We start from the raw sequence: 143,230 nt of genomic DNA, 5'->3' as shown, positions 1-143,230 counted from the left end.
TAATCATCGTCAGGACTGGCAGTGCATTTACAGTGCCTTGCAAAACTATTCATCCCCCTTGGCATTTATCCTATTTTGTTGCATTACAACCTGTAATTTAAATGGATTTTTATTTGGATTTCATGTAATGGACAACACAAAATAGTCCAAATTGGTGAAGTGAAATGAAAAAAATAACATGTTTCAAAAAATGTCAAAATATTCAAAACAGAAAAGTGGTGCGTGCATATGTATTCACCCCCTTTGCTATGAAGCCCCTAAATAAGATCAGGTGCAACCAATTACCTTCAGAAGTCACACAATTTGTTAAATAAAGTTCACCTGTGTGCAATCTAAGTGTCACATGATCTGTCACATGATCTCAGTATATATACACCGGTTCTGAAAGGCAACACCACTAAGCAAGGGGCACCACCAAGCAAGTGGCACCATGAAGACCAAGGAGCTCTCCAAAGTTGTGGAGAAGTACAGATCAGGGTTGGGTTATAAAAAAATATCCAAAACTTTGAACATCCCTCGGAGCACCATTAAATCCATTATTAAAAAATGGAAAGAATATGACACCACAACAAACCTGCCAAGAGAGGGCCGCCCTCCAAAACTCATGGACCAGGCAAGGAGGGCATGAATCAGAGAGGCAACAAAGAGACCAAAGATAGTCCTGATGGAGATGCAAAGCTCCATTGCAGAGATTGGAGTGTCTGTCCATAGGACCACTTTAAGCCGTACACTCCACAGAGCTGGGATTTATGGAAGTGTAGCCAGAAAAATGCCATTGCTTAAATAAAAAAATAAGAAAACGCGTTTGGTGTTCACCAAAAGCCATGTGGGAGACTCCCAAAACATATGGAAGAAGGTACTCTGGTCAGATGAGACTAAAATGTAGCTTTTTGGCCATCAAGGAAAACACGATGTCTGGTGCAAACCCAACACCTCTCATCACCCCGAGAACATCATCCCCACAGTGAAATATAGTGGTGGTAGCATCATGCTGTGGGGATTTTTTTTAATCGGCAGGGAATGGGAAACTAGTCAGAATTGAAAGAGTGATGCATGGCCATAAATACAAGGAAATTCATGAGGCAAACCTGTTTCAGTCTTCCAGAGATATGAGACTGGTGACGGAGGTTCTGCTAAAGCAACACTCGAGTGGTTTAAGGGGAAATATTTAAATGTCTTGGAATGGCCTAGTCAAAGCCCAGACCTCAATCCAATTGAGAATCTGTGGTATGACTTACAGATTGCAGTACACCAGCGGAACCCATCCAACTTGATGGAGCTGGAGCAGTTTTGCCTTGAAGAATTGGCAAAAATCCCAGTGGCTAGATGTGCCAAGCTTATAGAGACTTTTTGCTGTAATTGCTGCAAAAGGTGGCTCCACAAAGTATTGACTTTGGGGGGAGGGGGGTGAATAGTAATGCATGCTCAAGTTTGTCTCACAATAAAAAATATTTTGCATCTTCAAAGTGATAGGCATGTTGTGTAAATCAAATGATACAAACTCCACAAAAAATTAATTTTAATTCCAGGTTGTAAGGCAACAAAATAGGAAAAATGCCAAGGGGGATGAATACTTTCGCAAGCAACTGCATCCACATTGAATTTTCACAGTGTCTGGTTTGAATTCGGTGCCATGGTTATCACCAGGGGGTGGCGCTCCAGAGATTCTTTGAAAGGCAATTGGGCCTTGAGTGGTTCTGGGGCTAGCTCCACCCTAGCCACGCCCAACTCTCTGTAGACACGAGGCTCACCGTGTACTGATTGGCTCTTGGAATCTCCGCTGACCTCATCTCTGATGTCATTACTGTGAGTCCCGATACCAAATGTTTTCACTGTGATGTCCTTCCTTAACTTGCTGATGTCACCATCCTCTTCTTCCTCTGCAATCAGACATTCTCTAGAGTCAGCATTGTCTGTTGTGCTGCTGGACAAATCTGTCAGCTCCAGGCTTGTCTCTCTCCCATATCACCTGTCTCCTCTCCCGTCTCCTCCATTGTCTCCTCTGTCTTCCCTGTCTCCACCCCAAGCGAACCCACTACCAGTCCTGTTCATGTCTCCAGTTCTGTTTCCCCCAACCACCAAGTATCCCTAAGGGTTGTCTTGCGTAGTGGTTCAATCCTGCATCTCTGTCCTTGTTGCCAGGGATACTGAAGGACAAAGGAGGGACAGAGTCAGGGCATAGTCCATTCAGGTTCTCTGAGTAACTTTGATATTTTACAATCATGATGTTGTCTTCCTTGGATGACTGACTGTAAATCCATGTGGAAAGGGAGGAACTTCTCTGCCAAAATGGATAGAGATTAAAACTCCAACCCCCCCACATAATCCTCAGTGCTAAATCATGCTAACCATAACTACTAATGCTAACCGGGCCCGAATGCTATAACCACGTCTAATATGCCAACCAATGCTAACCAGACCATAATGCTATAACATTAACCACTTCTGCTATGCTAACCATTTATGCTTACCAGGAGGATATTTTTCCAATTTGGTGTTTGTCCCATTTTGTGAATTTTTGGTTGGTGTGTGGACCCCAGAACTCACAACCATAAAAGGCAATGTGTTCTATATGTAACGACATTCAGAGGTAGTGACACTATAACTGATTTAAGTATTTTTAGCCAGCCTAAATCTAATTGTATGTTCCTTTTGATGGCATAGAAGGCCCTTCTTGCCTTGTCTCTCAGATTGTTCACAGCTTTGTGGAAGTTACCTGTGGTGCTGATGTTTAGGCTGAGGTCTCTCTCTCTCTCTCTCTCTCTCTCTCTCTTATTCTCTCTCTTTCTCTCTCTCTGTCAAAGACCAATATGTGGATGAGGAGAATTGTAAACAAATGAACAAAAACTACAGTTCAAATAATATGTAACACAAATGACAAAAAAACAAATGACACGAAAAGCCGTTTCCACTTTTCAAATCATATTTTAGGCCTAAATAAACGTTTACATCTGGGTATCTTACCTTGTCTATGTTCCCGTAGTGACACCAGGCTACACTGGGAAGAGAGCATGAGCAGATGACTTCCTTTGATACAAAGATCCCGGCTATCAGTTATAAAATATCAACAACTGTTAAAACTGTTAGAAGTTTTTTTTAAAGTAGCTTACCTGTCTTTCAAGTTGTTTTATGTTAGTCTGGCTGACTGCGTCTCTCCCTCTCTCTCCTTTGCCCTTCTTCTTCCACTTTGCTGCTGTCTATGTCGCTCACACATCCATCCCTCATTTGTCTGTCCTCCTTTTTATGACATTTATCTATTTTCCTCCTCTATCTCCTCTACCCTATTGTTATTTTCCTTTTAAACATATTTCTTTCTTTCTTTCTGTTCAATTGAAACCCAACAAATCTGAACTGAAACCATGAACCCTTAAATTCAATCATAATCTAAACATCAATTTATTCCATAGCTGTACGTTTGATATCGCATTCATGATTTAAATCCCCACTCTGTAATTCAAACAGCAACAAAATGGCAGCCCTGCCTCTTGGTTTCCTAAAAAGCTGAGGGATGACACTAGGGAAATGTAACCACCCTCAAATTTAATTGAACTGTCATTTATAATCAATTCAATTGGTATTTTATCATTCATTTAAATGGCTTAAAAATCGCTGTGAAAATCTAGAGTGCGCCTTTAAGCAAATAATTGCGAGTGTGTATGGCTGCCTCTCAAATGGCATCTTAATCCCTGTTTTAGTGCACTACTTTTGACCAGGGCCCATAGGGTTCCGTTTGAAGGTAGTGCACTATACAGGGAATATGGTGTTATTGGGACACAGACAGACTCACCTGGCTGGAACTGAAAGATGATCACACCGTTCGCTGATGAATTCAAGGGCATATCCGACGACATATACATTTTCCCCATTTCAGTCATAAAGATAATATCAATGGGTTTATACATTGAATATCAGGTCCATTAGTGTTTTTTTTGTTGCTTTGTAATAGCTATAATGATGAACAATTTATGAACGATTTACAATATATTCATAAATATTTCATTGGAATATGGCAGTTATAAAGTGTTACTTCTATATCTTAATCTCACCATTCATCTGGTCCAGCAGACAATCCTTATCTGACCTCTTCTTGGACACGGAAATAATAGTAAGTATAACTAAAGTTTTAAAGTAAATTTAACTCTACAAATAGTCCAGTGTTATAAATATTTATACAGTTTGTCAACCTCGGTATTAAAAGCAGAAACCATGATCTCCTCACCTCTTTCTTCCTCTCTCTATCTCTCTCTCTTTCTCAATCTCTCTATCAAGAGTCTCTCTCTCTCTGTGTGTGTGTTGCCTATTCTTCAGGAAGGTTCCTGAAATAGTTTGCAGTTCTCTTTTTCCTTACCCAAACTTGACTAACCGGTCCTAGATCATCACAATGAATAGAATGCATACCAGATCATGGGTGCCAAACTCAATCCACAGAGGGCCGAATGTCTGCTGGTTTTTTGTTTTTTCCTTTCAATTTGTGTCCAATTACAACCTAGACAACCAGGTGAGGGGAGATCCTAATTAATCAGTGACATTAATTGATTAATCAATTACAAGGGAAGAGTGAACTCTCCATGGAATGAATTTCACAACAGTGTCCTACATCATCAGGAGCTAGGTAATGAAATGTCTTGAATAGAATAGAATTTATTCTGTTTTCTTGCATGTCAGAAACAATTGTATTATCAGGTCAATTCTCCTTAAATGTAAAATGTTCTAAATATAGCCAGTCATTGAATGTGTAACAAGGGCAACAGATGCACAAGGTAAACCATGCAGATAAACTGTAGATTATATGTCACAGGTGTATCCTAGGAAGAAAAACATACACAGGAAAACCTTATCAATGAAATAATCTTTAATGCTGTAAAACATATTAAAATCCCATAATTATTCAATACATAATCAATCACATAATAAAGCAATCAATCAATCAACTGATCAACAAATTAGATTTAAAATCAACCATTTATATATTCTCCCTGTGGGGACTGTTATGTTAAACCTACCTGAACAAAAAACGACAGAATAAACACAGAGATGCAACTATTTCCCCTTTAACCGACAATGTAAATTCAAACTCACTCTTTCATGTTAAGGTACAGTAAGTAGTTGTTTACAATTAGAAACAACAAGAAAAATAAATAGATTGAATCAATAACAAGAAAGCTGAAACTTTTAGATATTTCTTGGAATTATAGTTTGAACAATAAGTGTGAAAACAATCCAGATGCAATTTGACCGTATTAATATGTAACTGTTGTTGGCTACTGAGTATAAAGAACAGCATTCAAATAATATACGTTTTTATTTTAATATAAGTATAGTATTAATATGTAACTGTTGTTGGCTACTGAGTATAAAGAACAGCATTCAAATAATATACGTTTTTATTTTAATATAAGTATAGTATTAATATGTAACTGTTGTTGGCTACTGAGTATAAAGAACAGCATTCAAATAATATACGTTTTTATTTTAATATAAGTATAGTATTAATATGTAACTGTTGTTGGCTACTGAGTATAAAGAACAGCATTCAAATAATATACGTTTTTATTTTAATATAAGTATAGTATTAATATGTAACTGTTGTTGGCTACTGAGTATAAAGAACAGCATTCAAATAATATACGTTTTTATTTTAATATAAGTATAGTATTAATATGTAACTGTTGTTGGCTACTGAGTATAAAGAACAGCATTCAAATAATATACGTTTTTATTTTAATATAAGTATAGTATTAATATGTAACTGTTGTTGGCTACTGAGTATAAAGAACAGCATTCAAATAATATACGTTTTTATTTTAATATAAGTATAGTATTAATATGTAACTGTTGTTGGCTACTGAGTATAAAGAACAGCATTCAAATAACATACGTTTTTATTTTAATATAAGTATAGTATTAATATGTAACTGTTGTTGGCTACTGAGTATAAAGAACAGCATTCAAATAATATACGTTTTTATTTTAATATAAGTATAGTATTAATATGTAACTGTTGTTGGCTACTGAGTATAAAGAACAGCATTCAAATAACATACGTTTTTATTTTAATAAATAAAAGTTGGGAGAAACGAAGGGTACTTGAACGACTATATTTAATTTCTACATTGGCTAAAATGAGGTTAAGGTTAAGGGATTGGTTAAGGTTAGGGTTAGGGTTAGGGTTAAGGTCAGGGTTAGGGAGTTGGTTAAGGTTAGGGTTAGAGGGTTGGTTAGGGTTAAGGTTAAGGTTAAGGGATTGGTTAAGGTCAGGGTTAAGGTCAGGGTTAGGGAGTTGGTTAAGGTTAGGGTTAGAGGGTTGGTTAAGGTCAGGGTTAGGGGGTTAGTTAAGGTTAGGGTTAAGGTCAGGGTTAGGGAGTTGGTTAAGGTTAGGGTTAGAGGGTTGGTTAAGGTCAGGGTTAGAGGGTTGGTTAGGGTTAAGGTCAGGGTTAGGGAGTTGGTTAAGGTTAGGGTTAGGGGGTTGGTTAAGGTCAGGGTTAGAGGGTTGGTTAGGGTTAAGGTCAGGGTTAGGGGGTTGGTTAAGGTTAGGGTTAGAGGGTTGGTTAGGGTTAAGGTCAGGGTTAGGGGGTTAGTTAAGGTTAGGGTTAAGGGATTGGTTAAGGTTAGGGTTAAGGTCAGGGTTAGGGAGTTGGTTAAGGTTAGGGTTAAGGTCAGGGTTAGGGAGTTGGTTAAGGTTAGGGTTAGAGGGTTGGTTAGGGTTAAGGTCAGGGTTAGGGGGTTAGTTAAGGTTAGGGTTAAGGTCAGGGTTAGGGAGTTGGTTAAGGTTAGGGTTAGGGGGTTGGTTAAGGTCAGGGTTAGAGGGTTGGTTAGGGTTAAGGTCAGGGTTAGGGGGTTAGTTAAGGTTAGGGTTAGGGGGTTGGTTAACGTTAGGGATACGGTAAGGGTTAGTTTTCAGGGTTTTGATTAGTCGGGCTGTCAATGGGATGTTGGTCAGAAAAGTCCCCATAGTCTCTGCTGTAATGGTATTTACAGTTCCAGCTTAATACTCGGTTGAGTTTCTCCTCTTTAATTCTTCTTTTCTTCCTCGTGGAAGATCTTTCCAACGGTCTGCTCCTTCCATCTCAGTTTGACGTCATCAGAAATCCCCTTCTCCCTCAGCTCTTTCCTTATCTGGAACACAAACTAGTCTGACTAGTCTACCAACTATGCAGCCAGTACTGGCTAACACTTTACTGTATTCCTCATTCATAAAGCCTTTATAACAGCCACATAAGAAATTATAGCATCAGTCATAGGCGGTAATAAACATTATGAACAATATCATAATATGTTTTAAATGTACTGTACTTGTATTGGTCGTTATAGATGACAGGTACCACATCTGTAGTCAATGGTATATATTATGGCCAGATACTGCAGTCACACTTTATCACTTGTACTAAACTGGCTCTAATTTTTCAACGAGGCAGAGAAGGTGAAATTCACCTGCCGCAAGATGGCTTCCTGTATGTCAGGATCAGTCAGGTCCATGTCCTGGTCCTTTGGGGTCAGCTTCACTCTCACCACCTGCTGTGTCTTCACTGGAGCTAACAGAGACAGACGGAGACAAAGAGACAGCCACATGTACCTATACAAGACGCAGGCCTAGAATTTCAAAGCAAAGAGCAGAAGGCAGGGCTTTCTCTTATAAAGCAACATTTTTATGGAATGGCCTGCCGATCCATGTCAGAGACGCAGACTCGGTCTAAACCTTTAAGTCTATACTTGACTTGAGTAGGTTGAGTCACTGACATGACCGTCCTGTCTGGTTTTTCTCCCCCTCGGTCTTGTGCGGTGGGGAGATCTTTGTGGGCTATACTCGGCCTTGTCTCAGGGTAGTAGGTTGGTGGTCTGTTGATATCCCTCTGGTGGTGGTGGTGGGGGGGCTGTGCTTTGGTAAAGTAGGTGGGGTTATATCCTGCCTAGTTGATCCTATCTCAGTAACCAGTATCTATCCTGCAATAATCTATGTGCTGGGGGGGCTAGGGTCAGTCTGTCCTATCTGGCGAAATTCTCCTGTTTTATCTGGTGTCCTGGATGAATTTAAGTATGCTTCTACTGATTTCCTCTCCCTTTCTCTCCATTTCCCTCTCATCTCCCAGAGGATCTGAGCCCTAGGACCACACATGGACACAGACACAGATCCTTCTCAGCAGTGTTTGTGTACTGAGGATGAATGTGATAAAAAAGGAGCATAACTCACCACCGTAGCAAATGAAGGGACTGTTTATGTAACACTGCATATCATCCCATCTTCCCAAGTTATTCAACCTTGTCGAGGCACAGTCCTGATTTCCTTTGGAATTGTTGGGCTTTTCCTTTATCCAGTATGTGAATGAGGAGTTACTTCCGCCCGACCACTTCCAGGAGTCTCTGAACAGGCCGATCCACCCTTCATTGGCAGCAGCCACTGTCACTACCTCATGGTTCTGAGTCTGGTTCCTCACACTGGCCAGGTCTGTGTAGTACTTCCTGCAGTAACTCTGCGCCTCGTGCCACGTTTTAGCCACATTAATGAAATGGAAAGACTCCTTCGAATTTTTCACTGTAATGTAAGTATGACATTAAGTCAGATTGTGTGTTATTCTGATGGAACTACTACAGTATCGTATTTCCCCGATCAACAGATATTTGCTGAATATTTTGATATACATGTATTACACACTGCTCAAAAAAATAAAGGGAACACTAAAATAACACATCCTAGATCTGAATGAATGAAATATTCTTATTAAATACTTTTTTCTTTACATAGTTGAATGTGCTGACAACAAAATCACACAAAAATTATCAATGGAAATCAAATTTATCAACCCATGGAGGTCTGGATTTGGAGTCGCACTCAAAATGAAAGTGTAAAACCACACTACTGATCTAACTTTGATGTAATGTCCTTAAAACAAGTCAAAATGAGGCTCAGTAGTGTGTGTGGCCTCCACGTGCCTGTATGACCTCCCTACAACGCCTGGGCATGCTCCTGATGAGGTGACGGATGGTCTCCTGAGGGATCTCCTCCCAGACCTGGACTAAAGCATCCGCCAACTCCTGGACAGTCTGTGGATGGAGCGAGACATGATGTCCCAGATGTGCTCAATTGGATTCAGGTCTGGGGAACAGGCGGGCCAGTCCATAGCATCAATGCCTTCCTCTTGCAGGAACTGCTGACACACTCCAGCCACATGAGGTCTAGCATTGTCTTGCATTAGGAGGAACCCAGGGCCAACCGCACCAGCATATGGTCTCACAAGGGGTCTGGGGATCTCATCTCGGTACCTAATGGCAGTCAGGCTACCTCTGGCGAGCACATGGAGGGCTGTGCGGCCCCCCAAAGAAATGCCACCCCACACCATGACTGACCCACCGCCAAACTGGTCATGCTGGAGGATGTTGCAGGCAGCAGAACGTTCTCCACGGCGTCTCCAGACTGTCACGTCTGTCACATGTGGTCAGTGTGAACCTGCTTTCATCTGTGAAGAGCACAGGGCGCCAGTGGCGAATTTGCCAATCTTGGTGTTCTCTGGCAAATGCCAAGCGTCCTGCACGGTGTTGGGCTGTAAGCACAACCCCCACCTGTGGATGTCGGGCCCTCATACCACCCTCATGGAGTCTGTTTCTGACCGTTTGAGCAGATACATGCACATTTGTGGCCTGCTGGAGGTCATTTTGCAGGGCTCTGGCAGTGCTCCTCCTGCTCCTCCTTGCACAAAGGCAGAGGTAGCGGTCCTGCTGCTGGGTTGTTGCCCTCCTACGGCCTCCTCCACGTCTCCTGATGTACTGGCCTGTCTCCTGGTAGCGAGACAGGCTCTGGACACTACGCTGACAGACACAGCAAACCTTCTTGCCACAGCTCGCATTGACGTGCCATCCTGGATGAGCTGCACTACCTGAGCCACTTGTGTGGGTTGTAGACTCCGTCTCATGCTACCACTAGAGTGAAAGCACCGCCAGCATTCAAAAGTGACCAAAACATCAGCCAGGAAGCATAGGAACTGAGAAGTGGTCTGGTCACCACCTGCAGAACCACTCCTTTATTGGGGGTGTCTTGTTAATTTGCTATAGTTTCCACCTGTTGTCTATTCCATTCGCACAATAGCATGTGAAATGTATTGTCAATCAGTGTTGCTTCCTAAGTGGACAGTTTGATTTCACAGAAGTGTGATTGACTTGGAGTTACTTTGTGTTGTTTAAGTGTTCCCTTTATTTCTTTGAGCAGTGTACATTGATTCAGGTGTCGAAAGCATTCAACAGGGATTCTTGCCCATGTTGACTCCAATGCATCCCACAGTTGTGTCAAGTTGGCTGGATGTCCTTTGGGCGGTGGACCATTCTTGATACACATGGGAAACGGTTGAGCAATAATAACCCAGCAGCGTCACAGTTCTTGACACCTGGCACCTACTACCATACCCCGTTCAAAGGCACTTACATTTTTCGTCTTGCCCGTTCACCCTGTGAATGGCACACATACACAATCCATGCCTGAACTGTCTCAAGGCTTTAAACATCCTTCTTTATCCTGTCTCCTCCCCTTCAGCTACAATGATTGACATGGATTTTTACCATTGACATCAATAAGGGATCATATCTTTCACCTGGATTCACCTGGTCAGTCTGTCATGGAAAGAGCCAGTGTTCCTAATAGGGTTACTTACTGCCATTGCAGATGAAGAAATGTTGAACGTTACACGGGGCATCATTCCATTGACCACTGCGTCTCATAAATACACAGTCCTCCTTCCCTCCGGCATTATTGGGTTCGGTCTCTTCCCAGTTGGCATATCCCTGACTGTAATCTCTGTCTGCCAGAGACCACTGCCACTCTCCCTTCTGCAGCCCTATCCAGGCTGATCCATTATAACCACTGTCTACAGTGTTGATCAGTCTGTTCATATCCTCCATGTTGTCTATGGTGGCCAGGTCAGTGTACTTCTCTCTGCAGTATCTCTGTGCTTCAGTCCAGGTCTTATTCATGTTCACAAAGTGATACTCATGAGCAAGGCATGAGGAGAGAGTGTAGAGCCCTGTGGAGAAGTCCATTATCTCATTCATATTTTCACTGTAGTGTCTATGTGAGGAACGTTATCTACATGTTGGAAGTACTGGTTCAATAACGACCTTTACGAGAGGAGTGGGCTGTTTTTTCTATCGGACCCAAATCCCCGATGCAAATTGAATACATGTAATAAATACATTCTACGTCACATATTGAGACTTTGGTATCAAACTTGACTGTCTTGCAATGTTAGAAGAATAAACAGGCTTGCAATTGAGCTTTGTGCCACGGTGTGCTCTCCATGCAGTGTGACGCTGACAAACAAACAGCTCACTTTTTGACCAGCATACTGTACCTGTACATATAAATGTTTCTACCAAACAAATGATGATATTTTCTAAAACTACTGTAGCCTATAGATATCCATTCCAGCTCAATATGTGAAAATACTTGTAAATGGAAAATTCTGCCAGATAAATGTGGTCAACTTAAAATCTAAAATCTGGATTTAAAAACAAAACCTTAATAAAGACACTGACCAGAGAGAAACAGGACCAGCACCTTCTTGTCCATGACATAATACCAGACCTCTTGTACCTACAGACCAAAGGTGAACACATTTAGACATGATTGTTTCATCCTCATCACCCTTAAAATATGATACATTTTATGAATTATGTTGTTATCACTTTTGTAAAGAAAACCTGCTAGCTTTCCTCTGTACTGGTGAAATGTCCTTACCTGATGTAGTTCTGTGGAGTCTCTGTTCATCCGAATCTCTCTCTGAATGGAGCACTGTCTAGAATCCCTGTCAGAATAAAGTTGTTGACAGTACAACTATTCATCTCTGTGTTCATCACGTTTTAGTGTGTTAAAGAACACGTCACCATTCTCTGTACCACCAGTTCACAACAGAGATAGTGAAAGGAGTAGTGTTAGCCTTTTGCATGTTATCCTTTTGCATGTTAGCCTTTTGCATGTTAGCCTTTTGCATTTTTTGGACTGTTCATGTCCCTTCTGAAAAACAGCTTCTATCTCAAGGCCGGACTGTTTAACAGCCATCACTAACATTTATTGGCTGTTGCCAACATACTGAATCATCTCCAGCCACTTTAATAATGAAAAATGTATGTAATAAATGTATCACCAGCCACTTTAAACAATGCCACTTTATATAATGTTTACATACACTACATTACTCATCTCATATGTAAATGCTGTACTCTGTACCATCTACTGCATCTTGCCATCTTGATGTAATAAATGTATCACTAGCCACTTTAAACAATGCCACTTTTATATGTTTACATACCCTACATTACTCATCTCATATGTATATACTGTACTCTGTACCATCTACTGCATCTTGCCATCTTGATGTAATAAATGTATCACTAGCCACTTTAAACAATGCCACTTTTATATGTTTACATACCCTACATTACCCATCTCATATGTATATACTGTACTCTATACCTTCTACTGCATCTTGCCTATGCCGTTCGGCCATTGCTCATTCATATATTTTTATGTACATATTCTTATTCATTCCTGGCTCTTGACCGTCGCCTCTCCCAAGTCCGTACAGGAGTTCCAGCGATGGGACAAGACTGTAACTACCAATTGGGGAGGAAAGGGGTAAAAAAATGAAATAAAAGGCAGGATGTAAATTGTGGCTTACGATTAAAGGTTTCCAGTCTAATCCAACCCAAACTCTAAACTTAACCTAACCCTGACCTTAAACTTATTGCCTAAACTTAACCCATAAAATTAGTTGAAGTTGGGGTTTGCCGTAGGCACTGATCGTGAGTAATGGTTAAGGTCACAATTGAGGGAGAGGAAGCTGATCCAAGATCTTTATTGCACCTGGGGGAAACTTCACCAGTTCCATGGTATTGTCTGTCAATATTTAGAGAAACTATTCTTGCTTTAAAAAAAAAAATCTATCTGACATTTTCTTCTTATCTGTTGTGTCACCAGGCTCTACAGTTCTCGATTACGACGGCAAACTACACCGTTTATCTGTTACGCAGTTTAGTTGTGCAAAATAAGCTCACCCTTTTTCTGTGTAGGTCCGGGGTGACATTTCCCCTAGGTACAGATCTAAAGGTTCTAGCTGCAAAATCGAGAGCGTCCGATCTGGTTGCATCACTGCCTGGTACAGCAATTGCTTGGCCTCTGACCGCAAGGCACTACAGAGGGTAGTGCGTACGGCCCAGTACATCACTGGGGCTAAGCTGCCTGCCATCCAAGCCCTCTACACCAGGCGGTGTCAGAGGAAGGCCCTAAAAATGTTCAAAGACCCCATCCACCCCAGTCATTAAATCAAATGTATTTATATAGCCTCAGCCTTATATACATCAGCTGATATATCAAAGTGCTGTACAGAAACCCAGCCTAAAAACCACAAACAGCAAGCAATGCAGGTGCAAGCAATGCAGTCATAGACTGTTCTCTCTACAGTGGCACCAGAGTGCCAAGTCTAGGACAAAAAGGCTTCGCAACAGTTTTTACCCCCAAGCAATAAGACTCCTGAACAGGTAATCAAATGGCTACCCGGACTATTTGCATTGTGTGCCCCCCAACCCCTCTTTTTCACACTGCTGCTACTCTCCGTGTATCATATATGCATAGTCACTTTAAATATACATTCATGATTTTCATGGGCCTGTATCAAACACCGTCATATGCAAATGATACAGATAAGAGATGGGGTGTAGACAATGGCACTGTGAACTATTTGTGACAGACAGTTTTGCATGGATAGCATGAACATCATAAACAGAACTGGGTGCAAGAGGAGAAGAGAGAGATGAGGTGTTGGGAGAAGTGAGAAGAGAGAGATGAGGTGTTGGGAGAAGAGAGAGTGAGATGAGGTGTTGAGAGAATAGAGAGATGAGGTGTTGGGAGAAGAGAGAGAGATGAGGTGTTGAGAGAAGAGAGAGATGAGGTGTTGAGAGAATAGAGAGATGAGGTGTTGGGAGAAGAGAGAAGAGAGAGATGAGGTGTTGGGAGAAGAGAGAAGATAGAGATGAGGTATTGGGAGAAGAGAGGAAGAGACAACAAAGTAATACAATAAGAACACAAGTCTGAACTACAAGAATTGTCTGTCCTCTTTGTACACAGGTAAGATTTGCTGGTTCAGGAAAATAAGATACACACTGACATAGTGCATAGAACTATGCTGCCCTACCAAGCAAAAAGGCAGTAACCGCTCATTGCGTGGACCTGAGAAAAATTGCTTGTATTTACCCTGGTTTCACAGTAACTTTATGCAGTTACTGCTAACATGACCCCCATTTTCTCCAAAACACAATACAATAGAGGCAGGATACTTGTAGAGGCAGGATAATTGCCCCCCATTCCCTGTATAGTGCACTACTTTTGGACAGAGCCCTATGGGCCCCATGTAATTGTTCAATTTTGTAGATGATGATGATGATTCCACTGCTGGTGGTGATGGTGATGATTCCACTGCTGGTGGTGATGGTGATGATTCCACTGCTGGTGGTTATGGTGATGATTCCACTGGTGATGGTGATGATTCCACTGCTGGTGATGATGTTGATGATTACACTGCTGGTGATGATGATGATGATACCACTGCTGGTGGTTATGGTGATGATTCCACTGGTAGTGATGATGATGATGATGATGATTCTACTGCTGGTGGTGATGATTCTGCTGGTGGTGGTGAGGATTCTGTTGGTAGTGATCGTGATGAATCTGTTGAAAGTGATTCTGTTGATGTGATGATTCTGTTGGTGGTGATGGTGATGTTTCTACTGCTGGTGGTGATGGTGATGTTTCTACTGCTGGTGGTGATGGTGATGTTTCTACTGCTGGTGGTGATGGTGATGTTTCTACTGCTGGTGGTGATGGTGATGTTTTTACTGCTGGTGGTGATGATGTTTCTACTGCTGGTGGTGATGGTGATGTTTTTACTGCTGGTGGTGATGATGTTTTTACTGCTGGTGGTGATGATGATGTTTCTACTGCTGGTGGTGATGGTGATGATGATTCTACTGCTGGTGATGATGTTGATGATTCTACTGCTGGTGATGATGTTGATGATTCTACTGCTGGTGGTGATGATTCTACTGCTGGTGGTGATGATGATGTTGATTCTACTGCTGGTGGGGATGATGGTGATTCCATTGCTGGTGGTGATGATGATGATTCTACTGCTGGTGGTGATGATGATGATTCCACTGCTGGTGGTGATGATGATGATTCTACTGCTGGTGGTGATGATGATGATTCTACTGCTGGTGGTGATGATGATGATTATACTGCTGGTGGTGATGATGATGATTCTACTGCTGGTGGTGATGATGATGATTCCACTGCTGGTGGTGATGATGATGATTCTACTGCTGGTGGTGATGATGATGATTCCACTGCTGGTGGTGATGATGATGATTCTACTGCTGGTGGTGATGATGATGATTCTACTGCTGGTGGTGATGATGATGATTCCACTGCTGGTGGTGATGATGATGATTCCACTGCTGGTGGTGATGATGATGATTCTACTGCTGGTGGTGATGATGATGATTATACTGCTGGTGGTGATGATGATGATTATACTGCTGGTGGTGATGTTGATGATTCTACTGCTGGTGGTGATGATGATGATTCCACTGCTGGTGGTGATGATGATGATTCTACTGCTGGTGGTGATGATGATGATTATACTGCTGGTGGTGATGATGATGATTCTACTGCTGGTGGTGATGATGATGATTCCACTGCTGGTGGTGATAATTCTACTGTTGGTGGTGATGCTACTGCTGGTGGCGATGATGATTCTACTGCTGGTGGTAATGATGATTCTACTGCTGGTGGTGATGTTGATGAATCTACTGCTGGTGGTGATGATTCTACTGTTGGTGGTGATGCTACTGCTGGTGGTGGTGATGATTCTACTGCTGGTGGTAATGATGATTCTACTGCTGGTGGTGATGTTGATGAATCTACTGCTGGTGGTGATGATTCTACTGCTGGTGGTGATTCTACTGCTGGTGGTGATGATGATGATTCTACTGCTGGTGGTGATGATTCTACTGTTGGTGGTGATGGTTCTACTGCTGGTGGTGATGTTGATGATTCCACTGCTGTTGATGATTCTACTGCTGGTGGTGATGATTATACTGCTGGTGGTGATGATTCTACTGCTGGTGGTGATGATGATGATGATTCTACTGCTGGTGGTGATGATTCTACTGCTGGTGGTGATGATTCTGTTGGTGGTGATGGTTCTACTGCTGGTGGTGAAGTTGGTGATTCTACTGCTGGTGGTGATGTTGATGATTCTACTGCTGGTGGTGATGACGATGATACCACTGCTGGTGGTGATGAGGATGATTCTACTGCTTGTGGTGATGATGATTGTACTGCTTGTGGGGATGTTGATGATTCTACTGTTGATGGTGATGAATCTACTGCTGGTGGTGATGATTCTACTGCTGGTGGTGATGATTCTACTGCTGGTGGTGATGATGACGATGATTCTACTGCTGGTGGGGATGATTCTACTGCTGGTGGGGATGATTCTACTGCTGGTGGTGATGATGATGATTCTACTGTTGGTGGTGATGGTTCTACTGCTGGTGGGGATGTTGATGATTCTACTGCTGGTGGTGATGGTGAGGATTCTACTGCTGGTGGTGATGGCTCTACTGCTTGTGGTTATGTTGATGATTCTACTGCTGGTGGTGATGATGATAATGATTCCACTGCTGGTAATGATGATGATGATTCCACTGCTGGTGGTGATGATTCTACTGTTGATGTTTTTGATTCTACTGCTGGTGGTGAGGATGATGATGATTCCACTGCTGGTGGTGATGTTGATGATTCCACTGCTGGTGGTGATGGTGATGATTCTACTGCTGGTGGTTATGATGATTCTACTGCTGGTGGTGATGATTCTGCTGGTGGTGGTGAGGATTCTGTTGGTAGTGATCGTGATGAATCTGTTGAAAGTGATTCTGTTGATGTGATGATTCTGTTGGTGGTGATGGTGATGTTTCTACTGCTGGTGGTGATGGTGATGTTTCTACTGCTGGTGGTGATGGTGATGTTTCTACTGCTGGTGGTGATGGTGATGTTTCTACTGCTGGTGGTGATGGTGATGTTTTTACTGCTGGTGGTGATGATGTTTCTACTGCTGGTGGTGATGGTGATGTTTTTACTGCTGGTGGTGATGATGTTTTTACTGCTGGTGGTGATGATGATGTTTCTACTGCTGGTGGTGATGGTGATGATGATTCTACTGCTGGTGATGATGTTGATGATTCTACTGCTGGTGATGATGTTGATGATTCTACTGCTGGTGGTGATGATTCTACTGCTGGTGGTGATGATGATGATTATACTGCTGGTGGTGATGATGATGATTATACTGCTGGTGGTGATGTTGATGATTCTACTGCTGGTGGTGATGATGATGATTCCACTGCTGGTGGTGATGATGATGATTCTACTGCTGGTGGTGATGATGATGATTATACTGCTGGTGGTGATGATGATGATTCTACTGCTGGTGGTGATGATGATGATTCCACTGCTGGTGGTGATAATTCTACTGTTGGTGGTGATGCTACTGCTGGTGGCGATGATGATTCTACTGCTGGTGGTAATGATGATTCTACTGCTGGTGGTGATGTTGATGAATCTACTGCTGGTGGTGATGATTCTACTGTTGGTGGTGATGCTACTGCTGGTGGTGGTGATGATTCTACTGCTGGTGGTAATGATGATTCTACTGCTGGTGGTGATGTTGATGAATCTACTGCTGGTGGTGATGATTCTACTGCTGGTGGTGATTCTACTGCTGGTGGTGATGATGATGATTCTACTGCTGGTGGTGATGATTCTACTGTTGGTGGTGATGGTTCTACTGCTGGTGGTGATGTTGATGATTCCACTGCTGTTGATGATTCTACTGCTGGTGGTGATGATTATACTGCTGGTGGTGATGATTCTACTGCTGGTGGTGATGATGATGATGATTCTACTGCTGGTGGTGATGATTCTACTGCTGGTGGTGATGATTCTGTTGGTGGTGATGGTTCTACTGCTGGTGGTGAAGTTGGTGATTCTACTGCTGGTGGTGATGTTGATGATTCTACTGCTGGTGGTGATGACGATGATACCACTGCTGGTGGTGATGAGGATGATTCTACTGCTTGTGGTGATGATGATTGTACTGCTTGGGGGGATGTTGATGATTCTACTGTTGATGGTGATGAATCTACTGCTGGTGGTGATGATTCTACTGCTGGTGGTGATGATTCTACTGCTGGTGGTGATGATGACGATGATTCTACTGCTGGTGGGGATGATTCTACTGCTGGTGGGGATGATTCTACTGCTGGTGGTGATGATGATGATTCTACTGTTGGTGGTGATGGTTCTACTGCTGGTGGGGATGTTGATGATTCTACTGCTGGTGGTGATGGTGAGGATTCTACTGCTGGTGGTGATGGCTCTACTGCTTGTGGTTATGTTGATGATTCTACTGCTGGTGGTGATGATGATAATGATTCCACTGCTGGTAATGATGATGATGATTCCACTGCTGGTGGTGATGATTCTACTGTTGATGTTTTTGATTCTACTGCTGGTGGTGAGGATGATGATGATTCCACTGCTGGTGGTGATGTTGATGATTCCACTGCTGGTGGTGATGGTGATGATTCTACTGCTGGTGGTTATGATGATTCTACTGCTGGTGGTGATGATTCTACTGCTGGTGGTGATGATGATTCTACTGCTGGTGGTGTTGTTGATGATTCTACTGATGGTGGTGATGATTCTACTGCTGGTGGTAATGATGATTCTACTGCTGGTGGTGATGATGATGATTCTACTGCTGGTGGTGATGTTGATGATTCTACTGCTGGTGGTGATGATGATGATTCTACTGCTGGTGGTGATGTTGATGGTTCTACTGCTGGTGGTGATGATGATGATTCTACTGCTGGTGGTGATGTTGATGGTTCTACTGCTGGTGGTGATGATGATGATTCTACTGCTGGTGGTGATGTTGATGAATCTACTGCTGGTGGCGATGTTGATGATTCTACTGTTGGTGGCGATGTTGATGATTCTACTGCTGGTGGTTATGGTGATGATTCTACTGCTGGTGGTGATGTTGATGATTCTACTGCTGGTGGTGATGGTGATGATTCTACTGTTGGTGGCGATGTTGATGATTCTACTGCTGCTGGTGATGGTGATGATTCCACTGCTGGTGGTGATGTTGATGATTCTACTGCTGGTGGTGATGATTCTACTGCTGGTGGTGATGATTCTACTGCTGGTGGTGATGATTCTACTGCTGGTGGTGATGATTCTACTGTTGGTGGTGATGATTCTACTGTTGGTGGTGATGGTGATGATTCTACTGTTGATGGTGATGATTCTACTGTTGGTGGTGATGGTGATGATTTTACTGTTGATGGTGATGATTCTACTGTTGGTGTTGATGATGATGATTCCACAGCTGGTGGTGATGGTGATGATTCTACTGTTGGTGGTGATGGTGATGATTCTACTGTTCCACTGCTGTTGATGATTATACTGCTGGTGGTGATGATTCTACTGTTGGTGGTGATGATTCTACTGTTGATGGTGATGATTCTACTGTTGGTGGTGATGGTGATAATTTTACTGTTGATGGTGATGATTCTACTGTTGGTGGTGATGGTGATAATGATTCCACTGCTGGTGGTGATGGTGATGATTCTACTGTTGGTGGTGATGGTGATGATTCTACTGTTGGTGGTGATGGTGATGATGATTCCACTGCTGGTGGTGATGGTGATGATTCTACTGTTGGTGGTGATGGTGATGATTCTACTGTTGGTGGTGATGGTGATGATGATTCTACTGTTGGTGGTGATGGTGATGATTCTACTGTTGGTGGTGATGGTGATGATTCTACTGTTGGTGGTGATGGTGATGATGATTCCACTGCTGGTGGTGATGGTGATGATTCTACTGTTGGTGGTGATGGTGATGATTCTACTGTTCCACTGCTGTTGATGATTCTACTGCTGGTGGTGATGATTCTACTGTTGGTGGTGATGATTCTACTGTTGATGGTGATGATTCTACTGTTGATGGTGATGATTCTACTGTTGGTGGTGATGGTGATAATTTTACTGTTGATGGTGATGATTCTACTGTTGGTGGTGGTGGTGATGATGATTTTACTGCTGGTGGTGATGATTCTACTGTTGGTGGTGATGCTACTGCTGGTGGTGGTGATGATTCTACTGCTGGTGGTAATGATGATTCTACTGCTGGTGGTGATGTTAATGAATCTACTGCTGGTGGTGATGATTCTACTGCTGGTGGTGATTCTACTGCTGGTGGTGATGATGATGATTCTACTGCTGGTGGTGATGATTCTACTGTTGGTGGTGATGGTTCTACTGCTGGTGGTGATGTTGATGATTCCACTGCTGTTGATGATTCTACTGCTGGTGGTGATGATTATACTGCTGGTGGTGATGATTCTACTGCTGGTGGTGATGATGATGATGATTCTACTGCTGGTGGTGATGATTCTACTGCTGGTGGTGATGATTCTGTTGGTGGTGATGGTTCTACTGCTGGTGGTGAAGTTGGTGATTCTACTGCTGGTGGTGATGTTGATGATTCTACTGCTGGTGGTGATGACGATGATACCACTGCTGGTGGTGATGAGGATGATTCTACTGCTTGTGGTGATGATGATTGTACTGCTTGGGGGGATGTTGATGATTCTACTGTTGATGGTGATGAATCTACTGCTGGTGGTGATGATTCTACTGCTGGTGGTGATGATTCTACTGCTGGTGGTGATGATGACGATGATTCTACTGCTGGTGGGGATGATTCTACTGCTGGTGGGGATGATTCTACTGCTGGTGGTGATGATGATGATTCTACTGTTGGTGGTGATGGTTCTACTGCTGGTGGTGATGGTTCTACTGCTGGTGGTGATGTTGATGATTCCACTGCTGTTGATGATTCTACTGCTGGTGGTGATGATTATACTGCTGGTGGTGATGATTCTACTGCTGGTGGTGATGATGATGATGATTCTACTGCTGGTGGTGATGATTCTACTGCTGGTGGTGATGATTCTGTTGGTGGTGATGGTTCTACTGCTGGTGGTGAAGTTGGTGAATCTACTGCTGGTGGTGATGTTGATGATTCTACTGCTGGTGGTGATGACGATGATACCACTGCTGGTGGTGATGAGGATGATTCTACTGCTTGTGGTGATGATGATTGTACTGCTTGTGGGGATGTTGATGATTCTACTGTTGATGGTGATGAATCTACTGCTGGTGGTGATGATTCTACTGCTCGTGGTGATGATTCTACTGCTGGTGGGGATGATTCTACTGCTGGTGGTGATGATGATGATTCTACTGTTGGTGGTGATGGTTCTACTGCTGGTGGGGATGTTGATGATTCTACTGCTGGTGGTGATGGTGAGGATTCTACTGCTGGTGGTGATGGCTCTACTGCTTGTGGTTATGTTGATGATTCTACTGCTGGTGGTGATGATGATAATGATTCCACTGCTGGTAATGATGATGATGATTCCACTGCTGGTGGTGATGATTCTACTGTTGATGTTTTTGATTCTACTGCTGGTGGTGAGGATGATGATGATTCCACTGCTGGTGGTGATGTTGATGATTCCACTGCTGGTGGTGATGGTGATGATTCTACTGCTGGTGGTTATGATGATTCTACTGCTGGTGGTGATGATTCTACTGCTGGTGGTGATGATGATTCTACTGCTGGTGGTGTTGTTGATGATTCTACTGATGGTGGTGATGATTCTACTGCTGGTGGTAATGATGATTCTACTGCTGGTGGTGATGATGATGATTCTACTGCTGGTGGTGATGATGATGATTCTACTGCTGGTGGTGATGTTGATGGTTCTACTGCTGGTGGTGATGATGATGATTCTACTGCTGGTGGTGATGTTGATGGTTCTACTGCTGGTGGTGATGATGATGATTCTACTGCTGGTGGTGATGTTGATGAATCTACTGCTGGTGGCGATGTTGATGATTCTACTGTTGGTGGCGATGTTGATGATTCTACTGCTGGTGGTTATGGTGATGATTCTACTGCTGGTGGTGATGTTGATGATTCTACTGCTGGTGGTGATGGTGATGATTCTACTGTTGGTGGCGATGTTGATGATTCTACTGCTGCTGGTGATGGTGATGATTCCACTGCTGGTGGTGATGTTGATGATTCTACTGCTGGTGGTGATGATTCTACTGCTGGTGGTGATGATTCTACTGCTGGTGGTGATGATTCTACTGCTGGTGGTGATGATTCTACTGTTGGTGGTGATGATTCTACTGTTGGTGGTGATGGTGATGATTCTACTGTTGATGGTGATGATTCTACTGTTGGTGGTGATGGTGATGATTTTACTGTTGATGGTGATGATTCTACTGTTGGTGTTGATGATGATGATTCCACAGCTGGTGGTGATGGTGATGATTCTACTGTTGGTGGTGATGGTGATGATTCTACTGTTCCACTGCTGTTGATGATTATACTGCTGGTGGTGATGATTCTACTGTTGGTGGTGATGATTCTACTGTTGATGGTGATGATTCTACTGTTGGTGGTGATGGTGATAATTTTACTGTTGATGGTGATGATTCTACTGTTGGTGGTGATGGTGATAATGATTCCACTGCTGGTGGTGATGGTGATGATTCTACTGTTGGTGGTGATGGTGATGATTCTACTGTTGGTGGTGATGGTGATGATGATTCCACTGCTGGTGGTGATGGTGATGATTCTACTGTTGGTGGTGATGGTGATAATTCTACTGTTGGTGGTGATGGTGATGATGATTCTACTGTTGGTGGTGATGGTGATGATTCTACTGTTGGTGGTGATGGTGATGATTCTACTGTTGGTGGTGATGGTGATGATGATTCCACTGCTGGTGGTGATGGTGATGATTCTACTGTTGGTGGTGATGGTGATGATTCTACTGTTCCACTGCTGTTGATGATTCTACTGCTGGTGGTGATGATTCTACTGTTGGTGGTGATGATTCTACTGTTGATGGTGATGATTCTACTGTTGATGGTGATGATTCTACTGTTGGTGGTGATGGTGATAATTTTACTGTTGATGGTGATGATTCTACTGTTGGTGGTGATGGTGATGATGATTTTACTGCTGGTGGTGATGATTCTACTGTTGGTGGTGATGCTACTGCTGGTGGTGGTGATGATTCTACTGCTGGTGGTAATGATGATTCTACTGCTGGTGGTGATGTTGATCAATCTACTGCTGGTGGTGATGATTCTACTGCTGGTGGTGATTCTACTGCTGGTGGTGATGATGATGATTCTACTGCTGGTGGTGATGATTCTACTGTTGGTGGTGATGGTTCTACTGCTGGTGGTGATGTTGATGATTCCACTGCTGTTGATGATTCTACTGCTGGTGGTGATGATTATACTGCTGGTGGTGATGATTCTACTGCTGGTGGTGATGATGATGATGATTCTACTGCTGGTGGTGATGATTCTACTGCTGGTGGTGATGATTCTGTTGGTGGTGATGGTTCTACTGCTGGTGGTGAAGTTGGTGATTCTACTGCTGGTGGTGATGTTGATGATTCTACTGCTGGTGGTGATGACGATGATACCACTGCTGGTGGTGATGAGGATGATTCTACTGCTTGTGGTGATGATGATTGTACTGCTTGGGGGGATGTTGATGATTCTACTGTTGATGGTGATGAATCTACTGCTGGTGGTGATGATTCTACTGCTGGTGGTGATGATTCTACTGCTGGTGGTGATGATGACGATGATTCTACTGCTGGTGGGGATGATTCTACTGCTGGTGGGGATGATTCTACTGCTGGTGGTGATGATGATGATTCTACTGTTGGTGGTGATGGTTCTACTGCTGGTGGGGATGTTGATGATTCTACTGCTGGTGGTGATGGTGAGGATTCTACTGCTGGTGGTGATGGCTCTACTGCTTGTGGTTATGTTGATGATTCTACTGCTGGTGGTGATGATGATAATGATTCCACTGCTGGTAATGATGATGATGATTCCACTGCTGGTGGTGATGATTCTACTGTTGATGTTTTTGATTCTACTGCTGGTGGTGATGATGATAATGATTCCACTGCTGGTAATGATGATGATGATTCCACTGCTGGTGGTGATGATTCTACTGTTGATGTTTTTGATTCTACTGCTGGTGGTGAGGATGATGATGATTCCACTGCTGGTGGTGATGTTGATGATTCCACTGCTGGTGGTGATGGTGATGATTCTACTGCTGGTGGTTATGATGATTCTACTGCTGGTGGTGATGATTCTACTGCTGGTGGTGATGATGATTCTACTGCTGGTGGTGTTGTTGATGATTCTACTGATGGTGGTGATGATTCTACTGCTGGTGGTAATGATGATTCTACTGCTGGTGGTGATGATGATGATTCTACTGCTGGTGGTGATGTTGATGATTCTACTGCTGGTGGTGATGATGATGATTCTACTGCTGGTGGTGATGTTGATGGTTCTACTGCTGGTGGTGATGATGATGATTCTACTGCTGGTGGTGATGTTGATTGTTCTACTGCTGGTGGTGATGATGATGATTCTACTGCTGGTGGTGATGTTGATGAATCTACTGCTGGTGGCGATGTTGATGATTCTACTGTTGGTGGCGATGTTGATGATTCTACTGCTGGTGGTTATGGTGATGATTCTACTGCTGGTGGTGATGTTGATGATTCTACTGCTGGTGGTGATGGTGATGATTCTACTGTTGGTGGCGATGTTGATGATTCTACTGCTGCTGGTGATGGTGATGATTCCACTGCTGGTGGTGATGTTGATGATTCTACTGCTGGTGGTGATGATTCTACTGCTGGTGGTGATGATTCTACTGCTGGTGGTGATGATTCTACTGTTGGTGGTGATGATTCTACTGTTGGTGGTGATGGTGATGATTCTACTGTTGATGGTGATGATTCTACTGTTGGTGGTGATGGTGATGATTTTACTGTTGATGGTGATGATTCTACTGTTGGTGTTGATGATGATGATTCCACTGCTGGTGGTGATGGTGATGATTCTACTGTTGGTGGTGATGGTGATGATTCTACTGTTCCACTGCTGTTGATGATTATACTGCTGGTGGTGATGATTCTACTGTTGGTGGTGATGATTCTACTGTTGATGGTGATGATTCTACTGTTGGTGGTGATGGTGATAATTTTACTGTTGATGGTGATGATTCTACTGTTGGTGGTGATGGTGATAATGATTCCACTGCTGGTGGTGATGGTGATGATTCTACTGTTGGTGGTGATGGTGATGATTCTACTGTTGGTGGTGATGGTGATGATGATTCCACTGCTGGTGGTGATGGTGATGATTCTACTGTTGGTGGTGATGGTGATGATTCTACTGTTGGTGGTGATGGTGATGATGATTCTACTGTTGGTGGTGATGGTGATGATTCTACTGTTGGTGGTGATGGTGATGATTCTACTGTTGGTGGTGATGGTGATGATGATTCCACTGCTGGTGGTGATGGTGATGATTCTACTGTTCCACTGCTGTTGATGATTCTACTGCTGGTGGTGATGATTCTACTGTTGGTGGTGATGATTCTACTGTTGATGGTGATGATTCTACTGTTGATGGTGATGATTCTACTGTTGGTGGTGATGGTGATAATTTTACTGTTGATGGTGATGATTCTACTGTTGGTGGTGATGGTGATGATGATTTTACTGCTGGTGGTGATGGTGATGATTCTACTGCTGGTGGTGATGGTGATGATTCTACTTTTGGTGGTGATGGTGATGATTCTACTGCTGCTGGTGATGATAATGATTCTACTGTTGGCGGTGATGGTGATGATGATTCTACTGCTGGTGGTGATGGTGATGATTCTACTGCTGGTGGTGATGTTGGTGATTCTACTGCTGGTGGTGATGATTCTACTGTTGATGGTGATGATTCTACTGATAATGGTGATGATTCTACTGTTGATGGTGATGATTCTACTGATGGTGGTGATGTTGGTGATTCTACTGCTTACGGTGATGAACACCACCAAAGTACATCAAAGTACATCTAAAGTACATCCCAAACATGAAGCACGGGGGTGGCAGCATCATGCTGTGGGGGTGCTTTGCTGCAGGAGGGATTGGTGCACTTCACAAAATAGATTGCATAATGAGAAGTATGTGGAAACATTGAAGCAACATCTCAAGACATCAGTCAGGAAGTTAAAGCTTGGTTGTAAATGGGACTTCCAAATGGACAATGACTCCAAGCATACTTCCAAAGTTGTGGAAAAATGGCTTAAGAACAACAAAGTCAAGGTATTGGAGTGGCCATCACAAAGCCCTGACCTCAATCCCATTGTAAATTTGTTGGCTGAACTGAAAAAGCGTGTGCGATCAAGGAGGCCTACAAACCTGACTCAGTTACACCAGCTCTCTCAGGAGGAATGGGCCAAAAGGCTACCCAAAACATTTGCCCCAAGTTTGCCCACATTTGCCCACAATTTAAAGGCAATGCTACCAAATACTGATTGAGTTTATGTACACTTTTGACCCATTGGGAATGTGATAAAATAAATAAAAGCTGAAATAAATAATTCTCTCTACTATTATTCTGACATTTCACATTCTTAAAATAAAGTGGTGTTCCTAACTGAACTAAAACAGGGAATTTTTACTCAGATTAAATGTCAGGAATTGTGAAAAACTGAGTTTAAATGTATTTGGGTGTATGTAAACTTCCGACTTCAACTGTAAATAGAAGCATGTATCTAATATGCGGCTGTTGTGTTCAGTGATATAAGCAAATAAATGCCGGGCGATTCATTGAAGTTTTCATGTATTTAAATGTTTGTATCAACAACATTATTCCTTTCAACATGTATTTGTTTCAAATAATGAACATGGTTTAGTCAAGTATATTATTGCAAGCCTGCATTCTATTGACTTACAAAAGCAGCACCAATGAGTTAGCCAGCCAACTTTGATAAACAACCAAAATAAAGACTGATTTTCAGGTACATTATGTTTTTGGTTTAGACCATGCCCATTTCAAGCTTATCTTTCTACAATATATAGTTATTTTAGAATATTTAGGCTTGTTTGTGGCTAACGCATTGATTCTGCTTGGCAGTATACCCAATCTGGTCTTTTCTAAATAGAAGCTTAGCTTTAGGTGTTTTAATTTAATTGTGCAGAAACCATAGAAATGTGTGACATAAATTCTCTACAAATTGATGTACTCCCCTGTACATTGAGACCGAGTTGGGAAAGAATGTAATTAATGTATGAACATTATATAGAATATGAATAAATGAAATAACCTGAGAAATATCAGTATTCATAAGACCATGATAGACCATAACTACTGTGATACTGCAGTGTTCTTTCTGTCACACCATTTCCAGGAAAACTAAAATATACATCTGACACCGAATAATGAAAGTGTAACTAAATAATCCCACCCCTAGCGTGGTAACCTGACTCAGTTAGCCAGTTAACTTTGACAAAACACCAGATATAACTATTGATTTTCAGGTTCATTAAGAAATCTAAACTTAGATCTGTGTTTAAGGTTGTTGAGTTAATTACACCATGCCCATTTCAAGCTTATCTTTCAAAAAAGAAATAAAGTTATTTTGAAAATATTTCAGCAAGTTATCCATCTCTTACTATTGTTGTCAACATGGCAGAGGAATTTGTTAATTTGAATCTATTTTAGTCCCCAATGGGGCATAATCTTCCAAGAGTCCATGAAAAACAGAAATTGATTAGAGGACCATATTTTGTCCCCTTGACATGGCTGGGGAGGAGGCATATCCTCTTTGTAATGGCTAGCCTAAATAAGTTCACAAGTAAAATTGTGCTTAACAGATTCAACCACCAAGACCAGGGAGTTTTTCTAATGCCAAGCAAAAATGGGTTAACATTGTTTTAAATGCAGACTGTCGTGGTAATTTCCTGTATTACTAAGTGAAAGGAGAGTTTACAAACCACACACAAGTCAGAGTTATACTTTAAACGTAATCTTTTAATAATATGAGCTTCACCATAGCCCTTTGACTCTCAGATCAATTCAGTGTCTATAAATAAATTCTGAGAGTGTCAACATAATGGCAACTGAGATCTTTTATAGCAAAGATCCACCCCCTAGTCGACATGACAAACCACAGATCTTAGGAACTGTTCACAAAGAAATACTTTTACATGAGAGAGAGGAGTATCCCATAGCCAGACAGCATTAGCTATAAATTATCGTTCAGTTTGCTCTCTAAGACGAGGTTCTACTTCTCGTTCTTGGTACTTCATATTACAAAACAATTATCTCATCCAATGGCATATATCAACTCGCAAATTCTAGAAATTCCCATCTTAAATACAACTCCTCCTGGACAAACTCAAGGAGAGTAGTGAGCCTCTAGGTCATATACTATGAAAGATAAGTTTCGACATCAGAGGGGACATACAATGGTTCCAGACACTGCCATACTCCTCCCCCCAATGAGAAAAGTAGGGAGTGACTGGTGTACAGACATTGTGGAGCCAACTAACTGGTTCCCCATTAATCACGCCATTCCTTCACATGGTTTAACAGATACCCTCACATATGAAGACAATCCTGAACTCTCCCCTCTCTGGGCCCCAAGTGACTCCTCCCACTTAAGCATATTTATGAAAGTAGATAAAACATATTATTTATCAATGGTACCTAACTAATTCTGATTCTGCTACGACAAGACATTGAATATCCCTTTGAGTATGGTTATTAATTACACTTTGAATGGTGTATCAATACACCCAATCACTACAAAGATGCAGGCATCCTTGCTAACTAACTCAGATGCCGGAGAGGAAGGAAACCATTCATGGATTTTATCATGAGGCCAATGGCGACTTTAAAACAGTTACAGAGTTTAATGGCTGTGATAGGAGAAATTTGAGGACGGCTCAACAACATTGTAGTTACTCCACAATATTAACCTAAATGCAGAGTGAAAAGAAGGAAGCCAGAACAGAACATTAATATTCCAGAACATACATCACATTTGCAGGAAGGCACTAAATTAAAACAGTAAAACATGTGGCAAAGAAATTCACTTTATGTCCTGAATACAAGAGTTATGTTTGGGGCAAATCGAACACAGCACATGACTGAGTACCATATTATCAAGCATAGTGGTGGCTAAATCATGTTATGGGTATGCTTGTCATTGGCAAAGGGGGGGGGGGGGGGGGGGGGGTAGTGCTAAGCACAGGCAAAATCCTAGAGGAAAACCTGGTTCAGTCTTCTTTCCAACAGATACTAGGAGACAAATTCACCTTTCGGCAGGACGATAACCTAAAACACAAGGCCAAAAATTAACTGGAGTTGCTTATTAATTCAACATTGAATGTTCCTAAGTGGCCTAGTTACAGTTTTGACTTGAAGGGAAATTTCAATCTGGGGGAATTGAAGAAGAGGATTCGAAACAAAGAGTTGGCTTTAGCTAACGTTAGATGCTCAGCTACAGCCGATGCCAGCACCAAGAGGGCAGATGACAAAAACGGTGCCTAGCTAAGTAAGTTATTTTCCCTGCAAGCCACCTAGCTAACTCTAGTTTATCTACTGAAACCCATACTGTGGATTGCTGGCTAACATGTTACAGTGGTGGGAAATCAAAATATGTTTCTGTTTGTTATCTTAGAAATAGTTGCTTTATGCGTGCTGTACATTACGACATGACCCGTCACGATGTAACGAAGGGTCCGTTTTTTCAACTTTTCTCCAATATTATAGAGCTATTACCATGTCGATCAACTCTTGAATAGAAACGTAGCTCACACCCCAGATTTTGAAGTAAACACAGTCGCTACAGTCCCATTAGTTTTCTTTGCAGCCTTGTTTGAATGTCGCGGTTGCGCACATTTGTACGGAATGGGGTGAGTTTATGTTGCCGGTAGCCATATCTATGACTAAAAATAGAAGATATATTGTGTTTTGATTGTAAAACCTCTTCTATTTTTAATTTTCGATATGGATAGCTACTAAACAGCAAGCTACAACGTTACAACCAGCCACCTAAAGCTAGGTTTATTGCCTGCTAACTTGTTATGTGCCACGCCTAGCATTTTAACTTGTTAGCAAAGCGTTTTACTAGCTACCTATGTAACATAATTGACGAGGGTTGACATTGGATATGATTATGACTTTGGATGCATTTCAATCACAAAATTATAGGCATGACGCAAAACAGGATTCCAAACAGATCCAAATAGATGTAAATCTGTATTGTATTGGATATCCAGCAAGCAGGCTAGCTAAGTTTACTAGCAAATAGTGAGGAGAATCAATAGTACAACAATTTACTGTTGTAAATCTATAAAACTGAAGCTAATGGTACTATAAAACATATTTGCCTAGGCATACTTGATAGACATGGCTGTACGTATAGTAGATACTGTCTGCCTATCTACCTAGGCTCATTTGTATTGTCTGGTCACTGCAAAGGGTGAGGGTTATACCCCATTTCTTTCTATTAGGCTAGATATTGTTCTAAATGTATTCTCTGTGCCTATGCACATGCATGTAGGTTCAACTAGTCTACCCTAATGTTGATGTTTTGCTGGCACGGTTCAACTGTTGTTCAAACTGCACAATAGAGTATAATTTTGTTTGTTTTTTGTCTTCCAGACGATATCGTGTGGTACCTGGGCATCATCCTGAATTGTATTCTAGATACAGAAACAGAAGGCCTTTACATGCGTCATTGTAGCAGAACTGTATCCCGTGAACTGTATCCCTCTCGAGGGATTAGACATTATGCTCGATTTCAAGCAGATGACTGATCAGGAACTGAATGGCAGTTTGAGCATCACACTCCTCCCACAACATTACCTATTACCTACATATTCCCTGAACTTACTGCATGTTTCTTCGGAATTACAATTTCATAATGACCACCTCTCCCATCATCTGTGATCACCAGTTCTTTTAGCTACAGATTGTTATACCAGGTTACTGGAAGATACAGTATAGGTACTGTTTGGTGTAGCACAGAATGTTCTACCAACCTTAGCGATGCGGTCTTCATCCTCGATTTGGAGAAACAGGAGTCTCATAAAAGGTCTGTCAGTTTGATTTTAGAAAATGCTCCATTATGAAATTAAATACTTTTTTTGCTCCATAAAGTAATCCAACAATATGTGCGCCACCATCGTGATCGAGACAGGTCTCAGTCATCATGACATGCAGCACTTTGGGGTGGACAACCACCTGTCTCGATCAATGAGAGAAGACTTGAAAAAGACAAGATGTCAGCAAACACCTTTGGGTAAATCACATTAGATACAGTTCTCTGCACTTGTCTGTCTCTACACCTGAGACACACTCGGACAGGAATGTACTACACTGTACATAAATGGTTTTTGTATGTTACTTTTACCATATAACATTGTTGTTCATTTCCCAGTTCTCTTGAGCATTAAATAATGTACATTCTCCTGTATTTTAGTTTGTTTATTTGTCAATCTGTATGTTTAGCATCTGTTTGATGATACAGAGCCCTGTACAGCTTGCATACATTTATTCTGTGAATCCATAAGGGCTGACAAATTTCTAAGAGTGATAGAACATATCCAAACATATTTCATATTGGAACTACATCAAGGCTCTCCAACACTGTTCCTGGAGCTCTACCATCCTGAATGTTTTCACTTCAACACTAATCTAGCACATCTGATTCTAATAATTATCTGGTTGATAAACTGAACCTGGTTAGTTACAACTGGGGTTGGAGCGAAAACCTACAGGAGGGTAGCTCTCCAGGAACAGATTTGGAGACCCCTGTCCTACATGTTCTTATGCCAGGATTTCCCAAACTCGGTCCTGGGGACCCCAAGGGGTGCAGGTTTTGGTTTTTGCCAAAAACCAAAACCTGCAGCCCTTGGGGTCCCTAGGGTCAAGTTTGTGAAACACTGTCTTATGCTGTGCCACACTGGCTGCAATTACACAGGTATCCCAATTCTGATATTTTTTCCACTAAGTGGTCTTAATCACATCAGATCTTTATCGGAACTAATTGGTCAAAAGACCAATTAGTGAAAACATGATCATAATTGAGCTACCTATGCAAACGTAGCCATAGTCCTTTATCCGGCTTCGGTACACTGGCAATGGTGAGCTAGGGAAGCTGAGACTGTAACACACTGATCTGTTTCACCTGTCTTTGTGCTTGTCTCCAACCCCCTCCAGGTGTCACCCATCTTCCCCATTATCCCCGGTGTATTTATACCTGTGTTCTCTGTTTTTCTGTTGCCATTTCATTTTGTTTCGTGAAACCTACCAGCGTTTGTTCCCCTGCTCCTGTCTATTCTTGCTCCTATTTTCTATTCCTTCTCCGGTTTTGACCGTTCTGCCTGCCCTGACCATGAGACTGCCTGCCATTCTGGACCTTTTGCACCCTCTCTGGATTACTGACCTCTGCCTGCCTTTGACCTGCCGTTTGCCTGCTCCTGTACTAGAAATAAACGTTTGTTTCTTCGACACTGTCTGCATTTGGGCCATATCTGAAACCTGAGTACGAACTGACCATGACTGACCCAGCAGACTCAGATCAGCTCCACAATGCTGTCTCCCTGCAAGGAGCCACCCTTGGAAGACACAAGGAGTTACTTCAAGGTCTTATGGAGGGACTTCATACCCTGACAAAACGAGGCGTTCGATACCTTGTTGGAGCAATTCTGCAGATTCCCCACTGGGCAGCAAGTCACACCCATAATCTCCCAGCCTACCCCAGTGTCCCGAGAACCCTACTTACCACCTCCGGAGCGCTACGCTGCAGATTCCATAACCTGTTGGGCTTTTCTATCTCAGGGCCCCCCATTTTCGAGTAAAGGACGAGACTGCAGCCCGGGAACTACTGACGGATCTCGACTCACTCATCGCCTTGACCATTTGGATCAATGGGTAACTACGAGAACGAAGGAAGGAGAGGAGATTCGATTTCACTCGCCAGTCCAAGGATTCCACCTCGCCTCCGAGGTATCCCGGAAGTCTCCGAAGGCTCCTTTGCCGAGAGAACACAAGGCTACTGGAGTTCCCCCGAGAGCCTCCGAAGACTGACGATTCACCTCTTCCCGAGCCCATGCAACTAGGCAGAGCGAGGCTGTCTCCAGCTGAACGGTTTTACAGGCTGTCCACTAAAAGACCAGGCTCACCGGTAGGAGCGAGTACTCTAGTGGGCAATATGCATAACTTTTCCTCTCCCCTTACTCGCATCCCTTTTCTTGCCATGTTGCTGTGGGGAACCAGTCTAAATCTCTCCGGGTACTCATCGACTCTGGGGCCAGTGAGAGCTTTATGGATGCAAACCTTGCTTCGAGCTGGATATCCCCACTCAGCCGCTATTCATTCCCATGGACGTTAGAGTACTAGACGGGTGCTCTGTAGGCCGGGTCACCCACAATACTATCCATATCAACCTACGTGTGTCAGGGAACCACAGCGAGACGATCCAGTTCCTGCTCATTAAGTCTCCTCAGGTTCCTGTGGTATTGGGGTTCTCCTGGCTCCTCCGACACAATCCCCTCATTGACTGGTCTGCCGGTGCCATCATGGGCTGGAGCCCGTTCTACCACACCCATTGCCTGTAGTCAGTGCAGCCTGCCCCGAGACGTCTTCCTGGAGGCTCGGTTGCCCAGGATCCTCGTCTTCTCCCGCTCCACCTAAGAACACGTGCTCCATGTTCGACAGGTTCTCCAATGCCTCGTGGAGAACCATCTTTTGTAAAAGCAAAGAAATGCAAATCCCATCTATCCACCATCCACTTTCTGGGTTACATCATCTCTACAGGGGGTGTACAGATGGATCCCGGGAAGGTGAGAGCGGTGGTGAATTGGCCCCATCCTATGTCCAGAGTACAGCTCCAATGTTTCCTGGGAATCGTCAAATTTTAACGCCGCTTTATCCTGGGCTACAGCACCCTGGCTTCCCCCCTGTCTGCACTCACCTCTCCCAAGGTTCCGTTCACATGGTCCCCAGCTGCTAACCAGGTGTTCCGGGATCTCAAACACCGCTTCACCACAGCTCCCATCTTGATTCATCCTGACCCGTCCCACCAGTTCATGGTGGAGGCCGATGATTCTGATGTCGGACTGGGGGCTGTCCTGACCCAGCGGTCTGTCCTGGATCTCAAGTTACATCCCTACGCATTCTTTTCCAACTGCCTCAATGCCACAGAGAGGAATTATGACGTGGAGAATCTTGAGTTTCTCGCGGTGAAGGAGTAGAGACACTGGCTGGAGGGGGTGGAACATCCTTTCACTGTGTGGACTGACCACAGGAACCTGGAATATCTCTGCACCGCCAAGCGTCTTGATTCCAGGCAAGCTAGGTGTGCCCTACTGTTCACCCGGTTCAACTTCTCCCTCTCATACCGGCCGGGATCCAAGAATGTCAAACTGGATGCGCTGTCACGCCGCTACAGCCCCACGGATACTACCCCGGAACCTGAGACCATCCTTCTCACTTCGTGCCTGGCGACGGCAATCAGATGGGGAATAGGGAATCATGTTTGTGAGGTGCAGCATTCCCAGCCGAACCCCAGGTGGGGCCTAGATAATCCAAATGTTCATTCTTGGCACGGTCCACTCCTAGGTCCTGGAGTGGGTCCACTCCTCCAGGCTTGCCTGCCACCCAGGCTCCCGTCGGACCCTGGTTTTTGGTTGCCTACAATGGTTCAGAACAAGACTCTGTGACAAGCTCTGGCTGGTCTCCTCCAACCTCTGCCTGTCCCTCACCGTCCCTGTTCTCACATCTCCCTGGACTTTGTCACAGGTCTCCCCCTGTCTGATGGCAACACCGCCATCCTGACCGTGGCATATCGGATTTCCAAAGCCTCCCACTTCATTCCTCTCCCCAAGCTACCCTCTGCCAAAGAGACATGCTGCACCAGCTCATGGTCCAGCACGTGTTCCGGATCCATGGACTAACAGTAGACATACACACACGCATGCACGCACGCACACGCACACACACACATACAAACACACACGGGATGGTGTGCTATGGACCACTGCTAACCAAATAAACCTCACCTTACCTTCCCATTGATTGGCTAATACAGGGTTGTATTCATAAGGCAACAATGGAAAGAAAACAGATTGAAACTGTGAGGGAGTTACTACCTGAACTTATCCAATAACAAACACTTATTTTTTTAAATCCCCTTGCATAAAGTTGCTACATTTTTTCTGCTGTGTGTCCTAATGAACATGACCCAGGTTTGAATGTTGTCCGGACAGAGGGAATAATAAGAGAACGAGAAGAAGAAGATCCATCACACACACTTTGTCACGACTTCCGCCGAAGTCGGCTCCTCTCCTTGTTCGGGCGGCTTTCGGCGATTGACGTCACCGGCATTCTAGCCATCCCCGCTCCATTTTTCATATATCCATTTGTGTGTAATTGTTTCATGTTATGCGCTTTACTTTTATGTTCCATTTTTTGAGCGTGTTTGATTTATGGAGTGCTCTCGTTTTTGGAACTATAATAAAAGTGCGCCTGTTCATTATACTTTGCTCTCCTGCACCTGACTTCGCCTCCAATACACCATTGACACACTGAGAGGAGCGAAGAAGTCACCGGAGGACAAGATAGACCTGTCAATACAGGTATCTTTATTTATGTTTGGATATACTGTTTTATTGTTCAAAACCTTGGCTAATACTATAAAAAGAATGATGATATAAGTAAATAAATAGATTATTATCACATTAATAAAAGGTTATTGTTGTGGTGGTATGTGTGGTAATGTCTAATGCTGAAAAGGACAAGAATAGTACATCCACATCCTATACATGGCAGGTGTTGGATGTCCAGAAATAGATCATATTAACTCATAATTAAAAGGGGGAAATGTTTTATGTTATTAATTCATATTGACTGATGAATATGTTGCTACATCCCAGATCCATGGAGTGGAGTAGGAGAGCTATCCCTGTCTCTGGTGAGAACTAAATCCCTACAAGGGTTAGGGTCAATTCTATTTCAGTTCCTGTCAAATCAGAACACCACATTCCAATTAACCTGTTAAACTCTAAGAGATTCTTATGACATTGTCAGCAGGAAGATTTTAGTTCCATTTGCAAAAAGACAAGTCCTGTAGCTTTCAAATGAACCAATCAGAATTGAAAAGATCATTAAAATGTCAGTGTACTTCTTGAATTGACTGAAATGGAAATTGAGTTGACCCCAAGCCTTTCATCTAAAAGTCAGAGATCTTTAATGATCAGCATTACCCTATAGCGTGTTACACAATTTGTCATATAATGTTAAAGTGTATTCACAATATTATTCTCTATGACAAATTCATAATATTATTCATTCATAATATTGTTGTTTTACAGGGATCTTCCTACTCTTTTGGAGGGTCACCATGCAGATAGGTAAATGCATTTTTAATAAAGCAGACAGACAGACAAACAGACAAAAACAAACAAACCAAATCAACTAATCAATGAATTAAGTATCAGTATTGGCCACTGTGACAGAACCTAGGCCTAATAATACATTTAGTTCAGTTAATGTCACAATTAACGGTTACTAATTACATTTGATAATGTTGGTGCAGGCAGGTGTGTGTGCAGGGGGTATTTCTATATATTTGAGGTGTTTTCACTAGGAACCAAATGGAACAAAATGGCCGACACAGGGAGGGACTAATCTGAACTGACCTGTCAAACGTTTTCAGTTGCAAAATGTATGGCTACGGTTTGCATGAATAAACCTGTGTATTATATCTGTCTCTGTCACTCAAACAGACAACGTGGCATTGAGAGGAGTGGCTGCTCAGTCTTCCCTTTTTAATTGGGAATATAGTCCAAGTAAACTCATCGATGGAAACCGCAACTCTAACTATAACTATGGTGGATCCTGCAGCAGCACTGTGTTTAACACCAACCCCTGGTGGAGAGTGGACCTGCTGGATCTGTACAGAGTGACAGCTGTCACCATCACCAACAGAGGAGACTTGTCCTGTCCTGAGAGACTTGATGGTGCTGAGATCCGCATCGGTAACTCACTGGAGAACAACGGCATCAACAACCCCAGGTGACACATACTGTAGACATGTGTACATATTTATTTATTCTCTTGTCGGTGTTCAGATATGGTCTTCATTCTTCTGGATCTGTTCTGTGTCTGTATTACACCGGCATCAACAACTCCAGGTGACAAATAGACATCAGTACATTTTTATGTCCCGTCTTGAAGGAGATTGGATACATTGGTCTTGAACCATGCTTCTGTAGCTATTCAGCGGTTATATATTTAACAGAATTACTGTATTCTCTGTGGTACACTGTAGAGTCCTCATTCCCCCTCTATCCCTCTCTCTATCTTTCAGATGTGATGTCATCTTCCACATCCCAGCAGGAGAGACCAACACGTTCCAGTGTAATGAGATGGACGGTCGCTATGTTGTTGTTGTGATCCCTGGACAGAACAAGATTCTCACTCTGTGTGAGGTGGAAGTTTACGGCCTTCCTGCAGGTAATCATCTGTAACTGTCATCACTCTTCACATTCATCATCAAGTAACATGTACGTTATGCTTATATATCAGAACATCAATGCTCTGGAAGTATAAGTAATGTGCTTGCTAACAGGAACATCACTCTATATTTCTGTCATATTCTTATTAGTGTGACTTGCTTCTGCAGTCACACTTCTAATGTTGTATTTATACCTTGTATAGAGATTGTAATAATAACTGAATTCTTGAACTCTTATTTCAGGCCCTACTACACTTAGGTTGGAGTCATTAACTTGCTATTCAACCACTCAGCAAGTGTCTTGTTAACAAACTACAGTTTTGGCAAGTTGGTTAGGACATCAACTTTGTACATGACACAAGTAATTTTTCCAACAAATGTTTACAGACAGATTATTTCACTTATAATTCACTGTATCACAATTCCAGTGGGTCAGAAGTTTACATAAACTAAGTTGACTGCCTTTAAACAGCTTGGAAAATTCCAGAAAATGATGTCATGGCTTTAGAAGCTTCTGATAGGCTAATTGACATCATTTGAGTCAATTAGAGCTGTACCTGTGGATGTATTTCAAGGCCAACCCTCAAACTCAGTGCCTCTTTGCTTGACATCATGGGAAAATCCAAAGAAATCAGCCAAGACCTCATAAATAAAATTATAGACCTCCACGAGTCTGGTTCATCCTTGGGAGCCATTTCCAAACGCCTGAAGGTACCACATTCATCTGTACAAACAATAGTACGCAAGTATAAACACCATGGGACCATGCAGCTGTCATACCGCTCAGGAAGGAAACGCTTTCTGTCTCCTAGAGAAATGTACTTTGGTGCGAAAAGTGCGAATCAATCCCAGAACAACAGCAAAGGACCTTGTGAAGATGCTGGAGGTACAAAAGTATCTATGTCCACATTAAATGAGTCCTATATCGACATAACCTGAAAGGCCGCTCAGCAAGGAAGAAGCCACTGCTCCAAAACCGCCATAAAAAAGACAGACTACTTTTTGCAACTGCGCATGGGGACAAAGATCCTACTTTTTGGAGAAATGTCCCCTGGTCTGATGAAACAGAAATGGAACTGTTTGGCCATAATGACCATCACTATGTTTGGTGGAAAAAGGGGGAGGCTTGCAAGCTGAAGAACGCCAACACCACCATCTCCCGACCCCTCCTGTCTCAGCCTCCAGTGTTTATGCTGCAGTAGTGATTCTAGTGAATCACCAGATGATTCTACTGGTGGTGGTGATTCTACTGTTGGTGGTGATGGTGGTGATTCTACTGCTGGTGGTGATGGTGGTGATTCTACTGCTGGTGGTGATGGTGGTGATTCTACTGCTGGTGATGACGATTAGTGATGGGCACTGGTATGGAATATCCTTGTCAGTTGTATGTTTTTCAAACTGATATGTGTAGGTTTGAATTAATTACATTGCAACTGTGTGGACTTCACTCTCACGGCTTTGTGAAGCTCAGACAACTGCTTGCTGATTGCCTGATGGACCAGTTGTGAATGCTCTAAGCTTCCCAACCAGTCAGAATATGATGGGAAGCCAGTTGAAGGCCCATCAGCAGGCAGTTATCTTTGTTAAGTGGAGTCACTGTGAGGGTTCTGTGCCAGCGGGAACAGTCATGTATGCTATTTTACATAATAGTGTAGCTCAACAGCAAGGATAAACCGATATCACAATATGACTTTCTCATATCGATGTCAAACCATATCATTATCGATATTGGTACTAAGCCACTAATGATGACTACAATGACAATTCGAGTATCATGTATTCACCTTTGGTACAAGAGGTCTGTCATATTCATTACTGATTTGACTGTCTCTGTTGTAAACTGGTGGTACAGTGACGTGTTCTTTAAACACTATAACATAGAATAAACAAAGTGATGAATAGTTGTACTGTCAACAACTTTATTCTGACAGGGATTCTAGACAGTGCTCCATTCAGAGAGAGATTCGGATGAACAGAGACTCCACAGAACTACATCAGGTAAGGACATTTCACCAGTACAGAGGAAAGCTAGCAGGTTTTCTTTACAAAAGTGATAACAACATAATTCATAAAATGTATAATATTTTAAGGGTGATGAGGATGAAACAATCATGTCTAAATGTGTTCACCTTTGGTCTGTAGGTACAAGAGGTCTGTTATTATGTCATGGACAAGAAGGTGCTTGTCCTGTTTCTCTCTGGTCAGTGTCTTTATTAAGGTTTTGTTTTAAAACCCAGATTTTAGATTTTAAGTTGACAACATTTATCTGGCAGAATTTTCCATTTACAAGTATTTTCACATATTGAGCTGGAATGGATATCTATAGGCTACAGTAGTTAGAAAATATCATCATTTGTTTGGTAGAAACATTTATATGTACAGGTATGCTGGTCGAAAAGTTACCAGCTTTTTATGCTTGCGTCACACTGCATGGAGAGCACCGTGGCAGAAAGCACAATTGCAAGCTTCATTTTCATTGAACATTGTAAGATCGTCAAGTGAGTTCCAAGATGCGAGGCGTAGTCTTCGAGTATTTATCAAATTCGCATCAGGGACAGGGCCGTGCACAGACGTTTGCGCAGCGTTAAAGTGTGCGACGGAACAACCCGGGTCACTCCCAACGCTAACTGTTAAACCACTGCTACTGCAGGTTTAATTGTCCTCACTGGGTGAACCAACATGTCGATAACGTTCTTCACATAGACACTACAGTGAAAATATGAATGAGATAATGTACTTCTCCACAGGGCTCTACACTCTCTCCTCATGCCTTGCTCATGAGTATCACTTTGTGAACATGGGCAAGAACTGGACTGAAGCACAAGCCTACTGCAGAGAGAAGTACACTGACCTGGTCACCATAGACAACATGGAGGATATGAACAGACTGATCAACACTGTAGACAGTGGTTCTAATGGATCAGCCTGGACAGGGTTGTATAGTGGTGTTAACAGCTGGAGGTGGTCTCTAGAAGATATGGACTACTATGGAGAGACTGAGTTTAGGAACTGGGACAGTTCAGATGGTTGCCTGATCACCACTGTGTAGCGACAGGAGAGTACGGGACGTGGTGGGATGACCGTTGCATCATAAAATACTACTCGGTCTGCTACGACGGTGAGAAAATGTTACTCTTTGTGTTTACAGCTCTGTTTGTACAATCAGAACATTTTAAAAATAGGAAATGACATCATGACTTAACAAATACTCTAACATGCATATGCAGTGACACCATATAAACATTATTGAAAACAAGTATAGATTTCTTGAGAAATATTTACCTTGACATCAAGAATGCATTCAATAATTGCAGGAAAGACAACCAACATTTCTGAGAGGTTCATCTTGTCAAATGAAGGTATGACATGGGATGAAGGGCAGAGCTACTGCAGACAGCACTACACAGACATGGCCAGTGTGAGGAACCTGGCTGAGAGCAGGAAGATAGGGAGCATTGTACCGAAGGGAAACTGGCGTGGGTCGGCCTGTTCAGAGACTGGAGCTGGTCGGACCAGAGTAACTCTTCATTCAGATTTTGGCATTCAGGAGCACCCAATAATCGCTACGGGAACTGTGTCGGTGATTGGTAAATCAGGCAAATGGGCAGACTACACATGTGGAACAAAACTTCCCTTTTGCTGCTACAGTGGTGAGTTACATGACACAGTGTGTGTGTCACTGGCATAGCTCTGTTTCTCTGAACCCCCCCCCAGCCACTCACAAAGTATAGCCTACTGATCGCTGTCCATGGTTCTGAAATTGTGACGCCCACACGGCTGCCTCGATAGGCTATTCAATTATGTGGTGCTAGTGCTAGTAGTTGGTGTGGATGGGTGGGCGTATAATACTAATGTCAAGCAAATAAGAGTGAGTGTTCGAATCTCATCAGACAACTTTAGCATTTAATTTAATTTAGCGACATACTACTTTTTAACTACTCTGCAACAACTTAGCATGTTAGCTAACCCTTTAACCTTTTAAGCTAACCCTAACTTCAACCCTTAGCCTAGCTAACGTTAGCAACCAAGCTAATGTTAGGCCCAACAAATTGTAATTCGTAACATATCATACATTTTTCTATCTTGTACGAGTTGCATTTTGTAACATTGTACAAATTGTAATTCGTAACATATCATATGGAATGGATGATCCACAAATTAATACATACCATACGAAATGTAACATATCACACTAATTAGTGTCCCAGATTTACATTTACTATGTTACGTTTACCCCTGAGTCCAGGTTGGTATTAGCCTATAGCTTTGCTTTAATGGATACATGTTTATTTTTATTTAATTTTCTCATGTTAAGATGTTTGTTTCACAAAGCTGTAGCTCTACGGTGTCGCAATATTGCTATTTAGAATGTTGCTTGGCGGCAATTACGTATTGGAAAATTCAAGCATTGCAGATTGTAAAATACATTTTCAATGAAACAGTATACCAATCATTAACCAATCTATTTTTTTAATAAACATCTGTCCTGTAGGCCTACAGCCATCCTTAGCTCTCTTCTCGCTCTCTCGCAGCTTGGATAGAAAGTTTGTGCTGCATAAAACTAAATAATACAATCAGTCCACCATCAAAACAATAGTTTACTACGGATTGTTTCATCATGCAGATAGGTTAGACAGCATTATCTATAGCTACTGTAATTTCCCCTTTGACTTTACAAAAAATTTATCAACCCCTTCAAAATGTAAATGAATTATAATCCAGATAATAATTCACATTTCCTGTTGCTGCAAGATTATTTTCCTACTGTAGCAAACTAGCTCAAATTAAGATCCTACATCTGTCTCTGTTAGTCTTAGTGAAGAAGACACAGCAGGTGGTGAGCGTGAAGCTGACCCCAAAGGACCAGAACATGGACCTGACTGATCCTGACGTACAGGAAGCCATCTTGCAGCAGGTGAATCTCACCTTCTCTTCCTCTTTTGAGAGATTAGAGCCACTTTAGTACAAGTGATAAAGGGTTACTGCAGTATCTGACCATATATATATACAATTGACTACACATTTACCTGTCATCTATAACGACCATCACAACTACATCTTGGCACTCCGGAACCGCTTGCCGTGTGGTAGCAGAGAGTTCAAGTAACACACACATCTCAACATCAACTGTTCATAGGAGACTGCGTGAATCAGGCCTTCATGGTTGAATTGCTGCAAAGAAACCACTACTAAAGGACACCAAAAATAAGAAGACTTGCTTGGGCCAAGAAACACGACCAGTGGACATTAGACCAGTGGAAATCTGTCCTTTGGTCTGATGAGAGATTTTGGGTTCCAACCGCCGTGGCTTTGTTTACACGCAGAGCAGGTAAACGGATGATCTCAGTATGTTTGGTTCTGACCGTGAAGCATGAGGGAAGGAGGTGTGATGGTCCTTTGCTGGTGACCCAGTCTGTGATTTATTTAGGAATCAAGGCTGACTTGACAAGCATGGCTACCACATTATTCTGCAGCGATACACCATCGCATCTGGTTTGTGCATAGTGTGACCAAAAACACACCTCCAGGCTATGTAAGGGCTATTTGACCAAGAAGGAGAGTGATGGTGCTATATCAGATGACCTGCCCTCCACAATCAGCTGACCTCAACCCAATTGAGATGGTTTGGGATGAGATGGACCGCGGAGTGAATGAAATGCAGCCAACAAATGCTCAGCATATGTGGGAACTACTTCAAGACTGTTGGAAAAAGATTCTTCATGAAACTGGTTGAGAGAATGCCAAGAGTGTGCAAAGCTGTCATTAAGGCATAGGGTGTCTACTTAAATTATAAAATATATTTTGATTTGTGTAACACTTTTTTGGTTACTACATGATTCCATATGTGTTATTTCATAGTTTTCATGTCTTCACTATTATTCTGCAATGTAGAAAATAGTAAAAATAAAGAAATCCTTGAATGAGTAGGTGTGTTTAAACTACTGGTACTGTACATATCCTGTTCTTTATACGCAGTAGCCAACAACAGTTAAATATTACTGATACATTATAATGGCAAATTGCTTCTGGATTGTTTTCACACTTATTGTTCAAACAATAATTCCAAGATATGTCTAAATGTTTCAGCTTTCTTGTTATTGGTTCAATGGTTTTTTTCTTTTTTTTCTCAGTTTTTAAGTGTAAACTATCATAACATGAAAAGTGTGTGTTTCTATTTACATTCTGGGTTAAAGGGGAAATGGATGCATCTCTATGTTTACTCAAGTAGGTTTAATGGGCACAGTCGCCATAGGGAGAAAATGAGTAACTTCATGATTTATGTAATTTATCGATTAATTATGTAATTGATTGGTTTATTGTAATAATATTCATAATGTAGTAATAATGTAGAGCATTAGTGATGTCAGACACTGATGTTGGGCGTTTAGACCTGGCTTGCAGTCGGCGTTCCAATTCATCCCAAAGTTGTTCGATAGGGTTGAGGTCAGGGCCCTGTGCAGGCCAGTCAAGTTCTTAAACACCGATCTTGACAAACCATTTCTATATGGACCTCGCTTTGTGCACGCGGGTCATTCTGAAACCGAAATGGGCCTTCCCCAAACTGTTGCCACTAAGTTGGAAGCACAGAATCGTCTAGAATGTCATTGTATGCTGTAGCGTTAAGATTTCCCTTCACTGGAACTAAGGGGCCTGGCCATTATTCCTCCTCCACCAAATGTTACAGTTGGCACTATGCATTGGGGCAGGTAGCGTTCTCCTGGCATCCGCCAAACCCAGATTCGTCCGCTTGTGTGGCCTACCACTTCACAGCTGTTGCTCCTAGATGTTTCTACTTCACAATAACATACAAAGAATTGAAGGAACAGTTTAAAGAGTAACACAATTACACTATATAAACCCAGCAAAAAAAGAAACTCCCACTGTCAACTGCATGTCCTTGCTACTTCAGCCTGGCAAATAGACCTATTTAATGCTCAGCTCACCTTAATGGTTCGCTCCAACATGAACACTGAGGCTGTACTCTCTTTAAGTTAAGTGGTCAAGTAGGCTACTGTGGCGAATTGATCATAATGTAGGCCTACCAAAAACAATGGAGACCAAGCATCCAATAACATTTTAACATGGAAATGGCTGTTCTATCGTTCAGCCTACAGAAGCAGCAAATGTGTGGTGTTCAATGTAGACCTACATTCCATGAGACTTTTGGGGGGAAAAAAACATGCAGGGCTTGAAATTAACCTGTTTATCCACTTGTCCTTCAGACAAGGTGACTGATGCAAGACACCACTTTACAAAAGAAAATGCATTATTATTTCCATACCATTATTACAGAGAATCAAATAAATTAAGCTCCCCTCTGCCTATTGGCTCCTTAGGTTATTGAAGCCCGTCTCAAAATACAATACTGCCCCTTTAAGACAAAAAAAAAGCTCTACCTGACTCACTTTTCAAAGATGTCTAGAAATGCACACAATTTGTGCTCTTTTATGAAGCAATCACTTCCAAATTGCTGAATACAAATGATCTATAACTGGGCTAATAGCTCACTAACTAGCAAAGGATATGTACAAATGTGCCAACGTTGCTACGCGTAGCTCTCGCTTTGACCTCAAAACAAGTACATCTACTCACGACCGCTTAATTTGCATTTAGGCCTACTGCAGCTCTGATTGGTTATGTGTTATGTGACTGGTTTGTGTAGAGTACGGGGCTGCGTCGTGCATGTCAATGCAATAGAATCCTACTCCGATGCATTTTGTCAAAATCTCTTGCATAGTTTATGTTTTGTTATTTTGTAGTGAAAGTGGCTAATATTGCATTGATTTGATCACAATTCCCACAGTAAAGGGAAACGTTGATAGTGTTAACTAACTGGGAAAACTTTAGAAAGTTGAGAGGTTAAATGTTCAGTCTGAAATGTTTGATTTGAAGTTGAGCATCAGCAACTTTATATTACCATACTGTAATATTATGTTTAATAAATAAAAGCAAAGTACATTGAATTTAGCAACACTAGTCATCACATCCACAAAATACAACAGTGGCCTAAAGCATTAAAATAATAGGGTACAAACTATTTTTGCAGTAATATCCTTAGGCAGGGGCATAACTTGGTGGGGGGAGGTCCTCTCATTTTTGGGGGCATCTAAAGCTAAGGCACTGCATCTCAGTGCAAGAGGTGTCACTGGTTCAAATCCAGGTTATATCACATCTGGCTGTGATTGGGAGTCCCATAGGGTGTAGTTCGGGTTTGGCTGGAGTTTGCCGTCTGTAAATATGAATTTGTTCTTAACGGACTTGCCTAGTTAAAAAAAAAAAGTCTAATAGTGATGTAGAGCTCTTTTTACTTGCACACAGTATAGCTGGGTCACCCGGTCCTGCCCCTAGGGGTCCACCATCCGGCTGCGCCCCAAACCAACACACTCCACTCAGCTTTAGGAAACATTCATTATAGGTTTCAGCTATGTTAGCCCAAGGCCAGAGTGACAACCAACATTACGGCAGACCCCCAGGGCCAGGACTGAGCAGCCTAGAAGCTAGGGTTGACTTAAGTAGGTATCTCCCCTGACGTGGGCATGTTTTCAATACAGACTCCTTTTGTCATACAGTATTCCATATAAGGCATCCAGACCTTATGAAAGTTGCACAGTATACCCTTAATATTTTAATAAATCCAATCTAGTGATACATAACTTGACATTTCTTCCATCCATTTTGGGAGGATAACCAACCTTCCAATGAATGGCAAAGCATTTCTTAACCACTATAAATGCTAGGTTACACAGTTTCTTCTGACAATAGTCTCCAGTATCAACATTTCCAAGCAAACAAAAACAAGGGGGAGGGAGAATCTGTTGACATCCTGAGATAAAAGAACATAGTCATTGCCATAATTCAGCCAGCCTTCACAAGACCACAACGTAAGCAAATATGTCCCCTTTTGTGTCTTACACCTCCAGCAGAATGAATACATTTCTGAGTGCATGATGTTCAGTTTCATTGGCATATAGTATGTTCCACGGATGGTCTTAAAGTGCAGTCATTTCTGTCTGAAATGAAATGAACGTGACTGAGCATTCTAACATATCTGTATCCAGTCATCATCATCAATAGCGTCTCTAAGGCCTCCTCACATTGTTGTTTTACATGTTTTGTGTCATTGGGAAAAGCCTCTATCAACACTTGATACAGTTTGGAAATCAACCTTAAAGGCTTGTCAGACTGTCTTAAAATAGTTCTAATCTTTGAAGCGTCTTGCTTGTCCAGTGTATGCTGCACAGAGAAAATGAAGTCATGTATCTGCAATAAATCACCTCAGCTCCCTCACGGACTGGTCTTCCCTGGCTACCTGACCCTGATTGAGACCCTTGTCACCATCTGATCCCGCTCAGATGAGGCATGACAAAGAATTACATTGGGGTACCTTTATACATTATATATATACCAGGAATAGAATCAATGGTTAAACAATTGAAATTACCCTTATTCCCAGATCCCAGACTAGCCGACTCATCAACTCAAGATGGAACCGTATTTATTCACTGATTGTTAAATAATACTGCAAAATTCACCTGAGATCTCTAGACTAGTCTTCCATGGCTGTCTAACACTGCAGGGACACCTGCCACCAACTGATCATGCTAAGACATGATGAGCATAGTATTGTGTACTGACTGTGCACCATGACAGTGCAGCCTGTAGAGCTGTTTATACTGTGTCAGTGTGAAAAGTAGGGAATTAGCTAGGGAAACTGACAGATCAATAACGTTACATTGCTGTACTGACTAATAAAAACATACAATGTGCTGAAAAAACATCACAATATCTGTCGTCAATCATTTGGCCGCTGATTTCATCGGTTGGTTCAAGTCTACTGTGATTTAGGCAAAAGAAAAGCTAGCTAGCTAACATTAGCCAACTTTTGGCTAGCTCTGCTAACTAATGGTACAATGGTACATAGTTTAATGTACTTCTGTTGAAACGGGACATAACAAAAGCTACAAAACATTTCCAAACAAACAACAGCTGTTAGATACTACTACCAGACAGATAGCTAGAGGCTAGCTAGAGCTGAACTGGCTGTGGGAGATACTAGCGAGCTAACAAGCCACTAGCAGTTCATTCACTTCAGTCAAGAGATGATGAAACACTAGCTAACGTAACATGCCAGTTACACTACTAGCTGCACTGAGAATATTATTTTTTCTGTCAAACAGCAGTTACCTTCACAGCTAGATCAGTCAACTAAGGAGTAGCCAGTTTCTGTTCTGCTTGTTTTTACAACTCTTAGAAAAAGTGCAACACAGACAGAAGCTGCCTCTGTTCATCTCTCCTGTGCTGGTCCTATATGCTAGCCTTTCAGAAGATTTGTTTTCATACATGCTGTCTGTATGCTCTATGTTGTCTGTGCAGACCGAAATCCAGCTAGCTGAAACCAGAAAACAGCCTACCCGACAGCTGTGAGGCTTTTGCATGGCCGTAAAGCATACTGGAACCACGTTTTGTATCACACTGCAATGATAAAACAGTGCAATTATTAAAAAAACCCAGTGAAAGTTGCGCCCCTGTCCATAAGATTAATATGGTTCGATTTTTGGTCCTGTTTTCAAACTTAATTCGATAGAAATACATTAAGAAACAATGTTAGCCCCGTCGGTCTATGAACTGAGACTTATCAATCAAACATTGAAATAAAATACATTAATACATCTTCTTCTCTGGAACACACACACACACACACACACACACACACACACACAAAAACACTACTCTCAGTCTACACTCTCCTGCTCCAGTATAATGTGTGACAGTGAATTGATGTCAGTCACTGTAGGATTACACTGCAGCACCAGAGTAACCATGCTATCCTGTCCTGGGAACACCTGGGATAGGCTCTCCCTAAGCCTGGAGGTCTCTTCTGCACTCCTCTTCACTCCCAGCCCCAGACCAAGGCCCATCCCTGGGCCACCGCGTCCAGCCCTAGCGTGCCCATTCCCCCTGGCCTGGCTGGGCTCTGGCTCCACAACGACCCCTGGTGTCCAGTCACGGAACTGAAGGACCTCTGTCTGGGCCCTTGGAACTCGGGGAGAGTGGAAGGAGGATGCCACGCCTGCAAATGAGTGACTGCCTGGGACAGGAGGCCTGAGAGAAGAGAAGAGAGAGATAGAGAGGGATGTATAGCTGTTAAAGGAAGATCGTGTTTCCTGATTTGGCATTGTTTTAGATGTGGTTTATTAAGAAATTCTAGCGGCCAAGACTTAAACTTCTTCGGAATCGGTACGGGACAGTTGAGCTAACGTATTCTTTCCCAGGACATAGACCTATCTGATATTGCCAGAAAGCTTAAATTCTTGTTAATCTAATCTAACAATTTACAGAAGCTATTACAGTGAAAGAATACCATGCTATTGTTTGAGGAGAGTGCAGTCTTGAACATGAAAAGTTATTAATAAACAAATTAGGCACATTTGGGCAGTTTTGATACAAAACATAAACGCAATGGTTCGTTGGATCAGTATAAAACTTTGCACATACCCTTCTGCCATCTAGTGGCGAAAATATAAATTGCAACTGGGCTGGAATAATACACTAAAGCCTTTCTCTTGCATTTAAAAGATGATGGTACAAAAAATCTTTGTATTATCTTTAACCTGATCTATTGTGTTATATTCTCCTACATTCCTTTCAAATTTCCACAACCTTCAAAGGTGTTTCCTTTCAAATGTTACCAAGAAAATGCATATCCTTGCTTCAGGGCTTCAGGGCCTGAGTTACAGGCAGTTAGATTTGGGTATGTCATTTTAGGTGAACATTTAAAAAAAAAGGGGCGGATCCTTATTAATTAAAATGTGAGTTAGTTTTGGGGTGTGGTTTGATGTGGGTGTCTCTTGTGTGTATTTGCAGGTGGGAAGAGTTTGCAAAATTGTTCAGCCAATTCAGCCAGCTGGTGTGTGACCGTGGAAAAGTTGGTTTGACCTTCAAATAACACAATGTGAATGGGACAATATTTTCATGATACACATGTTTTAGTTGCCTCATTAAATGCTTTCAATATTTGTAAATGAATTTCTCCCAACTGTGACTCGTTTCAAGAAGCTAGGCGTATGTTGCACATCACTACTTCACAGGAGAGGCATTTGAACGTTTTATTTATATTTTTTATCAAAATACATTTTCTGGCAGAAATGCCGTCTGGAACAGGTGAACTTTAAAGTGCCTTAATAACAAACTTGTATGGCATCTGCAAATACAATTGTTAAATTACGAGCCTAGTTGGTTTAGCCACGGAAGAATACAGGAATTCTCCCGCTAGCCATGATTGGCTGAGATAATGGATGGGCTGGACATGTCAAGAGAAGATTTTGTCTATAACATGCACTGCTCAGTATGTGTGGATAATCCTTTCTACCACAGATTTTTTTGAAAGATATCATGAAGAACTGAAAAAGTGTTGCATTGCTGCCCTGAAGTTAATAGTGCCATCGGCAAAGATCAGTGGTAAAAAGTATTGGTGGACTATAGTCTGGAGGATTATATATCTCATGTATCTCATGTTGACTCTGAAAATTAATCAGACGATGATGGAATTCCTGATTTAGGTAAAAACATTTGAATTGAACCAGACATTGTAGACTTCTCCCATCACTGTCAACAGAAGAAACGGTGATCAATAGTGTTGTTGAAATTGAATAATTTGACCGAGTTTAGAAATCAGTGGAATGCCCGGTGGAAGCCAAGAGATGATTGCCAAATACGAAAAGAGTCAAAAAGAGAACACAGGAGGCTGTTGTATAAAACAGCTGTCTCTGGATTACATCTTCTAACTAAGGGCAACCATGGCATCCATGACAGAGGGAGAAACGTTCATTCATGTATACAGGTAAGAGTCTAGCTACATTTTCAGATATTATATGGTTCTAATGTTTTTAGTCAGAAAGTCCTTTTCATTTAAAGCGTACTATTAGCCAACTAACATTAGCTAGCTGTCTCGCTCGCTCGCTAGCATTACGTGTATGATCTGTGTAGTAATATTTTTTTGTATCTCAGAAATCCATTTGCATTGCTAGTTATAGCCTAATGTCAGCAGGCTATCATTGAACATAATTGGTTAGCTTTAGCTAGCTGCCAGCAGATTCATGCATAGATCATGGTAATACGAGTTGGGATTATGGTTCATTATTTAGTTAGCTACATGTCTAAACAAAAGACTCCACTATGCAAGTAACCATCTCACAGTACCATTTACACCTTCTGTATCCTGCGCATTTAACAAATAAACTCAGATTTGATCTGATATAGTGTTTACCATAGAGGGTAATGTGAAGAACAACATGACCTGCACCAAAATCAGATTAGGATATAGGCCAAGGACTAGATAAAGCATATTTTTTGCTACCACTTTCACCACTTTTAGTCTTGATCTTTGGTTGTTTACTACACTGTAAATCCTTAGAGATGGGTGGGGCTAAGGCTTAAGAGTATGTGAATGATGCTGAATGGGTGTAGACAAAGAAGAGCTCTCCAGTAGGTGTACCAAAAACATCTACAGGCCATTTTCTCAAAAGTGGTAGGGATATGGAATGTCAAACCAAATTGACCACTGGCATTTATGATCAAGTCGCATGCAGCTTTGCTCCGAACTGATGATTACTTGGATGCTGCAAGCTGTGGGCAGGATTGAAATAAACCCAACCCATGGAAAACTGTTACGGTACCTTTCATTCTGTTAAGGTACCCTTTGTTCTGTTACGGTACCCTTCAGTCTGTGACATACCATTTTTTCCTCTCATCTCGCAAATCTACATTTTGGTCAAGACTGACTTTATGACCAAAATTATTCTATTTACACATTGTAGTACATTTTAATACTAGAATGTTTCTGACTAATATAGATGTCAAATACACACATTTCAAAAAGAGAAGTTGCTTTTTAGGAGCAGTTGCTCTTTAATATGGGAGAAATGAAGAGAGTAAGAAAGTATCATGAAGGGTGTGTGTGTGTGTGTGCATGTATGGGTTTGTGTGTGTATGAGTGTATGGCTCTATGTGTGTTTGTTACCTGTGCTGGGAGTGTAGGAAGTCATCTAGGTGGGGTCCCCCTCGGCCCAGCGGATCATCCGGTACCATAAAGTGATCCCCCACAAACGTGTATTGGAGGAGTCTGGGTAATGAACAGAAACTGAGGTTACGGCAGATATGAGACCAATTTGACTGGATACATTTCAAATCAAATGGGTGTTGGTTCATACACAAGGTTTACCTTAGTGGTCAAATCCACTAAGGTAGTGACAATGATATTGTTGCACTCTAACGTTAGGCAAAAATCTATCCAAAATCTATTTATGAAAATGTTTCTGACAATTCCTAACATACTAAATTACAAATCATATTCCGTGCCCATTGTATCTTCTCCATCTCATTCATTCTTTCTTTCTTTCTTTCTTTCACCTTTTCTTGATGATTTCGCACCATACTTGAGACTCATCCAGCAGGTCTCTGAGGTTGTCGTTTGTCACGATCACTCCATCGGTCTTCTGGGCCAGCTGCAGCAGGAACCTGCAGAGAAGAGAGGGATGAAGGAAAAGAGGGATGAAGGAAAAGAGGGATGAAGGAAGAGTGTAAAGGGGAGGTCACTTCATCCGTTTAGAGAATATTAACAAGCCTTCTACTGTAAATGTATAATTGTAAAAAACTGAAATAACGTTCATTAGTCACTTACTACAACTGTCTGTTGAATGTGAATGTTTTTATTTTTTTAATAAGTTGTTTATACACAGTTTTTGGCTGTTTATAAGTAGACCTTAAAGTTAATAAGCAGTTTATAAGCAGATAAAGTTTATAAGCTTTTCAAAGGTAGATATTTTCTGATAAAGTTTGTAAGCGGTTTACAAACAAGATATATATTTAGTATAAGAGCAGTTTACAAGCAGATCTATTGTATGACAGAGGAGAGCGACTAGAACAACCTGTCGTCGTATGAGTTGATCCTCTTCCCTTGGACTTCTCTGGAGGGGGTGTAGGAGAGCAGACCCAGGTTCTGGAGCTCACTAAGGTAGTGCTGCTCTGAAAATAACACAGACACACCAACCTCTCCTTTATGAATATAGTACACACAGTCACACACATTTACCACCATTAATCAATGACTTAGGGGGCTAAACAGGGTTGGGGGTCTATCCTAAAGAAAAATACATATACATTCTTCCTGAAGTAACTTCATTGAAAACTGAATTGATACAACTGATGACATGAAAGAGCTAGGTGGATGTGAATCCTGGATTTCCAGACAGACGTATAGTGTTACCTTTGCCCCGGTGGTCTCTCTTCTGCCTCCACTGGGGCAGGAAGGTACTGATTCTGCGATGCCCGCGGTTCCAGAAGTGTTGCACCGCCAGGGCGATGCCTCGGCACGAAAAGAAATGGCCCAGCCCGTGACTATAGAGAAGGAGTGGGATAAAACCTAATTAAATACTGTATAATACTGATACTTTGTATAGTTAAGTATGTGCTTTGGATCATGTAAACTATAGCTAGCTGTCAGTTAGAGCATAGCATCACCACTAAAACAGCTGTGGATTCAAGTACTGCAGGGGCCACACAGGTATGTATGCTGCTGTTCTTTCTACACTGCTTTCAATGAAAGCGTTAACATAAATAACTACATTAATGATCGCATGAATAACTGCAACATTTTGCCTGCTATTCTTGTCTGTGGTTACATTTTCTACATATTTATTTTATCCCTTCATCCGCTCACTTCTCTTGTTCTCACATTCCCTCGCACTCACCTCTCTTGTTCTCACATTCCCTCGCACTCACCTCTCTTGTTCTCACATTCCCTCGCACTCACCTCTCTTGTTCTCACATTCCCTCGCACTCACCTCTCTTGTTCTCACATTCCCTCGCACTCACCTCTCTTGTTCTCACATTCCCTCGCACTCACCTCTCTTGTTCTCACATTCCCTCGCACTCACCTCTCTTGTTCTCACATTCCCTCGTACTCACTTCTCTTGTTCTCATATTCCCTCATACTCACCTCATCGCAACGTTGCTGCCGTCGATAATGACCATCCTGAGTCCCGGGTCTCCTGGTTGGTCGGTCAGCTTGAGGTCAAATGGAGTCTGGAGGCCTTCCATGAAGCGCTGTTGCCCTGTCACCACAGCCCCTGCTGCCATGGTCGGGAGACCTCGTCTATCAACAGCCACCGCTGTTAGGGCTGGGAGATCCCTTCCCTCTACTGCTAGGGGAAAGAGACCACGTTTCTCCTTCGCTCTGGTTGTTGAGGAGTTATTCATGGTAAGGGTGGGGGGTAAGGTGGTCTGGGGTGGCTGGGTGGGAGGGTAAACAAGTTGATGGGGAAATAAGAGAGGGTAGGTGGGTTGTGGGAGTAATGTGTTGGGGTAGGTGGGTTGTGGGAGTAATGTGTTGGGGTAGGTGGGTTGTGGGGATAGTGTGTTGGGGTAGGTGGGTTGTGGGGGTAGTGTGTTGGGGTAGGTGGGCTGAGGCGGCCCTGTGACTAAAGGGGGGCTGGCTCGATGGGGGGTGTGTGTCTGTGTGGGATTCTTCTGGTGACTGTGAATCGGGAACGGAATCTGGTTTTTCATGGCATTCCATTGAGCCAGATCTGGTTCAACCTTAACTGTACCATCGCCGATTTGGTTCGGCACGGTCACTCCTACCTCATTGGTCTTCCTTTCACTCTTTCCTTTCACACTCTTTCTTTCTTCTCCTCTCTTCTCAGTAGCAGTGGACTGCGGTGCTGGTGCCTCCATCTCTCTACCTCTCTCCTCCTTCCTGTCTCCTGCTCTGTCCTTTCTCTGTAGCTCTGAGACAGCCTCATCCACCTCTCTTGGTTCGTCTCGTACCTGGTCCTGGGATGCAGCTTCTGTCTCTCTGGCTCCCTCCCTCTGTAGCTCCAGGAGTAGCTGGCGTGTGGACAGTTCAGGTAACATACTGTACACTTCTGCTACCTTCTCCTCTGTGTATCCACAACTGGCTGCGGCCCTCTTCACAACTCCCAGGACAAAATCCTCCTCGTTCCCCCCTTCACCTCCCTCCATGCCGCCCTCGCCCCTCTCCCTGCCTTCCTTCAGTGAATCCTCAGACAGGTTAGCGGTAGACCCTCCACTCTCCCTGCCTTTTCTCCCCTCCTCTCTACTCCCCGCCCCTTCTTCCACACCTCCCTCCAGCTCCACTCCCATCCCTCCATCTATACTGCTTCTCTTTCCTCTCACTCCTTTAGCTTCCCTCTCCTCTACCTCTGTGTGCTCCATCTCCACTGGGTGGTTCATGGCCAGACCAGTCCGGTCATGTTCTTGCTGGACCAGGTCCAGAATCTGGGAGACTTCTCTGGGTCCGGTCCGGGCCAGGACCCTCATTACCACATCTTCTGCATAGCCCATAGCCGTGAAGAACTTCAGCAAGAGCCCAAACTCCTCCCTACTCCCTACTGACAACATCTCCCCCTCTCCTTCCTCCCCCTGTTCTTCATCCTCTACCTCCTGTTGGGAACATTCTTGCCCCTCCTCCTCGGTTTGATGGAAAGAGTGGAAGATGGGAAGTCGAGGTGCTGCGTCTTTCTCTATTGCTCTCTGTGACCAATCTTTGCCCGTCTCTCTTTCTTGTACATGTAAGCTAGTGAACGTCTTTTGTTGAGAAAGCTGCCCAATATTCCGTAGACCAGGGTCTTGGTTGTGGGTGGAATTTACAGGAGGTTTTCTCCTTGATGTGGAAATCCCCTGAATTCCCTCTATGTCCCTAGCCTCTCCAGCTCTGGTCCCTACTCTGGTATCCATAAGTTTTAGTATGTCCAAGCCTGACTGGTTGTCCCATCGTCTCTGGCTATCAGTGTCCATTAGACCCGCTTTGTCTCTAGACCCCCCAAGACTGAGGTTCGAGCCCCCAGGACCGGGGTTGGATCCCAGCCCAGACTCCCTCACCAGATCCAGTAGAGTCTCCTTCACCACCCCTGGTAGCACCAGCAGATCCAGAGTGTGCCTGTCCTCCCATCTCTCCACCAGGGATTTGAAGGCCCGACGGGAATCCAGGGTCTCGCCTGATCCTCTGTCGCCAGGCTCGGTTCTTCGTCCCTGGGTGACCTCGTAGTTCTTCACCAGGTCTGTGATGAGGGAATAGGCCCTGACCACTGGTTCTGCCAGTCCTGAGATGAGTAGGAAGCCTGGGGAACCCACCTGGAGGAAAGGAAATGGGAAGAAATTGAGATAATCTTAACTTTAGCCCTATTCTTGCCATCTCTCTAAAGAGACTTAGGGGCTCCCGAGTTATGCAGAGGTCCAAGGCACTGCATCTCAGTGCTAGAGGCGCCAATACAGACCCTGGTTAGATTCCAGGCTGTTTCACAACCGGCCGTGATTGGGAGTCCCATAGGGAGGCGCACAATTGGCCCAGCATTGTCCTGGTTAAGGTTTGGTCGGGGTAGGCCGTCTTTGTAAATAAGAATTGGTTCTTAACTGACTTGCCTAGCTAAATAAAAAATCAAATAAATAAAGACTCAAACCCACAACCTCCATCTCCTCTAATGTGCATTTCCTTCCTTTACATCATCCATCTGATCAACTTTGTGTGTGTGTTCCTGCGTGCCTATGTGTGTGTGTGTGTGTGCAGCCTGTATGTGTGTGTGTTGTCTCTGTCTATTCTTACCAGTATGTAAGCAGAGGTGTTTCTGATCAGGCACTCCATGAACAGCCCTCGGGCTCCACAGAACACACAGTGAAGGACACCTGGATATGGAACCTCCTGCTGGGCCTCCTGGTTCACAACTCCCTTCACAAACAACTGGAGGAGAGAGAATGAGAGAGAGGAGGAAGTGGGGAGAGAGAGAAAGATTTAATACTATATTATGTTACAACATAGAGTAAGTTTTGGAGTTTTCCCTGGTCAGATGACGTGATCAGAAAAAACGCATGGCCCAAGTTGAGACACATATAGGAAATGACCATCTTGCATTAATGCAAAACACATAACCTCAACCTCAAAACAAGTTAACATAACATTAAAAACATGGAGTTAAAAACAACAACAATAAGCGCCATTTCTTACTTTGGCAGCCACCGCGTCCTTCCTCACTCCTTTTAGTTTGAGCCAGATCTGTCCATCATGGGGTAACACAGCATCCTCCTCTCTACCGATCGTAAAGGACACCCCAAATATCCTCTCCACTGAGGGATGGAAGGACCACAGGGCACCGCGTAGCACTCCGGAACACGCAAATTCATCCTCCACCTGCTCCTCTCCTCTTCCATTATCACTCCATCCTTCTCTCACTCTTACAGACATTGGAGAGAGATGGCTTAGGGCAGACGCCATGGGACTGGGTAGATGTCAAAACTCACTGAGATGGTGGGAGACAGAGAAGGAAAGAGAGGGGGAGGGAGAGAGAGAATGAGAGACAATACACATGGAATTTTTGACATGCAAATAAAGCATTTTGATACTGAATTTGAAAATTGAGAGAGAAGACACCGAGAGAGTGAACCTGTTTATTTAATATAAAATATGAATAACTTAATATATTTATTATTATTATTTTCTAGATTATGTGTGTAATTAGAAACACAAGCATTTCGCTGTGAAACATCTACAAATCTGTGTACCCGAACAATAAACTTTGATTTGCCCGTGTCAGCCAATGACAACCATATCAGCATAGATCTATAGGTCAACGAGATGAGATTTGGAAGGATGGCCTCGCAAGACTCATCTAGGTAATTAAGCAGTATTCATAACCCAAGTGGGACTTTGGTATTTACCACATACGACTGGGAAAACCCCACTTGAACGCCCCTCCAACTGGTAATTAATTACCAGTGATGTTCCGTTATTCAGGGCAGGTGGCCCCACCTGTTTAGCTAAAAAAATATATATATATATATTTACATATATGCACAATATATCGGGGAACATATGGGAATCGGCTGATATTAGCTAACAATGCCAACATCGGCACCGACCCGATGTCTAATTTAACGGCGATGTGTAAAACCCATGTCAAAGTTGACGTGCATACCTATATAACGTAGGTACATACCTATATAACGTAGGTACATACCTATATAACGTAGGTACTTACCTATATAATGTAGGTACATGAAGTAATGACGCCACGTAAAATGTTTCTCTGCACTTAGAACACAGCATTCCTAACCTAGCCCACAATGTCTGCTGTGTGGCTCGAGCAGTCAACTTGTCGAGCAGTCATTTGAAAGAGTAAGAAAATTCAAAGGCGAAATCCATTAATGCCAAGATAATGAAATTCATTGCCCTTGACAATCAACCGTTCTCTGTCGTGGGTGATGTTGGCTTTCGCAGACTGGTCGAGCACCAAGTGCGCTATTTTTCAGATGTTGCCCTACCGGAGTTACACAGTAATAGTGTCACTGCTGTTAGCTTCACGACTGACATTTGGACCATCGATATCAGCCCCATGAGCATGCTGAGTCCGACAGCACAGTGGGTCGTCGAGGATTTCGTACTGAGGAAAGTCATATTGTATGCTCATGAATGTGCTGGTTGTCATACCACTGCTGCCATTTCAATCGCATTTGAGAACATGTTTGAAACTTGGAAACATGAACACACTAGCTGACAAACAACTGACTTGAGAAATAAGCTCATCAACTGTGCCTGCAGCAGATGTGATACCCTCTGTCATGGCATTGAAAAGCCTGCTCAACAAAACTGCTGACACAGGCTGTGAACAAGCGATTCGGTGGCATTCTTTCTTTACTGTGTCGCCACCATGCTCGATGCTATGTACAAGGACTGCTACTTTGATAAAGACAAGAAACAGAGTTAAAGTGAAATGTTACATACACAGCTGGACAAGATGGAAATGGACACAGTGACAGTGGGCACCGAGGAAGAGGCCACGGACAGACAGAGCTGAAACTTCACTGCTTGACACGTATGATGAAATCCTAGTTGAGAATGAAACGACTGAACAAATGAACAATAAAATAGCACAGCAAGTAAGTGAAAGAAATAGGTTTTGATTATGATCTACTGGTAATGGGGACATATATAAATGCCAACAAAATAACATTTTGGTCAATGTGGTGTGTGTGTAACCTTTATTTAACTAGGCAAGTCAGTTAAGAACAAATTATTATTTACAACACGTCCAACACTGGAACAATTGTGCGCTGCCCTATGGGACTCCCAATGACGGCCGGATGTGATAAAGCCTGGATTTGAACCAGTGACTGTAGTGACACCTCTTGCACTGAGATGCAGTGCCTTAGACCGCTGTGTCCATGTGTGTGTGTTAACTATTTAACCAGAATGCTTAAAAGGCCGCTAACATTGTTTATATATCGGTTATCGCTATCGCTATCGTTTTTTTGGCAAGGAAAATATCACATATCAGTATCGGCCAAAAACATCATATCGGTGCATCACTAATATGACTATACAGTAACAGTCAAAAGTTTAGACACAGCTACTCATTCCAGAGTTTCTTTATTTTTTGTATTTTCTACATTGTAGAATTATAGTGAAGACACTAAAACTACGAAATAACGCATGTAGTAAGCAAAAAAAAGGGTTAAACAAATCAAAATATATTTTATATTTGAGAATCTTCAAAGTAGCCACCCTTTACCTTGATGACAGCTTTGCACACTCTTGGCATTTTCTCAACCAGCTTCATGAGGTAGTCACCTGAAATGCATTTCAATTAACAGGTCTGCCTTGTTAAAAGTTAATTTGTGGAATTTCTTCTCTTAATGCGTTTGAGCATCAGTTGTGTTGTAACAAGGTAGGGGTGGTATACAGAAGATAGCCCCTATTTGGTAAAAGACCAAGTCCATATTATGGCAAGAACAGCTCAAATAAGCAGAGAAACTACAGTCCATGATTACTTTAATACAGTCAATTTCGAAAACTTCAAGAACTTTGAAAGTTTCTTCAAGTGCAGTCGCAAAAACCATCAAGCACTATGATGAAACTGGCTCTCATGAGGACCGCCACAGGAAAGGAAGACCCAGAGTTACTTCTGCCGCAGAGGATATGTTCATTAGAGTTAAATGCAACTCAGATTGCAGCCCAAATAAATGCTTCATAGAGTTTAAGTAAGAGGCATATCTCAACATCAACTGTTCAGAGAAGACTGCGTGAATCAGGCCTTCATGGTCGAACTGCTGCAAAGTAATCACTATTAAAGGACACCAATAAGAATAAGAGACTTTCTTGGTTCAAGAAACACGAGCAATGGACATTAGACCGGTGGAAATCTGTCCTTTGGTCTGAGTTGTCCAAATTTGATATTTTTTGGTTCCAACCACCGTGTCTTTGTGAGACGCAGAGTAGGTGAACGGCTGATTGCCGCATGTGTGGTTCCCACCATGAAGCATGGAGGAGGAGGTGTGATGGTGCTTTGCTGGTGACACTGTCAGTGATTTATTTTTAATTCAAGGCACACTTAGCCAGCATGGCTACTACAGCATTCTGTAGTGATACGCCATCCCATCTGGTTTGTGCTTAGTGGGGCTATCATTTGTTTTTCAACAGGACAATGACCCAACACACCTCCAGGCTGTGTAAGGGCTAATTTACCAAGAAGGAGAGTGCTGCATCAGAGAGTGGAGTGCTGCATGGAGTGCTGCATCAGATGACCTGGCCTCCACAATCACCCAACCTCAACCAAATTCAGATGGTTTGAAATGAGTTGGACCTCAGAGTGAAGGAAAAGCAGGCAACAAGTGCTCAGCATATGTAGGAACTCCTTCAAGACGGTTGGAAAAGCATTCCAGGTGAAACTAGTTGAGAGAATGCTAAGAGTGTGCAAAGCTGTCATCAAGGCAAAGGGTTGAAGAATCTAAAATTTGAAGAATCTAAAATCTGAAATATATTTGACTTATTTAACACTTTAACACATCCTACCATACTCTTGTCTGTAAATTATGCCTTGAATCTATTCTACCACGCCCATAAATCTGCTCCTTTTATTCTCTGTCCCCAACACACTACACGACCAGTTCTTATAGCCTTTAGCCCTACCCTTATCCTACTCCTCCTCTGTTCATCTGGTGATGTAGAGGTTAACCCAGGCCCTGTAGCCCCCAGTTCCACTCCTATTCCCCAGGCGCTATCATTTGTTGACTTCTGTAACCGTAAAAGCCTTGGTTTCATGCATGTTAACATTAGAAGCCTCCTCCCTAAGTTTGTTTTATTCACTGCTTTAGCACACTCCACCAATCCTGATGTCCTAGCTGTGTCTGAATCCTGGCTTAGGAAGGCCACCAAAATTTTGAAAATTTCCATCCCCAACAACAACATTTTCCACCAAGATAGAACTGCCAAAGGGGGTGGAGTTGCAATCTACTGCAGAGACATCCTGCAGAGTTCTGTCATGCTATCCAGGTCTGTGCACAAACAGTTTGAGCTTCTACTTTTAAAAATCCACCTTTCCAGAAATAGGTCTCCCACTGTTGCCGCTTGTTACAGACCACCCTCAGCCCCCAGCTGTTCCCTGGACACCATATGTGAATTAATTGCCCCCCATTTAACTTCAGAGATTGTACTGTTAGGTGACCTAAACTGGTATATGCTTAACACCCCGGCCATCCCACAATCTAAACTAGATGCCCTCAATCTCACACAAATTATGATGGAACCTACCAGGTACAACCCCAAATCCGTAAACACGAGTACCTTCATAAATATCATCCTGACCAACCTGCCCTCTGAATACACCTCTGCTGTCTTCAACCAGGATCTCAGCAATCACTGCCTCATTGCCTGCGTCTGTAATGGGTCCACGGTCAAACAACCACCCCTCATCTCTGTCAAACGCTCCCTAAAACACTTCAGCGAGCAGGCCTTTCTAATCCACCTGGTCCGGGTATCCTGGAAGGATATTGACCTCATTCCGTCAGTAGAGGATGCCTGGTTATTCTTTAAAAGTGCTTTCCTCACCATCTTAAATAAGCATGCCCCATTCAAAAAATGTAGAACCAGGAGGACAGAGCACACCCCCATTTTCATTGACAGGGCTGTAGTGGAGCAGGTTGAGAGCTTCAAGATCCTCGATGTCCATATCAACAACAAACTAGAATGGACCAAACACACCAAGACAGTTGGCATGGGTCCTGAGATCCTCAAAAGGTTCTACAGCTGCAACATCGAGAGCGTCAACAACAATGAGTTGGACCTCAGAGTGAGTGTGGAGTGGAGTGTGACTGGTTGCATCACTGCCTGGTATGGCAATTGCTAGGTAGTGTAAAAGAGGGTTGGCGGGTGGTGGGACAGAATGCAGATAGCCCGGTTAGCCAATATGCGGGAGCACTGGTTGGTTGGCCCAATTGAGGTAGTATGTACATGAATGTATAGTTAAAGTGACTATGCATATATGATAAACAGAGAGTAGCAGCAGCGTAAAAAGAGGGGTTGGGGGTGGCACACAATGCAAATAGTCCGGGTAGCCATTTGATTACCTGTTCAGGAGTCTTATGGCTTAAGGGTAGAAGCTGTTGAGGAGCCTTTTAGTCCTAGACTTGGCGCTCCAGTACCGCTTGCCATGCGGTAGCAGAGAAAACAGTCTATAACGTGGGTGACTTATGGGCTTTCCTCTGACACCGTCTATTAAATAGGTCCTGGATGGCAAGAAGCTTGGCCCCAGTGATGTACTGGGCCGTTCACCAAGCAGGTTCCATACCAGGCGGTGATACAACCGGTCAGGATGCTCTCGATGGTGCAGCTGTAGAACCTTTTGAGGATCTGGGGACCCATGCCAAATCTTTTTAGTCTGCTGAGGGGGAAAATGTTTTGTCGTGCCCTCTTCACGACGGTCTTGGTATGTTTGGACCATTACAGTTCATTGGTGATGTGCACACCAAGGATCTTGAAACTCTCGACCCGCTCCACTACAGCCCCGTCAATGTTAATGGGGACCTGTTCGACCCGCCTTTTCCCTTAGTACACGATCAGCTCCTTTATCTTGCTCACATTGAGGGAGATGTTGTTGTCCTGCCACCACACTGCCAGTTCTCTGACCTCCTCCCTATAGGCTGTATCATCGTTGTCGGTGATCAGCCCTACCACTGTTGTGTTGTCAGCAAACTTAATGATGGTGTTGGAGTCATGTTTGGCCACACAGTTGTGGGTGAACAGGGAGCACAGGAGGGGACTAAGTACACACCCCTGAGGGGCCCCAGTGTTAAAGATTAGCGTGGCAGACATGTTACTGCCTACTCTTACTACCTGTGTGCAGCCCGTCAGGAAGTCCATGAACCATTTGCAGAGGGAGGTGTTTAGTCCCAGAGTCCTTAGCTTAGTGATGAGCTTTGTGGGCACTATGATGTTGAACGCTGAGCTGTAGTCAATGAATAGCATTAGGTTCATTACCTTCATTACCTCACATAGGTGTTCCTTTTGTCCAGGTGGGAAAGGGCAGTGTGGAGTGTGATTGAGATTGCATCATCTGCGGATCTGTTGGGTCGTTATGCGAATTTGAGTGGGTCTATGGTGTCCTGGAGGATGCTGTTGTGAGCCATGACCAGCCTTTCAAAGCACTTCATGGCTGCAGAAGTGAGTGCTACGGGGCGGTAATCATATAGGCAGTTTACCTTCGCATTCTTGGGCACAGGGACCATGGTGGTCTGCTTGAAACGTGTAGGTATTACAGACTCGGTTAGGGAGAGGTTGACAATGTCAGTGAAGACACTTGACAATTGTTCCGCGCATGCTTTGTGTGCCCGCCCTGGTAATCCGTCTGGCCCAGCGGCTTTGTGAATGCTGACCTGTTTAAAGGTTTTGTTCACATGGCTACCGAGAGCGTTATCACATGGTCTTCCAGAACAGCTGGTGCTCTTGTGCATGCTTCAGTATTGCTTGCCTTGAAGCGGGCATAAAAGGCATTTAACTTGTCTGGTAGGCTTGCGTCACAGGGCAGCTCACGTCTGGGTTTCCCTTCGTAGTCCGTAATAGTTTTCAAGCCCTGCCATATCTGACGAGCGTCAAAGCCGGTGTAGTAGGATTCAGTCGTCATCCTGCATTGACACTTTGCTTGTTTGATGGTTTGTCTGAGGGCTTAGCGGTATTTCTTATAAGCGTCCGGATTTGTCTCCCGCTCCTTGAAAGCGGCAGCTGTAGCCTTTAGCTCGATGCGGATGTTGCCTGTAATCGATGGCTTCTGGTTGGGATATGTACATACAGTCACAGTGGGGACGTCGTCGTCAATGCACTTTGTGATGTAGCCGATGACTGAGGTGGTGTACTCCTAAATGCCATTGGATGAATCCCGGAACATATTCCATAATCCGGAACATATTCCATATTCCAGTCTGTGCTAGCAAAACAGTCCTGTAGTGTAGCATCCGCGTCATCTGACCACTTCCGTATTGAGTGAGTCACTGCTTTACTTCCTGCTTTAGTTTTTGCTTATAAGCAGGAATCAGGAGGATAGAATTATGGTCAGATTTGCCAAATGGAGGGCCGGGCAAAGGTTTGTATGCATCTCTGTGTGTGGAGTAAAGGTGGTCTAGGATTTTTTTCCCTCTGGTTGCACATATGACATGCCGTTAAAATTTGGTAAAACTGATTTAAGATTGCCTGCATTAAAGTCCCCAGCCAATAGGAACGCTGCTTCTAGGTGAGCATTTTCTTCTTCTCTACCAGATGTTACGTCTCTGTTCTGCCTGTGCATGAAAAATCATGCCAGCTCTATATTATCTGTATCTTCATTCAGCCACGTCTTGGCGAAACATAAGATATTACAGTTTTTAATGTCCCGTTGGTAAGATCATCTCAATCGTAGGTTGTCAATTTTATTTTCCAATGTTTGCACATTAACAAGAAGAACGGATGGTAGTGGGAGTTTACCCGCTCGCCTACGGATTCTCAGAAGGCTGCCTGATCTGCGGCTCCTTTTCCTGCGTCTTTTCTTCAAGCAAATGACGGGGATCAGTGTCTTTTCCAGTGAAAGAAGTATATCCTTTTCGTCGGAATCATTAAAGGAAAAAGTTTAATTTAGTCTGCAGTGAATAATCGCTGTTCTGATGTCCAGAAGTTATTTTCGGTCATAAGAGACGGTAGCAGCAACATTATGTACAAAATAAGTTTAAAAAGAAGTTACACAAAAAAATACTAACAGAATAGCACAATTGGCTGGGAGAATGTAAAACGTCAACCATGTTCTTCGGAGCCATCTATAACTCTAAGTGTAATTCAAAGTGTATGTTGTGTAGTAAGCTGTTAGTAGCCCATGTGCCTCACCCTAATAATTTGGTCAATTTTTGTTTGCCCCACAAAGATTTACATGCTAACATCGCCACTGGTAATTAATTACAAGTGGGAAAGTCGTCTATCATTTCTGAGCTCGTGGAATCAGGAGGATAGAATTATGGTCATATTTGCCAAATGGAGGGAGGGGGAGAGCTTTGTATGCATCTCTGTGTGTGGAGTGTAGGTGGTCCAGAGTTCTTTCCCTCTGGTTGCACATGTGACATGCTGGTAAAAATTTGGTAAAACTGATTTAAGTTTGCCTGCATTAAAGTCCCCTGCATTAATCACAAGTGGGAAAGTCGTTTATCATACCTGAGCTCCTGTTGGTTTCACCTTCATGAGAAAAATGGGCATGATTGTGTGCGACATGATTCTACAACATGATTGTGTTCAAGTGCTTTTGAAGTCGGAACAATTCATCAACCAATAAGATTTTATTTTATTTATTTACGTTGCTAATAATACTCTTTGCTAGCTTGCTTAACATTAACAATATGGTCTAGCTAAATTATCCATATTGATTATCCATTTCGTTGTTGTCAAAAACTAATTTGTTGTCATCTTTTGGTTGTAAAGGTCAAAGGTCTGTGGTGATACGTCACAACTCGGGCAAAACAATTTTGTTTCCCACATGTAACTCTGATTTGGAGGATCTTTGACTTTAAACTTTTTTGAAGTCACTTACTAAGGAAATTACCTCGATAACAGCATTTCGGCAGTTAAATACAACAACAAAACATTATTTTAAACAGCAATCTATTAACAGTTTATGAAAACTATCATTTGTTTACGTCCATGAAAATGTATTTTTAGTTTATCTTTGACCCAGCTTGTTGTTGGCCATTAGCCAATCGCCGTTTCTCAAAGAGTTTAAACCACGTGAATGCATCCAATTGTTATTTATACCTTAAATAATAAGGCCTACCACCACTTGGTTATGAACACAGAATTATAACAGGTACTAACACACTCTCTAAACACAGCATCGTCCACAACAACAGCTATAATAGTTTAATTAATTTACAAAGTTAATTGTAGGCTATATTTAAATAATATTATGAACCAACTCAACAAAATAATTCTCTAACCTCATTCATCCTTTTCCCGAAGTTGCTTCTCTCAGTTTCGATTTCTAGTATTTGAATAGCTTGGTTTTGCCTTGTGCAATCATATAACAATGCAGTCCAAAGTTCACAAGTACCGTGACACAAAAAAAACGACGTGAACGAGCGATAGCAAAGGTTGGTAATATTATACAAGAAAGTTTGTTAATTGAGCGACTGAGTTAGGCTACTGTAGAAAGTATTGTCTGAAGTTATGTGGGCTTCAAAACAGACACTATACAGACACAACAACATAAAGGCTGGAGTATCTGCGACATCGGTAATCATGTAGGCAGATTAACACGCACGATTTAAATAGGTTATTATCGGTAATATCACTGACAGTTGCCTTTTAATACTTTATTAAATATCTTTGGTGCTTTCGAATAATGTGTTATAGACCTACATAAATATCAGATTCGAAGTGACTGAACACACTTGTACATACCAAAACATGCTATCGTAAAATCCCTAGCTCTGTGAAAGAACATAAGTGCGCAGATACACCAGGCTGTACGATAAAAAGAAACAAGAATTAACGGTCGTCACTAGTTACCACATCCACAAAGTCACAGACCCTGCCTATTTCTACAATTTATCTCCTTACATTTTTACTTAAAAAACCTTACCTTTACTCTAACCGTAACCACACTGGTAACCGAATGCCCAACCATAACGTCAAATTAAGACCAAAAAGCAGATTTTAGTTTTCATTGATTTTTACGATATAGTTCATTTTTACTTTGAAGCTGTGCTATCTAGCGGAAACCAAAATAAACCCAGCGATCAGGGAAATTCCATTTACGTCACGTGCAACATAAAAACTTCCCTTTCTATAGATAGGTGGTACAGCTGTAAACTAACATTAACATCGTCTTGTAATTAATTGCAACAATCTAGTATTCAGTCAATAATAATGGTTGTCAGCTGAAGTAGCCTAAGTCCATATCAATACACAATTGGGACATAATCATAATATGCCTAAAATAGGTTATGTAGTGGAATTTAAAACAATTATTCAAAAAAATAAACGTTATTTTCAAAACACGCCGCATTAGGACATTTTTCTAAAATTGCTCGTTATAATAAAAACGTCATTGTCAATGATTCGAAGAAACGGCTATTTAATTTACGAAAACATTTTACAACTGTCACCAATCAGGTTATCTTCACCTTCACTCTATTTCGCAGCCAGGTGAGGCGCCCCTGCTCTGTCACTCAATCGGTGCGTCATCCCTCTGATTCTGCCAATTCTTGATGGGAAGTGAAAGAAGTTTATGAGAAGTACACCGCCATTAGAAAAGATATCTCGCAGAAAATTAACTGACATATTTTTAACACAACGGGTTTGATCCTTTTCGCTGCTATTTCATTGCAAAATAGTGTTTTAATAACACCTGTTGTTATAAAGAGCATGAAAACCACAAAGGTAAGCATGGTTCTGTTCGGTTCTGTGATTTTTTTCTTATTTTTATTGAATGGTAAATTACAATTGAGGAAGTTAAAAGAGTACGAAGGAAAATACCAATATAGTTGAGAGATTGAGTCTTTACTCTCTCTCTCGCTCTCTTTCAATTAAATTAATTTCAAAGGGCTTCATCGGCATGGGAAACATAATGTTTACATTGCCACAGCAAGTTAAATAGATAATAAACAAAGTGAAATAAACAATCCAAAATTAACAGTAAACATTACACTCACAAAAGTTTCAAAGTAATAAAGACATTTCCAATGTCATATTAGTGTTATAACGATGTGCAAATAGTTAAAGTACGAAAGGGAAAATAAATAAACATAAATATGGGTTGTATTTACAATAGTGTTTGTTCTTCACTGGTTGCCCATTTCTTGTGGCAACAGGTCACAAATCTTGCTGCTGTGATGGCACACTTTCACCCAGTAGATATGGGAGTTGATCGGAATTGGATTGTTTTTTTTTCTCTCTCGCTCTCCCTCCTTTGTCTTTTTTCTATTTCTGTCTTGAGGGTATTCTTTATGGTGGTCTGTTCTTCTCACTTTGGCACAGTAGCTACAGTAAATCAGTTACTTTGTGCAGTATTGTAGCCTACATTCTGTACATTCTTTTGTAAATCATCACACATGCTGTAACAATCCATTGTTTCATTTGTGGTTTATTTGCAGTATTTCTCCTTGGCCTCCTGGTGAAAGATGGAACTGTCCAGTTGTCCGGCTCCATTGCTGATTGGTGATGACAGCCTGCAGAAATGGTGTGTGATTGGCTCAGGAGGGTTTGGACAGATCCACAAGGCCAGACATGTAGAGTGGGGGTTGGACGTGGCCATCAAGTTGTTGCATTATGATGACGGGTAAGTATGGTCTATTTCACAACTTTGCACAAAAGTACTCTCTTGAGTTGAGTGCATATTCATATTGTAGCGACCATTGTTAACCCAACACCTATTGATCTCATCAAGGGGTTCGGATCTCTTGGGGTAACGACAGTCGTTTGACCCGGGTTCGAGTACTGACCCAGGCAAACTCCACATTTTCCTCAATAACATGTTGCCTATGTCTCTGTCAATTATTTTGTCCCTCCACTCACACACCTCTACCCACCTACAAATCACACACACACACACACACACACACACACACACACACACACACACACACACACACACACACACACACACACACACACACACCTACCTCTACCTACCCATCACACACACACACATACACACCAGCTCCAGCTCATCTCTGCTCAGAGAGGCAGACCTCATGCGCCAGGGGGGGAGCTCATATGTCCTCAGGATCCTAGGGGTGTACCAGGGACGGCCCCCAAGCTCCGGCCCCTCCACCCACCTAGGGCTGGTCATGGAGGTAAATAATACCTACTGTGAATAAGTCTGACTTAGTGACTCATGCATGGGTGTAATTAGTAGCATATACAATGTGTGTGTATTTATTCTCCTTTATTTGTAATATTTCTACAGTTTATGGAGAGGGGGTCCCTGGCGACCCTCCAGGAACGTCTCTCCGGCCCCCCACCCTGGCCCCTGTCCTTCCGCCTGGCCCACCAGGTGGCTCTGGGCATGAACTTTCTCCACCACCTCGATCCGCCCCTGCTGCACCTGGATCTCAAGCCCAGTAACGTGCTGCTGGATGACAGCCTCCATGCCAAGGCAAGTCCCAGGCTTCTTGGTTTGATACAGTACCAGGCAAAAGTTTGGACACACCTATACATTCAAGGGTTTATCTTTATTTTTGACTATTTTCTACATTGTAGAATAGTAGTGAAGACATCAAAACTATGAAATAACACATATGGACTCATGTAATACCCAAAAAAGTGTTAAACAAATCTAAATATATTTTATATTTGAGGTTCTTCAAAGTAGCCACCCTTTGCCTTGATGACAGCTTTGCGCACTTTTGGCATTCTCTCAACCAGCTTCATTAGGTAATCACCTGGAATGCTTTTACAACAGTATTGAAGGTGTTTCCACATATGCTGAGCATTTGTTGGCTGCTTTTGCATTACTCTGTGGTCCAAGTCATCCCAAACCATCTTGTAACGGCTCTCGTCGAAAGGAGTGGACCAAAGCGCAGCATGGAAAGTTTTCATGATTTTTATTATTTTATTTATTATTTTTATTACTCAAACAAAATAACAAAGCAAAAACGAAAGCGCACAGTTCTGTCAGATATAGACACTAAACAGAAAACAAGACCGCACAAAACCCAAAAGGAAAATGACAACTTATATATGATCCCCAATCAGAGACGATGATAGACAACTGCCTCTGATTGGGAACCACACTCGGCAAAAAACAAAGAAATAGAAAACCTAGACTTTCCCACCCGAGTCACACCCTGACCTAACCAAACATAGAGAATAATAAGGATCTCTAAGGTCAGGGCGTGACAGTACCCCCCCCATCGCTGGAGGCTCCGGAATGGGAACCGTCGCTGGAGGCTCCGGACTGGGGACTGTCGCCGGAGGCTCTGGACTGCGAATCATCACTGCAGGCTTAGTCCCATGGATCATCACTGCAGGCTCCGGGAGCTGGCGCAGGATAGCCTGGGCCGAAGAGACGCACCGGAGACCAGGAACGCTGAGCCGGCACAATCCGTCCTGGCTGAATGCCCACTCTAGCACGGCAACTGCGGGGAGCTGGTACAGAGCGCACCGGGCTGTGAATGCGCACTGGAGACACAGTGCTCATCACCCCATAACACGGTGCCTGACCGGTCACATGCCCCCCACTGTAAGCACGGGGAGTTGGCTCAGGTCTAAACCCTGACTCCGCCAATCTCCCCGTGTGCCCCCCCCCAAAATGTTTTTGGAGCTGCCTCTCTGGCTTCCGTTGTTGTCTCAACTTTTCGTAGCGTCGCTGTTCCTCTCTCTCTACCTCTGCCTGCTTCCATGGCAGGGTCTTGTCCCAGACTTTCCCACCCGAGTCACACCCTGACTTAACCAAACATAGAGAATAATATGGATCTCTAAGGTCACGGTGTGACACATCTCAATTTGGTTGAGGTCGGGTGATTGTGGGGGCCAGGTCATCTGATGCAGCACTCCGTCACTCTCTTTCTTGGTCAAATAACCCTTCCAAATCAAATCCAATTTTAAATAGTCACATGCGCTGAATACAACCGGTCTGTAGACCTTACAGTGAAATGCTTACTTACAAGTCCTTAACTAACAATGCAGTTTTAAGAAAAATAAGTGTTTGAAAAGTATTTCCTAAAATAAACTGAAGTAAAAAACTAAGAGATAGAAAAACAACAAACATTATGTACCAAATAAGTTTCAAATAACACAAAAAAACACACACACTAGCACAATTGGTGCCATTATTTGTATTATTATTTAACCTTTATTTAACTAGGCAAGTCAGTTAAGAATACATTCTTATGTACAATGACTGCCTACCAAAAGGCCTCCTGCAGGGATGGGTGCTGGGATTAAAAATACAAATAAATACAAATATAGGACAAAACACCCATCACGAACACTATATAAAGAGAGACCTAAGACAATAACATCATATGACAACTCAGCATGGTAGCAACACAACATGACAACAACATGGTAGCAACACAACATGGCAGCAGCACAAAACAGGGTACGAACATTACTGGGCACAGACAACAGCACAAAGGGCAAGAAGGTAGAGACAACAATACATCATGCAAAGCAGCCACAACTGTCAGTAAGAGTGTCCATGATTGAGTCTTTGAATGAAGAGATTGAGATTAAACTGTCCAGTTTGAGTGTTTGTTGCAGCTCGTTCCAGTCACTAGCTGCAGCGAACTGAAAAGACGAGCGACCCAGGGATGTGTGTGTTTTGGGGACCTTTAGCAGAATGTGACTGGCAAAATGGGTGTTGTATGTGGAGGATGAGGGCTGCAGTAGATATCTCAGATAGGGGGGAGTGAGGCCTAAGGTGGTTTTATAAATAAGCATCAACCAGTGGGTCTTGCAACGGGTATACAGAGATGACCAGTTTACAGAGGAGTATAGAGTGCAGTGATGTGTCCTATATGGAGCATTGGAGGCAAAACTGATGGCCGAATGGTAAAGAACATCTAGCCGCTCAAGTGCACCCTTACCTGCCGATCTATAAATTACGTCCCAGTAATCTAGCATGGGTAGGATGGTTATCTGAATCAGGGTTAGTTTGGGAGCTGGGTTGAAAGAGGAGCAATTACGATAGAGTAAACCAAGTCTAGATTTAACTTTAGTCTGCAGCTTTGATATGTGCTGAGAGAAGGACAGCGCACCGTCTAGCCATACTCCTACGTACTTGTATACCTTAAGCTCTAAACCCTCAGAGGTAGTAATCACACCTGTAGGAAGAGGTGCATTCTTCTTACCAAACCACATGACCTTTGTTTTGGAGGGGTTCAGAACAAGGTTAAGGGTAGAGAAAGCTTGTTGGACACTAAGAAAGCCTTGTTGTAGAGCATTTAACACAAAATCCAGGGAGGGGCCAGCTGAGTATCATCTGTATCATAAATGGATGAGGGACCTTCCTACTGCCTGAACTATGTTGTTGATGTAAATTGAGAAGAGCGTGGGGCCTAGGATTGAGCCTAGGCAGTGGCTGAGACAGTATATTTTCTGACTTTATACACTGCACTCTTTGAGAGAGGTAGTTCGCAAACCAGGCTAAAGACCCCTCAGAGACACCAATACTCCTTAGCCAGCCTACAAGAATGGAAGGGTCTACCGTATCAAAAGCTTTGGCCAAGTCAATAAAAATAGCAGCACAATATTGCTTAGAATCAAGGGCAATGGTGACGTCATTGAGGACCTTTAAGGTTGCAGTGACACATCCATAATCTAAGCGGAAACCAGATTGCATACCCGAGAGAATACTATAGACATCAAGAAAGCTAGCCAGTTAATTTTTGACAAGTTTTTCCAACACTTTTGATAAACAGGGCAAAATAGAAATAGGCCTGTAACAGTTAGGATCAGCTTGATCTCCCCCTTTAAATTAAGGACGAACTGTGGCTGCCTTCCAAGCAATGGGAACCTCCCCAGAGAGGAGAGACAGGTTAAAAATGTCAGAGAGAGGCTTGGTGTCATGGACGTTGTCGTGAAAATGACCGGACCAAGGTGCAGCATGGTAAGCGTAGATTTTCCTTTATTTATATAAATGTTGCCAACAAAACAAGAAACAAAGAAACGACCGTGAAGCTTACTAGAGCTATAGTGCCACTAACAAAGTAAATTACCCACAAAGTACAAAGGAAAAAAGGCTGCCTAAGTATGATTCCAATCAGAGACAACGACAGACCGCTGTCCCTGATTGAGAACCATACCCGGCCAAAACATAGAAACAGAAAACATAGAAATAAAGAAACTAGAATGCCCACCCTAGTCACACCCTGGCCTACCCACAATAGAGAATAAAAGCCTCTCTATGGCCAGGGCGTGACACTTGGCGGTTATAGGGGCAGCAACCTTAAAGAAGAAAGGGTCTAAACCATCTGATCCAGATGTTTTTTGGGGGGTCAAGTTTAAGTGGGAATTCAGTGAGTATGCGTGTGCCTTCCGCCAAATGCAATTCTTTACTTTTTATTTATGTATTTTACATTTTTGTATAATTTTTCATTTTAATTTAATTTAAATGTTATACTTTTTACCCATTTTTCTCCACAATTTTGCGATATCCAATTGGTAGTTACAGTCTTGTCTCATCGCTGCAACTCCCGTACGGACTCGGGAGAGGCGAAGGTCGAGAGCCATGCTTCCTCCGAAACACGACCCAGCCAAGCCGCTGTGCTTCTTGACGCAATCCCAACTTAACCCGGAAGCCAGCCATACCAATGTGTTGGAGGAAACACCATACACCTGGCGACCATATCAGCGTGTATGCGCCCGGTCCGCCACAGGAGTCCAAATGCAATTCTTGAGGTGGAGTAACTCAGCAAGATCATGATCGAACCAGGGGCTGAACCTGTTTTTAATTCAAATTTTCATTATGGGGACGTGTTTGTTAATAATATCACTGAAAATATCAAAAAAGAAGGTCCAAGCCTCTTCAACAGAGGGGATCAAGCTGATTCCAATTTACAGAGGCCAGGTCATAAAGGAAGCGTCTATGACAAATCAGGACAAGCTGTTTCACTGAGCAGCCATTATGAACACAGGCTGTAAAACAGTGATCACTACGGTCATTACGGAAAACATCAGACTGATACCTGTAAGGATTATTTGTGAGGATAACATCGAGGAGAGTAGCCTTTTCTGGGTGTTTGGAGTCATACCTTGTGGGACTGGTGATAATCTGATAAAGAGTTAGGGAGTCCTATTGCTTTAGGACTTGGTCAGGTGGTTTAAGCATGTCCCAGTTTAGGTCACCTAGCAGGACAAATTCAGACTTAGTGTAAGGAGCCAGGAGAGCGTTTTGGGCAGATAGGGTACAGGCCGGTGCTGATGGAGGATGATAGCACCCAGTCAACGAAAAGCTATTTGAAAGTTGAATGCTTAAAACCAGCAAATAAAATTGTTTGGGGACAGACTTGGTGGAGACAACAGAGCACTGAAGGTGATCATTGGGAAAGATTGCCACTCCCCCACCTTTGGAAGATCTGTCTTGCCGAAAAGGTTATAACCAGAAAGGTTAACATCAGTATTCAGAACACTCTTCCTTTTTTTTAACCTTTATTGAACTAGGCAAGTCAGTTAAGTTAATTCTTATTTTCAATGACGGCCTAAATCTGTCATTCTGCCTGTTCAGGGGCAGAACGACAGATTTGTACCTTGTCAGCTCGGGGATTTGAACTTGTAACCTTTCAGCTGCTAGTCCAACACTCTAACCACTAGGCTACCCTGCCGCTCCTTAATTAACACATTTTAGGAAATTAGCTTCTAGTGTTAACATGCAGAAAACTCAGGCTTTTACGAGAGCAGAAATTCTTGAAACACTAATCAGAGCACAAGTCAGAATTGGTGCTAGAAACAGTAGATGGGCCAAGGTGTACGTGCACATTTCCAGATTTCATCAACAGTAATACAATCAAGGTACGACAGAGGACAGGGAGAGCTCTGCAGTGCTGATTTATGACATCTGAATGTGCATTAGATGGTAACAAAATCATATTATACAGCCAGTGACAGCCATGCTGGTTAAGTGTGCCTTGAATTCTAAATAAATCACTGACAGTGTCACCAGCAAGCACCCCCACACCATCACACCTCCTCCATGATTCACGGTGGGAACCACACATGTGGAGATCTTCCGTTTACCTACTCTGCGTCTCAAAAAGACAGCGGTTGGAACCAAAAATCTCAAATTTGGACTCGTCAGACCAACTCGTCATGTCCATTGCTCGTGTTTCTTGGTCCAAGCAAGTCTCTTCTTCTTATTGGTGTCCTTTAGTAGTGGTTTCTTCACAGCAACCATGAAGGCTTGATTCACGCAGTCTCCTCTGAACATTTGATGTTGAGGTGTGTCTGTTACTTGAACTCTGTGAAGCATTTATTTGGGATGCAATCTGAGGTGCAGTTAATTGCCGATTTGCAGCAGAGGTAACTCTGGGTCTTCCTTTCCTGTGGCGGTCCTCATTAGACCCAGTTTCATCATAGTGCTTGACGGTTTTTACGACTGCACTTGAAGAAACTTTCAAAGTTCTTGAGATTTTCAGAATTCACTGACCTTCATGTTTTAAATTAATGATGGACTGTCATTTCTCTTTACTTATTTGGGCTCCCAAGTAGCGCAGCTGTCTAAGGCACTGCATCTCTGCATCTCAGTGCTAGAGGCGTCACTACAGACCCTGGTTTGATTCCAGGCTGTATCACAACCAGCCTTGATTGGGAGTCCCATAGGGCGGCGCACAATTGGCCCAGCATCGCCCAGGTTAGGGTTTGGCCGGGGTAGACCGTCATTGTAAATAAACATTTGTTCTTAACTGACTTGCCTAGTTAAATGAATAGGGCTATCTTCCATATACTGACCTTACCTTGTCGCAACACAACTGATTGGCTCAAAGGAAATTCCACAAATGAACTTTTAACAAGGCACACCTGTTAATTGCAATGCATTCCAGATGACGACCTCATGAAGCTTGTTGAGAGAATGCCAAGAGTGTGCAAAGCTGGTTTCAAGCTGGTGGCTACTTTGAAGAATCACAAATATAAAATATATTTTGATTTAATTAACACTTTTTTGATTTCTACATGATTCCATATGTTTTATTTCATAGTTTTCATGTATATGAAAACTATTTCACATGTATAATACATACTTGTACATCTGTGAAATAGGACAAATATAAGCACACACCAAATAATAATTATTACACTTGTGTTGTTGAATGTTGATCCCAACTCCCGAGTCTGTCTCCTGATTCTATTCTGTCAGCATTCACTTGGTCATTCTGAAAGTTTTTCTCGTAATGCCTGAAATGCAGACGGGAAAACCAGAACCTCTTCAATTTGAGCCAGATTGACAGCGCTCTGACCCAATGAGAATGGGGGGCACCAAGAGAGGCCAATCATATTCAGGGACAGCTGGTGCAGAGATATGTGCCCCCCATGCCCCTCCCTTGGCAATTTCACCAATGATTGTGACATTATTCTTTCTCTCCAGCTGACAGATTTCGGCCTAGCCAGGGTTTACCACAGCATTTCTAAAGCGAACAGGAAGGACACTGGAGAGGATGGCGGTACATTAAGTTACATGCCACCAGAGGCTTTTGACATGACATACAAGCCCACCCACGCCTCGGATATCTACAGGTAAGTATACACCATTGATACAATTGACATTTCACTGTTTCTCAAGGCATCATTCAGAATAATAAAACAGTTTACAGCAGGTATAAAACGTGCAGCGAAATGCTTGTGAACTGAATGGATACATATAGTGCCTACAGAATGTTTTCACACTCAGATTTTTTTCCACATTATGTTGTGTTACAGCCTTAAAATGGACTACATTGAGATTTTGTGTCACTGGCCTACACACAATGTGGAATTCAAAATGTTTATAAAAAATTCATAAAAAATGAAAAGCTGAAGTGTCTTGAGTCAAGAAGTATTCAACGCCTTTGTTATGGCAAGCCTAAATAAGTTCAGGAGTAAAAATGTTCTTACATAGTCATATAAGCCATACACTGTGAGTGAGTGTTTTAAAATAATTTTTGAATGACTACCTCATCTGTTAATTCCACTTTGGATGGTGTATGAACACACCCAGTCACTACAAAGTTACAGGCATCCTTCCTAACTCGGAGAGGAAGGGATTTCACCATGAGGCCAATGGTGATTTATAAAACAGGTACAGAGTTTAATGGGAAAGGGGGATACCTAGTCAGTTGCACAACTGAAAGCATTCAACCAAAATGTGTCTTTCGCATTTAACCCAACCCCTCTGAATCAGAGAGGTGCAGGGGGCTGCCTTAATCAACATCCATGTTATAGGTGCACAGGGAGCAGTTGTTGTGGTTAACTGCATTGCTCAAGGGCAGAACGACAGTATTTTCCACCTTGCCAGCTCTGAATTCAAACAAGCAACCACTATGCTACCTGCCGCTCTTCAATTGCTGTGATAAGAGAACTGAGGAGGGGTCAAAAACATTGTAGTTACTCCACAATACTAACCTAACTGACCATGTGAAAAGAAGGAAGCCTAGTTATTCTGCAATAAATGTGGAAAAGCAATTCACTTCTTGCCCTGAATACAAGTGTTATGTTTGTGGTGTTAGGTTCTAAATAAACAGATTAAAACTCACACATTCTTAATAAAGCTCAAACCAAGTTTATCTAAGCACTGGGTCAGTCTTATACAGCTGCATAAGACAAAGACATATTTCCACCAGTGGTATTATGTATACCCCAATTTGGGTGGAGTCTCCTTCTTCTGTCTAAACATTACATATTTATTGCAAGGCAGGAAGTTAAGTAATGCGGGCAATAAACTGTTCCTTCTCCCTTAATATGACCTCTCCATGCTCTCCATGCTTATCAGTGCCTGTAAACATGTGATTGCCTTTTTTTTTAACTCAGTACATTCCAAGCTGAATTGCATCCACTATATACATTCTGCCTACATATAACCATTAACTTCTGGTGTAGAAACCAGACTATGGCACTCAATATTCCAATAAGATACCTGATAATTAACAATATTTCAAGTTTAGAGTCAGAACTCATCAGGGGCAAATACAATACAACACATTACTGAATACCACTCTCCATATTTTCAAGCATAGTGGTGGCTGCATCATGTTATGGGTATGCTTGTAATCGTTAAGGACTGGCGAGTTTCAGGATAAAAAAAAACTGAAATTGAGCTAAGCACAGGCAAAATCCTATAGGAAAACCTGTTTCAGCCTGCTTCCACCAGACACTGGGAAATGAATTCATCTTTCAGCAGGACAATAACCTAAAACACATGGCCAAATATACACTGGAGTTGCTTACCAAGAAGACATTGAATGTTCCTGAGTGGCCGAGTTACAGTTTTGACTTAAATCTGCGTGAAAATCTATGGCAAGACCTGAAAATAGCTGTCTCGCAATGATCAACAACCAATTTGACACAGCTTGAAGAATTTTGAAATTAATAATGGGCAAATGTTACACAGTCCAAATGTGTGGAAAGCTCTTCGAGACTTACCCAGAAATACTCACAGTTATAATCGCTGCCAAAGGTGATTCTAAAATGTATTGACTCAGGGTCTTGAATACTTATCTAATCAAGATATTTTTGTTTTGAAAATTAGTATTATTGTTGTTATTCCATTTTTTTTTACAAAGGTTAAGAATGTTTCTTCCAAGTTGACATTACAGAGTATTTTGTGTAGATCGTTGACAAGAAATTACAATTGAATCATTTTAATCCCACTTTGTAACTCAACAAGATGTGGAAAATACTTTCTGATGCCACTGTAGTAAGAGAAAGATACGCTACATGGCTATCATGATGATTATTGTTCTCTTTCTAACAGCTATGGCATACTACTGTGGTCCATTATCACGGGAAAAGAGCCATATCCTAGTGAGTGACTAGTCCTAACACACAAACCTAAATACATTTGCCCATCAAAGATATACCCACTTCCCTCTAATTCACAACCCTCCATCTCCTCCTCCTCCCCTCCCCCTAGACGCCCGGTCCAGTTTGGTGCGGTTCCGGATCCCCCAGGGGGATAGACCCTCTCTGGATGCATTGGACAGGGACCAGGTCGAAGGGCTGGGGGAACTGGTGGACCTCATGGAGAGATGCTGGAATACAAAGCCCACCCTGAGACCCACATTCCTGGGTAAGACAAGAGCCTGGAGGGGAGTGGATATGTTACAAATCGAATTTGTGCAATATGTTATGATTTTTTTTGTGCTCATGATTCCGAAGTACATCTTTAACCCATATTTTCTTGTGACCCATGGCTCTATTTTTTTGGTGTTCAGACTGCCTTGCTGTGACAGAGAAGATGTACGAGAAACACAAACAAGGGATAAATGATGCCGTCCATCAAGTGCAGAAAAAACTGGTACTGAATATGACCCTGTCATTCAAAGCTTTCAGTACCGTAACAGTACTAGTCAACTTTATTAAACAACTATGTCTACCTCGCATTCTAACTCCGACCTCTGTTTGTTTGTCTGTCTGTCTGGCTGTCTCTCACTCTCTCTCTCTCTCTCTCTCTCCAGGACTCAGAGAGTGAGCAGAGTATTACATCCTCTGTTGCTGCCCTTCATATCTCACAGCCATCAGGTACAACCCTTTATAACTCAATACATTTTCCAAACATCTTAAATTACCACTGCAGTTATCATTCATTCATTAATTTGTTTGCGCGTTCATCTGTTCATTCATCCATTCATCCATCCATTAATTTATTCATTCACCTTTCACAGGAATTCAAAAACACAAAGTGAAAATCTCTGATCGTGTGAAGAGTGAACCTCCCCCAACACAGGTATGCGATGTATGGTAAAGTTTCCGTTTAACACTGGTCGGTTTTGAATTTTCCTCAGTAATGGTTATGGTTAGGATTGGGGGAGGGGACGCTGATCCTAAATCAGTACCTAGGGGAAACTTCCCCCGTGGAACCAGGTATGGGTCTAAAGTGAATCATTTGATATATTTTGCACCAGATGCTCAAATAGGAAAATGGAACATTTCTGATAAATATAAATAAAAAAATAATATACAACATTATTCAGGACCTATTTTCTTTTTCCTATATTCAAGGAAAAACATCTTGTGTATGAGAAAACAGAGTGGCCTACACAGAGTAACATGAGTCTGCATTCTTGTGTAACATGTAAAATAACAGTTGTGACATGGTGGTGTTATGGGTATTGTTAGATTCTAGATAGAGTAGAAAACACATGGATGCTTAGTAAAGCTCAAACCAAGTTTATTCACCCACTGGGTCACACAGCTGCATTAGACCAAGACATATTCACACAAGCACTGGTATTTAAACCTCCTAACATCACTGAACAGCCAATACATCTCTGTTGCTAGATAAAACTTTAGTGAGATCTGTTCTTCCTCACTTTATCTGACCTGACCTCAGCCCAAATTCCTCACTCCTCCCCAACTCATGGCTGTCCTGTTGACTTGTACCAGACTGTGGCCATTTTCCTTTCCATAGGATCCCTGATGTCAAACAATAACATTTTCAAGTTTCGAAGTCAGAACACATCAGTATAATCGACCAAGGTAAAAAAACTTGACTTCCTGTTCTTGTGTTTGCTACAGGAAACGGCTGGGAGATTGACCTCGAAACAGAAATATAAAGGTATACGCAAGGAAGTTGTCGCGGGTAACCAACAAGAGGTTGTCATGGGAGGGTTTCTGGTAACCAATGAGGGATTGTCGTGGGTGGTTGCTTAGTAACCAATGAGGTTGAAATGAGAAACATTACTGGCCCCTAATGTTTGAATCCAAAATGTATTATCCTTTCACAAGATTATTTTTTTTTTCTCTCCCTCATAGAGTATCCATCCCTTCAGCACACAGCCCAGCCAATGAGATGGCCAGATGCAGATCAGGTCACTTCTTCAACCAATCACAAACCAAAGATGTTTCCCCCTGTATTCAATCATGACTGCAAAACAACAGCTTCCCGCTCTGCATCTAATCAAAGTTCAGCGGTCAATTTTCAGGTACAGAGTCATGTTTCTGTATGGAAACGTGTTCCCAAAATAACCGTTATATAATAATAGAACAGTGAAGTGAGTACTCTGCTGAATCATTGAAACCAAAGAAACCAATGTCATGTCTAAAGCTCAGGTCATAGGTTACAGTGTGACCAAGTTCTAAACTTTAGACATAGGAGTTAGTTACCACACCCATTCTCAGAGATACCTAACTGCACCTCCTTTGTGGAACAATCTTCGAAATGTTCTTACATTTGATGAATGTGTTTGTTTTTTATGACCCTGTTTTTCTTTCTGCTTACATTTTGTATTTACATTTTGATGTGTGTATTTTCTATACTTGATGTAATTCAGGGCTCATCTCTAAAAGAGACCTTGGTCTCAGTATGACTCACTGATAAAATAAATAAAAATTATAATATTTACTCTCTAATTTCTCCTTTCAGCGCCTGTGTTCCACTCCAGTTACCACATCCAGTTATCCCACAGGTATTACTTTCAGTCTATTTACTTGCTATGTGTCTATTGGTTAAAGGTATAGTCCACCCAAGTTACATATCGGTCTCCTTACCCTGGAAGCAGTGACTTCAGTACCTCCAGAAAGTATTCAGACCCCTTGACTTTTTCCACATTTTGTTACGTTACAACCTTATTCTAAAATGGATTAAATAATTAAACAATCCTCAACAATCTACAAACAATACCCCATAATAACAAAGCAAAAACAGTTTTTTAGACATTTTAGCAAATGTATTAAAAATAATAAACAGAAATACCTTATTTACATAAGTATTCAGACCTTTTGCTATAAGACTCAAAATTGAGCTCAGGTGCATCCTGTTTCCAAAGATCATCCATGAGATGTTTATAAAACTTGATTGGAGTCCACCTGTGGGAAGTGCAATTGATTGGACATGATTTGGAAAGGCACACACCTGTCTATATAAGGTCCCACAGTTAACAGTGCATGTCAGAGCAAAAACCAAGCCACGAGGTCGAAGGAATTGTCTGTAGAGCTCCAAGACAGGATTGTCTTAAGGCACAGATCTGGGGAAGGGTACCAAAACATTTCTGCAGCATTGAAGGTCCCCAAGAACTCAGTGGCCTCCATCATTCTTAAATGGAAGAAGTTTGGAACCACCAAGGCTCTTCCTAGAACTGGCCACCCGGCCAAACTGAGCAATCGGTGGAGAAGGGCCTTGGTCAGGAAGGTGACCAAGAACCCTTTTGGCCATTCTGACAGAGCTCTAGAGTTCCTCTGTGGAAACTTCCAGAAGGACAACCATCTCTGCAGCACTCCACCAATAAAGCCTTTATGGTAGAGTGGCCAGATGGAAGCCACTCCTCAGTAAAAGGCACATGACAGCCCGCTTTGAGTTTGCCAAAAGACTCTCAGACTAAAGACTCTCAGACTATGAGAAACAAGATTCTCTGGTTTGATGAAACCAAGATTGAACTCTGGTCTGAATGCCACGTGTCATACCTGGAGGAAACCTGGCCCCATCCCTACGGTGAAGCATGGTGGTGGTAGCATCATGCTGTGGGGATGTTTTTCAGCGGCAGGGACTGGGATGCTAGTCAGAATTGAGGGAAAGATGAATGAAGCAAAGTACAGAGAGATCCTTGATGACAACCTGCTCCAGAGCGCTCAGGATCTCAGACTGGGGTGAAGGTTCACCTTCCAACAGGACAACGATCCTAAGCACACAGTCAAGAAAACTCAGAAGTGGTTTTGAGACAAGTCTCTGGATGTCCTTGAGTGGCCCAACCAGAGCCCGGACTTGAACCCGGTCGAACATTTCTGGAGAGACCTTAAAATGAATGTGCAGCAACGCTCCCCATACAACCTGACAGAGCTTGGGAGGATCTCCAGATAGGAATGGGAGAAACCCCCCCAATACAGGTGTGCCAAGCTTGTAGCGTCATACCCAAGAAAAGTTGATGCTGTAATCGCTGCCAAAGGTGCTTCAACAAAGTACTGAGTAAAGGGTCTGAATATTTATGTAAATGTGATATTTCAGTTTTTTATTTGTAATAAAAATGCTAACATTTCTAAAAACCTCTTTTTGCTTTGTCATTATGGGGTGTTGTGTGTAGATTGAGGAGGGGAAAAAACTATTGAATACATTTTTGAATAAGGCTGTAACGCAACGAAATGCAAAACAAGTCAAAGAGTCTGAATTGTTTCTGAAGGCACTGCATGGACAACGTATGACAGGAATCCATGCTTTGGTTTAGTTTCCACGTGGTAACATTTTAGCATTTGTGGCACAAATACCGTTCAAGTCATGAGACCGATATTAGCATTTTCCGCGCATCATGTTCAAATCATCAATAAGTTACTTTTTTGAGCTTCACTATCAATTTAGAATCTGTCGAATGATTTGGACATGATGCCAGAAAAAATGCTAATATTGGTACCATGACTTGAATTGGATTTGTGACACAAATGCTAAAACGTTAGTATGTGGAAACAGTGCCAGGGAAACTAAACCAAGCATGGATTGCTGTCATATCTTGTCCATAGCCTGCTTGCAAGGTAAGGAAATCAATACGCCATTTTGTAATTTGGGTGAACCATCCCTTTAAGGGGTGTTTAAAATTATCTGTGGCTTTTTCCCAAGTCTTTCCATGCTGCTAAGTGTCAGAAGGATGAATTTCCTCTTCTTGGAGACATTTTGAAAAGGAAGAAATTAGTGACAATTGAGATAGAGCTGGGTGAATATCAAAAGTATTTCCTTTATTACTTGCCTCCTAAGCACGCATTGGAGGAGAAGGTCTGAGGGGAGGGACATGGGACCTTCTTCTCCAATGCTTGTTGTGGGGAACCAAGGACAGACTATTAATATACACCCATAACCCCTTTCTCATCCAGGGGGATTCTCCATCAACATGAGCAATGTGGAAGGACTGCAGTTTGGTGACAATAACAACATGTTCATCAGGTCGCCACATCTCAGTAAACGCCACAGAAACCCCACAGCCCCATCTAGAGTTAACTTCACACCAGTGAAGCCAAGGAACCCTAAAGCTCCAGAACCATGGTGAAGTCGCCAACACTCCCAGCCCTATGCCCGTGTACGAATCCCTGCAAGAGACCGAGGTTCACTCTTTGTCTCTCATCTTAACCTGTCAGCCCCTCTGTTTATAGTCTGTCTGTAATAAAAACACAAAATATTGAGATTCATTCTCCTTATAAAAAAAAAAAGAAACCATAAATGATAATTATCTTTTTTTAATACTTTTTTGTAACATTTTGAATGATGAAATCCTGTGCAGCTGGAAAGCATGGATTGATCCATCTTTGTCCTTTTAATTCTGTTAAATTTGCCCACGAGGGACTGGTCTGCACTGACATCCTAAAGAGACTATCTTTAATATCTTTGCATTAAAAAAAGTTCTCAATTTGTTGAGCTTCAGGAAAGTCAATAAAAAGCTCAGATTTACAGAATGACCATCAGTGTTTTCATCTGTCTTACCACTAGAACAAGTCTATTTTTCCCTTTTATAATCTTTATTGTGTTTTTGTAACCCTTATCCACAGACAATAGAATTTATGAATAGATTAGCATTCCAATTACATTGATATGAAGTATGTATGGTTCATACAGCTGAAGTCAGAAGTTTACATACATTTTGGTTGTTGTCATTAAAACTTGTTTTTCAACCACTCCACAAATTTCTTGTTAACAAACTATAGTTTTGGCAAGTTGGTTAGGGCATCTACTTTGTGCATGTCACAAGTAATTTTTCCAACAATTGTTTACAGACAGATTATTTCACTTATAATTCACTGTTTCACAATTCCAGTGGGTCAGAAGTTTACATACACTAAGTTGACTGTGACTTTAAACAGCTTGAAAAATTCCCAAAATTATGTCATGGTTTTAGAAGCTTCTGATAGGCTAATTGACATAATTTGAGTGAATTAGAGTTGTACCTGTGGATGTATTTCAAGGCCTACCTTCAAACTCAGTGTCTCTTTACTTGACAGAAAAGTATCTATATCCACAGTAAAACGAGCCCTATATCGACATAACCTGAAAGGCCGCTCAGCAAGGAAGAAGCCACTGCTCCAAAACCGCCATAAAAAAGCCAGACTACGGTTTGCATCTGCACATGGGGACAAAGATCATACTTTTTGGAGATATATCCTCTGGTCTGATGAAACAAAAATAGAACTGTTTGGCCATAATGACCATTGTTATGTTTGGAGGAAAAAGGGGAAGGCTTGCAAGCCAAAGAACACCATCCCAACTGTGAAGCACGGGGGTGGCAGCATCATTTTGTGGGGGTGCTTTGCTGCAGGAGGGCCTGGTGCACTTCACAAAATGGATGGTATCATGAGGTAGGAAAATTACGATGATATATTGAAGCAACATCTCAAGACATCAGTCAGGAAGTTAAAGCTTGGTTACAAATGAGTTTTCCAAATGGACAATGACCCCAAGCATACATCCAAAGTTGTGACAAAATGGCTTAAGGACAACAAGTCAAGGTATTGGAGTGGCCATCACAAAGCCCTGACCTCTATGCTATAGAACATTTGTGGGCAGAACTGAAAAAGCGTGTGCGAGCCAAGGAGGTCTACAAACCTGACTCAGTTACAGCAGCTCTGTCAGGAGGAATGGGCCAAAATTCACACAACTTATTGTGGGAAGCTTGTGGAAGGCTACCCAAAACATTTAATGGCAATGCTACCAAATACTAATTGAGTGTATGTAAACTGCTGACCCACTGGGAATGTGATGAAAGAAATAAAAGCTGAAATAAATCATTATCTCTGCTATTATTCTGACATTTCACATTCTTAAAAGAAAGTGGTCATCCTAACTGACCTAAGACAGGGAATTTTTACTAGGATTACATTTCAGGAATTGTGAAAAACTGTGTTTAAATGTATTTGGCTGAGGTGTATGTAAACTTCCGACTTCAACTGTATATCAGTACATATTAAGCTTATAATCTTATATTAACACTTCTATAAACACACACATCTTTAAAGAATAAACCAACACCCCCTCCTATATATTCTTACATGCCTCCTCTCGGTATTCAAGCAGCGAGAGAAATTGGTTGTGACAGTGTACGGTATGAAACCCATAGGCAACACACACACACACACACACACACACCTCACCAAAAATACCATCTGCCGCCGGATCCACCAGGGTGAACTGCAGGAGTCCTTACCCAGACTCCTCCACTCGAAGCGTTGAAGGTGTCCGCACTATTTACAGCACAAACACATGCACAGCTTTGGAGAAGGTGGAAGTAATCCCTTTCAATACTGATTCAGGGTTAGATTTGATGTAATCTCCCGAACAGTTGAGGTTATCATAGGGAGTATAGAATCTGATCCTAGATCTGTGGTAAGGTCAACTTCTATTATACAGTTACAGTGTCACCCTTATGATTACATTTGTGATCTGGGCCTGCATTCATAAAGTATATCAGAGTAGGGGGGTGGGGTGGTTCGATGCCAGCTGCCCATCATAGGGCTGGCTACCTGTCATCATCATCTTGCTCCAAGTAGCATTCCTCAGCGACTAGGCCATACCCCAAAACTATACAATAAAATGCCAGATTACATTCTGTCTCTGTTGTTCATTCAGTTAAGCCTGTCCTTGATTGATCTTTACCTACAAAGATTCCATTGTCTTTTATTACCTTTAGAACAATTATTATTTCTATGTAATTATTATTATTATGTCATTATTAGCATTTCATGCATCAAAGGAACTTGAATACGATCCACAATACATAACTACACAAGCATGACACCTACTGTATGATCTACAGTATCATTCATATGCTGGAGCAGTGTATAGAAAAAAGTCTAATGCAAAATGGTACCATTCAGGATTTTGTGATAAAAACTCCTCCTCCTTTGTGATACAAACTCCTCCTTTGTAATACAAAACTCCTCCCCCTTTGTGATACAAACTCCTCCTTTGTAATACAAACTCCTCCTCCTTTGTTATACAAACTCCTCCTCAGTCTGTCTTGTCCTCTATCTCTTTCACACCCTATCCTCTCTCTCTCTATATATCTCTCTCTATATATCTCTCACGTCCTCTCTATCTATCCCATCACTCACTTGCTTACCCATCTCTTATTCTCTCACTCCTATCTCCCCACATTCCTCCCCCTCGTCTCTCCCTCCCCTTCCCCCCTCCCTTCTTACAAAGGAAACACCAGAAACCCAGAGAAGGTGGAGTATTTCCATCCCCCCATCAGGTTCCCTCTCTCCAGTTTGAGATAAGCCTTATCTCCTCTCTCCATGGTGACCAAGCCAGCGTTGGTGGCTGCTTCCCTGGTCACGTCTTGGTCCCCGGCAAAGGCTGAGATGAACGGATGTCCATTTAAAACCAGACTCACCTGAAAGAAAGGGATAGAGGGAGGGGGAGGGGAAAGGGAGGTGGAGGGGTAGAGGGAGAGAGAGCGATATAGAATAGAGAGAGATAGAGGGAGCAGGAGACAAGGAACAAGATTAATCATGGTCTTTCGAATTACCTTACCTTCCTATGCACACCTTGACATTGTTTTGTGTAGGGCATCAACTTTGTATTTGTGTCCTAGTGTTTGTCTCACCTGAATGGTCTGTCGGTTATAGACCTTGACCACGTTGAAACAGAAACTATATACTCCTGTTCTAGGCGCCACGAAGATGCTCCGTGCTGGATCAAAATGGCTGCCCACATTCACAAGGATCTGAGAGAGGGAAAGGGAAAGAGAGAGACGGAGAGGGGCGGGGGGAGAAGATGTAAAGAAGAGAGAGACGTAGAGGGGTGGGGGAGAAGAAGTAAAGAAGAGAGAGACAGAGAGGGGTGGGGGGAGAAGATGTAAAGAAGAGAGAGACAGAGAGGGGTGGGAGGAGAAGATGTAAAGAAGAGAGAGACAGAGAGGGGTGGGGGGAGAAGATGTAAAGAAGAGAGAGACAGAGAGGGGTGGGGGAGAAGATGTAAAGGAGAGAAAGAGAGAGACAGAGAGGGGTGGGGGGAGAAGATGTAAAGGAGAGAAAGAGAGAGACGGAGAGGGGTGGGGGAGAAGAAGTAAAGAAGAGAGAGCCAGAGAGGGGTGGGGGGAGAAGATGTAAAGAAGAGAGAGACGGAGAGGGGTGGGGGGAGAAGATGTAAAGAAGAGAGAGACAGAGAGGGGTGGGGGGAGAAGATGTAAAGAAGAGAGAGACGTAGAGGGGTGGGGGAGAAGATGTAAAGGAGAGAAAGAGAGAGACAGAGAGGGGTGGGGGGAGAAGATGTAAAGAAGAGAGCGACAGAGAGGGGTGGGGGAGAAGAAGTAAAGAAGCGAGAGACGTAGAGGGGTGGGGGGAGAAGATGTAAAGAAGAGAGAGATGGAGAGTGGTGGGGGGAGAAGATGTAAAGGAGAGAGAGACAGAGAGGGGTGGGGGGAGAAGATGTAAAGAAGAGAGAGAGAGAGGGGCGGGGCGGGGGGAGAAGATGTAAAGAAGAGAGAGACGGAGAGGGGCGGGGGAAGAATATGTAAAGGAGAGAGAGAGACGTAGAAGGGCGGGGGGAGAAGATGTAAAGAAGAGAGAGACAGAGAGGGGTGGGAGGAGAAGATGTAAAGGAGAGAGAGACAGAGAGGGGTGGGGGGTGAAGATGTAAAGAAGAGAGAGATGGAGAGGGGTGGGGGGAGAAGATGTAAAGAAGAGAGAGACAGAGAGGGGTGGGGGAGAAGATGTAAAGAAGAGAGAGACAGAGAGGGGTGGGGGAGAAGATGTAAAGGAGAGAAAGAGAGAGACAGAGAGGGGTTGGGGGGAGAAGATGTAAAGAAGAGAGAGACAGAGAGGGGTGGGGGAGAAGAAGTAAAGAAGCGAGAGACGTAGAGGGGTGGGGGGAGAAGATGTAAAGGAGAGAGAGACAGAGAGGGGTGGGGGGAGAAGATGTAAAGAAGAGAGAGACAGAGAGGGGTGGGAGGAGAAGATGTAAAGGAGAGAGAGACAGAGAGGGGTGGGGGGAGAAGATGTAAAGAAGAGAGAGATGGAGAGGGGTGGGGGGAGAAGATGTAAAGGAGAGAGAGACAGAGAGGGGTGGGGGGAGAAGATGTAAAGAAGAGAGAGAGAGAGGGGCGGGGCGGGGGGAGAAGATGTAAAGAAGAGAGAGACGGAGAGGGGCGGGGGGATGAAGATGTAAAGACGAGAGAGACGGAGAGGGGTGGGGGAAGAAGATGTAAAGGAGAGAGAGACGGAGAAGGGCGGGGGGAGAAGATGTAAAGGAGAGAGAGACAGAGAGGGGTGGGGGAGAAGATGTAAAGAAGAGAGAGACAGAGAGGGGTGGGAGGAGAAGATGTAAAGAAGAGAGAGACAGAGAGGGGTGGGAGGAGAAGATGTAAAGGAGAGAGAGACAGAGAGGGGTGGGGGGAGAAGATGTAAAGAAGAGAGAGATGGAGAGGGGTGGGGGGAGAAGATGTAAAGGAGAGAGAGACAGAGAGGGGTGGGGGGAGAAGATGTAAAGAAGAGAGAGAGAGAGGGGCGGGGCGGGGGGAGAAGATGTAAAGAAGAGAGAGACGGAGAGGGGCGGGGGGAGAAGATGTAAAGAAGAGAGAGACGGAGAGGGGCGGGGGAAGAAAATGTAAAGGAGAGAGAGACGGAGAAGGGCGGGGGGAGAAGATGTAAAGGAGAGAGAGACAGAGAGGGGTGGGGGGAGAAGATGTAAAGGAGAGAGAGACAGAGAGGGGTGGGAGGAGAAGATGTAAAGGAGAGAGAGAGAGAGGGGTGGGGGGAGAAGATGTAAAGGAGAGAGAGACGGAGAGGGGCGGGGGGAGAAGATGTAAAGGAGAGAGAGACGGAGAGGGGCGGGGGGAGAAGATGTAAAGGAGAGAGAGACGGAGAGGGGTGGGGGAAAAAGATGTAAAGAAGAGAGAGACAGAGAGAAAGAGGGAGCAGGCGGAGGCAGAGAGAAAGAGCGAGATGGTGAATCAGTTGGTGTAGCAGTTTACCTTAAGCTCTCATTGACGTACAGTTGGTGGTGAAATTTGTCGCTCACTTTTGGCCAGTATAGGTATTCAGTATCCTGGATGTTAATGTTTTATTGTCACACTCACTAACCTGGTCAAAATATATGGTCATAGTACGGTTGCTCATCTCTGAGGGTTCGTGGTTGGTGTTCCTGACAGCGGAGAATGCTACTCGACCAGTCCCCGACCGCACCGACATCCCCAGAGCGTTACCCGAAGGTTCCGATGAGGGGGTGGAGTCACAAACCACCAGGCACTTCCCCTCCAACATGATTGGCTCAGTGTCATTCTGAGCCCTGGCCCTCGGGGGACCAAATTGGAGGAACAGAATTAGTCCAAGGAACAAGGTGGGGCTTACGGACATTATGGGGCGGGGCAAAGATGAACAAGGAAGAGGAAGGCAGTGCATATTGTCTGAAATGGTTGTGAACTCTTGGGTGTTCTGGGGATGTTAGTTTATCTGTTTTGACAATTGAAAATGTCAGTTTCCACACACAGTTTCAGTAAAAAAAAACTATCCTTTGTGAAGATATGACAAATTCCAGTAAACCAATGTCTGTCTTTGCAGTCTTCTTGTCTCAACCACACAGTAATCCGCTAAATCATAGTTTAAATCCTTCCAGAATCTGTGAGAAGGTTGAAACTCAGAGGGTCAATTGATCCAAACCCACTGAATCTGAATAGTGGATGGTAGATGCCCGATCCCTTGGAACCCACCTTTGGGCTGTGGCTTTGATCCAGCCCCTCTTGCAGCCAAATTTGTCCAGGTCCCCAACCTGTGTTACCAGATTAGTAACACATGTCTGAGTGTTCCAAATGAACAGGTGTGCATCTCTCTCTGTCCCTCTGTCAGTTGGGAGCTGTGGAGTCAGGTGGTCAGGTGGTCCTCCCCAACCTTGACCCTGTAGTAGATAAATACAGTGGGGAGAACAAGTATTTGATACACTGCCGATTTTGCAGGTTTTCCTACTTACAAAGCATGTAGAGAGAGGTCTGTCATTTTTATCATAGGTACACTTCAACTGTGAGAGACGGAATCTAAAACAAAAATCCAGAAAATCACATTGTATAATTTCTAAGTAATTAATTTGCATTTTATTGCATGACATAAGTATTTGGTCACCTACCAACCAGTAAGAATGCCAGCTCTCACAGAGAGCTGTTAGTTTTTCTTTAAGAAGCCCTCCTGTTCTCCACTGATTACCTGTATTAACTGCACCTGTTTGAACTTGTTACCTGTATAAAAGACACCTGTCCACACACTCAATCAAACAGACTCCAACCTCTCCACAATGGCCAAGACCAGGAGCTGTGTAAGGACATCAGAGAAAAAATTGTAGACCTGCACAAGGCTGGGATGGGCTACAGGACAATAGGCAAGCAGCTTGGTGAGAAGGTAACAACTGTTGCCGCAATTTTTAGAAAAAGGAAGAAGTTCAAGATGAAGGTCCCCCTGCGCATGTCCAGGCCCGTCTGAAGTTTGATCATCTGGATGATCCAGAGGAGGAATGGAAGAAGGTCATGTGGTCTGATGAGACAAAAATAGAGCTTTTTGGTCTAAACTACACTCGCTGTGTTTGGAGGAAGAAGAAGGATGAGTACAACCCCAAGAACACCATACCAACCGTGAAGCATGGAGGTGGAAACATAATTCTTTGGGGATGCTTTTCTGCAAAGGGGACAGGATGACTGTGTAACAGTATAACTTTAGACTGTCCCCTCGCACATACCCGGGCGCGAACCAGGGACCCTCTGCACACATCAACAACAGTCACCCCTCGAAGCATCGTTACCCATCGCTCCACAAAAGCCGCGGCCCTTGCAGAGCAAGGGGAACTACTACTTCAAGGTCTCAGAGCAAGTGACGTCACCAATTGAAACGCTATTTAGTGCGAACACCGCTAACTAGCTAGCCATTTCACATCCGTTACACTCACCCCCCTTTTGACCTCCTCCTTTTCCGCAGCAACCAGTGATCCGGGTCAACAGCATCAATGTAACAGTATAACTTCAGACCGTCCCCTCGCACATACCTGGGCGCGAACCAGGGACCCTCTGCACACATCAACAACAGTCACCCCTCGAAGCATCGTTACCCACCGCTCCACAAAAGCTGCGGCCCTTGCAGAGCAAGGGGAACTACTACTTCAAGGTCTCAGAGCAAGTGACGCTATTTAGCGCGAACACCGCTAACTAGCTAGCCATTTCACATCCGTTACAACTGCACCGTATCCCTCAGAATGAGCATTGAAGATGGGTCGTGGCTGGGTCTTCCAGCATGACAACGACCCAAAACACACAGCCAGGGCAACTAAGGAGTGGCTCTGTAAGAAGCATCTCAAGGTCCTGGAGTGGCCTAGCCAGTCTCCAGACTTGAACCCAATAGAAAACCTTTGGAGGGAGCTGAAAGTCCTATTGCCCAGCGACAGCCCCGAAACCTGAAGGATCTGGAAAAGGTCTGTATGGAGGAGAGGGCCAAAATCCCTGCTGCAGTGTGTGCAAACCTGGTCAAGAACTACAGGAAACGTATGATCTCTGTAATTGCAAACAAAGGTTTCTGTACCAAATATTAAGTTCTGCTTTTCTGATGTATCAAATACTTATGTCATGCAATAAAATGCAAATTAATTACTTAAAAATCATACACTATGATTTTCTGGATTTTCTAGATTCCGCCTCTCACAGTTGAAGTGTACCTATGATAAAAATTACAGACCTCTACATGCTTTGTAAGTAGGAAAACCTGCAAAATCGGCAGTGTATCAAATACTTGTTCTCCCCACTGAATATGCACTTGTTGTAGACATCTAATACATCATGAACAAGAGTATCCTAGATTATACAACAGCTGGGTTTAATCCTTGATGCTGATTGGTTAATCCACATTCTAGCCACATTCTAGCCACAAGCTACCACAGTCTAAATCTATGATGTTAAAATGCCTATTTACTCTTTTCCATCTCACAGCACAATCCATCAGCCCAGTCAGAGAAGTTATAAACTTGATCTCCCCTATGATAAGCATCTAGACATTATCTCCCATTTCTGTTAGACTAACATTTAGTTTTCAACAGTGCAGATTTGTATAAACCTTGCTTTCTGTCTCTCCGACATATGTAAAATTGTTTCAATTTTAAACTTCAATCTCCAGCTGTCCCATAGTAATGAACGTGTCGGGAGTTGGGATGAGACAGACAGGCAGGCAGCTTTTCTCAGCCTGTCGATGGCATCATTTTTATGGATACAGTGCATTTGGAAAGTATTCAGACCCCTTGACCACATTTTGTTACGTTACAGCCTTATTCTAAAATGTATTACATTATTTCCCCCCCTCATCAATCCACATACACTACCCAGTAATGACAAAGCAAAAACAGTTTTTTTTTTTTGCAAAAAAAATGAATAAACGGAAATATCACATTTACATAAGTATTCAGACCCTTTACTCAGTACTTTGTTTAAGCATCGTTGGCAGTGAATGCAGCCTCAAGTCTTCTTGTGTATGACGCTACAAGCTTGGTACACCTGTATTTGGGGAGTTTCTTCCATTCTTCTCTGCAGATCCTCTCAAGCTCTATCATGTTGGATGGGGAGCATCGCTGCACAGCTATTTTCAGATCTCTCCAGAGATGTTTGATCGGGTTCAAATCCGGGCTCTGGCTGGGCCACTCAAAAACATTCAGAGACTTGTCCCGAAGCCACTCCTGCATTGTCTTGGCTGTGAAAGGAATCTTCGCCCCAGTCTGAGGTCCTGAGAACTCTAGAGCAGGTATTCATCAAGGATCTCTCTGTACTTTGCTCCATTCATCTGTCCCTCGATCCTGACTAGTCTCCCAGTTCCTGCCGCTGAAAAACATCCCCAAAGCATGATGCTACCACCATGCTTTACCATAGAGATGCTATTGGCCAGGTGATGAGCGGTGCCTGGTTTCCTCCAGACGTGACACTTGGCATTCAGGCCAAAGAGTTCAATCTTGATTTCATCAGACCAGAGAATCTTGTTTCTCATGGTCTGAGCATCCTTTAGCTGCCATTTGGCAAACTTTTACTGAGGAGTGGCTTCTGTCTGGCCACTCTACCATAAAGGCCTGATTGGTGGAGTGCTGCAGAGATGGCTGTCCTTCTGAAAGGTTCTCCCATTTCCACAGAGGAACTCTGGAGCTATGTCAGAGTGACCATTGGGTTCTTAGTCACCTCCCTGTCCAAGGCACTTCTCCCCCGATTGCTCAAATTAGCTGGGTGGCCAGCTCTAGGAAGAGTCATGGTGGTTCCAATCTTCTTCCATTTAAGAATAATGGAGGCAACTGTGTTCTTGGGGACTTTCAATGCAAAAGACAGGTCTTTGTACCCAGATCTGTGCCAGAACACAATCCTGTTTCGGGAGCTCTACAGATCAATTCCATCAACCTCATGGCTTGGTTTTTGTTCTCACATGCACTGTCAACTGTGGGACCTTATATAGACAGGTGTGTGCCTTTCCAAATCATGTCCAATCAATTGCACTTCCCACAGGTGGACTCCAATCAAGTTTTATAAACATCTCATGGATGATCTTTGGAAACAGGATGCACCTGAGCTCAATTTTGAGTCTTATAGCAAAAGGTCTGAATTCTTATGTTAACCTTTTTTGGGATAGGGGGCAGCATTTTCACTTTTGGATGAATAGTGTGCCCAGAGTGAACTGCCTCCTACTCTGTCCCAGATGCTAATATATGCATATTATTATTAGTATTGGATAGAAACTCTGAAGTTTCTAAAACTGTTTGAATGATGTCTGTGAGTTTAACAGAACTCATATGGCAGGCAAAAACCGGAGAAAAATCCAACCAGGAAGTGGGAAATCTGAGGTTTGTAGTTTTTCAACTCAGCCCCTATTGAAGATACAGGTCTTTGGATTCAATAAAAAAAATTCCTGATCAATCTACACACAATACCCCATAATGACGAAGCAAAAACGTTTTTTCTGTTATTAGGTATTTCATTTTTTTTTTGTATTATACATTTCCAAAATTACAAAAAAAAATGTTTTTGCTTCGTCATTATGGGGTATTGTGTGTAGATTGATCAGGAAAAAAATGTATTGAATCCATTTTAGAATAAGGCTGTGACTTATCAAAACGTGAAAAAATTGAAGCCGGTGTTTGGACGATGCAGAGTATTGGCATGGTTTGCCGACCCTCAACTCGTCTCGGGCCTAACCCGTGCCAACATATCCTCCAAACACCGGCTTCTCTGGCGTTATCACTTAAATAACCCTTCAGAAGAGAGATTGACAATGAACACTGATTTACAGAGGAAGATAGTCTATAGTCTTAGAATCATAGTATTCTAAACTAACCCTGGAAGCATGCCGAAATGAAATGCATTGATGGAATTTATAGTTTGATGTCAGGGTTAAGTAATGATATTAAAGCAGCTTCTAAGGAGTAGCGTCTACTGTACAGGTTGTATAGATGGAGATATAAGTGAGGGATGCGGAGGAGAGAAGGAGGAGGTTGAAGAAGAAATGAGCTAATGGATTGGCTTGAAGAGATAGAGAGGGAGGGGGGAGGTGGCTGAGGCTATCGAAGCCATCTGGACACAGGAAGAGGGGAGGCAAGGAGGAGGAGAGGGAAGAAGAGGAGGAGAGAGGGAGGAGAGGAGGGGGAGGAAAGGAATGCATCATCACTACTGAGCAACCATCTGTGGGATACACACTCCCGTCACATACACACATGTGCTCACACACACACACACACACACACACAGTATAGTGCCGCACACACAATTGTGCGTGTATTCAAGCACGTAGGCAATTCCATATATTCATGTATATATGAAATTGCGCCAAACTGCATCCACTGGTCTATATTAGTGATGTCCTTGGAATTTAATGGATTGTAAAGATAATATCTGGGTGACTTTATCTGACTCCACCATAGAAGTACATTGTTTAAAAACGTACAAATGTACAATCCTAGAGAAGGCTACTTGCACCTTGGGGAAAAGTCTCTTTATTCACAAAGTGAGTTTATTACAGAAAGATGTTAATCAAACAGAGCAGTAAAGTGACAGAAATATGCTATTATGATCATAACAATAATGTCTTCAAAAACATTTCCCCCACATTACCAATTTTGATCAAATTAAGGATACAACATTGGGAATTAAAACTTTACAACAGTTGAAATCTAAATCTTAAATCTTACCTTTGCAATAAATTATATTTCTATGTTTTCATGTAGCAACGAGGAAGTTACTCCTTTTTCTGTTTCTTTTCTCTCACTTTTCCCTCCCTGTCTAGCATTCTCTCACTCTCACATGCTCTCTACACCCCACCCTCTCGCTCTCTCCCTCCTTTCCTCACTCTCGTTTCCCTCTCTCTAACCCTGCCCTCTTTCTCTCATTCACATCTCTCTCTCCCTCCTTTCCCTCTTTCTAACCCTGCTCTCTTTCTCTCTCAGGGAACCCCTGTGTTCAAACAGACATTTAATCGTATCACATACACGAGCATCACATACAACGTCTGTTTGCTTTTGCCCGCAACCGCCTACCTGTTCTACACTCCTCCCTTTTCTCTCTATCCTCTCATTTCTTTCTTTCTCCTCAAAATGTAGAAAGCTAGTAAGAAAACAATCTCAAGGTGATTTTTAGTTCCACATGTTTTGCATTAAGCTATGAAATATAAGAATCAATTCTACCAAATCTGGATACAAAATCATAATTTAACTTTTATGCTTCTCTCATTGGTTCTGTCCATCAACACAGGTAGCATTTTTCATAAGTATCTCTCAAAGTCACTTGTCAGATAACAGCCTCAGAAGTGTTGCGAAACAGAGCCAACAGATGATTGACGGCTCCTCCCAGCCAACGCCAGAGCCGCAGGCGGGATCTTAGACCTCACAACTTCCTGTATAGGCCCCGCCTCCCCTTCCACAGAACAGATAACCAATGGGGCGGTGTTCTTCCCGTCGTCATGGAGACAGGGGTTAAAATACGGATACAGTGTCTCAGTGAAGCCGCATCCCCTGTAACTATAAATATGAGCCTTCGCCTCCATATTGTAAAAGGAGACCAATCCCTCCTCGAAATCCACAAACACCCCAACCTTCCGCGGCCTCTTTCTCAGGTGAAGGGGGACAGATGGCCCGGCACATGCGCTAAGATGGCTGCCTTTCCTCCGGCACATAGCCCAGTAGCCTTGGTCCGGCCTCACCGTGACACTCCCCTTCCTGTTGACAGACTCTTTAGCCACGCCCACATCCCAGTCTGTCTTGTCGCCCACCTGAAGAGCAGGGGTAGACAGACAGCAGTTAAATTTAAAATGTTTCTTCTCCCTGCACTGTAATGTTGAGAGGGAGAGTCATGCCTATTCTCATATAATGTTCATAGTATTTTTGGTTGCGCCAAAGCTCACGTTGGTTAGTTTAGATTAGTTTGCTTTTTAAATCATCACCTACCTGGACTACCCAGTAGTGCCTCCCGGTGGCAAAGCCTTGCTTTCCCAGCACACAGACGCAGGAGTCAAACCTCCGAGGGTCAGCAGGAAGGGAGTGGTTCTGCTGGTATCCCAGACTCACCTGCTTCCCATCGGAGGACAGGACGAGCCACGAGGCGGCTGTGACTGGATCCAGAGTGACGTCCACTGTGGAAGGTCAAAGTTATTATACGTAAGTTATGTAAGTTAAATGTAAGATATGTATGTTTTGAAACATGACATTTCAATGGTATGTACTTGAGTCCTAATCTTATTTACACAATAATGTATCAATTGATTCATTGATTGATTGGTTAATTTATTGACTGATTAAATGATTCACTCATTCATTTACACACACAAGCATTGACTCGCCTGCATATTGCTGGGTTCTCCTCAGCTCTGGAATAAGAATGAATAAGTGTTAACAATAAAAATTCAATAAAAACCTTGTTGCAACATTAGTGAATATAGCATATAATATATGCTTAATATATTTTACAGCAGTAAAAATACTAACCCTCTTCACATAATCTCTTTTCGAAGTCTCTGCAGGTGTCCACAAGCTGAGACATAGCAGCCCTCACAGTGTCCACACATAGATCGGAGTATACACTGATCTCAGACCAGTCCTTGGTGGGTGGAGGAGTGGAGAGAGAGGGAAAACTCTACAAAAGAGTATAACATTCAATTAAAATTAATTAAATTAGATTCAAATGTATTTATCCCCTCAGAGTGGAAATTAAGAAAGGCAGGGTCATTGTACAACATCACATGTTATATCAATGTGTCAGTATTAGGATAAATGACATTGACCTGTAGGAAGTGGAGATGGTCCTCTGTGTGTGAGAGCTGCTCCAGCTCAGTGCTTCTTCTCTGTAGTTCAATGATTTCCCGCTCCAGCTCATTGATGAGCCCTTCAGCGCGCCTCTCTGCTGCTTTCTGCTTCTCCTCAATCACCTCGATGAGCTCAGCCTGGCTTCTCTCGATGGAGCACACCAGTTTGCTAAAGACTAGTACACTACCCTCAATCTCTTTTTCAGCACTTATCTACAAGACCAAACAAAGGAAAAAAGAATTGAATATTAAAGACAATGGTTGTGAATGAATTGTCTTGCTAATGTATATTCATAAAAAACAAACATATTGATTAAATAAAACTGCAGAGGACCCAGAGTTGACCCCTGGAGTACACCACATAGATGAAAACAATAACAGTCAGGATGCTTATCATAAGAACTCACTCTACTGACAAAGTGTCCGATCCTTAAGAGGTTTTAAAGGTGCTACATGTAGAATGTTTCACCCATGTGGAAGCTAGGTGACTTGCAACAACTCTTCAGCTGGATATAAACAAATCTTCCACCTCCCCTGCATTCAATTTCCCCGCAACAAAGTGGAGAGGTTAGTGCTATCCGATATCCCAAGGATCCCGGATAGCATGAACCATGGTGGAGACTACTTTAATTTCAAACAAGCATAAAAACAATATTTTTGGTTATGGAAAACATATTTCACAGTGATTTAGATACTATAATGATTGCCTACATTATTTAGTCCTTGTGTTCTCACCTAAACTGAAATTGAGTGAAGAGTGCCAAATTATAGCAACCAGGAAATGACAGAGTGATTTCTACATTGGCCGCTTGCCCCAGTCTTCCATTGTTCGTTGTACTTGTGGTGGAGATGACTACACCTTTTAGTGACGCCGATGTAAGAGAGGGAGGGTGACATTTTCCCATCTTGAGAACAGAAGCAAGTCTGGCATTTTGTTGTCAAATAGAGAGTGTATATTTTAGAATTTTGTGTTGGCCCAAAATCATTTTTGGTTGAAAAAATATTGTGAAACACTATCATTCCACTATTACTGCAGATGTATTATTGACATTTTCTTAAATTACAATGCAAATATTCTACATGTAGCTCCTTTAATAAAAACAGTTTGAAATATTACAAATTCAGAGGACCCAGAGTTGAGCCTTGGGGTACCCCACAACAGTCAGGATGCTTATCCTAAGAACTCACTTTGCTGAGCTCCACTGAGTGTTTGATCTCATCCATCTTCCTCAGTCTGTCCTGAACCATCTTCAACATATCTCCTTCAGTCTTCTTCATCTGAGTCTGTGAAGAAAAAACTGTAGGACTGGTCTGCTAAACTTTGATACAAGACACAATTTGGTAACACTATATTTAAAGCCTGCAGGCATGATGTTTTATTATGAACTAGATGGTTTAAACCCTGAATGCTGATTGGCTGACCAAGGGTATGACAAAATATTTATTTTTACTGCTCTAATTACATCGTTAAGCAATTTATAATAGCAATAAGGCACCTCAGGGGGTTGTGGTATATGGCCAATACACCACGACGAAGAGCTGTATCCAGGCACTCTGAGTTGCGTCTTGCCAAAGAATGGCCTTAACCGTGGTATTTTGGCCATACACCATACCCCCACAGGCGTTTTTGATTAAATATAATATGTAAGGCTTATTTTACAGTACTAGTCAAAAGTTTGGACACACCTACTCATTCAAGGGTTTTTCTTTATTTATACTATGTTCTACATTGTAGAATAATAGCGAAGACATCAGAGCTATGAAATGACACATATGTAGTCACCAAAAAAGTGTTAAACAAATCAAAATCAATGTTATATTTGAGATTCTTCAAAGTAGCCACCCTTTGCCTTGATGACAGCTTTGCACACTCTTGGCATTCTCTCAACCAGCATCATGAGGTAGTCACCTGGAATGCATTTCAATTAACAGGTGTGCCTTATTAAAAGTACATTTGTGGAATTTCTTTCCTTCTTAATGAGTTTGAGCCAATCATTTGTGTCGTGACAAGGTAGGGGTGGTATACAGAATATAGCCCTATTTGGTAAAAGACTAAGTATATATTACGGCAATAAAAGCTCAAACAAGCAAAGAGAAATGACAGTCCATCATGACTTTAAGACATGAAGGTCAATCAATCCGGAACATTTCAGGAACTTTGAAAGTTTCTTCAAGTAGAGTCGCAAAAACCATCAAGTGCTATGATGAAACTGGCTCTCATGAGGACCACCACAGGAAAGGAAGACCCAGAGTTACCTCTGCCTCAGAGGAAAATCAACAAGCTGTGGACCCTGGGACTTAAAACCTCCCTCTGCAACTGGATCGTGGACTTCCTGACGGGCCGTCCCCAGGTGGTAAGGGTAGGTCACAACACATCCGCCAGGCTGATCCTCAACACAGGGGCCCCTCAGGGGTGCGTGCTCAGTCCCCTCTTATACTCCCTGTTCACTCATGACTGCATGGCTAGGCACGACTCCAACACCATCATTAGGTTTGCAGATGACACAACAGTGATCACTGACAATGATGAGACAGCCTATACGGATTAGGTCACAGACCTGACCGTGTAGTGCCAGGACAACAACCACTCCCTCAACGTAATCAAGACAAAGGAGATGATTGAGGACTACAGGAAAAGGAGGCCCGAGCACGCCCCCATTCTCATCGATGGGGCTTTAGTGGAGCAGGTTGAGAACTTCAAGTTCCTTAGTGTCCACATCAAAAACAAACTAACATTGTCCAAGCACACCAAGACAGTCGTGAAGAGGGCATGACAAAACCTATTCCCCTTCAGGAGACTGAAAAGATTTGGCATGGGTCCTCAGATCCTCAAAAGGTTCTACAGCTGCACCATCGAGAGCATCCTGACAAGTTGCATCACTGCCTGGTATGGCAACTGCTCAGCCTCCGACCGCCAGGCACTACAGAGGGTAGTGCGCACGGCCCAATACATCACTGGGGCAAAGATTCCTGCCATCCTGGACCTCTATACCAGGCGGTGTCAGAGGAAGGCCTTGAAAAGTGTCAAAGACTCCAGCTACCCTAGTCATAGACTGTTCTCTCTGCTACCGCTCGGCAAGCAGTACCGGAGCGCCAAGTCTAGGCCCTTCTACACATTTACATTTGCTCTGTACCGGTACCCCCTGTATATAGTCTATTGTTATTTTACTGCTGCTCTTTATTTACTTGTTCCTTTTATTTCTTATTCTTATCCATATTTTTTAAACTGCATTGTTTGTTAGGGACTTGTAAGTAATCATTTCACTTGTTGTATCCGGCACGTGACAAATACAATTTTATTTCATTCGACAAGTTCAGTAGAGTTAGTAGCCTCATAAATTGCAGCCTAAATAAATGCTTCACAGAGTTCACACATCTCAGCATCAACTGTTCAGAGGACACTGTGAATTAGGCCTTCATGGTCGAATTGCTGCAAAGTGTTAGATTCTTGGTTAAACTTGGAACATTGTTATACTCGAAAGTATAGTGTCTAAGGAATCAGAAGTTAATGGTTATCTGTAGGAACCAGATGGCTTTGGAATGTGTTGGGTCACAGGAAGTCACAGGATTGCTATAGGGGATACGGGTGGAGATCTTTGGATTAGGCCTCAAGAGGGTTGAGGTCAGGTCAGATACCTTTAAGGGAGAAACAATGGTTTATTATCCTATCACTTCATCTTCCTGTGGGACCATAACAGATGCAAGGATTGGAGAGAAGGATGAGTGACTAAATTGGAATATATATATACTTGTGGTGGTGGAAACATGTGTTGTCTGAATGCAGCTGTGTTGACACTCTGGGCAGAATAAACTTGGTTAAGCTTTCATAAATATCCATTCAGGTTTTACTCTGAGAATTGAACCTAACAAAAGAAATCAGTACTAAAGTACATCAATAAGAAGAAGAGATTTGCTTGGGCCAAGAAACACGAGCAACGGACATTAGACCTGTGTAAATCTGTCCTTTGGTCTGATGAGTCCAAATTTGAGATTTTTGGTTCCAACCACCGTGTGACTGTGAGACACAGAGTAGGTGAATGGATGATCTTCGCGTGTGTGACTTCCACCGCGAGGCATAGAGGAGGAGGTGTGATGGAGTGGTGGTGCTTTCCCGGTGACACTGTCAGTGATTTATTTAGAATTCAAGGCACACTTAAACAGTATGGCTACCACAGCATTCTTCAGTGATAGGCCATCCCATCTGGTTTGCGTTTAGTGGGACTATCATTTGTTTTTCAACAGGACAATGAACCAACACACCTCCAGGCTGTATAAGGACTATTTGACCAAGAAGGAAAGTGATGGTGCTGCATCAGATGACCTGGCCTCCACAATGGCCTCCACAATCAGCCGACCTCAACCCAATTGAGATGGTTTGGGATGAGTTGGACCGCAAAGCGAAGGAAAACCTGCCAACAGTGCTCAGCATATGTGGGAACTCCTTCAAGACTGTTGGAAAAGCATTCCAGGTGAAGCTGGTTGAGAGAATGCCAAGAGTGTGCAAAGCTGTCATCAAGGTAAAGGGTGGCCACTTTGAAGAATCTCAAATATAAAATATATTTGGATTTGTTTAACACTTTTTTGGTTACCATAATTCCATGTGTGTTATTTCATAGTGTTGATGTCTTCACTATTATTCTACAATGTAGAAAATAGTAAAAATAAAGAAAAACCCTTGAATGAGTAGACGTGTCCAAACTTATGACTGGTACTTTGTGTTATGCTTCCCTATGTAGGACATGTTCAACTTACCCTCATCTTCTTGCTCTCTCTCTCCATAGGGATAGTGTTGTGGCCCTTGTGGTCAGTATCAATGCATCTCACACACACCGGTGTCTGGTCCATCCTACAGAACAGTTCTAGGGGCCTCTCGTGCTTCCGGCACAGGCCTCGCGTGGCGAAGGTTGCTGGGTCCGTCAGCCTGTGCCTCTGGAGGGCCGGCTCTCTCTGGTGAGGCCCCAGGTGGTTCTCGCAGTACGACCCCTGACACACCAGACAGGACTTAACAGCTCTCTGCTTCGTCCCGGTACAGACATCGCAGGAAACTGCATCTGGCTCAGGACCGAGCCCTGGTGAACACTGTGACGCTAATACTCCTATGTCTTGATAATCGCCTTCATATGCCTGCTGGGCTTTGACCTTTATAATATATATCATATAAATCATAATATAAATATTATATTATAATAGTATAATATATACACCTAATATATGCCATACATCACCTTTAGGGACCTCTGGAAGTGCTCAGTGATGTCCTTAAAAACGTGATTGATGCGTAGCTCTGGCCGACGGCGGAAGCTCTCCTTGCAGAGGGGGCACTCGAAGTGCTCGCGGGTGTCCCAGTAGCTTTTGATGCAGGTCAGGCAGAAGTTGTGACCACACGGGATGGACACGGGGTTGGTGAAGATGTCCAGGCAGATACAGCACAGAAACTGCTCCTCGGACATGAGGGAAGCCATGCCTTCAACAAGACAGAATCGACTGTTTTTAACAGAGCACTTCACCACTTTTCATCATACATATTTTCACAAATGTAGACACCAGAGGAGGCTGGTGAGGGGAGAAGGGCTCATAATAATTAATGGAATGGAACTAATTGAAGGGTATCAAATACATGGAAACCAGGTGATGTGTTTGAGACCATTCCATTGATTCCTTTGCAGCCATTACTATGAGCCTATCCTCCCCATGTAAAGTGCCACCACTGTTAGACACTGGTATGGTGCTGGAGAATGAATGTTTAAAAGTAGTGCCGTGTCCCTTTATGTACAGGAATCCTAAAAGCTTGGAATTTAATTTAGTGTGTTTGATTATCCCAAGGACGGAGAGAAAGAAGTCAAGGGAGAGTAATGTGAAACAAAGCAGATACTTTTATACAAAGGGAAGCCATGCCCTTGGAGGAAGTTACAGGAATCAGGAACCAAGTAAACAAGATTTTTCTCTGTTACATCACCTTTTATGTATCTTTTTGCATATATACAATTATGTTAAATGAACCTGGACCTGAACCAGTTTCTTTATTTGCATAAGATGTGTTCTTCTGTGACTACTAAACAACAACCAAATGAACCTGACAGGAACATTTACTGAGAAGCTGCAGCTGACATTTGTGTCATCATAGTCTCATGTTGCCTCCAAAATCACGTCGTTGTCACGCCTGTTTAGGGAAGCCTGCTTCTCCACAAGGTTAGTGTCAAACCATAAACGGGTTTGGTAGTACACAATCTCTAACCTCAGAAAAACAAAACAAACCAGTTGCTCATTGTCACATGACGGGAATGTACTTGTCCCTAGTTTTCTCCTACAGTGACTCAGGTGTTTGGATCACGCCCTATGAAATTGCTCAATAATTATTCTATTCTTGTGTTAATTATTATTATTATTTATTTTTTTACATGTTACCGACAATGAAATGCTGCTGAGCAGGTGCAGGAAATACAAACAGTCTAATGTATGAGTTTTGTATAATTTCAGCGAGTGTAGCATGCTTCACAACAAGTCAATCTCGTTCAAGAATGCGTATATACATATTTCTATACCACATCTGTTTTAGAGGATTGGATTGCACAAAGAATATATGATTTATTGTATCATGTTCAAGGAGGTGATATAATTGTGCAATGAATAAAATTGCTTAAAAGTTATCAGCTTCAAGCTTCAAGACTTGGTCAAATCAAGGCTACATAATTAAAGTTATTTACATAATGGTCATTATCCTATAATATATAGAATAATAATATTCTATATTATGCAATAGTCTTCATTGATGTGACTCACCTGTGAGTAATCAGAACCAGGTAAGCAGAAAAAAAGTGTTTAGTCCGGTCCTATTCAACACAGGTGTGTTCAGTGTGTTGAGATACAGGTGAGCTCTTCCTGTCATAGATGGAGACATGGTGATATTCAACCACACCTATCCAATCAGAGAATAGACAGTCACCTTAACCCCACCCACATCTGCACATTTTTTAACTGTGTTTTGTATGTTTCCTGCATATGTACGAAGATGTTCAAACATACCTAAACCCTCACTGCTCTGGTAGGAGCTGTCCTTAATGTAGAAGCAACAAAAAAACTATCACAATTGAAAGAGTTAGAATTAGAATTAAAAACTGTGACCTTCTAAACCCCACCCACCTTTGTCCTCGCTGTTCTAGGTGAGAGTTAACGTTAAATCATGTGTTGATATAGAAACAAAAACAATCACAGTGAAGTTGTCATCCTTTATTAGAATTTGCTTCTAAATTACAATGATCAACACCAATTCCAGCATTTAAAAAATTTTGTAATTACATTTTCTTAATGAATGTACTTAAATCATTATAATTATTTAAAAACCAAGATGGACAAAATGTAAATACAAGTGATACGTTTTGGACCACAATAAAAATAAAGATAATACATTAAAAAAAAACTTTTGTGTGTATTCCTTAATGATTTTAATCGCATTGTGTCCACATGTGTTGTTGTATTGTGTTTTTAAATTGTCAAATAAATCTTAGCAAATCAATAATTTACCTTAACACATATTAATAACAGACTAAAATGACACAGTTGCCCGGCCCTGTCACAAGGAATAGCTAGAACATGATGAGCCAAGGAAAGCTCCACCGGCCAAAACCTCCCCTACCCTGGACAGAGCTGGGCCAATTTTGCACCCCTGTCCTATAGGGCTCCCAGTCAGTGCTTTTGACCTCCACCCAGAACCAATGTTCCCTCAAGAAAATTCAGGCACTGAGCAAATTTCAGGTCTGCTGAGCACATACTTCAAAGTTTTGAAAATTCTGTGCAACTTCCAGTGCACGTTTACTGTGAACACTGAGGCTTTAAGTTACAGTTTTAACATTGGTCAAGTAGGCTAATGTGGCTATTTGATCATAATGTAGGCCTACCAGAGTGGCCTACCATAAAAAACAATGGAGAAAATGCATCCAATAACATTTTAACATGGAAATAGCTGTTTTATCATTCAGCCTACAGTAGCAGCCAATGTGTGGTGTTCAATGTAGACCTACATTCCATGAGACTTTTCAAAAAAAACATGCAGGGCTTGAAATGAACCTGTTTATCCACTTGTCCTTCAGACAAGGTGACTGAAAATGTTGTTGTGTTGTTTGCTGCAAGAAACCACTTTACAAAGTAAAATGTATTATCACTCCCATACCATTATTACAGAGAATCAGAGAAATTATGCTACCCTCTGCCTATTGGCTACTTAGCTTATTCGAGCTTGTCTCAAAATACAAAACTGCCCATTTAAGACGAAAAACCCCCTCTTTATCTAACTTGCTTTTCAAAGATGTCTAGAAATGTACATGTTTTGTGCTCTTGTAGAAAGCAATCACTAATCTATTGCTGACTACAAATTATCTATAATTGTGCCAATAACTAACTAACTAGGAAAGGATATGAACAAAATGTGCACACAAAGCTCTTGCTTTGATCTGGTTGAATCTGTGTTTGAAATGCACTGCTAGACCTTAGGGACCTTACAGATAATCGTGTGTGTGGGATACAGAGATGAGGTAGTCATTCAAAAATTATTTTAATTATTAATATTATACTATTATTGAGTCCATATAATTTATTATATATATATATATATATATATATATATATATATATATATATATATATATATATATATTTCACCTTTATTTAACCAGGTAGGCATGTTGAGGACAAGTTCTCATTTGCAATTGCGACCTGGCCAAGATAAAGCAAAGTTGTTCGACACAAACAACGACACAGAGTTACACATGGAGTAAAACAAACATAATGTGAGCTGCTCTGACAGTTGGTGCTTAAAGCTAGTGAGGGAGATAAGTGTTTCCAGTTTCAGAGATTTTTGTAGTTCGTTCCAGTCATTAGCAGCAGAGAACTGGAAGGAGAGGTGGCCAAAGGAAGAATTGGTTTTGGGGGTGACCAGAGAGATATACCTGCTGGAGCGCGTGCTACAGGTGGGTGCTGCTATGGTGAGATAAGGGGGGACTTTTATATGACTTGTTACTCCTGAACTTATTTAGGCTTGCAATAACAAATGGTTGAATACTTAAAAATAAATAATAATTTGAAAAAAATGCCAAAAACATTATTCCACTTTGACATTATGGGGTAGTGTGTGTTGGTCACTGACCAAATAATTAAAATGTAATCCATTTAAAATTCAGTGTGTAACACAACAAAATGTGGAAAAAGTACATATTGAATGTTGGTGTTATTTGGACTTATGGTTCATGAGAAGAAGCTTTTCAAAGGTTTCCCAAAATGCCCGTATAGAAATGTAATTTTAAATCACAAAATCAATATCTGCGCGACACATGTTTAATTGAATACTGACAGAGCCTTTGCTAATGATATTTCAGTGTAATTCAGATTTCCCCTTTAAATGGTCATTCCTATGTCACTACCATGTTGTTACTGCAATTAATACTACATTGTTGTAAGGGTTAGTTTATTATTATAGATTATTATCATCTATATTATTATTTTTTCTTTTAACAATACAAAACATCCACATACAACAGCATACAGATTCTCGCAAACATCCATAACATCACCCCTGCCCAGAACCACCTGCTCACACCCCCATCTCCAGCGCCCGCATCACTCTCCGACACATGGCCTCAAACTGCACCATTTTGTCGCCCACACATCTATCAGCATTTAGATAATAAAGCATTTTACCTTTCCATTGGGTTAAAGATGGAGGATTTGTTGATTTCCAGTTTTAAGTCTATTTTTTTCAAGATGATTGATGAGAAAAGTATCATCCAACCCATCGGGTTGCACCCTCATATGTCATGTCTTGAAATATGCAGACAGATGAAATATGCAGTAAATGGACATTGTTGTTTTAGATTCTCATTTGCATCTGTGATAGAATGTTACTTCAGATTTGCAAACTAGTGAACGTCAAGCAGTCATGCCGGGGTTCAAGCTATTGCCACACAGCACCACCATTAGGACAAATTGGACACATCCTTGCTAGGATTAGCTACTTCTGCACTCCTGACCACACTTTCCAAATATCAGATCTCAAAACGTGTCGATAAGTAATGCGGTGCCAAACGAGTAGCGTTTTAAGTGGTTTTAACTAAATGTAAAATGGATCACGGCAGATATTATGGTTCTTTGAGGCAAATTGGTTTATTGTGAGGAGCGGGACCTATACACCAAATTACAGGACTCTAGGGGGTGTGACCTTTCAAAGTTTGAATCTTCAATCGCTTATTGTAGTGCCACCATGTCGCTAATTGCATGAGAGCGTGTGGACTATGGGCCTTTTCTACCATGCCAAGTTGCACCCTCCTAGGCATTACCGTCTCACAGGAATTTGCATGTTAATTATGGTTGACAGAAGAACAGATAAACAAATTATCAACACAAACAAATACAAAAGGGTTTCACCTACTTTCATCAGCAGCACCAGCAGCAGCAGCAGAATCCTAATAATCCTAATAATAATAATACATAAATCAACAATATTCATTTGCAAACAGTTGTATGTCTGCATACTGAAGTTACTCAGAAGATATTTACCTATTAAGTAGCAGAGAGATTGACTCCACTGCATGGTTAATGGTGGAGGCTTCATTCAACCACTTGTCTCCTGTCTCCGGTATCGATTTGAGTTCACTTCAAGCACTGAGTAAGACTCATAACAATTAATAAGACTGGGGTAAAATTTTGGTTCAAGTCATTCACTGCAAATAGAGTTAAAATCTATTATGAATCTATTAAAACATTAGAAATATTTTCATTGGTCTACATTTACACATATAAATCAGTAAAGACAACAACATTAAAGTTAAAGGAAAACTAAATAAAATTAAAATTCAAAGATATGAAACTGTTGATTTGGTCTGGTCTGTGGACTAATGTCTCCCGTTTGGTGTGTGTGTCTGGTGTTGTCTCGGTCAAGGGATGCCTCTCCTCTATGCAGAAGTCCTTTAGAGGACTGAGATGCAAAGTCACCCTCCAAACGAAGTATCTTTCCACTTCCACTGGTGAAACAAAATGGCCACCGCTGCCGTGACTCCAAGTCATCCATCAGAGATTCCTAATGACCAGTCATTTCCCTAGCCTCGCTCACCATGCTAATAGGGTTGCTTACCATGGTAATAGGCACTCCCCATATTAGCCTATCAAATACCAGTGGCCAGTGATGAACACGGCAACCAAGGGGAGCTGCGTCACCTGTGTTCGCCAGAAGACTATGTTAGCCCTCTAACTTAAAGCCTATAGTTTCGGCATTAGGCTGCCAACATGGGGTGTTGATTGAAAAAACACTGTGCTCCAGAATGAAGTTTCCCCTAGGTACAGATCTAGTATCAGTGTCCCCTCTCGCAATCCTAACCTTAACCATTAGTGGGTAAAATGCTAAACTGACCAAGTCTATGTGCAACTTCGTCCTATAATTTCCACTGTCCCTCCCTGAGACTGAGGACGGGCCGATGAGAGGTCAAAGTGAATTAGGCCCAAACTATGAAATCATCACAGAAAGAACCAGAGCCATTATGCACCAGAGGGGCTGAAAATAAAGGAGAATGAAAGAGAGACTGAAGAAGAAGAGGAGAAAAGGAGAAGGGGGGAGGGTTAAGGAAGTAGAGGAAAGATTCTGACCCCTGGAGGCATTGGATTATACATTCCCTAATACACAGCTTCAGTCATTCTAAATGGGACTCTAGTATTTATATTTATATTGGAACCAATTGTCTGGCTGGTCTGAGCTCCCATTGGTCACTCAGAGCTAGAGTGGGAGGAACTAAACTGATGCAGGGAGCTCAGGTGCTGGCATCAAGTCATGACACAGTCACACGGATTCCACATTACCTCATAGTCACACCCATTGCCTAGTTAGTGAACACACCTAGAACAGCATTGGATGCATCATTTGATTTCTGATGTGTAAGGGCCTAGGGCTCTGAGCTTGTGTTCCTGTAATGAACTTCAGTTAGTCAGTGTTATTATACTTTGACCTCCCTGCTTGGCTGTGTGTGTGTGTGTGTGTGTGTGTGTGTGTGTGTGTGTGTGTGTGTGTGTGTGTGTGTGCACGCGTGCGCATGCGCGTGCATGTGCGTGTGTGTGTGTGTGTGTGCGCGTGTGCGTGTGCGTGCGTGCTCGTGTTCATCTTTAATGTGGTAATGCTAATGATGCATTCCTCCTGTCAGGTCCGTTTGGGTGTGTCATCATGGCCAGGAAACATTGCCCCTTGGACTGTATGGGCACGCCCCTGAAAAAAAACATTCAGGCAGGAAAGGGTTATACAAAACAAATAGCCATGACTGGTTTTGTGGTGAATGCTGTCACTGTGAGTCAGGTTTTAGACAGACAGAAAGACAGATATGCAGCACTGAGGCACATGAGACGGAGTGGTTGACTGACTTGCGAATGACTGCATTGATACCGTGAACATGGAAACGCACTGACTCAAATTGACAGATAGATACTATTATGCTGACAGCTACAGTGCAAGCCACAGTATGATTGAATCGGAGGGACAGTAGTTATATGCTTGAACTGTCATTTTGTGTGGATGAAGACGTGACATTGAATAGGCTTACACTGTCTCTTTTTTTTATTTCAATGATGGCACAAGTTAGACAAATAGTTTTTAGGATATTATAATCCATAAATTGCAAAGCAATTCCAGGTGTGGTGTGGTGTAGTAACTGAGAAATAATCTCTACGTTTTTGTTCTAGTAGTGCTACACGGGTGTGTCTTTTTACCTCGGAAAACAAGGGTGTATTCAAGGTGTTAACTGTAAGAAAGCTTGACTCATTTGTCGGTGTAACTGTATTTGGAGAACAATCAGATACGAAAGATAATTAACAACAATTATTATCTGGATTATTAAATGATAAAGAACACTTTTTTGTATTGTTATCATAGCTCAATTGTACACTTCTTGTCTTGCTAATATGTCATTGGCGTCCACTCAAAACTGACTTCTCTCAGTGATCATTATGGATTGTTTAATTTCAAACTATGGATTGCATCCCAAATGGCACCCTATTCCCTATATAGTGCACTACTTCTTGCCAGGGCCCTTAGGGTTTTTGTCAAAAGTAGTGCACTATATTGGAAATAGTGTGCAATTTATAACAGTGTGCAATTTGGGACTCACTTATGGCTTCCTTTTTTCTCCCAAGAGATGGATTCCCTACCAGTTTGTCATCAGATAAGAAGTTCCAGAGATGGATTCCCCTACCAGTCTGTCATCAGAGAAGAAGTTCCGGAGATGGATTCCCCTACCAGTCTGTCATCAGAGAAGAAGTTCCAGAGATGGATTGCCCTACCAGTCTGTTATCAGAGAAGAAGTTCCAGAGATGGATTCCCTTACCAGTCTGTTATCAGAGAAAGAGTTCCAGAGATGGATTCCCCTACCAGTCTGTTATCAGAGAAAGAGTTCAAAAGATGGCTTCCCCTACCAATCTGTTGTCAGAGAAGAAATTCCAGTGTTTTGTCTGTCTGGATGTGTTTATTGACATGGTCACGACCCCATGTGACCACACCTTCTGCATGGGCTGTATCAGAGAGCTCTGGAAGAAAAGATACACGTGTAGGTAGCCAACCTGTGAGAGAACCCCAAATTAGCCCCTGAACAAGGCAGTTAACCCACTGTTCCCCGGTAGAATAAAAAAAATAATAGGCCAATCAGTGTCATTCTTCATGGCCTCTAGTTTCTCTGTGCCAAATTTGAAATAATTGAAAAGATCTATGCTTGAGTTACTCTAACCTTAACCCTCTTCCTATCCTTCTGAGGTGGGGGACAAGACCTACTGAGTTCTAGGTGTGGTCAGAGAGTCCATCAAAAGGAAGGGTATGATAACCTCAACGCCAGAGAATGACTACCGGACTGTGAGGCTGAAAGGAGGGGACGAGTACCGTGCCATCGAATCCCTCCTTCTCTCTCTCGGACGGAGAAGCCCTAGAAGGACATTTCTGATCATTAGGAGTGTCTGATGTATAATTTGGATTCAAGGTGGGAGTGTTTGTGGATTATAAGGAAGAGTTGGTGTCCTTTTATGATGTAATGGCCAAGGCTCATATCTGTTATTTTACTGGGTGCTTCCTCAGTCCCCGTGTTAATGATGATAATAAAATCTCAGCCCTATTGGTCATCTCCTGTGTCAATCATGAAGCGTAGGTTTCTGATTTGCCTAAAACCATACCTCAGGCCAAGTGGGCGTGCTTGTTTTACACCACCCTGTGGCCTGGGTAGGTGGGGATTTCACTTCAGGACCAATGGAATGGTTTCAATTTAGCCCCATTGGTCATCTTCCCTGTCAATCATTGTTAATGTAATTTCATAATTCCAATATGTTTTCATTAATTGAATTCACTTAGTCTATTATGAGAATTTGTAAGATTCTTATTTGCATAAAATAGACAGAGACCAGTCTTATCAAAATTAGATAATATATTTATTCTCGGAGCGCGCTGCCATGAAACCACGAACAACAGTTTATATACAAAATATGACGTCATAGGTTATAAAATGTCCTTCCTCCTATCAACCAGGACCGAACAAGTTCAAAATATTATTCCCAGCCCCTCGCTTGCTCACTCCAGACACACAGTTAAATCAAGATTAAACTTCTGAAGTCTTCATTTATCACTATTCAGCAGTCAGCTCCAGATAATGGAAAACCTAGGAAAACACTCACTGCCTTATCTAACCATCCCAGAGCTAAGTTGAGTCGGTTCAACCATAGGTTATCCTTTCTGATTACTTAAAACCCACAATTCCAGTCCTCTCCAACCTGGCTGGAATGGTATTTATTTAATTGAATTACCCCCTGTTTCATGCTCCACAATCCCTCCCTTATGAATTAATATTATTAATCAGATAAAATAAAACAGAGTATAGTTTTAATTAGTTATAGTTCTATTTAAAATGTAGATATTGTTTAGTCATTATTCATACAATTCCTAACAATCATGAAGAGCAGGTTTCTGATTTGCTTCTATCCATGAATCAGTCCCAGTGGGCGTGCTCATTTTGCATCACCGGTGGCCTGGGCGGGTGGAGACTTCACTTAAGGACCAATGGAATAGAGTGCTAACTCCGCCCACACGGGGCACCAGGCGATGCAAAACGAATGCAGCTATTGTTAGTTCTGGTCAAATGTCAGCCCCATTGGTCATTTCCCCAGTCAATCATGACGGATAGGTTTCTGAAGAAGGCTACCAGAAGTTTCTGTTGAGTGTGAGAACATGTCAAATACACCATGTGATAAAAGATACAATTAATTAAATATTTTTATTGACAATGCCCTAAATCTTGACAAGTTGTCTATGAATGCTCAAATGTATTGTTTTAGATTTTAATATTATAATACATAAGCAGTATGAAAAGTATTGCTGCAAACTTTTATCAGGCCTCAAACAAAAACTGTCCCCGATATAGGTTTGCAGCCATACCTTTAATATTACTTGTGCATTAGAATATTAAAATACTCAATGTGAATAAATGTTTGGCAATATTGTGTTTGTTTCTTCTTCTTCTTCGCTATTATGGCGGTCCGCAAACAAATGATGTTGGTGGATACCTCCACATAATGTATTGGATGTGTTTCAGCCTACTATTCTGTAGCAGGAATTCATTCAACTTTGTGAAAAAAATTGTCCTACCAACTAACCCTGCACCCATTAAAACCTCACCACTTGTTGATGTGCTTATTTACTTTAAGGTCACGCCTTACCTTCCATCTGTGTGTAACATACTGGTTTCCATCCACCCAGAGCCAGAGTTTCCATGTGTTTTGCATAGACCTACTGGAGCTGAGAGCTCAGCTGCATTCAGAGACCTGAGAGGATATTGTCTGCACCCCAAATGGAACCCTATTCCCTTTATTGTGCACTCTATTTGACCAGGGCTCTGCTGTTGGGAATATGGAGCCATTTTAGAATCAAACAGGGCTCTGGTCAAAACCAGTGCACTATATACTGTGGGAAAAGGATGGCATTTGGGACTTGATTCTTTTCTAAATGAAACATGGATATTACCACATACTGGTTTAAAGGGGCAATTTGTGATCACAGCAACAACAAACACTTGTTTAATGTCATATTCAAAGGCCTCAAATTACAGATGATAGTATTATTACATGTCTTATCAGTCAGTGAACCGTGCCAGGAATGCTCAACAAATGCTACATTCTCAGGCCACAATTACAATATGTGTATACAAAGCCTTCGGATAGTATTCACACCCCTTGACTTTTTCCACATTTTGTTGTGTTACAAAGTGGGATAAAATGTATTTCATTGTAATGTTTTGTCAACGATCTACACAAAATACTACATAAAATACTATGTCAAAATACAAGACAAATTGTAACATTTGTAAAAAATAAAAAATAATCTCGATTAGGTAAGTATTCAACCCCCTGATTCAATGCATGCTAGAATCAACTTTGGCAGCAATTACAGCTGTGAATCTTTCTGTATAAATCTCTAAGACATTTGCACACCGGGACTGTACAATATTTGCAGATTATTATTTAAACAATTCTTCAAGCTCTGTCAAGTTGGTTGTTATAGACACTATAACTCTAAAGGCCCACTCAAGAAGAGCTGCTGTATGCTGAAGGTCAGGTTGAACTTGTATACCATTGACTGGAAAATATGTCTTAGAAATTGCATGTTAACTCAATTAGGGAAAACTAACCTATTTGCTTGAACAAGGTGATTTGTTTCAGCAGTGCAAGTTCCCCTTGTCCAGGTGGCCCCTTCATATGCATACACACGCAAGCACATGCCATGCACACACACAAAACACACTGACACAACATACACACAGACACGGTAAAGGTTGAAGTTGCCCCTTGACACTGATCTTGGGTCAGTTCTGCATTTCCTTCACAAATTGTTAAGTTTAGGATTAAGGGAGGGGAAACTGATCCTAGATCTGTACCTAGGGTAAACTTCACCCCGAAGCCTAATGCTCACATACAGGTGGGTGAATAAGGGAGAAGGAAACCATGTGACATCTAATGTTTGCATTTTCCCATGTCAGTGAAACAACCCCATTGTAAAGAGAGAGTGAAAGGGAAAGAAAGAAGGAGAGAGAGAGAGAGAGGACAGCACTCTCTGGGTCAAAAACTTCTCACAACAGGTAAGTGAAGAAAAAAGTTGTATTTGTTTTATTTGACCTTTATTTATCTATCCAGAAATCTATCCTCTTTTAATCCTTTTATCACCTGAATGTAGGGAATAAAAAAAACATGGTTGTTCATAGTTATTAGTTATTTTGAAAAAGGGGAAGTTTAATATATCACAAAATGGCGAAATTATTATTTCAATACTATTTATTTAATGTTTAAATTAATGTGTATTGCAGATATGGAAGGGAGGGCTCTCATCCTGGTACTCTCAGGTCAGTGTGTGTGTGTGTGTGTGTGTGTGTGTGTGTGTGTGTGTGTGTGTGTGTGTGTGTGTGTGTGTGTGTGCGTGTGTGTGCGTGTGTGTGCGTGTGTGTGTGTGTGTGTGTGTGTGTGTGTGTGTGTGTGTGTGTGTGTGTGTGAAAGTGTGAAAGTGTGAAAGTGTGGCAGCGTATCTCTGCGGTATTGCTGAATCATACACCTAGAAGTGCATTTCTCCACAGTGCTCTGCACCCTCTCCTCCTGCCTCACTCACGAGTACCACTATGTTAGCAACCCTAAGACTTGGACCGAAGCACAGAGATACTGCAGAGAGAAGTACACTGACCTGGCCACCATAGAAAACATGGGGGATATGAAGAGGCTGATCAACACTGTAGACATTGGTTATAATGGATCAGTCTGGATAGGGTTGGAGAAGGGAGATATCATGGTGTGGCAGTGGTCTCTGGCAAACAGAGATTACTATGGGGAAGAAGGAACTGGGTTCAGGAAGTGGAGTGAAGGAGAGCCTGATAATGGTATGGGGAGAGTTGAAGAAGAATGCGCTGCAATGAATGAGAATGGTCAATGGCAGGACATGCCATTCACATTTAAATTGTCTGTCTACTGCTATGATGGTGAGAGTTACTGTTTTCATGCTTTTCTACTTCCAAGTTTCTTCATAATACTGAGTTTGTGTCTGTATTTTAAAAAAATCATTTTTTGAAACGTATTTCAAGTAAAGAGGTGAATTCCAAAACCCTATATATTTATTTTCAGAAATGTTGGTAAATTAGCTTTTATATTTTAAAGAACTTATTAAAGAGATTTGTGTACTTTTTCACCACCAAATCACAGTATGGATTTTGTAATTGTATTTGTTTTTATTAAGGCAGCAGCTACTCTTCCTAGGGTTCAGCAACATTAAGGCAGTTATATACCTTTTACAGATATGTATTTGTTTGAAATCTATCACTTGATGGTTTCTAAACACTATATATCTGCCTCACTCTGAGATAAATAAGTATTAGTGCTAAGTTTTACACAAATTACTACATTTTTTTGTAAACAAATGTTACATTAGTACAGGTTAACCTCTCCCGAGGTTCTGTTCAAGTGGTCCCCAGCTGCTGACCGGACGTTCCGGGACCTCAAGCACCGCTTCAACACAGCTCCCATATTGGTTCCTCCTGACCCGTCCCGTCAGTTTGTGGTGGAGGCCGATGTCAGAGTGGGGGTTGTCCTGTCCCAGCGTTCTGCCCTGGACCTCAAGTTACATCCCTGCACCTTCTTCTCCCATCGCCTCAACGCCACGGAAAGGAATTAAGATGTGGGGAATCGTGAGCTTCTCACGGTGAAGATGGTGTTGGAGGAGGGGAGGCACTGATTGGAGGGGGTGGAACATCTATTCATTGTGTGGACGGACCACAATAACCTGGAATATCTCCGCATCCTTGGAACCTGAGACCATCCTTCCCACCTCATGCCTAGCGATGGAATTCAGCTGGGGAATAGAGAAGCTTGTCCGTGAGGCACAGCGTTCCCAGCCGAACCCCGGGGGGGCCCAGATAACTGGATGTTTGTTCCTGATGCTGTCCGCCCCTTTGTCCTGGAGTGGGCCCACTCCTCCAGGCTTGCCTGCCACCCGGGCTCCCGTCTGACCCTGGCCTTTGTGCGACAGCACTTTTGGTGTCCTACCATGGTCCCTGACATCTCCGCCTTCGTCGATCTGTGTGCAGAACAAGACTCCTCGGCAAGCTCTGGCTGGTCTCCTTCAACCAATGCCTGTCCCTCATTGTCCCTGGTCACACATATCCCTGGACTTCATCACGGGTCTCCCCCCGTCTGATGGCAACTACGTCATCCTGACAGTAGTGGGCCGGTTTTCCAAAGCAGCCCATTTCATTCCTCTCCCCAAGCTAACCTCTGCAAAAGAGACGGCCCAGCTCATGGTGCAGCACGTCTTCCCGGATCCATGGACTTCCGGTGGACATGGTTTCCAACCGGGGTCCTCAGTTCTCGTCCCGGTTCTGGTAGGTGTTCTGCACACTCATTGGATTGTCGGCCATCCTGTCCTCCAGTTTCCACCCTCAGTCCAACGGCCAGTCAGAGCGAGCCAATTAAGACCTGGAGACGACTCTTCACTGCCTTGTCTCCGCCAACCCCACCTCCCGGAGCCAGCAACTCATGTGGGTTGAATGAGCCTGCAACACCCTCCTCTGCTCTGTCACTGGTCTCTTACCCTTTGAGTGTTCCCTGGGTTATCAGCCCATGCTCTTCTTGGAGCAAGAGGAAGAAGTCGGCATACCTTCGGCCCAGATGTTTGTCAGTCACTGTCACCCTACCTAGAAGAGAGCCCGATCGGCTCTTCTCAAGACCACCTCCAGGTATCGACGACAAGCCGACCGCAACCGGACCCCTGCTCCCCGGTATCATCTCGGGCATACGGTATGGCAGTCCACTCGAAATCTTCCCCCCCGGGTGGAGTCCCGCAAACCTTCACCCCGTTATATAGGCCCTTTCTCCATCTCCAAAATTATTAGCCCCTCTGCTGTTCGTCTTCTGTTGCCCTGTACCCTCCGTATACATCCCACTTTTCATGTGTATAGGATTAAACCTGTCTCACAGTCCTTTGCCTCCTGTTTCCTGAGCCTGCCTGCCGTTCTGTAACTTTTACACTCCGTTCTGAATTACTGACCTCTGCCTGCCCTTGACCTGTCGTTTGCCTGCCACCCTGTTTTTGTAATAAACTTTTGTTACTTCGAAACTGTCTGCAACTGGGTCTTCTCCGGAGCCATGATAAACACAAAAAAACTGCAAGAGGCCTATGAATACAGCAATATGAGATCTGTATGTAAAATATTTACATTTGCCATTGTGGTCCTTTAGCAGATGCACTTATCCAGAGCGACTTACAATTAGTCCATTCATCTTAAGGTCGCTAGGTGAGGCAACCACATATCACAGTCAAATGTACAGGATACGAATATTCCATTCCAGCTAAACAATGGATATATAGAGTTTTGCAACAAAATCAATTTTAAAATCCATTTTAACACACACCAAAAATGTATGAAAAAAATAACAGTAATATTTTACACACAAATGAAGGTCCCATAAGCAATAATTTCTGATGATTGTGAAACATTTCTGAAATGTTTTTTAAATGGTTGTATATAGTGTTTTGGAACAAAACTCTTCAAGTATATTTTCACTTACATAGTCCAAAACATCTGTTTGAATGAAGTATCCAACTACTTAAAAAAATATATATATATATATAATGAAAGGAATTCAATTAAATCTGCCCTATTTTCAAATGAACTGTATCCTAACAAGAAATCTGCCAATCTCAAATATTTCAGATAAAACAAACATTATGGTTAATAATAACGAGTTGATGACCTGGAGAGAGGCTCAGCTCTACTGCAGGAAGCACCACACAGATCTGCCTAGTGTGAAGAACCAGAGAGAGAACAATGTGTTACAGAACCTAGTGCTTGGCAGTGGTCTGATGTGGATCGGCCTGTTCAGAGACTCCTGGAAGTGGTCAGACCAGAGTGACTCCTCGTTCAGATACTGGGGTCCCAACCAGCCCATTAATCGCGTAGGGAATCAGAACTGTACTGCAGTATGGGAAGGAGTATGGACAGAACATCCTTGTATGTATAGGATTCCCTTTGTTTGTTATGGAGGTGAGTCTTCATTTATTTTACTTAAGTGATCTCTTAAGTATCTTTACATCATGGCCTACTATAGCATGGGCAACATTTGTAAAATGCATTGTGACAAATGCCACGTTTGCTGTTAAGGTTACCTCTCACTGTAACAATAAACATGACACGTCTGTGTATTTCTATGCTCCTCCCCCCAGTGAAGAAGACACAGCAGATGGTGAGAGTGAGGCTGACCACAAAGGACCAGAACATGGACCTGACTGATCCTGACATGCGGGAGGCCATCTTGCAGCAAGTGAGTCTCCCACTCTTGGTGAAAGAAGCTCTTTCACCATTATAGTTATATTATGAGCGTAGCACAGCATAGTTATACTGTATTCCGTTTCTTTGTGTTCCAGATAAGGAAAGAGCTGAGGGAAAAGGGGATGTCTGATGACGTCAAACTGAGATGGAAGGAGCATCCCGATGGAAACATATTTCGCAAGGAAGAAAATATGGATCCCCAAAAGAAGAAAATATGGATCCCCAAAAGAAGAAAATATGGATCCCCAAAATAAGAAAATATGAATCCCCAAAAGAAGAAAATATGGATCCCCAAAAGAAGAAAATATGGATCCCCAAAAGAAGAAAATATGGATCCCCAAAAGAAGAAAATATGGATCCCCAAAAGAAGAAAATATGAATCCCCAAAAGAAGAAAATATGGATCCCCAAAAGAAGAAAATATGAATCCCCAAAAGAAGAAAATATGGATCCCCAAAAGAAGAAAATATGGATCCCCAAAAGAAGAAAATATGAATCCCCAAAAGAAGAAAATATGGATCCCCAAAAGAAGAAAATATGAATCCCCAAAAGAAGAAAATATGGATCCCCAAAAGAAGAAAATATGAATCCCCAAAAGAAGAAAATATGAATCCCCAAAAGAAGAAAATATGGATCCCCAAAAGAAGAAAATATGGATCCCCAAAAGAAGAAAATATGGATCCCCAAAAGAAGAAAATATGGATCCCCAAAAGAAGAAAATATGAATCCCCAAAAGAAGAAAATATGAATCCCCAAAAGAAGAAAATATGAATCCCCAAAAGAAGAAAATATGAATCCCCAAAAGAAGAAAATATGGATCCCCAAAAGAAGAAAATATGAATCCCCAAAAGAAGAAAATATGGATCCCCAAAAGAAGAAAATATGGATCCCCAAAAGAAGAAAATATGGATCCCCAAAAGAAGAAAATATGGATCCCCAAAAGAAGAAAATATGGATCCCCAAAAGAAGAAAATATGGATCCCCAAAAGAAGAAAATATGAATCCCCAAAAGAAGAAAATATGGATCCCCAAAAGAAGAAAATATGGATCCCCAAAAGAAGAAAATATGGATCCCCAAAAGAAGAAAATATGGATCCCCAAAAGAAGAAAACGAAGGAGAGAATTCCAGTTATGACAAAGGGAGAACTCTAAACTTGGAGAATTATATTTCTTATTTTCTGGGAAATTCTAGATATTATTTTACCTGATTTGGATTTTTTTTGGTCTCCAACTATATGGAATTTGCATATTTATATAAGGAATAATAGATACTATTCTAAAATATATAACCCGTATTTGGTGAAACTGCCTCATCCTTTTGTGATATTACAACAACAAATACGTTACTTCAAACAACGAACACTGTTTTACCCCCTCAGACATCATTGCGGGCACGATAGAACTCTGTTTCATCACAACAGGACAAAAACAATAGCAAGGCGCCGGGGTGAATTATGGCGTGGTTTCACCAAATGTTGATTCTAGCTTTAAGTAATACACTGCTAAAAAAGAAATAAAGTTTAGAACATGTATTAGTGGCGTGTGTAACATTATATGCTGTTGTACTCATTAAGAATTAACCGTTTTGTATCAATTGATGATGATATGAGAATACGTTAAAATACATATACCTTATCGCTACAATACATATACTGAATTGTAGCGACCTTAACCAACACCTACTGTAGCAACCTCGTCAAGAGATTCAGATCTCTTGGCGTAACAGCTAAGGTGTTTGTTTGAACTTAGCCAGAGCCTGTTTTGAGTCCTGGTCGGGGCTACCCCCCCCCCCCTGGAATTTGCTTCAGCATGTAAATTATGTAAGTGAAATATGTATCAATGATATAAATCATGTTTTAAAATGTTTATAATCATGTTTGTAAAGTAGTTATAAAATAAACATTGTAACTCTGGGAAGACAAATCCTTTCCACTTCTCCAGTGTGATGATGTCATGGACCCTGATGGTGTGACTGTGAAGGATTGGGCCTCTAACCTGCTCTGTGCTCAGTCTGCTTTTTTGGTTGCAGGTAGAACCCTTCTGGTTCCAGGCCGATCCCTTTTGGGTTCCCCTTCTACAGAGGGTTCTACCTGGAACCCAAAAGGGTTCTACCTTGAACGAAAAATGATTATTCTATGGGTACGGCAGACAAACCATTTTGGAACATCCTTTTCTAAGATTGTAGGGGAAACACAGGTTTTTCAGTCTTCATTCAACACCACACGTTGGAAGCCTAATGCCTATACTATAGGGTTGAGTTCAGAGGGATAACTTAATCTTATGGCAAATACAGATGACTAGAGTTCAACCCCAGGTGGTCACCTTGGCAGCTGTATTTATCAGTGGCCACTGGTATTTGCTAGGCAAATTGAGAGAGTGCACCCTGCCATGGTGAGCGAGGATGATGGATGACTTGGAGTCACGGCAGCGGCGGCCATTTTGTTTCACCTGTGGAAATGGCAAGAAACTGTAAAAGGTCATTTGGAGGGTTACTTTGCATCTCAGCCCTCTAAAGACCTTTGCAGAGAGGAGAGGCAACCACTGACCGAGACAACACCAGACAGACACAGCAAACGGGAGATCTCAGTCCACAGACCAGACAACCAGAGAGAGAGAGCAGACCATCTCAACAGGTCAATATCTTTGAATTTGATTTAGATTTTATGAATCTAAACTGAATTATCCAAACTGCGTAATCAATCAAACTGGGGGAAAAAATATTTGTTTGTTGCTTGAAATTGTTATTTAACTTAAACTTAAATATGCTTGTTTTTTTACTGAGTGATTTCTATAACTAAATATGGACCAAAGAAAATATTTGAAACGTCTTTATATATTCATAAAAGATTTGACCTCTAATTGAATTCAATGAATTGGAGTGATAGTTTTCCCAATTTTTACCCCAAACATGTAATTCCTTTTTAACCCGAAGAGGAATTATGAGTCTTTAGTGCTTGAAGTGGGCTAAAATAGGTGCCGGTACTGTCAATATTTAGGTGTCGAAACAATATTTTTAAGCCAATATTATATAATCGTGCCGGTACTTAAGGAGATGAAAATGTGGGTATTACAAATGTAGTAGTATACCAGTGTTGCTTCCGTCCCTCTCCTTGCCCCAAGGAGTTAATATTAAAATCCTCATACTACTGACTGGGATCAATATGATCACAGACATATTTGTTATCAGAGCTGAAAGGTTGTTAATTCAATTCTTCATGACTTTGTCAATCAACTTGTTCTTAATACATCAAAATTATTGTTTAGTGGGCCTCCTGAGTGGCGCAGTAGTCTAAGGCACAGCATCACACTGTGCAACTAGAGATCCTGGTTCGAGTCCAGGCTCTGTCGTTACCGGCTGTGACCGGGAGACTCTTGGGACGGCGCACATTTGGCCCAGCGTTGTCCGGGTTAGGAGAGGGTTTGGCTGGTAGGGATGTCCTTGTGCGCTCTAGTGACTCCTGTGGCAGGCTGGGTGCTTCAGCATGCTGACACGGTTGTCAGGTGTATGGTGTTTCCTCTGACACATTGGTGTCAAGAAGCAGTGCAGCTTGGTAGGGTTGGGTTGTGTCTCGACCCTTGCCTCTCCTGAGTCTGTAGAGTTGGGAGTTGCAGCGAGACTGTAGCTACCAATTGTATACCATGAAAAGTTTTTAAACATAAGGGGTTATGAGACAGATTTAAGGTGTCTAAGGTGTTCTAGAACATGACATGGTGTGTTGTAACACAACTTAATCAAGAGTTGTGCAGCACCTTGAAAGACACAAGGAGCACTAACACAGAAAAGGTTGAGAACTTGGTTTCGAGTTACGCCCAGTGCAGAATTAGATGCCCTTAGATTAGATTCTCTTTTGGTGCAGTTTCCTCGATCTAAAGCTCCTAAACACTTTGATGGCTTTTAGAATCAGGTCTAGTGCAGAATCCCTTCTTCTGGAGTTTACAAATACGGTAAATGGGATTCCTTCCTCCTGTGTATTCCAGGCTCTTGTAATGGTGTGCTGATAAACTCCTCACTGGTAAACATACATTATTATGCTCAAACAAAGGATATGATAAAAGATAGTTTTGTGAAAATACAAATTAATAAGTTTGTCCAGGTTAATAATTAATGAGTACAAAATTACTTTTTCAAGACATGATTCTGAAGCTTCCAGTGCTTTCATATTTCCTTTGCAAACGATCAACTGACAACAAAACATTAACAGGTCTTTCACAATAATGTAAGACAGTTCAAATATTTGTCATATTCTCCAACATTCCTTTCACATTTCCACAAACTTCAAAGTGTTTCCTTTCAAATGGTACCAAGAAAATGCATATCCTTGCTTCAGGGCCTGAGTTACAGGCAGTTAGATTTGGGTATGTCATTTTAGGTGAAAATTTTAAAAAAGGGGCGGATCCTTATAAGAGGTTTAAATCATGGCATTATATTTCAAGGTCATGGATAAAAAATACAGGCAAAGACTGCTAATGTTAGCAGAGTCTCATTATGCTAATATCTCTGACCTGATTCAGGTTCAGATGATGGTACATGGAAGGTTGTTCAGATGGGTTGTGTCACAGTACAGTTGAGTTAGAGGATATGATTGACTGTTGACAGTACAGTTGGCATTAGTCTGTGATCCTTGTCTTGATTGGCATTGGTTAGGATTGGCCAGCCTGTGGGTAACGCAAGATGTATGTTTTTCTGCAGGAAGACAGAGAAATAGCAAAAAATAACACGCAATAATGACAGCACATGAATGCATATTGAAGTTATTAATTGCTACAATGTTCATAAATTGCAATATGAATATGCAATTATTAAATATATCAATATGCAAAATGGTGTTGCTATAGCAATAACAACAATATGAATGTCAAAATAATTATCAAAAGTGGGATGCAATAACAAGTGGCGTGGTAGGCCAAAGCTAGAGCAGGCTAAAATGGCCATGGCTATTTAGGGTAGATTACAAACTGGCTGGTTCTAGCCCTGAATGCTGATTGGTTGAAAGCCGTGGTATATCAGACTATTTACCACACAAATATGACAACACATTTATTTTTTCTGTTCTAATTACGTTGGTAACCAGTTTATAATAGCAATAAGACAACTCGGAGGGTTTGTGGTATGTGGCCAATATACCTTTGCGTCAGTTAGCCGTGGTATATCGGCCATATACCACACCCCCTCATACCTTATTTCTTAAATATAACGTTTGGGGCAAGTATCAAACAATATATAAAGCTCAAAAAGCTATTAGGTCAACAAACCAGCAGTATCAACTAAAAAGCAAGCCTTCATTTGCATAAGAAACAAGTGCATGACAGGTGCAAACAAAAACATTAACAACTACATGTAGCGTCAAGAATACGAATCATGAAACAAAATGGCTGTTTGACTTGGACTACAGACAGTATAAGCATAGAGCGACCAATAGCAGCCGAAAGGCTACACAAAACAAATGTTCTTGTTCAGTGAATTCCATTTCTCTTTCCTTCTTCACGGTCATAACATTTTGTACTCATGTTGTCATTGAAGCATACTTTCTTGGATTGTTTTGGAGAGTTTCACCTGGACATTTGGTGGGCTCTTTCCTGGCTGAGTTCATGAAGGACCTGAATACAGAGGAGGCACCCGCAAACTTGCCTGTTGTTATACTTGACCATAGATTTTGCTAGATGGCACATCAGACATCAGACATCATGTTACCCCTGTTGTAACTTATGTTGCCCTGAACATTTTGATTGTGACATCATTTATAATCTCACAATCTCGCATTGTTTACGGACATATTCAATCAATCCCTATCCCAGTCTGTTGTCACCACATGCTTCAAGATGGCCACCATTGTTCCTGTTCCCAAGAAAGCTAAGGTAACTGAACTAAATGACTATCGCACCATTGCACTCACCTCTGTCATCATGAAGTGCTTTGAGAGACTAGTCAAGGATCATATCACCTCCACCCTACCTGATACCCAAGACCCACTCCAATTTGCTTACCGCCCCAATAGGTCCACTGCCGATGCAATCGCCATCACACTGCACACTGCCCTGTTACATCTGTACAAGAGGAATACCTATGTAAGAATGCTGTTCATTGACTACAGCTCAGCATTTAACCCTCCAAACTCATCATTAAGCTCGAGACCCTGGGTCTCAACCACGCCCTGTGCAACTGCTTCCTGGACTTTCTGACGGGCCGCCACCAGGTGGTGAAGGTAGGAAACAACATCTCCACCCCACTGATCCTCAACACTGGGGCCCCACAAGGGTGCATTCTCAGCCCTCTCCTGTACTTCCTGTTTACCCATGACTGCGTGGCATGCACGCTTCCAACTCAATCATCAAGTTTGCAGACAACACTACAGTGGTAGGCCTGATTACCAACAACGACGAGACGGCCTACAGGGAGGAGGTGAGGGCCCTCGGAGTGTGGTGTCAGGAAAATAACCTCTCACTCAACGTCAACAAAATAAATGAGATGATCGTGGACTTCAGGAAACAGCAAAGGGAGCGTGTTAGATATCCCTTCCCCTAACCCTAACCCTTTTAGCTAACCCTTCCCTTCCCTAACCTTAACCTTAACCCTAAATGCTAACCTTAACCCCCAATGTTAGCAACAACAACTTGGAATTGGTAACATATATGTTTTGCAAATTCTTAACATCTCATGCGACATGTATGATGGGCATCAACAAATTAATACATACCAAACAAAACATAAAATATCATATTAAATGGTGTGATTTATGTACAGAATAATACGAACTGCTCTGAGACCAGGTTGTTTTTAAATACACAGACACCAAAAATTGTTTTCACAAGACTTGTTTTAAATCTTTAAAAAAAAATCACAAACACCAGATCTCAGCTTATGTTCAGCACTTTTCATGGTTTCACTACACAATGATGGTATTTTCAGTCTTTCTATTTTAAATGGAAACTTCATATTCATCATCCCCAGCACCACCCCAACATCAACATATGTTTTGTAGTAAAAAACATAGAGGAAGATAAGTGTAATCATTAACCAATTAGTAGACAATCAGTAGGCAATAACTACTCATAATTTGTTAAAATCACACGATAAACAGAGATGATGTCATTGGAAACACTTATGTTCCTCTTCCCTTTAAAAAAAATTCAAACATAGAAACACCACTTTTCCCATATGCTGATGTTGGGGTGGTGCTGGAGATGATGAATATGAAGTTGAAATATTACTACATTTCCTTTAAATAGTGTAGTTATTCTTGGACAAATCTTAAAAAGTATTTATTTGAATCAAGGTTTCTTTGGAGATATAATATGAAGCTATACATACTGTATCCTCAGAGGGTATCGGTGATTTTGACCAGATGGACAAATCACCTGCAGAAATGAAGCACCTTATGAACACCTATGGTTATAACTGGTTATAACTAGGTATGATCGTGTGAAGAGGAAATTAAACACCTTATGAACTCACCTATGGTTATAATTGGTTATAACTAGGTATGAAGAGTGTGAAGAGGCGACTCCGGGATGCTGGCCTTCTAGGCAGAGTTGAAAAGAAAAAGCCATATCTCAGACTGGCCAATAAAAGGAAAAGATTAAGATGGGCAAAAGAACACAGACACAGGACAAACGAACTCTGTCTAGAAGGCATCCCGGAGTCGCCTCTTCACTGTTGATGTTGAAACTGGCGTTTTGCGGGTACTATTTAATGAAGCTGCCAGTTGAGGACTTGTGCGGCGTCTGTTTTTCAAACTAGACAGTCTAATGTACTTGTCCTCTTGCTCAGTTGTGCACCGGGACCTCCCACTCCTCTTACTATTCTGGTTAGATCCAGTTTACGTTGTTCTGTGAAGGGAGTAGTACACAGCATTGTATGAGATCTACAGTGTCTTGGCTTTTTTTTTGTTGCATGGAATAGCCTTCCTTTCTCAGAACAAGAATAGACTGACGAGTTTCAGACGAAAGTTGTTGTTTCTGGCCATTTTGAGCCTGTAATCGAACCCACAAATGCTGATGCTCCAGATACTCAACTAGTCTAAAGAAGGCCAGTTTTATTGCTTCTTTAATCAGGAAAACAGTTTTTAGCTGTGCTAACATAATTGCAAAAGGGTTTTATAATGATCCATTAGCCTTTTTAAATGATAAACTTGGATTAGCTAACACAACCTGCCATTGGAACACAGGAGTTATAGTTGCTGATAATGGGCATCTGTACAACTATGTAGACATTCCATTAAAAATCTGCCATTTCTGGCTACAATAGTAATTTACAACATTAACAATGTCTACACTGTATTTCTGATCAATTTGATATTATTTTTAAATGGACACATTTTTGTTATTTCTTTCAAAAACAAGGACAACTCTGTGACCCCAAACTTTTGAATTGTAGTGTAGATAGAAAACTATTCCTTTAATCTCAACATTGAAATATTTTTTCCAAAATCATTTTGGAGCAAATTCCATGTGTAAGTGATACATTTTCAAAACCCTTAGCAAAGAACTCAATTGATAACACGCATATTCCAGTGTGAAAGCTGATAGATATGAATATCTATTGAATGTGAGAGGGATTTGGTTCAGTCGACAATAGAAAATGTATTTACTGTTTTGAAACATGAAGGATTTTGATGATTTGTTTAGATTTTTGTGCTAAGAGTTGTTACAATTGTGCACATACTTGCACCAAAGATATTGACTGAAAAAACTGTATATGGCATATAAGTTGTAAGTTCCTGTTAGCAACCACTAATGTAAGACATATATGCAATATCTATCATGAATATATCTATACTATAAAATTACTTATTTTCATTAGATTTTATTTAATAATCCCTTTTGTATTCCATTAGTAGAAACACTTTCAGTCAGACGATGGGGTGGAGAACCATTCTCTTACTAACAGGTCAGTACAGTAATTGTGTGTGCGTATGCGTGTGTGTATACATTTTATGTCTGTTTGTGCAAGTTACAGTTCTCTGTTGTTAGCTCTGGATGGAGGTTTGTGACCGTGTAAACAATAGATAATTATGCACTAAATGATAGTTTTGTTCACAGGGCTGTTTTTACCCTCTCCATGTCTCCCTCATCAGTACCACTTTGTGAACATGGGCAAGAACTGGACTGAAGCGCAAGCCTACTGCAGAGATAAGTACACTGACCTGGCCACCATAGACAACATGGAGGATATGAACAGATTGCTGAACTTAGAACATTTTGGTGATTACAATAATACTGTCTGGATAGGGATGTATGACGATGTTAACAGCTGGAGGTGGTCTCTGGAAGACAGTGACTACTACAGTGAGGGAGGGGCTGAGTTCAGAAACTGGCAGATTGGACAACCTGATAATGTGAACAGTAATGAACACTGCGTGGTCATGACAGAGGGTGGGGAGTGGCAGGATGAGGATTGCAACGAGAAACCTCCCTTCATCTGCTACACCTCCATCGGTGAGAAAGGTGTTTTCATTGCTGTATTTCAACTATAATATAATGCAACATGTTACTGGTGGTAATTGCAGTCTGTATATACAGAGGTGTAACAACACGTTTGTTAACATGCTTGTTACCATGCTGGTTTTCCAGTGAATTCTCCAATTCAGTGTTTTTGTTTCTTCTCAGTAACAACCATCACAAGGTTATAATCTCTCGTGGACAGATGTGCCAGGTGTCCAAGATTAGAAAGGTTGGAGGCTCAATAGGCTCTAATTACCTAACTGTGAATGTGCACGCTTCAAAATCTCCATTCTCCAATCTCTATCTCAAAATATCCACTCCCGGTCACGGCCGGCTGCGACAGAGCTGGACTCGAACGAGGTTCTCTAGTGGCACAGTTAGCACTGTGATGCAATGCCTTAGACCACCACGCCACTCGGGAGGCATTTCTCCCCTTTTTAACATTGCAAGTTACATCTGTTTCTTGTAAGCATGTTCCCAAGATAATTTTGCAAAGACACTCTACAATTAGCCTACAAGCTAAGCTAGCTAGCTATCATCAGAGACGGTATAGAACCCTTCCTCCAATATCTCTACTGTCATTATTCTAATGATTTCTATCATTTAGGGTTTAGGCCTATAGCTAGGGCTAGCTACCTAGTTGTTGTGTTTTCCAGCTAGCATTATTCTAATAATGGTACATGCTAGCTAGTGTTTACAATGAGCTAGCTAGTGTTTACAATGAAAAGGAACTACTCATGTGGCTTGACATCTAGCTAGCTAACATTAACGCTCTGGGTGTGTCTCACGTAATAGCATTGGGTACGGATACCATGAGGACAAGGTTCAGGGAATATAAGACCATTGAGTTCAGCTTGCTAGCTATTTGTCAGCTTTAGGTAGCTAGCTATCTAGTGTTAGCTGTCAAGGCATGGAAAGTATATACTATTAAGGCATGGAAAGTTTATTCTGTAGATGTTAACTAAGTTGGAGAGCTAACTAGCTAACCTAGTTGATAAGCCTACAAAAACGGCAGCAACATTTGCTTGCTAGCTAGCTAGTTTTTGATATTCTGCTGGACAATTTAGCGTAGGTAACATTATTTGGTTAGCTAGCATTTGCCAGCTAGCAAGCTATCATTAGCTAGCTAGCCAACACTATGCTAGCTAGCTAACTTCCGAGCACTATACTAAATCGTCCAGCACAATTTCTGTATCCAAAAAGCAAAACTAATTTCATGGAAAATCTACCTTCTCTGTCCTGTATGGATGTCTTAGTCTCCTCTACAACACATTGTTTCTTTCCTGAAATCGCTTATGTCTGGATTTTGCACACAACCTTCTTCTCGACCCCGGTTCTCTCTCTCTGAGTCAATGGGCTTGTTCATGGGCTTGTTCAACATTGCAGCTGACAGTGCAGGAGACAGCTGACTGATCGATCTACAGTGCCTTGCGAAAGTATTCGGCCCCCTTGAACTTTGCGACCTTTTGCCACATTTCAAGCTTCAAACATAAAGATATAAAACTGTATTATTTTGTGAAGAATCAACAACAAGTGGGACACAATTATGAAGTGGAACGACATTTATTGGATATTTCAAACTTTTTTAACAAATCAAAAACTGAAAAATTGGGCGTGCAAAATTATTCAGCCCCCTTAAGTTAATACTTTGTAGTGCCACCTTTTGCTGCGATTACAGCTGTAAGTCGCTTGGGGTATGTCTCTATCAGTTTTGCACATCGAGAGACTGAAATGTTTTCCCATTCCTCCTTGCAAAACAGCTCGAGCTCCGTGAGGTTGGATGGAGAGCATTTGTGAACAGCAGTTTTCACCTATTGTCAAGCCCCACTCTTTTTAGCTTGTTGTTACACCTCTGTACACCTCATATTACACCTCTGTAATATGGACTGCAAATACCACCAGTTACATGTTGTGGGTGCACCGTAACTACGAAATGTTACAATTAATTACAATACTTACTTGTATTACTTACTTACTTGTATTACTTACACTGTAATAAGGACATCTTAAAATGAAGTGTTACCAAAATACCCATCCATCGTGATTTCAAAATCCTACCGCTATTTGCAGGTGAGACAACAAACAAGTCAACATTTATTTTCATTGATGAACCAATAAAAGCCTTCAGTGAAGCTCAGAGTTACTGCAGAGAGTACCACACAGACCTGGCCAGTGTGAGGAACCAGACTGAGAACCAGGAGATACAGAAGATGGTGTCCAAGGGTAGTAAAGTGTGGATCGGCCTGTTCAGAGACTCTTGGAAGTGGTCGGATGGGAGTGACTCCTCCTTCAGGTATTGGAATCATACACAACCCAATAACAATGGAGGGGTTCAGTCCTGTGGTGCTGCAGTGTTCAAAGGAGGAAAATCGTGGACGGAGAGATGGTTCGATTGGAACTGTAAAGACAGACATCCCTTTGTTTGCTACAGTGGTGAGTTACTTTAAACTCCTCTACTAAAGCAGTGTTTCCCAGTCCTGGCCCTGAGGACCCAAAGGGGTGCACAATTTTCTTTGAAAACTCACCTGTTTCAAATAATCAAAGGCTTAATTATGAGTTGAATTAGTTGAATCAAGTGTGTTAGGGCTCGGACAAAAACAAAAATGGGCACCCTTTTGGGTCCCCATGACCAAGATTGGGAAACACTGAGTAATATCTGGATTGCTTGTAAAGAAAACTAAACCAAGAACAACCCAGAGCCCAGGCGCAGCCGGCCGCGACTGGGATGTCCATGGGGTTGGCCTTTAAAAAAAAAAAATTCACCTTTATTGAACTAGGCAAGTCAGTTAAGAACAAATTCTTATTTTCAATGACAGCCTAGGAACAGTGGGTTAACTGCCTGTTCAGGGGCAGAACGACAGATGTGTACCTTGTCAGCTCGGGGATTAGAACTTGCAACCTTTCGGTTACTAGTCCAACAACTAGGCTACCCTGCCGCCCCGGCTACCTGGCCTAGTGTCGTCCAGGTTAGGGAGGGTTTGGCCGGTAGGGATATCCTTGTCTCATCGCGCACTAGCGACTCCTGTGGCTGGCTGGGCACAGTGCACGCTGATCAGGTCGCTAGGTGTACGGTGTTTCCTCCGACACATTGGTGCGGCTGGCTTCCGGGTTGGATGCGCTCAGTGCGGCTTGGTTGAGTTGTGTTTGTGAGTTGTGAGGACGCATGGCTCTCGACCTTCGTTTCTCCTGAGCCCGTACTGGAGTTGTAGCGATGAGACAAGACAGTAACTACTAACAATTGGATACTACGAAATTGGGGAGAAAAAGGGGGTAAAAATAATTATAATAAAAAAAAAAGAACAACCCTATATTCTCCCATTTGTGGTATTGAGTGTTTAGGTCTACACCAGTGGAGTGTGTTCATGAATGCCATGGGAAGCCAGGCTTCCTCAAAAAATGTACCAATAAAAACAACGAAAATACATAAAAAATAATGTACCTTTCATCTCTCTATGTTTCATCAATTTCTTTCAATTCGCAAGAGGCTGATTGTACTGTATCTCACCCGGGAAAGCATCAAAGTGAACGAAATAGCGCCCCTTTGTTTTAGTATGTCAGGCCATCTATCTGATTCTCTCTGGTCAAAAAGAGTATGACATTGCTGCAACCCGTAGCATTGAATGCAAGGGAAGCAAGTGAGCTTTTGGCCTCCCTTGATAACAAAAATAATAGCCAATCAGCGTTGATCTAAACTAAGTGAGCTCAGATGTGAATGGTCCTGGTGCACCCCAAAAACGTTTCAAGGGAAGCCAGTTTGGAATTGGCTTCACACCAATCACATCAGACGCCAACAGTCATTGACAGAATTTTTTAAAATTGTTGCATCTCATTGTGACGTTTCCCTCTGGTGGCTAGCTAGCTAGCTAAAATCGTCCCTTTCCTAAATTCGCCAATAATGGAGATAGGGATTTGGACTTGTGGTTTTGCTTAATTCTCCGTTCGTTCAATGAGTATAATGACATTTCTGATCCAACCATAAATTCATACATCAAATCAAATTTTATTGGTCACATACATGTGATTAGCAGATGTTATTGCGGGTGTAGTGAAATGCTTGTAATTGTGCCCCTGGACCGAGGATGGAAGTTCAACATGTAGCTAGATGTAGTAGGCTAATGTTAACAAGCTGGCCTAGCGCATAATTACCCATGAAAGAAAGTTAGGCTAGCCAGCAAGCATTTTAGCCAGATAGCATAAGACAACAAAAACTTAAAGCGTGTACTGTATGACAGTCATAGACAGTTTAAGCAACATGAAAGAGGAGGATGGCATTGGTGTTTCTCTACACCAGTAGGGTGAATTAACATGCTTTTTCTACTTGCATGCAAGCACGAATACACACACACACACATACACAGAAATCAGTACAATGGACAGCCACATCATATTTAGCTTACGTTGATTGGACTAAATAATTGTTGGTATATTTTATTTGTCACTGTATTAGGCCAAGCATAGGTGATGTTGAAATTGAAATGATCAAATCAAACCAAATTTTATTTGTCACATACACATGGTTAGCAGATGTTAGTGCGAGTGTAGCGAAATGCTTGTGCTTCTAGTTCCGACAATGCAGTAATAACCAACAAGTAATCTAGCTAACAATTCCAAAACTACTACCTTATAGACACAAGTGTAAGGGGATAAAGAATATGTACATAAGGATATATGAATGAGTGATGGTACAGAGCGGCATAGGCAAGATACAGTAGATGGTATTGAGTGCAGTATATACATATGAGATGAGTATGTAAACAAAGTGGCATAGTTAAAGTGGCTAGTGATACATGTATTACATAAGGATGCAGTAGATGATATAGAGTACAGTATATACATATACATATGAGATGAGTAATGTAGGGAACATTATATTAGGTAGCATTGTTTAAAGTGGCTAGTGATATATTTTACATCATTTCCCATCAATTCCCATTATTAAAGTGGCTGGAGTTGAGTCAGCGTGTTGGCAGCAGCCACTCAATGTTAGTGGTGGCTGTTTAACAGTCTGATGGCCTTGAGATAGAAGCTGTTTTTCAGTCTCTCGGTCCCTGCTTTGATGCACCTGTACTGACCTCGCCTTCTGGATGATAGCGGGGTGAACAGGCAGTGGCTCGGGTGGTTGCTGTCCTTGATGCTCTTTATGGCCTTCCTGTGACATCGGGTGGTTGCTGTCCTTGATGCTCTTTATGGCCTTCCTGTGACATCGGGTGGTTGCTGTCCTTGATGCTCTTTATGGCTGGCATAATGAAGGCAGCACCTGCATTCTTTGCAACTTGCGGTAACTCTCTATGCGTTCAAAATCAATAGTTGTTCAGTAGTCAGAAAATGTTGGAAACATTAACTTACACGATCTACAGCACGGTCAAGCATCTTTTTTTTACATGCAATATGTTATGTGGACTTTACCAGACAGATGTTGCTCTCTAGTTTTGTAATGAAACAATATATCCTCACAGAAAATAAGGCCATGTTCATGAAAAAAAATGGTTCTGCCTCATCTTAACATCACTACTGTTTGCTCTATAATCAGTTAGTTCATATGCCTTGACACTGTGATCAGTGTCAAGGCATATGAACTAACTGATTATAGAGCAAACAGTAGTGATGTTAAGATGAGGCAGAACCATTTTTTTTCATGAATATGGCCTTATTTTCTGTTACAGCATATTTGATGACTGTCATTCATGTTCCATTCACCCAGTTCAATGTAACAGCAATATGTTTTGGCTACTACATGATACTCAAATTTTCACTATACCCATCATGAGGTTGCTACAACCTAGCCTATGAATGAAAGTTTACAATGTGATTGTAAATAGACAAATATCACTTTCATAGCAGCCACGCTGTATTCCTTCTTGCATCTATGCACTCTTGTTTGAGCAGGGTGTTTGAGTAAGCAAAACTAGCTAGCTGCATTTGCTAGCTAAGTAAGTGAAACTGAAAGTGAAAAATTATGACAGAATATCTCTCTCGTCTTTTCTCTCTTGCTTCTTCTTCAATTTGGAAGAAATTAATTTGTTCAAAACTGTTAAACTATTGTCTTTCTCTTTCTTTGAGTCAACTACTCACCACATTTTATGCACTGCAGCGCTTGCTAGCTTTAGCTATGCTTTCAGTAATAGTTTCATTCTCTGATCCTTTGATTGGGTGGACAACATGTCAGGTCATGCTGATTGAGCTCTGATAGGTTGGAGGATGTCCTCCGGAAGTTGACATAATTCATGAGCTTCCTAGGTTTTGTATTGAAGTCAATGTACCCAGAGTAGGACGAAACCTAGCTGTCCTCTGGCTATACCATGGTGCTACCCTACAGGGTGCTGTTGAGGCTAATGTAGACCTTCATTGCAAAATTGTGTTTTTTAATCAATTATTTGCTGACGTGATTACATTTAGTATAGTCTTATCTAAAAAGGGACATTTTTAAAATGTTTTACAAACTTATTTTTATGAAATTCACTGTCCTCCCCTTCCTTCTCTGAGGAGCCTCCACTGAGAGCAAACAACTCAATTAACACAACGCAATTAACACAATATGGCTTTTTTCCCTGTGATTTTACCCACGCAACGCTACAGGTCTACACAATGTTAATATAACTTTCCCGTCATTTTACTTTGTAACACGCACTGCGATCAACATGACAAACATTTTATCTACGTGTCTGTGTATTTCTATGCTCCTCCCACCAGTAAAGAAGACACAGCAGGTTGTGAGAGTGAAGCTGACCCCAAAGGACCAGAACATGGACCTGACTGATATTGTCGTGCAGAAGGCCATTTTGCAGCAGGTGAATCTCATGTCATACCAATTATCTCCGTAAGGCACACAGAGGGGTGGCATGTAGCCTCGAGGTTAGAGCAGTGGACCAGTAACTGAAATGTAGCAGGTTTGAATACTGTAGCCGACTGGGTGAAAAGTCTGTTGAGCAAGGCACTTAACCGTCATTTCTACAGGGGAGCTGTACAATGGTGACCCTGGCCGTGACCCCACTCCCTGCAGGTGACTCAGGGGGAGTTGGGATATGGTGACCCTGGCTGTGAACCCACTCCCTGCGGGTGTCTCAGGGGGAGTTGGGATATGGTGAACCTGGCTGTGAACTCACTCCCTGCAGGTGTCTCAGGGGGAGTTGGGATATGTTGACCCTGGTCATGACCCCACTCCCTGCAGGTGTCTCAGGGGGTGTTGGGATATGGTGACCCTGGCTGTGAACCCACTCCCTGCGGGTGTCTCAAGGGGGAGTTGGGATATGATGAACCTGGCTGTGAACCCACTCCCTGCAGGTGTCTCAGGGGGAGTTGGGATATGGTAACCCTGGTCGTGAACCCACTCCCTGCAGGTGTCTCAGGGGGAGTTGGGATATGGTGACCCTGGCTGTGAACCCACTTCCTGCAGGTGTCTCAGGGGGAGTTGGGATATGGTGACCCTGGCTGTGAACCCACTCCCTGCGGGTGTCTCAGGGGGAGTTGGGATATGGTGAACCTGGCTGTGAACCAATTCCCTGCAGGTGTCTCAGGGGGAGTTGGGATATGGTGACCCTGGCTGTGAACCCACTCCCTGCAGGTGTCTCAGGGGGAGTTGGGATATGGTGAACCTGGCTGTGAACCCACTCCCTGCAGTATTTTTCTGTTCCACAGATAAAGAAGGAGCTGAGAGATAAGGGGATGCCTGATGGCATCAAACTAAGATGGAAGGAGCAGCCCAATGAAAAGATATTCCACAAGGAAGAAAATAAGGATTACCAGAAGAAGAAGGAGATGAAAGACATCATGACAAAGAGAGAATTCTAAATTCAGAAGTTTACATACATTTTGGTTGGAGTCATTAAAACTTGTTTTTCAACCACTCCACAAATTTCTTGTTAACAAACTATGGTTTTGGCAAGTCGGTTAGGACATCTACTTTGTGCATGACACAAGTACTTTTTTCAACAATTGTTTACAGACATATTATTTCAATTATAATTCACTGTATCACAATTCCAGTGGGTCAGAAGTTTACATACACTAAGTTGACTGTGCCTTTAAAAGCTTGGAAAATTCCAGAAAATGATGTTATGCCTTTAGAAGCTTCTGATAGGCTAATTGACATAATTGTAGTCAATTGAAGGTGTACCTGTGGATGTATTTCAAGGCCTACATTCAAACTCAGTACCTCTTTGCTTAACATCATGGGAAAATTAAAAGAAATCAGCCAAGACCTCAGAAAAAAATTGTAGACCTCCACAAGTCTGGTTCATCCCTGGGAGCAATTTCCAAATGCCTGAAGGTACCACGTTAATCTGTACAAACAATAGTACGCAAGAATAAACACCACGGGACCACAGCCGACATACCGCTCAGGAAGGAGACGCGTTCTGTCTCCTAGAGATGAACTCTGGTGCAAAAAGTGCAAAGGACCTTGTGAAGATGCTGGAGGAAACAGGTACAAAAGTATCTATATTCAAAGTAAAAACGAGTCCTATATCAACATAACCTGAAAGGCCGCTCAGCAAGGAAGAAGCCACTGCTCCAAAACCGCCATAAAAAAGCCAGATTACGGTTTACATCTGAACATGGGAACAAAGATCGTAGTTTTGGAGAAATATCCTCTGGTCTGATGAAACAAAAATAGAACCGTTTGGCCATAATGACCATTGTTATGTTTGGAGGAAAAAGGGGAAGGTTTGCAAGCCAAAGAACACCATCCCAACTGTGAAGCATGGGGGTGGCAGCTTCATGTTGTGGGGATGCTTTGTTGCAGGAGGGACTGGTGCACTTCACAAAATAGATGGCATCATGAGTTAGGAAAATTATGTGGATATATTGAAGCAATCTCAAGACATTAGTGAGGAAGTTAAAGATTGGTCGCAAATGGGTCTTCCAAATGGACTATGACCCCAAGCATACTTCCAAAGTTGTGGCAAAATGGCTTAAGAACAACAAAGTCAAGGTTTTGGAGTGGCCATCACAAAGCCCTGACCTCGATCCCATAGAAAATGTGTGGGCAGAACTGAAAAAGTGTGTGTGAGCAAGTAGGCCTTAAAACCTGACTCAGTTACACCAGCTCTGTCTGGAGGAAAGGACCAAAATTCACCCAACTTATTGTGGGAAGCTTGTGGAAGGCTACTCAAAACGTTTTACCCAAGTTAAACAATTGAATAGCAATGCTACCAAATACTAATTGAGTGTATGTAAACTTCTGACCCACTGGGAATGTGATGAATGAAATAAAAGCTGAAATAAATAATTCTCTCTACTATTATTCGGATATTTCACATTTTTTAAATAAAGTGGTGATCCTAACTGACCTAAGACAGGGAATTTTTACTAGGATTAAATTGTGAATTGTGAAAAACTGAGTTTAAATGTATTTGGCTGAGGTGTACGTAAACTTCCGACTTCAACTGTACGTGTGCAACTGTATGGAATTACAATTATTGGTTTGTACATCAAGTTTTGGACAAATTAATGATATATAGCCATTGATTATTGAAGAATATATATGCCTCAAGATCTAAATTCAACTAATTTACCCCTCAGAAGCCAAAACAAATCTTATTTGAACTATTGTTTTTCTACAATGTAATTGTGAACAGCACATTATAGATTTAAATTCGATCACATGGATAGTCAATCCTTGCATCCTTAGCTCTATGAATTTGACAGTGGTTTCCCAGCCTCAGCTGTTTACCAAAAAGGGTGCCACTTTGTTGTTTTTTGAATCCAAGATTGCTCTTTAGAAGATTCAAGTTTTGTTCTTCAGAAGAAAGTATCCAAATATATAATGTAATGGTCACTTTTCCAGTAGAATACTGTTATGCCTCTTTTGAGAGCCTTTATATTGCTCCAGTCAGCTCTTGATATGCAATGCTTTGGGACTGTCGCTTACAGTGTGCAATGCCGTTTTCAAGAGAAATTCAATAATATGTAATAATGTAACTTTTTTGTACACTTAAACAGAGCTGGCACTTGTCAAAGACATGTCAGGAGTTGTCTGTATGTAAGGGATAATCAACAAGGGGCTATGCGTTCTATCAAAAATAATGCACAACGTGGAAGGTGTGTGCCACGATGTGCAGCGATGTGGCACTAACCTTCCAAGCCCAAAGTTTATTATACTACTTATACCACGGCTATAATTTAACACACTAAACATTTGTTGCTGGAAAATGATTTCATTTTCTGGTAGAAATGTCTTCAACATCCACTGAAGTTTAGATAGTGGCTAGAAGTGTTAATAGCTAGCAAGTTTGGATAGGTGCTACAGTAGTTTGCTTTGGTAACAAAACTACTTGTTAGCTAACCAAACCCTAGCCATGGTATATTGGCCATATACCACAACCCCCTGAAGTGCCTAATTTCTATTATAAATTGTTTACCCATGTAATTAGAAGAGTATAAATAAATGTTTTGTCATAACCGTGGTATACGGTCTGATATAGCACAGCTTTCATCCAATCAGCATTCAGTACTAGAACCACTCGAATTATACAAGCTCATTGTTGAATACTTGTTGCTGATTGGCTTAAAGTGCATTCTAGAGCATGCATTATTTGCCTATAACGCATGGTATATTCGCACGGTAGAATTCAATGGCTATAGTTCATTCTTACATGTTCTGTGTTTGTGCTGCTTTTGAAAGCAAAAGTGTAATTGAAAACATTTTCATAACAGCAAGCTAGGACTGATGGTTTGGTTAGCTGAGTCTGTTGTTTTGGTTACCATGGCAACTGTGGTAGCTATCTAGTAAACTCACTAGCTACTTCAGTGGATGTTGAACACATTTCTACCAGCAAATGAACACATTTCTAGCGGAAAATGTGCTAAATTATAACCATGCTAAAAAAAGGGATAATCAACTCAGGGCTCTATGTGTTCTCTGGAAAATGTCAGTTCCACTCTGCTAGTGTGTCGTGGAACACACTTTCCAGGTAGTTCATTATTTTCCATAAAACGCATAGCCCCGTTGATTATCCCTTTCATAATACACACAGCAGAATGCCTTTCAAGCCATTCAAAAATGTGTTTTCAGCAATGCTGTGGTATATACGTACACATAACATGTGTATACATCTATGTACATGGAAAAGTAATATGTGTGACCATTTTAATTATATGCTAGTTTGCAGTGATTAGATTTTGAAGTTGTGTGTGTGACCATTTTATATATTCCCTCCAAAAATAAACAAATTTTTAGCATTTATTAGTAGGGGGTGCTAGCTACATTACAGTGTATGCTGTCATACTCATTAAAAACTTTTTTGTTTCAGTTGATGATGGATCAGAACCTAATTTGAGATACTGGTATGATAAATGTTCATATACTATATTGTAGCAACCTTAAACAATACCTAGAGACCTCGTCAAGAGGTTCGGACTTCTGGGCATAACGGCAAAGGTGTTGCATTGACATTTGCTAGGCCCAGATTTGAGTCCTAGTCTGCCCCCCCCCCCCCCCCCCCCCCCCCCCCAGTATGTTAATAATGTAGGTTTAATAGGAATCAACTATATAATGCCATGTCTGAGGCACCATCGTCACTCTTCCCACGTGAGCCAGACATGGGCAAATTGAGCCTCAACAACACATCGGTTACCACTTTCGCAATGCCTTCGCTTGTTGTCTCCGACACCCTGTATAGCCCAATAAACTCCTCGTGAGGGACAAGGTCATGGTCAACATAATGCAGGCAGACACTCTCCTGTTCAGAACCAGAGACATCTTGAGTACCATCAACAATTGCTGAAAATTGTACAATCGGAAGAGACCTAATCTCATCTGCAATGCCTTGAATGACTGTACTTGCCATGATGTTCAGAACTTTATTCTGTGCTTTGGGGCCTGTGTACATTGTGGTATGCTCTGTTAACCAATTCAGTTAAATGGGATCATCCTCTTCTGCCCTAAGTTTCAAAAGCTGATATAAATTCCCACTTTCATCCGTGTGGCCTCTAAAGGCTAGTCCCTGCCTTACTACATGCCGCGCCAAACTAACAATTTTCATCAAGCAATGCCTTGCGTCCTTATGCTGTTTACCCCACGTTCTGGATAACTGGACACTGATTGGATTTAGCTGGTGTGCTGATACAGTTACAAAGCGGCGGTGGGTTTGTCAGTTTTGATGTGTGAATTTTACAATGGCTTTTCTCCAGTTCCTAAATCCTGCACTAATGAAGGCAGCATCCGCTCTTTGGCCAAAAGTTGGCTGGTTTGAAAACACCTGGTCCTGCCATGGCTGTGACACTGTCCTCTGAAGTCTGTCTCCTAGAAAATAATCAAGGTCCTTGCCATATGCCTAACCTACAGATACCCAAAACTACACAATTAATCACAATAGCAATACCATTGTCTTAAACAAATTTTAGCTCAGTCACCAGTTTAAGCTGAGAGTGGGGGTATTCATGGCATTTTCCAAATATGTCCCTATTTTACAAGTCTAAAAAAAGAGAGAACCTTTCATAATGTTGCCAAACAAAGACTTAACGAACTTGCCTGAGACTCCCTGTCTCTGCCAGTCTGTCTCTGCCAGTCTGTCTCTGCCAGTCTGTCTCTGCCAGTCTGTCTCTGCCAGCCTGTCTCTGCCAGTCTGTGCCCAGCTCTGGTGCCTGCTTTCCATTAGCATTTCACTTCTTTCTTATGAACATTTTATCAACTAGTCTTTGAGATATTAGGCTAGTAGGGTTCTTACTTTGCTTTTAGGTTTACTGAAAAATACTCTGTCTTTTTTCTGCCATTTTTTTACGTGGCTGGCTACACACACACACACACACACACACACACACACACACACACACACACACACGCATGCACGCACGCCCACACACACACGCACAGTGTGCAGGTGATTTACAGTAGGATATGGGCTTCTGTCATCTCTTTTCTTCTATAATGGGCTTGGATCTACAAGGAAGCTAGCTGGTCAGCTAGCAAATGAGAAACGGATTGCAGTGACAAGTGTTGACAGCTGTATGAGTTCACCATAAGCTGCAACCTTTTGTAATTTTAATATGGTTTATGTTGTCATTTTATATTTGCTGGCTTCCCACAATAGCTGCATTTGCAGAGGTAGCGAGCAACAATTCCGTTTCTGTGGTATTTGCTATAATCTTTGCTATCGTCAGTTTACTCGACACACAGGTGCTTCAAAGTCCCCCAGCGACAATTTAGCTTTTGCAACGAGACCAATAAAGATATTTAAGACAATGGTAGAAGAGAATGTAGTTATTTTCAGTTTAGAGTTCAGTTTATTGCTAACCTTATCATAGGGACATTAAGGACACTAAAAGCACTACAGCTGCATGCTGATCTTGGAATAAACTGACGATAGCAAATATTCCATCTTTGACGACGCCACATAAATGGAATAGGTACAAGCTAGCTTGCTAGCTAATGTTTGCTTTAGTTTGCTCGCTAGCTCTGAAAATTCAGCTATTGTGTGTGTGAATCCTGCCAATATAATACAAAATCACTATGGTGCTACTGACTGGATTAATCTCACGTTTGTTACGTGCATTAAGTGCCATTCAGACGGTAGACATGAACCCTCCGTTACCTTGCCAGTTAAGGAACACTACGTTCAAATCAAATCAAAGTTTATTTGTCACGTGGGCCGAATACAACAGGTGTGGTAGACCTTACAGTGAAATGCTTACTTACAGGCTCTGACCAATAGTGCAAAAAAGGTATTGGGTGAACAATAGGTAAGTAAAGAAATAAAACAACAGTAAAAGGACAGGCTATAAAATTAGCGAGGCTACATACAGACACCGGTTAGTCAGGCTGATTGAGGTAGTATTTACATGTAGATATGGTTAAAGTTTTTTATTTTACCTTTATTTAACTAGGCAAGTCAGTTAAGAACAAATTCTTATTTTCAATGACGGCCTAGGAACAGCGGGTTAACTGCCTGTTCAGGGGCAGAACAACAGATTTGTACCTTGTCAGCTCGGGGGTTTAAACTTGCAACCTTCCGGTTACTAGTCCAACGCTCTAACCACTAGGCTACCCTGCCGCATAGACGATGAACAGAGAGTAGCAATAACGTAAAAGAGGGGTTGGCAGGTGGTGAGTGGCGGGACACAATGCAGATAGTCCGGTTAGCCAATGTGCGGGAGCACTGAGCACTGTTGAGCCCTGTTACATCAAACCATTTGTTATGGGTGTAAGATGGCACAGTGATGCCATCTGTTGGTAAATGTTCATTACTGCAACTCATGTGTTTTAACGGAGTGCTTGAGGTAACCGGATGTATGGTGATGTACTGAACAAGACTAGTTACTCGCATCAATGCCTCTGTCTCGTCATTTAACATTCAAACATGGTGTCAGAGTTGGATAACTAACCATGCTTTCCGCAAATTAGAGTCACCTGTTCTGGTTTACCAAACAAATGCTTATTTGAGTAAAATTTCGCCGGAATTGGCCTTAGCTAGAGTGAGTTTTCTAGTTAGCTTCAGTGTTGTTCGCACCGGTTAGACATGGCAGCGAACATTCCCCCTCCCGCCGTTATGAAGCTCAGCGGGGATTGGAGCACGAACTGGGATACGTTTAGAGGTGAATGGGAGGACTATGCGCTAGCAACGGGACGTCTGGAAAAGGACGATGAGGTAGTGGCTGCCACTTTGAGGACTATAATGGGAACTGAATGCCGACACGTATACAAACACAACCTGAACCT

General features: G+C 42.2%; 9 protein-coding genes and 1 long non-coding RNA gene across 14 annotated transcripts; 5 read left to right on the top strand and 5 right to left on the bottom strand.

Annotated features, from left to right (window-relative positions):
- Positions 1 to 1,013: 1,013 nt before the first annotated feature.
- Positions 1,014 to 3,236, bottom strand: LOC110531515 (uncharacterized). The gene is made up of 4 exons (XR_002474710.3): positions 3,111 to 3,236; positions 2,965 to 2,998; positions 2,717 to 2,795; positions 1,014 to 2,147 (listed from the first exon to the last, which is right to left on the bottom strand). It is a non-coding gene; the product is annotated as an uncharacterized LOC110531515 (long non-coding RNA).
- Positions 3,237 to 6,871: 3,635 nt separating this feature from the next.
- Positions 6,872 to 11,891, bottom strand: LOC110531506 (C-type lectin TsL-like). 2 transcript variants are annotated; one of them, XM_021614715.3, is made up of 6 exons: positions 11,720 to 11,891; positions 11,518 to 11,575; positions 10,638 to 11,006; positions 8,189 to 8,530; positions 7,432 to 7,532; positions 6,872 to 7,116 (listed from the first exon to the last, which is right to left on the bottom strand). In XM_021614715.3, exons 1-6 carry the CDS (start codon positions 11,747 to 11,749, stop codon positions 7,012 to 7,014), a joined length of 1,005 nt encoding a protein of 334 aa, XP_021470390.2. In that variant the 5' UTR covers positions 11,750 to 11,891; the 3' UTR covers positions 6,872 to 7,011. The 2 variants fall into 2 exon arrangements, with proteins under 2 accessions (XP_021470390.2, XP_090039742.1); XM_090183616.1 differs by lacking the exon at positions 10,638 to 11,006 and having other exon boundaries at positions 11,720 to 11,873.
- A 22,026-nt stretch (positions 11,892 to 33,917) lies between these two features.
- Positions 33,918 to 37,619, top strand: LOC110532921 (fucolectin-like). Its single transcript, XM_090185676.1, has 4 exons — positions 33,918 to 33,932; positions 34,074 to 34,339; positions 36,934 to 37,164; positions 37,460 to 37,619. The coding sequence occupies exons 1-4, from the start codon at positions 33,918 to 33,920 to the stop codon at positions 37,617 to 37,619; spliced, it is 672 nt and encodes a 223-aa protein (XP_090041802.1).
- A 2,706-nt stretch (positions 37,620 to 40,325) lies between these two features.
- LOC149980773 (C-type lectin domain family 10 member A-like) lies at positions 40,326 to 41,343 on the top strand. The gene is made up of 2 exons (XM_090185674.1): positions 40,326 to 40,649; positions 41,045 to 41,343. Exons 1-2 carry the CDS (start codon positions 40,326 to 40,328, stop codon positions 41,195 to 41,197), a joined length of 477 nt encoding a protein of 158 aa, XP_090041800.1. The 3' UTR covers positions 41,198 to 41,343.
- Positions 41,344 to 45,510: 4,167 nt separating this feature from the next.
- khnyn (KH and NYN domain containing) lies at positions 45,511 to 66,716 on the bottom strand. Of its 2 annotated transcripts, none has more exons than XM_090183572.1 (9): positions 66,541 to 66,716; positions 56,628 to 56,919; positions 56,229 to 56,363; positions 53,604 to 55,759; positions 52,872 to 53,002; positions 52,534 to 52,630; positions 52,016 to 52,123; positions 51,627 to 51,728; positions 45,511 to 48,709 (listed from the first exon to the last, which is right to left on the bottom strand). In XM_090183572.1, the coding sequence occupies exons 2-9, from the start codon at positions 56,892 to 56,894 to the stop codon at positions 48,340 to 48,342; spliced, it is 3,366 nt and encodes a 1,121-aa protein (XP_090039698.1). In that variant the 5' UTR covers positions 56,895 to 56,919; positions 66,541 to 66,716; the 3' UTR covers positions 45,511 to 48,339. The 2 variants fall into 2 exon arrangements, with proteins under 2 accessions (XP_090039698.1, XP_036843268.2); XM_036987373.2 differs by lacking the exon at positions 66,541 to 66,716 and adding an exon at positions 65,897 to 66,203.
- Positions 66,717 to 66,737: 21 nt separating this feature from the next.
- ripk3 (receptor-interacting serine-threonine kinase 3) lies at positions 66,738 to 83,963 on the top strand. Its single transcript, XM_021614711.3, has 14 exons — positions 66,738 to 67,340; positions 68,054 to 68,238; positions 68,620 to 68,755; positions 68,869 to 69,057; positions 75,985 to 76,133; positions 78,346 to 78,395; positions 78,505 to 78,660; positions 78,806 to 78,888; positions 79,049 to 79,112; positions 79,256 to 79,317; positions 80,109 to 80,148; positions 80,346 to 80,515; positions 80,956 to 80,998; positions 83,385 to 83,963. Exons 2-14 carry the CDS (start codon positions 68,081 to 68,083, stop codon positions 83,555 to 83,557), a joined length of 1,473 nt encoding a protein of 490 aa, XP_021470386.2. The 5' UTR covers positions 66,738 to 67,340; positions 68,054 to 68,080; the 3' UTR covers positions 83,558 to 83,963.
- A 41-nt stretch (positions 83,964 to 84,004) lies between these two features.
- On the bottom strand, positions 84,005 to 95,822 carry LOC110531508 (cerebellin-1). Its single transcript, XM_036987372.2, has 4 exons — positions 95,677 to 95,822; positions 89,580 to 90,390; positions 87,104 to 87,223; positions 84,005 to 86,890 (listed from the first exon to the last, which is right to left on the bottom strand). The coding sequence occupies exons 2-4, from the start codon at positions 89,895 to 89,897 to the stop codon at positions 86,693 to 86,695; spliced, it is 636 nt and encodes a 211-aa protein (XP_036843267.2). The 5' UTR covers positions 89,898 to 90,390; positions 95,677 to 95,822; the 3' UTR covers positions 84,005 to 86,692.
- LOC110531499 (zinc finger protein RFP) lies at positions 95,466 to 104,679 on the bottom strand. 2 transcript variants are annotated; one of them, XM_021614708.3, is made up of 9 exons: positions 104,562 to 104,679; positions 103,007 to 103,245; positions 102,534 to 102,920; positions 98,970 to 99,065; positions 97,761 to 97,994; positions 97,465 to 97,612; positions 97,320 to 97,346; positions 96,928 to 97,112; positions 95,466 to 96,752 (listed from the first exon to the last, which is right to left on the bottom strand). In XM_021614708.3, exons 2-9 carry the CDS (start codon positions 103,241 to 103,243, stop codon positions 96,285 to 96,287), a joined length of 1,782 nt encoding a protein of 593 aa, XP_021470383.3. In that variant the 5' UTR covers positions 103,244 to 103,245; positions 104,562 to 104,679; the 3' UTR covers positions 95,466 to 96,284. The 2 variants fall into 2 exon arrangements, with proteins under 2 accessions (XP_021470383.3, XP_090039729.1); XM_090183603.1 differs by having other exon boundaries at positions 102,534 to 102,764.
- Positions 104,680 to 118,503: 13,824 nt separating this feature from the next.
- Positions 118,504 to 121,061, top strand: LOC149980772 (C-type lectin lectoxin-Thr1-like). Its single transcript, XM_090183653.1, has 3 exons — positions 118,504 to 118,852; positions 119,032 to 119,129; positions 119,233 to 121,061. Exons 1-3 carry the CDS (start codon positions 118,537 to 118,539, stop codon positions 119,389 to 119,391), a joined length of 573 nt encoding a protein of 190 aa, XP_090039779.1. The 5' UTR covers positions 118,504 to 118,536; the 3' UTR covers positions 119,392 to 121,061.
- A 7,141-nt stretch (positions 121,062 to 128,202) lies between these two features.
- Positions 128,203 to 136,497, top strand: LOC149980771 (C-type mannose receptor 2-like). Of its 2 annotated transcripts, XM_090183617.1 has the most exons (4): positions 128,203 to 128,571; positions 130,648 to 131,010; positions 135,268 to 135,365; positions 136,213 to 136,497. In XM_090183617.1, exons 1-4 carry the CDS (start codon positions 128,226 to 128,228, stop codon positions 136,363 to 136,365), a joined length of 960 nt encoding a protein of 319 aa, XP_090039743.1. In that variant the 5' UTR covers positions 128,203 to 128,225; the 3' UTR covers positions 136,366 to 136,497. The 2 variants fall into 2 exon arrangements, 1 of the variants encoding a protein (XP_090039743.1); XR_016483109.1 differs by lacking the exons at positions 128,203 to 128,571; positions 135,268 to 135,365; positions 136,213 to 136,497 and adding an exon at positions 129,002 to 129,124 and having other exon boundaries at positions 130,648 to 130,787.
- Positions 136,498 to 143,230: the final 6,733 nt, after the last annotated feature.

Source organism: Oncorhynchus mykiss, chromosome 9 (genome assembly GCF_057628025.1).
Source record: "Oncorhynchus mykiss isolate SJ-2025 chromosome 9, ASM5762802v1, whole genome shotgun sequence".
Taxonomy (NCBI): Eukaryota; Metazoa; Chordata; class Actinopteri; order Salmoniformes; family Salmonidae; genus Oncorhynchus; species Oncorhynchus mykiss.
This window is presented reverse-complemented; position numbering and strand designations above follow the sequence as displayed.

Bases quoted from the DNA above. Each gene is read 5' to 3' on its own strand.
- LOC110531506 (XM_021614715.3), bottom strand. From the start codon at position 11,749: ATGAACAGAGACTCCACAGAACTACATCAG. The intron at 8,531-10,637 runs GTAAGTAACCCT...CTTACATTACAG, and splicing joins TTTCTTCATCTGCAATGGCA to TGAAAAATTCGAAGGAGTCT. The intron at 7,533-8,188 runs GTGAGTTATGCT...TGTCTCTGTTAG, and splicing joins TCCCTTCATTTGCTACGGTG to CTCCAGTGAAGACACAGCAG.
- LOC110532921 (XM_090185676.1), top strand. The intron at 34,340-36,933 runs GTAGAGACACTG...TTGGGAATATAG, and splicing joins GAGTTTCTCGCGGTGAAGGA to TCCAAGTAAACTCATCGATG. The intron at 37,165-37,459 runs GTGACACATACT...TCTATCTTTCAG, and splicing joins AACGGCATCAACAACCCCAG to ATGTGATGTCATCTTCCACA.
- LOC149980773 (XM_090185674.1), top strand. From the start codon at position 40,326: ATGAATGAGATAATGTACTTCTCCACAGGGCTCTACACTCTCTCCTCA. The intron at 40,650-41,044 runs GTGTAGCGACAG...CCTGGCTGAGAG, and splicing joins ATGGTTGCCTGATCACCACT to CAGGAAGATAGGGAGCATTG.
- khnyn (XM_090183572.1), bottom strand. From the start codon at position 56,894: ATGGCGTCTGCCCTAAGCCATCTCTCTCCAATGTCTGTAAGAGTGAGA. The intron at 56,364-56,627 runs GTAAGAAATGGC...TCTCTCCTCCAG, and splicing joins AGGACGCGGTGGCTGCCAAA to TTGTTTGTGAAGGGAGTTGT. The intron at 55,760-56,228 runs GTAAGAATAGAC...CCTTTCCTCCAG, and splicing joins ACACCTCTGCTTACATACTG to GTGGGTTCCCCAGGCTTCCT.
- ripk3 (XM_021614711.3), top strand. From the start codon at position 68,081: ATGGAACTGTCCAGTTGTCCGGCTCCATTGCTGATTGGTGATGACAGC. The intron at 78,889-79,048 runs GTACTGAATATG...CTCTCTCTCCAG, and splicing joins ATCAAGTGCAGAAAAAACTG to GACTCAGAGAGTGAGCAGAG. The intron at 80,516-80,955 runs GTACAGAGTCAT...TTCTCCTTTCAG, and splicing joins GTTCAGCGGTCAATTTTCAG to CGCCTGTGTTCCACTCCAGT.
- LOC110531508 (XM_036987372.2), bottom strand. From the start codon at position 89,897: ATGCACTGCCTTCCTCTTCCTTGTTCATCTTTGCCCCGCCCCATAATG. The intron at 87,224-89,579 runs GTTAGTGAGTGT...TCCCTCTCTCAG, and splicing joins TGACCATATATTTTGACCAG to ATCCTTGTGAATGTGGGCAG. The intron at 86,891-87,103 runs GTGAGACAAACA...CCTTTCTTTCAG, and splicing joins ATAACCGACAGACCATTCAG to GTGAGTCTGGTTTTAAATGG.
- LOC110531499 (XM_021614708.3), bottom strand. From the start codon at position 103,243: ATGGCTTCCCTCATGTCCGAGGAGCAGTTTCTGTGCTGTATCTGCCTG. The intron at 99,066-102,533 runs GTAAGTTGAACA...TTTTCTTCACAG, and splicing joins GAGAGAGCAAGAAGATGAGG to ACTCAGATGAAGAAGACTGA. The intron at 96,753-96,927 runs GTAGGTGATGAT...CCTGCTCTTCAG, and splicing joins GGCACTACTGGGTAGTCCAG to GTGGGCGACAAGACAGACTG.
- LOC149980772 (XM_090183653.1), top strand. From the start codon at position 118,537: ATGGTTAATAATAACGAGTTGATGACCTGGAGAGAGGCTCAGCTCTAC. The intron at 118,853-119,031 runs GTGAGTCTTCAT...TCCTCCCCCCAG, and splicing joins TCCCTTTGTTTGTTATGGAG to TGAAGAAGACACAGCAGATG. The intron at 119,130-119,232 runs GTGAGTCTCCCA...TTTGTGTTCCAG, and splicing joins GGGAGGCCATCTTGCAGCAA to ATAAGGAAAGAGCTGAGGGA.
- LOC149980771 (XM_090183617.1), top strand. From the start codon at position 128,226: ATGGGCAAGAACTGGACTGAAGCGCAAGCCTACTGCAGAGATAAGTAC. The intron at 128,572-130,647 runs GTGAGAAAGGTG...CGCTATTTGCAG, and splicing joins CATCTGCTACACCTCCATCG to GTGAGACAACAAACAAGTCA. The intron at 135,366-136,212 runs GTGAATCTCATG...TCTGTTCCACAG, and splicing joins AGAAGGCCATTTTGCAGCAG to ATAAAGAAGGAGCTGAGAGA.